The sequence below is a fragment of the Poeciliopsis prolifica genome, unplaced genomic scaffold (genome assembly GCF_027474105.1).
Source record: "Poeciliopsis prolifica strain line A6 unplaced genomic scaffold, Auburn_PproV2 SCAFFOLD023, whole genome shotgun sequence".
In the NCBI taxonomy this organism is placed as follows: Eukaryota; Metazoa; Chordata; class Actinopteri; order Cyprinodontiformes; family Poeciliidae; genus Poeciliopsis; species Poeciliopsis prolifica.
Window position 1 is genome coordinate 1,736,637 of NW_026562398.1, and position 141,702 is coordinate 1,878,338.

At 39.0% G+C, this 141,702-nt stretch overlaps 4 protein-coding genes and 1 long non-coding RNA gene across 8 annotated transcripts; 4 read left to right on the forward strand and 1 right to left on the reverse strand.

The window, feature by feature from the left end:
- Window positions 1–482: 482 nt before the first annotated feature.
- Window positions 483–48,890, forward strand: nkain4 (sodium/potassium transporting ATPase interacting 4). Of its 4 annotated transcripts, XM_055046349.1 has the most exons (7): window positions 483–806; window positions 17,574–17,711; window positions 20,120–20,200; window positions 25,741–25,941; window positions 36,788–36,848; window positions 45,180–45,264; window positions 45,838–48,890. In XM_055046349.1, exons 1-7 carry the CDS (start codon window positions 753–755, stop codon window positions 45,845–45,847), a joined length of 630 nt encoding a protein of 209 aa, XP_054902324.1. In that variant the 5' UTR covers window positions 483–752; the 3' UTR covers window positions 45,848–48,890. The 4 variants fall into 4 exon arrangements, with proteins under 4 accessions (XP_054902324.1, XP_054902327.1, XP_054902328.1 ...); XM_055046352.1 differs by lacking the exon at window positions 45,180–45,264; XM_055046353.1 differs by lacking the exon at window positions 20,120–20,200.
- Window positions 48,891–48,942: 52 nt separating this feature from the next.
- birc7 (baculoviral IAP repeat containing 7) lies at window positions 48,943–53,689 on the reverse strand. Its single transcript, XM_055046348.1, has 7 exons — window positions 53,078–53,689; window positions 52,419–52,518; window positions 51,675–51,756; window positions 51,479–51,524; window positions 50,629–50,838; window positions 49,414–49,479; window positions 48,943–49,276 (listed from the first exon to the last, which is right to left on the reverse strand). The coding sequence occupies exons 1-7, from the start codon at window positions 53,568–53,570 to the stop codon at window positions 49,077–49,079; spliced, it is 1,197 nt and encodes a 398-aa protein (XP_054902323.1). The 5' UTR covers window positions 53,571–53,689; the 3' UTR covers window positions 48,943–49,076.
- Window positions 53,690–55,235: 1,546 nt separating this feature from the next.
- Window positions 55,236–64,320, forward strand: LOC129370327 (YTH domain-containing family protein 1-like). Its single transcript, XM_055046249.1, has 6 exons — window positions 55,236–55,662; window positions 56,429–56,453; window positions 58,351–58,430; window positions 59,009–60,658; window positions 60,798–60,842; window positions 61,805–64,320. Exons 1-6 carry the CDS (start codon window positions 55,636–55,638, stop codon window positions 61,829–61,831), a joined length of 1,854 nt encoding a protein of 617 aa, XP_054902224.1. The 5' UTR covers window positions 55,236–55,635; the 3' UTR covers window positions 61,832–64,320.
- Window positions 64,321–76,273: 11,953 nt separating this feature from the next.
- LOC129370409 (uncharacterized) lies at window positions 76,274–77,648 on the forward strand. The gene is made up of 3 exons (XR_008607054.1): window positions 76,274–76,735; window positions 77,201–77,460; window positions 77,561–77,648. It is a non-coding gene; the product is annotated as an uncharacterized LOC129370409 (long non-coding RNA).
- Window positions 77,649–114,585: 36,937 nt separating this feature from the next.
- On the forward strand, window positions 114,586–115,996 carry bhlhe23 (basic helix-loop-helix family, member e23). The gene has a single exon (XM_055046472.1). The coding sequence runs from the start codon at window positions 114,969–114,971 to the stop codon at window positions 115,650–115,652; it is 684 nt and encodes a 227-aa protein (XP_054902447.1). The 5' UTR covers window positions 114,586–114,968; the 3' UTR covers window positions 115,653–115,996.
- The last annotated feature ends 25,706 nt before the right edge of the window (window positions 115,997–141,702 follow it).

A 141,702-nucleotide genomic window follows, 5' to 3' on the forward strand; every position in this document is an offset into this window, starting at 1 on the left:
CTGAACATAATCTCTCGTGTGCTTCTTGTTTCTCTCTTATTCGACACCAGGTGGCGCCACTTCTTCACATTTTTAGAAGGGGTTAGGTAACGTCCTCACCCCGAGGAACTAAAGTCATTATTAAATTGCTTGTACGCTTAATTAACAACACCAGCCCTGTTACACACAGACACGAACATATCTATTCAACAGTCTGTTCATTTTGTTTTAAATAAAAATGAGTGAAAATATGATTATTGATAATACTATTCTTGCTATTATATATATTTAAAAAAATACCGATATAGTAATGATAACTATTAATATTATTATAATTTAATGATGCTACCATAAATCTCTGTCCAATGACGCCCTCAGTCAGTCAGTCAGTCTGTCAGTCAGTCTGTCTGCCCCACCAGCGCCACTGCGACCACCTCCCACCTCCTCTATTCTCCTCCTCCTCCTCTCTCTCTTTTTTTTTTTTTTTTTTTTTTTATTATTTCTTTACACACACCGGCTGGCTCCCAGTCTCCCAGCCAGTCACCCACAGTGCGAGACCGGTCGGCCAGAGCGGAGGTAAACAGACACGTCCGGAGCGACCCCAGACCGGAGGCAGCCGACCCTGGTCGCTGTTCCCGGGGCTCAGTTAAAAAGAGACGCCGGAGGAGGATGGGACAAAGCCGGCGTTCGGATCAAGACTGAGTCTGGACGGCACGCCGAGAGCTCGATCCCGAGTCCTTCACAGAGTCACCGCGTTTCCCTCCGCTGACACAATGGGCTGCTGCAGCGGACGATGCACTCTCATTTTTATTTGCACTTTACAGCTGGTAAGTTTGTGCACTTGCTTTTTTGCTACTTTCGAAAAGGGGAAAACAGCTTAAATGTGAGAACAGAGTGAAATTTCTCGGTTTTGTGGTTTAGTTTTTTAGTTTAGTTTTTTTAAGTGCAGGTTTGTTTGTTTGAAGTCCTCTCAATGGAAAGAAAACATGCTGGTCTGAAGAACATTCATGAACTCCACGATGGATAATGTGATTAAGATGCCACTCTTTGTTGAGAGAGCACCACGGGGAAGGTTTGCTACTCACCCAGCATGACCCCCTGATGCTGCCACTTTTCCATGTAAATAAAGGTGAAAACTGCATTTATGTGAAGATCTCAATGTTTGGGAGTTGTGCTCACCAGGGAACATCACATAACTGAAGCATGCGGAACCAATGAAGCATCACTCAGCCCTTCGACTTCATAAAGTCATCGAAAGTAACATTAAAAGTGGAGAGAAAGTCTCAAATGATGCTCCTCAGACTCGTCTTTCTCTCCATCCCTGATGGAGCAGAGTTTACTTGACGGAGCGTGACAGGGTAATTTATAGTGGCATTAAAAGTGAGCTCGGTCATGCCATCGAGTAAAACGCCACTCTCAACATCTGAGAAAGCAATAAAACGTCCCTTTCAAAGAGTCAAACAGGGAGGTTTTGATGTATCATGTCATGCATGAAGCAATTCAAAACAGAAACCTAGTGGAAACGAAGGGCCGTGCACTAATACAATGGAGCTATTCTTTTCATCTGCTATCTTATTTAACTATCAGCCACACCATCACTTCTAGCTTTTAAGTTTCTGGATGCTGCTATGCCTCAAGTTATTTATTTATTAAGAACTCTGATGCTGAGAAGCTAATGCATTATTTCTGCCCAAATTATGCTGTATCTTAAGAAAGTGGAACTGTTTAAGTTATTGTTTTTTGACAAAGGGGCTTATTTTTCATTTGCTACAATATTTTGCTTGATAACTTTTATATCGGAGACACATATTTGCATGAGTTTAATTGAAGCCTTTTTTTCCTCTCTTTGTTTTAAAAATAGCCATGTTTCACCCACAAAGTCAAATAACACAGCTATATCATATTAAAGGATATTTTAAAAATCCGGTCAGTTGCTAAAATCTCCTCAGCATAACGGAGCTCATATGACCATACCATACCTTCATTGTTAAAATAAGTCAAATAGAGGGGGATAGAATACTTATGTGTGATTATAGTGACATATGACAGAATCAGATATAAAATTATCAAGTCTTAAAATTGCGTCTGAATCTCTTAAGTAATATACCTCGAGCAACACACCTGTTTTTCCTTTGCAAGCCTCAGGTCGTTTCATCTCATCAAAAAAAAAAGGAGGTCAACCATTTTTAACGTGATTTATATAGATGTCAGCTGGTCCCTTAAAAAGCCCGTGAAGATTTCTGCGGACGGCTTCGTTTCCTCCTGGCCACTGTTTCTTGATAACCTCACGTTTCCTGTCGCGGAGCCACACAACACCACAAACACACTCACGCCTCTGTGCTGACAAGTGTAATCTGTGAAAAAGGGGGTGGTAATAAACCCTTTTGTGACCCTTTTGAAGGACCCTCTGGTTGTGTATGTGTTTTGTCTGCATGAATATACATGTGGGCATGTGCTCTTGAGCAGCACCAGGGACACCCTGCTCTCTCCTGGCTTATACCTATGAATCCACAATGAGCCAAGTTATTTCCTGCCCAATTCACCATAAAAAAAAAAAAAGAAAAACTGCCATTAACAAAACAGAGCAGTCTTCTCCTCAGATGTAAAAATAGCCCTCGTAAACCACAGCGTGAGCTAATTAGCTCAACAGAGTGCTTTGATCAAACCTCTTTTGGCATCTTGGCCATACCCTAATTGAATTGTGGTGCGCTCTGCTCATCAACAGGCCGGCCGAGCGCTGGGACTCATCTCTCTGGGACAGAAGGCAGCAGATAATGAGCCTATATTGATCGAAATGCCTCAGTTCCTTTTTTCCCTTTGCTGCCTAACTGTTGCAGACAGCAGTGCTGGATGGTTGTCAGGATCCTGATCAGCCCTGGAGAGTAGCAAGTACTGGCTGGAAGCCCTGTCTCTGTAATGATTTGTTTGTACTCAGAGACACAAGTAAGCTCAGTTTTTTTCTGTCTTTTTTTTTTTTAGTCTCCGAGGGCTGGTAGGTTAAGGTGCTGCCCTGACGTTGACCCAGAGCAGAAGGGTTTCGATTGGTTTAAAAAAAACAAACAGACCTACTGTAAATGTCAGCCGCTGGACATGATGATGATGATGATGTGGTTGTAAATGAAGCTTGTGGCTCCTTGGGTAGAAGCTTCAACTGTCCTGAGCTTACAAGAAAGACAAACTGAGCAACATATTGATGGATTTTCACAGACTTCTGTGTTCTGAGGTGAGAGAATGAGCAGCAACTTCTTCAGGGTTAAAACTCTCCACATAACTGTAAGGTTCTCAGAAACAAGGATATAAAACTTTCAGTGTCAGAGGAAGTTTGTAACAATCACAGAAGAGAAAAAAAAAATAAAAATGTTTTGCACGGACAGAGCAACAGCATCACATCTTTTCTTAAAAATATGTTAATGATCCACAGTTAAAATGTTACAGTTAAAAATCAATAAATGAATACAATTTTTACTTCAATCTAAACATCACAGATAAACTATCATTGTTCTTGGAAGTGGTTCTTGTACTAGAAATATGCCTTGCAGGAACTTTTCTGTTGCAGGAAACTTTTCCAGGAGCTTCTGCTGTTTCCACTGCAGAAGCAAGAGGCAGATCAGATTAATGTCCTCATCAAAGTCTTGTAAATGTAAATCTGACAAGATTTCACGTTGTTTATGTTTTGAGAGAATAAGAACATTGATAACTGCCAGGGGTGTTTATTGTTAATCGATTGCAAGGCTAAAAGAATGGATTGCAAGTGGCTGCTGTTCCTCTACAAAATGTGTTGCGATTTTTTTTTTTAAATCTAAAAAGCTGTAAAATGTGATGCGGTGAATGTACAACACTGGGTTTTAATCTCAAAGAGAACTCTCCCGTCTTTTCCTCTGGTTCTAGAGGCAAGTTGAAGTCTGTGCTGGCAAAAAAAATAACCTAAATAATAGTTTGAGTCCTCATTTTCCATACTGCTGGGAATGATGACACAAAAATGTGATTGCTGTTAAAAGGTTATTGACTGTTGCATTAGTTTTCCGATACATCCTGGTGTTTGTATCATTTTCTTTAAAATTCATTCTTATTCCAATCTGCTTTGAGTTAAATTACTTAGATTTTGAACTGTAACTGGAAATAATCTGATAGTAATGATGTTGTGCTGGTTTGATTACACAGCATTTTCTGTCGCACTCTTTAATCTGCTGTTTTAGTGGGCAAAGACATTTTTGAAAGACTGTTGGCAACCTGTTTTTAAACAATTCAGCTGAAATTTTTTATTTTTTGTAAATCTTTTTGATTGGGACATCTTCACTCAAAGTTATTGTTTGGTGAGAATTTCATATATGTACGCTCCCAGGGCAGAATAACCCAAATCGGCACGATGTTTTCCCTGAATGTACTAATTGCTCTGATAGACAGAACACACAAACCAGCAGTTCACGAACCATTTCTCATTCTCAAGACACGCCCAGAATTACGGCTGCACATTCTTCACTGTGAGGGAAAGGTTAGAAGGTCTGATGTTGGGTGAAGATTAAAGCCTTTGTGTAAAAGATGCACAAGCAGCTTTTGAGAGATTTTGGAAGAGAAGTTAAAATAGAGGTTTCATTTGATCTCTTGTGAGGAAAAAGCAGATGCTGCAGAGGGGTGTCGAATTGGAAAAGTCTGGTGGAAAAAGTTTTAAAAAGTTCCTCATAGGAAGGCTTTGTCCTCGTTTAAGGTGTTTTTGTAGTTATTATTGTAGTTGTTGTAGTCCACAAAGCAGATGGAAACATTTTTTGGAAATGATTTTCCTTGTGGGAGATCGAGATCAATTGACAGAGCAGCTGTTTCTATTCTGAGCTCCAGAAAAAGATTTATAGTAACTGACTAGATTTGTGACTCCAGAAATGATTTTTAAGGCACAAACTTGGTTCCAGATTTGGACTCGACAGAGTCAATCAAAAGTCAGTTCACATCTTCTTTTAGAGCGTCACTCTAAACCAACAGACACATGCACACAGCACAGCTTGCAGCTATAACCCATTAGTCATCAATAATTACAATTCTTGCGGAAATCACTTAGCTTGTGAAATGTGAGGGATCACTTTTCTGTACGTTTTGGGCTCACCTGGTAAATCAAAAGTGCATGGAAGACAAGCTATGAGCTGCTTTTATCGACGAGTCATATTGAGCTTGAGCAAAGCAAGCTAACGTTAGCCTAGCATGTCAGAAAACGTGTTCCAAAGCAGAGATCCACGCCAGTGCTGACCCAGATATTTTATAAAGTTATTGCTTAGAGAAAAGTGTTATTATAACATTACAAAAACAAGAAGAGGGTTAATATTTTTATGTTTTAAAGTGCCCGTTTCCTACTTTGCTGTAGCTAAAAGGTAGATTTGCGGTATTTTTTTTTTTTTATTGAACTGTTGAAAATGTAAGCATTAATATAATTAGAGGATCCTTCGGATTAAAGAATGGAGTTTTTTGGTAAAATGTGAAATTTAAAACAGAATGTGAGATAAACTAAGCAATTGTTTTAAGGTCCTAGATTTGGACTTTTGAACACAATATAGAGCAAAGAGCACTCACTCTTTCTCAGACTGGCAACCAGAAGAAATCTGATATTTTTAAATGAGCTTAGCCCTAAACACTGATCATCGGCCTCTGGTTTTTGTGTGGGGATCAATAAACTGGAATGTGTCATTGTTTCTCCTACGTATGCAAGGACTTGGATCATTTGCTTCACAAGAGCAGTAAAATGTAAATTTCCTGATGCATGTATGTCATTGATATATATCAATGCAATTTGATACACATCAATTTGTGTCGATGTTCAGCTTGAATTTAAGCATGTGCACATAAAATGCCCTGACTTTACCTCACATATTACTTTGTCACCCTGTTGTAATTAAGGATTATTACTAGAGTGGAAACAAACTGTGTGACAGTAAAACACTATATGCTGTCAGGCCTGGAGAGCAGGGAGTTACGGTTACCGCTGCTGGATAATCCTGTCGTTCCTCACCAGCTCCCAGCAGAGGTGATAGATCATAGCATGGTGGGATTAGAAATATGAAATATGCTGCTGTGAAGTGCAACAGTATTTCAGTTTAACTGGTTACAGATGCAGACATCTGTTCAGGGTAACTTGTTGGTTGGGTGTTTTGCAGAGAGTGTGTAACTTCTTTGTCACGCCTGCGCTGGAGTGTAACGTGATTAATGATAATCAAGTGTATTTCTTCTGCACCCCCAGGTTGATAGAAGAGATCTACTGGAGATTAAATTCCCACAGCTCTTTTATCTCTATTTTCTTCTCTGTCTTTGCCTTCCTGGGGTTTCTACTGAGTTTTTATAACTCTTTTCCAGGCTGTGATTCATACTATCAGGGGCAACAACCCATTTATTTGGTGTTTGCTTTAGTTCGCGTGTGGATGGTGGCAAACAAAGAAAGGATTGCTATCTGATTTATCCTTGCGGGAATACATTTTCTCTCTTTGTGATGGTCAGAGCAGGTTTTATCGAGAGAGTTCTCTGAGATCCAATGGTTTCTTTAGTCTTTTCGATTTTTTTATAGGAAAATTTGGTCTAATTTAGTCTGAGCAGTGTGTGATTTCTAAAAATGCAAGCATCTGCCAACATTGATTACCATGTTGGCCAGACTAAATAAAATCTGAGCAGTGTTTGTATTCTCATATTGCTTCTTAATATGTGACTTTCCTGTCACTTTGAAAAGAGATCTAAGAAGTGTGGTATGCATTTGTATTCACCACCAAGTCAATACTTTGTTAGAACCAGCTTTTGCTGCAGTTATACCGCAAGTCTTTTGGGATGTCTCGCTACCAACTTTGCACATCAAAAGACTGAAACTTTTCCCCGTACTGCTCAACAAAATAACAAAGCTCAGTCAGATGGGATTCAGAGTGGCAGTAAACAGCAAATTTCACGTCTCAATAGAATTTAAGTTCTGTACTTGAACTGATCCGTATATTGCAGACCTAAACCGCATTGTAAATTTAGATGTATGTTTAGATGTGCTGTTGTTCTGGAAGTTAAGACTGCTCCAGTTTCAAGTGTTTTGTGGCCTCCAATCGGTTTTCCAAAATAATTCCTGGATGCACTAAATTCAGCTTCCCTGTCCCTGCCTAAGAAAAAACGTCCCCATGGCATGATGCTGCCATCACTATATTTCTGTGTTTGGATTGTTTTCCACCAAACATGTAATTTTAAGCCAAAAAGTTGAGGCATAAACATCTCTCATCAACTTATATGCTGTGTCCGGCACATTGCTCCAAGCAAACTACAGCTTGTTTTCTTTCAACAATGGATGGATCTAGAGTAAGAACTTCAATCACAGAGAAAAAAAACCCCCAACAACAACTCATCTTTCTAAATAAAAAGTGATTTTGGAGCTGTTAGTGGCTGCTTTTGCACCAGCAATACACCAAAGATTAAACCGTCCAACTATTGTGGCAGATGAGATGAGATTCAAAGCAAAGGAAGCAATTCTTGAAATTCTGCTGAAAATGCTTCTCCGTTATCTCAATGCAAATTGTAAAATACTGCTTGTTCGGGCCCTGTCACTTATTTTAAATACAGACTTCTCCAATCGACTGTTGACCAGAGAAACTGCATTGAGTTCCAACCTTGTCTTACATTGTCTCTGGGTATTTACTGTTTTCTTTTTGAAGGTCAGACAGGTTGCCATAATTAGCCTCGGTATGTGTGTGTTTAGTGGCGAGCTTGCTGTCAGTCGGACCCCTGATGTTCAGCGCTGATTGTGGTCTTGGCCCAGGCTGCCTTGATTGCTTCGCTTGAACGGTCCTCATCCACGGAAGAGCTGATCCTGACAGGTCATGTCTGGCCTTAGCTGCAAAGAAAAGAAAAAAAAGCCCCATCAAAAGACGTTGATTAAACAGAGGCTTCCACTGAGTCACGGGGCAAGGTGACTCCTTAACACATTCACACACACATCCCCTACCTCTGGAGCTTCAGTATGTCATCATCTCACCTGCGTTTTTTTTTTTTTTTTTTTTTTGAGGTGAAGCTCTGCTTGAATGTTTAATGGATGCAAAAAGCTCACTAAGCTGTCTGGTATCTCCTTTTCCCTCCCATTTTACTTCACTACCCCCATTACACCCCCCGCACATGGCCCCCTGCTGAGATTAGAGGTTGGAATATGCTTAAATTATTGATTGCCATTTGATTTAAGAGAGCCTCTGGAGAATTTGGTTAGATAGAAAGGTGCGTAAACGGCGAGAGGGAGAAAGGAACTGGGGGATGGGAGAAGGTTCAACATCCCTCTTTGAGCTTATAAGAAGTTTGACCCCAGATATCTCAGGTCTCCATGTTTTCTTTTCTCTCGCATTTTTTTTTCTACTTAAATTTCAATTTTTCTTCATTCTCTTGTTTTTATGGCCTGCAACAGAAAACATAAAGAAGAGAAGAAGACGACTTGATTTAAATCAAGTTGGCACCCTTGATCTTTCATCTCTCTTCACCCAGAAGAGGGATGCATTCAGACGACATCTGTGGGTTAGATCGCTGCAAACTTAAGGGGTTATACATCCTTCTCTTAGAGCAGCTGTCACTCCAAAGATTTCTATTTTGATCCCTATCCTTTAGTCACATCCAGCTGGGGATTTTTCATATCCCGCTCCCTCTTTTTACAACCTCAGTCTAAAACCTAATCACATGTTGAAATATATTAAGCCTTCCTTGTTGCTTATCAGCGCTAAACTTCTTTTTCAGTCACGTCTGCGGTTTTGAATCAACATTCATGTGCTTAGCATGTTAGTTTTAATAATATGTGTGTGCTTGTGGCAAACCCCTCCACCCCACCGCTCCTCTCATTCCCAGGTGACCTTTATTACAACCAGTCTCCATTTTAATGTGTTCAATTTAACACATCATTAATGTTGTGGTTATAGTGAAAACACTGGGCTGGCAGATGTGAGCGTGTCCACGCTCCCACCCAGGCGCCGACTCACGGTGGCGCGTCTGTGTGTGTGTTCCACATCGGTGATGCTGCAATATTCAGCCATAATGGAGATAAAACTGGGACTGTTTGAGAGCCCATTTCTCTCTTTCCATTCCAATGGTTCCATTGGTGTCATTTGTTATAGTGTGGCACTGAATAAATTGCTTTGGGAGTTCCACAGCTGTGATGACTATCTTGACAGATCACACTCAGCTGAATGCATATTCGTCTCAATCAAATTTTCCTCCTCAACTTTGGGGTTTTAGTCTTTGTTTTGTAAGCGACTGATAAATTCTCACTTCTTTTTTTTGTGTTTTTTTTTTTTTTGCGGTCAATATGTTGGGAGATTCTAGCTACAAACTTGAAACAAACATGGTCAAGAACAGAGATGTGCAGATTATCTGAATCACAAAAGAAATCACAACAGCTGCTGTTGCTGTGCTTTGTGCTTAGGGCATATCTTTATCTAAATATCACCACTAACTAAGACTAATACTCCTGTCAGACTATTGTGTATGAGCCTTTTGTTTCAATAGAATTGAAAGCGATAATTCTGTCAGAAAATAATTCTGCAACATCGCCTTCCTAAGCGTGTTACACTGCAGCATAAGCAACAAGCACAATCCTGTTAATCCTGTGAGAGATTAAACACATGGATGCCCTTACTCAAAACAACAAGCATTGCTAATTATCACTGCTGGGATACAGCCTATTGTCAAAACCTGTGCAGGGAGGTGTTGAGTCAGTCTCAGAACAAGTTTGGGCTTTGAAACTGTAGCAATTAACTTAAGCTTTTAGTTCGTGTTGTTACAATATTTACTTTTCCTTTAGGATATTTCTTTCATGATCTAAACTGAATAAAGCTGAATTTATTTGAATTTCAAGTCACAGGTAATTTAAGACTGAATCTAATTAGGCAGAGAAACAAGACTTCTGCAGTTTAATACTGAATGTAACACATGCAGCAGAAACTGATGACACAACTTCGCCATGCTCTGACCAGCTACTTTATAAGACATATTGTGGTCATATCTGTCTGGAGACCCTATCTTTATTGACAAAAATAAGTGTCACAAATGTTTCTCAGATATTTGTGTTAATATGGAAATGATGCCATGAACGGATGCTACAGATTTTCCTGCTGCCAATCTGCGCTGCACATTTCCTGCTCCACTACATACCAATCGTGGTCTTCTGAACTAGGTTTAGTAACATGATGTGAACTGACTTTTTCAGGAAACCAGTTTGTGATTTGAGCTCTGTGACATGGTGCGTTGTCCTGCTGAAAGTAAGGATGGGTACACTGTGGTCAAAAAGGGATGGACACTCTCGGGAATTTGATTTTAACGGCCCAAAAGGTGTCAGAAGATATGCCCCAAGCCATTACAAATCCATCATGATCCAGAACCATTCATAGAATGATATATGTATCCATACAATATTGTTTTAATGCCCAGTTTCTACAACATTCAACAGGCTCTGCTGGAATTGAAGCTTTTCGAATCAGGCAATGGTTTTCCAGTTCTTTATTGTCCAATCATGGTGAACCTGCATGAATCTCAGCCTCAGTTTTCTGTTCCAAGCTGATAGCAGTGGCACCTGCATGGGCTTCTTCTGCTGCAGCCCATCCACTTCAAGAAATCTTGGTTGAAAGAAGTTGGTATTTGGTATATCTCAAATCAGTCTGTTCATAATTTTCTGACCTCTGACATCAACAAGGTCACTGCATTTGTTGGTCTTTTTGGCCATTCACTGTAAACCCAAGACATGGTTGTGCGTCAAACTCCTAGTAGATCATCTACAGCTGTACCACATTCACACACAATTACATTCTGGCTCTTCCTCTATTTCTTATGCTCCATTTGAACTAACTACTCCACACATCCAAAATTCAAATTGTGACTGAAATTGCTTTTTCAGTGGTGCGGCGTCACAGAGTTAAAGTTCATTAAAATTTCCACTCTGTTAAATTGATTTAAAATGACCAAATCTAATTAGCTTAAATCATAAACTTATGGCTGCTTCACCACAGAGAGCTTCACAGCACAAGCCAGGCAACACAAAGGTAAAAGGTGAAGGTAGTTAAAGTCCCAAGGGCGATTTTATCAAAGAGTGTAATGTCTTCTGAGGCTGGATTCTTTTATGTTCCTATATCGGCAGAGATATAATATTAGTTTGTTACTAACCGGAGGCGTACTGGACAAATTTACTCCTAAAAATGTGCTGTTAAATTAATTCACTTTACTTTTATTAAAAATAACCCACCCCTGTTATTAAAGTGTTTTTATGTCGACATTTAAAGTGAGGTAGTCAAAGGGAGTTGGTGATTTGTGTCTCACTGTGAAGACCATATTTCAAACAGAACAGAAGAAAGTGGATTTTTGAAGCACCCTGCCTGTTAATCCCTGTGTCTCTCTGGCAGGCCAAGTGCCACCGAGGGCTATCCATCTATCCGGCTCACCATGTGTCCACTGAAAGCCACACATACACTCACATTCACCATAACACACAAACTGAGATTGACACCATTCGTCACACACTTTCATTGGCCCCGGCAGTCACCGGGGCCTAATAACTTTACGCTGGCAGGAGGTGAAAAATTAGATTCAAGAAAGTTTTAAAGAAGTGCCTAAGTGTCTTCTAGGGGAGAAAAAGCATAAAAAAGCCTTGCCAAAGTAGGGGACATTTATAAAGGGTCAGACACCAATGTGGCATATGACTGCAGCCTGTTTTTGTCTTCAGAGCAGAGGAGCTGCTTCCTAATGCCCTTTTCAACTGTTTTAACCTGAACCTAAGGAGTGAAAGTACAGAGGTATATTAGTAGATCTTCTGTTGAGGTTACCTGGTAGGTAATAGCAGTAGTAGTGTTCAGTAATAAAAATGAAAGGAAGCATACAAAATCACATAAATATAAAACCCAGTAAAAACCAGATTATTTTTACATGAAACGTTAGAATTAGCAGAGGGTGTGTTTTCTATTTAACATCAGTGTGAACAGTGTAGCTCAGGGGTTTATCCTGCATGTTTGTTATAAATACAAAATCTTTAGAATTTGATGAAAATCCTTTTTTTATGATGATTTCAAAATGTTTTATTATATTTGATTTTTTTCAAATTTAGAGCATAACCAAATCATTTTTCTGCCTAAAATGTTGCAATGCTTTTTCAAAAAAGTGTTAACATTTTTAAGCTTTGTTTTAATGGCAAAAATGTAAATCAGAGTTTGTTTTTATGGATTAGTATACAAATTAAATAATGTCCATGCACATATAAAAATTGCATTTGTTCAAAACCTTCTGATTCTAATACATTACCTGGAGCATAGTTCAGAAATATATTATTATGGCAATGGTGTGGCCTGTTCAGTATTGGGGAAGATTGATGACTTCACAGCTATCCAGTAAACAGTGACTGAGATCATCCACAGGGAGGTTAAGTCACACAGCATTATTGCTAAAGACGCTGGCTTTTCATATTTCTAAGGATATTACTGGAAAGTTTAAGTGGAAGGAAAACATGCAATAAAAATATGTGACCAACCACAAGTAATGACCACACACTTACATATTGTGAAGAAAAATCTAGACAAGAGGTTGGGGGAGATCCAAGAATTGGTTTTCTGGTGTCAGAGCTTCAAGAAAATTGATTAATAATTTGCTAATATTTGTTGTTGTCTAAGCAATGAATCGTGCATACAGTTATTTTGCAACAGCCATGTATTTATGTCATTATGGAGCCCTAGTAAATTTAGTCTTTTATTTGGAAGTCACAATCCCACCCTTTGCAACGTTGGTGTCTAAAGGTTAACAGTGGGGCTGTGATATGGTGGTTGTACAAATTAGTAGCGTAATAGTAGCGCAGTGACGCACAGTGGTTTGGGTAAGCAACTTTAACCTGATTACTAGATTTGAAATTGTAATGCGTTATATTACTCGTTACTGAAAACAGTGGTCTGGTGTCAGTAATGTGTTACTTTGTAACTGACTTTGCTCTTTTCACAAGAAATCAAGGTTTCCAGTTTTTACCAACCAAAATGAGTTAATATCAATAACCTCATTAACTTAGATGTGAACCTTTGACCTTGTTCGCCTCATCAAGGTGATTTTATCTTCCGGAATTCAGAAGCACTGATTGCTGAGGAAGCTTCACTAAAGAAGAACGTTCCTTTTCACGCATAAAAGAAGGACCTACTTAAAAAAACAAAAAAAAACAAACTCAAGCAGTGGCGAATAAAAGGATGAATCAGAGCATAACTAGCTTTTTTTAATGTACCAAGGTATGCATTTTAAAAAAATCTTTATTCAGCAACTAGAGGCAGCGCATAAAATACCAGCTTGAGGGAAAGAGGACCATGAAACGACTGTAATCATTTGGGAATGATATATCATTTACCCTTGTGTTTTAGTTTTTCAGCCTTGGCCAATTCGGCTAATCTGTTGAACGTACACAAAATCAACCATTTGTTGAAGCGAGAGAGGGGAGAAAAAAAAAAGAGACCCCAAATAATTATCTGTCCTAAGAGCGGCCCCTCACATCTGTCTCGTCTGCTCACTGTCATCCCCTCTGTATCAGAGTCATACCCTTGAACAAGGAGGAGAGTGAGTCATGCTGCCTGAAGTCACACAGGCAGGCACGCGCTCACACATCCTGATGACACAGCCAGTAACACGTTACCTGAGGACATTTGACAGAAGACTCCCAGAGAAAGAGAGGCACTGATGGGATTCATAATATCTGCAGGCTAAGGTGGAGAGGTGTGGAAATGAGAGGGGTCACCAGTCGCAGGTGTCCTCTCGCTCCGAGGGAGCGGTGCAGTCACCACCTCATCTACAACGTCTCCTACCTGTTGTGAACAAAGACTGCAATGTGCTTAGTGTCTGATTGAAACCCAGGCTGGATTTTTATTTATTTATTTTTTTAGAATTTCAGCTGCTTATCGCGGGTACACATGCATTTCTTAATTAGCTTTCCAACTATGCAGATCAAGTGCTCTTTCCTCCTGTTTTCCCTATTTTTCTCTCTTCCGCTGGCTCTGATCTGCTCATCATTCGTCTTCTTCTCCTTCGTTTCATGTCAAAGAAGGCGGTGATGCCTGAAATGTTTTGGGGATTATGGTGAGAAAAACTGTCGACTCGAATTTCCCTTTCTGCTCTGCTTGCCACTTTATGCACACCTGAGTGTACACGCCGGCTAATATAATCTGACAGAAAGAGCAGGATTGAGCTCTGTGATGCTAATCTGGCATCACGTGGCTCAAGAACTGAGTGAGTGATGTGTTTTGGGAGAGTTATAAATAGATTAAGAAAACAGCCAAAGTGAGAGCAGAGATGACGATGAATGTAGCGAAAGGGCGGAAGAGGCTTGTTGCATCCTGCTGTACTCTTGCCCTGGGTATTTATCTTGGGAGGAGTCATTTATGTGGGCAGCTTGCTTCTCCACACAGACACACACTCAAACCCAAAATGCACAGAAAGGGATTCCGTCGCTCCATAGGGAGTGATTTGTGCTCGCCGGAGGTCGGTGGAAGGCTTTTACGGGCCGGTTATGTAGCCGGCACTTTATTCCTGGAAGAGCATTGGTATCTTTTGATCAAATTCCGCCCCACTCTCCAGCAGCCTACTTCCCATGAATTGTGGACTAATTGTGCCGTATGGGTTTCGTGTGATTGTGCATGCCTGATTGTGTGTCTGGGTGGGCAGAAGCCCTTTTTTTTTTTCTTTGATTGATTGTTGTCATCTCGGCGGATTATTGAGTTAGCTGCGTATGTGATGGGCTTACTGCAGCATGTCTTAGGGGAGACCACACAGGCTAACATTTCTTAGGCCTACACACATCTTTAATTCAATAGCTGGTGGAAATATTTCAGAGGAAGGAATAGATATGTGTGTGTTGAATTCAGCATACATTGCAATTAAAAACAGAAATTAGGTCCATGAGATTAAATTTTAATGTTCAGATTTTCTCAAATTCACTCAGGATTTACCTACTTGATGCATTTTATTAGCAAGAAATTCCGTTTTAAGCATGATATTTATATTTTCAAAAAGTCGATCCACCGGATTAGTGTGGTTATCATTCAGCCGCACTTCCTGAAAGATTTTGTAGAACTTGTTTATTTTGGAGAGTGTCTTGGCTTTAAACATAGCCTATACATTTTCAGTAGTACTGAAGTCAGGGAAACTAGTGAAGCGTTATGTTTTAACATTTCCAAATCCAGTTTTGATCGGGAAGACAGTATTTCATAATGCTCTTATACTGGTCTTTCATAAGTCCGAATATCACGTTATGTTTTATCTTAAAACAACGGGTGGAATGACTTGCCGTGATGAAACGCCAAACCCCGATGGTGAAATCTTTAAATACTTTTGGATGGCTTTTCTGTCAAGAATCAGAGCGTGTTGCAAGACCAACCTCAGTCAAATAAATAAGAATAAAATGGAAGAAGAAATTATCATAGTTTCTTTTTGAAAATATTTTAGGGAAACAATTTCCCCTAATAGTGGGGAAGACTGACCTTCTGACATTCAAAGAAAATGATAATCCCCATACCTGCATTTCACCGTATGCATGAGCTACACATGGTCTTACTCTGTGAGATTCAGAAAGTGGAGATGACCTTTGTCGTTTAAGTTAGCTGTATATTTTTGGAACCATAGTTTTTTTTTTTTTGTTTTCCCTCCCTTATTTTTCCTTTTTTTCTGTCATCTTATGGTTTCTTGCAGAAGCGGCTATGCTTTATCTCAGTTTTACAGCAAAGGCATTCCTTCACTTTATTCAGCTAAATGCGCACTATGGCTCAATCACCGCATCCTCTGCTGCTTCACTCCCTACCTGTATAAATATTTTTTAATTATCACTCCGGATTCAATCATCTCCCTCCAATATCACTGCGTTCAAATTGCTGTCACCTGCTCTGCTACATGAGGATGAGCAGGGAGTGCTATGTGTGTGTGCGTGTTCAGTGGTGTGTGTTCCTACTTGTATCAGCAGAGACGACATTTCTTTCCTCCCTCATCCATCTTCAAACATTTGGCTGTAAGTGACATGTCAGGATGCGCTGAATGACACCGTTTCTTTGAGCACGCTAGTGCACAAACATAAACAACACACACTCTCGGGATGAAGTGGGATTGGATCGGAACAGGAATTTTAATTCAATGGTATATAACCTCTTTATGTATTTTTCCCTAAATGGTATGCTGATGGATTCTTTTTTCTTATGTTTTTGATTTCTGTTGTAAAAAATAATTTGCACTTAGATGTGGATTCAAATAAAAATGAATAAAGATGGGAGATTATCTTGTGCAAGGCTAAGGAAAAAGTAAATTGCAGTTTCTTTTCTGATGGAAAAACAAAAACTAAGATAAAACAGGCAACTCTGCAGCAACGAGTTCCACTGTGAATTTTTTTTCATTCTGCTATTGCTTGTGTGTGCTGCGTAAATGTGTGCATGTTGTCTTTTTTTCATAAAGACCTAAAATCAATGCAAGTTATGATAAACTTCATGTCCCATAAAGTTCCCAGAGTGTTTTCATCGCTGGGAGCCATTGACAGAAAGGTTAGAAATGATGATCTCTTCTTTAGCTCAGAATTACATCAATAAGTCTGTCGTTATTGGTTTAACAAAACTTCCAGTCCTCCCCTGTGGCTGCTTCCATCATTGGGAGCTAAAAAATTGGGCTGTTGCTGTTGAGTCTGTCTGAACAAGATCCTTGGCTTGTTCATAGAAACACATAGTTTCTTGAAATGACTTTTAACAATGTTATGTAGAGAAATGTTTATATATGCTCACTCACTCATTTTGACCTGCTGACACTTGGATAATTTAACATAATAAACCAAATAGTTTTCAGCAATGCATCCAATTTTGTTGAACTCATTCAGTTTGGATTTTTCCTAAACTATAAAAAAATCAACAAGTAAAACGTGTATCAACAACTTATTTGATTCAGATTTATTTTTAGATTTGGAGGGACTTTTATTTTTTCCCTGAAGGGGAAATAACTCTTTTGACTGACAGTAAAATAAAATTGAGGCATAACCACTGAAAACAGTTGGACTGAGGAAGCAGAAGCAGCAAAAGACATCGAAACATCGACATAGGCAACCTCATTTGAATTGAAACCATTATAAACGTCTAATAATGCTTTATGGTCCGTGTATTTTCACGCAGTTCGTTTTTTCGTTTGAAATGAAAACTGAAAATCTTTGATTTAATAAACGAAAAAACAAGTCTATTTCTGTTGTTTTATTTTTCATTTCAAATGAAAAAGCAAACTGCCAGAAAATACACAAACCCTTTATTCTTTTTAAAGTGTGAACTGAAAAATTTGCACAATGATTGCAGTAATTGTTTGTGGAATGAAGAAACATTTACACCTTTGAGTTTTGAAATCTCCACCCTTAAGAACCAATTTGTTTTTAAAAACACCTTCATCTGGAAATTAAAGTGTTGACAAAATTTTTTATAGTTTGTCTGGCATGTACGGTATACACTTTAGGACATCCTTAGGAAACACCCTCAAACATTCAAACAAATGGCCTCGGATGTCAGACCATAAACCAACAAAAAAATGTATTTGTAAAAAAATGTAATTATATATATGTAAACATATATTTTCTAATAGTCTTATATCTTTGCTTTCTTCAGGTGTTGGCCTTGGAGAGACAAGTGTTTGACTTCCTTGGTTACCAATGGGCTCCCATTCTTGCAAACTTTTTCCATATCATCATTGTAATCTTGGGCCTCTTTGGAACCATCCAGTACCGGCCACGATACATTGTTGTGGTGAGTAAAGCAAACTGGAACCCTACACTACCTAATAAAAGAAGTTCACCATTTTAATCCTTCAAATCACTCCTGATTAATAAGATCCTGATTAATAATGATCAAAAAACCTCTTAATTTCAAAGTAAAGACAGATTTCATCAAAAGTGAAATATTTAACATTGAACAAGTGATTGCTAAATATTCACCCCGTTGAAATCAATGCTTTCCAGACACAGATTCAACACCTGTGTCTGGAAAGCTTGTTTAGAGCCGATCCCCACGCAGTCTAACTGAGCTTGAACAGTTTTAGCAAAGAACGAATGGCGTTAAGCTGCAGTGTTTGTATATGACTGAGAGCTGTCCACACAGAATCCATGCTGTGTTCCAGCCGTATGTGCCTCTGCTAAATACTGACTTAAAGAGGGTGGATATTTATGTAATCTCATATTCTGTTAATATTTTTATTTATGTTGCCAAAATCGGTTTTCACTTTGACATTAAAGGTTTTTCCAATATTTTTGTCATAAAAGCCAATTTCCCCAAATTGTTTTTTATCCTGATCAATTTGTAAAAGCGACAAATAAAGGTTAATGATCAAAAAGGGGTGCATACTTTTTTTTGGTCTGTACATTTATTGGCTTCTTTACATGTAACTAAATGTTAATTCAGTTATATTGACATGGTTGCATCATGCAGTTTTGTCATCTAAAGATTTATCCCAATTAGATTTAAATTTGGGAAATTTGGAGACCATGACACTCACTCATGTTCGAGAAACCAGTCTGTTACTAACCATGATATTTAACAGAACATTGTTATACTGTGGTCATGAAGAGATGAACATGCTCAGCAGCAATACTCACTGTGGGATTTAAACCATGGTTAGCTGGTAGAGAGCTCAAAGTGTGCCAAGAAATATTCCCCACCTCATTACACAACCACCAGCCTGACTTGATCATACAAGGCAGAACGGATGGGGGTCTTCATGTTGTTTATGCCAAATTTTGCTGTTACCATTTAGATGTTCCAGTTGAAATCAAGGGAACAGGCAAACATTTTTTTTCCAAACTGTTTTCATGATCCTGTCTGAAAGGGAGGCTCAGTTTCCTGTTTTTGGCTGACAGGAGTGGCAGCCGGTTGTTGATGTCAGCCCTCTGACACCAACAAGGCATTTTCCTCTACACAACCGCCACTTCCTGGATGTTATCTCTTTTTCTGACCTTAGAAGTGGTCAAGTTCAGTAGATAATTCAGTGGCCTGAATGTTTTCTTGATGATTTTTATTCATGTTTTTCTTTGTGTTTTTCAAACAGTTCTGCATTAGCACTAAGCTCTCAGGCTGTGTGCACAGAGTTCTGTAGGTTTTGTCACTTTCCTGTGAAACTGCAGACTGTGGTGAAATGTTTTGTGGATTGTGAAAAGCTATTAAATGACTGTAATCCCCTGGTAATTTGGGCTAATTAAAGCGGGTGAAACCTTGGTTGGGGGACTCAGGAGTTAATCTGATTTAAACTTTGCTTTGAGTTCCTAATCAGAAAAAAAAGCACATGATGCAGTGTTTAGGATATACTGTGAATTATTAGGAAAGAGCTTTTACATGCTTCAGCTTTTATTTGACACTTTTCTATTTATAATAGGCATTAAAACGCATATTTTGAGCACAGATGGCGATGCTAATAACAGGAAAATATTGGAAAAGGGGAGAGGAGAGTAAATAAAACGAGGCAGGAAAGATAAAGAAGCCTACAGTGAAGCTACACCGGATAAGCCGCAGAATCAGAGGAAGCATGAGGTGAAAGGAGGAGCGGAAGGAGGGAAAGTCGAAGCTATTCTCTCATGTCAAGTGGAAAATAGGAGAACTTGAGCTAAGGGGCTTTGCGATTCAACACGCATGTTTTTATGGTGCTGCAGCTTTGTCCTTTGCTCTCACTCTGACACTTTAAGTACATATTTCATCATGAGTCAGAGGATTTCACAACCTCTCCTCTGACGACTCTGTCAGTGAATACCACCCAGTACCACTCTGTGTCTGTCAGCACTTGGCTGTCTGACTGTACAATTTTCTAAATGGTTGAGTCGTGAACTTCAGTCGGCCTCAGCAGTTTAAAAAGCCACAACTCCCACAGGATTGACACAGAATGGCTAAACTTACTGGAAACTTCATAAATGTCAGGTCGTGTATATGTAAATGGCAGGTCTCTGTCTGTATACATTAGGTCCCAAATGTGCACAGGTGTCTCCGAAAAACTGTCTTTTTGTGATGTCAAAAAATAGAACAATGAGAAATTATTTTGAAACATTTTCTGCCTTTGATTAGACATGTATCCTCTTAAGTTGAACCTAATTGATTCAGCATGTCACTTTGGTTTAGGTTCAGTTAGTTTCTGCTAAATGTGTTGTCAACTAATCGTTGCGTCTCTTCTGCAGTACACTGTTTGGGCCGCACTTTGGGTAGCCTGGAACGTCTTCATTATCTGCTTTTATCTGGATGTTGGAGGTCTGTCAAAGGTGAGATTTCTAACATTTCGGCAAGGCTTTTATCTCATCGTATTAGGTCATGAATAGGTCCTTTAGGTGCAATCTGTACTGTGTGTCTGTTTCCTTGAGCTCATGACTGCAAGCTCGGTGAGTGGGGATGAGGGTCGGCGGGGTAAACATGATGTGTCTTGCTATGTTGAAGAGCTTTGACTAAAGCTTTTAGGCCTCAGTTACAGTAAATCTGATAATTTCTAAATGAAATTTTGATCTGCTAAAGAAGAAACGCATGTAAACAATAATGACTGACTTGTCAAATGTTTAGGTGACATTGAACATTGCTGAAGACTTTTTTGTATTAGGCATAATTTCCAATTCATCCCTTATTATAAAATTCCTGTCATCAAGTTTGGACAGATCCAACAAAACTGAGATTTAAGAAAGAAACAATCACCTTTGCAAATCACTTTGAAAAACCAAAACTTATTATTTAATTTTTGCTATCAACCAGCATTAAATAATAATTCCTACAGAGAATTTCTTAAGCTTTACAAATCATCTGTTATTCTTAAGAAATAAATTGCTCTCGATCTCGGAAAAACCACACCATCAATTTAGCTTTCAACAGAGATTTTTTCAAACCTGTCTTTGTTTACAATTATGCAAAGACAGTCATCATATCATCACAACTTTGGAGTCAGAATATGTTTTAAAGATAAGCGCAAATATCTTTTTAAGAATCAGATTAAGTAAGCACACCTTCCTGAAAGTTTCATCAAGCTTTAAACTACAACATTTCTAATAAAACATATACCCACTGATGATTGTTACTATACATGAGGCTTGGAGACAAGGATTAAGCAACATTGCTGTCGAAGGAGAAGTTTCTGTGAATTTTAAGAAAGAAAAAAAGCTAAAGTAAGAGGATTTTTTTTTTCTTGGAAAGGACTCAGAATAACCCAGACTTTATGACACAGTAGCTGTTTGTTTGATTGCTGCAAGACAAACGTAAGGTTTTACTTCCAAAAACAAGCTGAGATATAATTCAGATTTATTCTCACTGAATATAAACCGTAGTTATAATTAAATATGATTCTCTGCCACAGAGTTATTTTAACTTCCATTATGCCTGAAGGAATGACCGTGAGTATAAGTGCAGTCAAAGCAAACACAATTATAAGCAGTGTTCTTAGGAATCCAAACAGCAGACAATAAATGACTCTGTGGAATTTATGGAGAAGCCAGAAAGGAAATATCTCTACTTTTATGTTTTCTGGTGTGTTTTATTGCACATTGGAGGGCGGGATACATATACCCCCTACTAGATTTATAATGGAGGAACATTTAACTAAACTAAAAATATCCTGTCTCCAAAGCTCTATTAACACACTGTTAATTGCACATACAATGCAAAAGTATTTTGACATTTTTGTGCTGTTAAAATTACAAACTTAAATCTCTTTCATTGTTTTGTTTTTGTCATAAATAAACATAATTGTTATTATACATACAAATAAATTGAAACATATGACATGCATCTAGAGCTACAATGAAACTGTTTATATCAAAACTTGTATGTTTGAATTGCCTAGTCAAAGTCCAGACATAAATCCCTTTGAGAATATGTTGCAAGACTTGAAAACTTCTCTCCACAGACAAACTTGAAATAACTAAACTTGGATGATTTTGATAATAAGATGTGAACCTCAACATGTGTAAAGCTGGTGGATTTATATCTCAAAAGATGCACAGCAGAAGTTGTGGCAAATGATGATTCTACAAAGTATTGATTCAAGGAGTAGAAATTCAAAAATGCATCCAACACTTCAGGTTTTTATTGGTAAGACAAATATTGAATATTGTCCTAATATATCAAATTTCAATAAAAAAAATTAAAAAAAACAATTTAATTTTGTTGTGAGTAAATGTGTGAAAAGTTAATGGAGCATAAATACTTTTGATGAGCAAATTATTACATAATAGATATAGGCAAGTAGCTAATTTTATCCGGTTTCCCTCCTTCTTTTCTTCCCTAGTCATTCTGTTCACTACTCCTCTCCTGTCCTTTTCACTGATGAATATCTCACCCAACAATCAACTGACCACTGAGAATAATACATTCATGTTGGCAACATTCATCTGACACCTGCTCAGACAGCCAAAATGAGTTTCAGAAACACCTTCCCAGATTACGTGGAGTTTGTCATTGCGTGATGATCCTTGGCTTCATCGAGTGTGTCTGCCTGTCTGTCTTTCTCCTCTCATATCTATGGGTGTGTATGTATGTGTGTGTTCCTTCTAGAATAATGATGCTTGTAGGGGCCAGCTGCTTGGGGCCGAGACTGAGCATTAACCCGACAGATGGAGCCAGCTTGGGCTCAGAGCTCTGCATATGGTGGCCAGGAGGAAAGCTGGCTAATGGAGTGCACAAACACACGCACACACACACACATGCACGCACGCACACAGCCCAGGCGCATAGAAAAATCAAACTCGACACTTGACAGTCCTTAGGAGAGGATCCCCCAACACATTATATCACAAAACAAGTGAGCTAATTCTTTCTGGATCACCTTGACTGATGTTGACAGGAGAGACCAGAGGCGGTGTATGTACCTGTATGTTTGTGTGAGCTTTGTGTGCTGGCCCGGCCTGCAGAGTTAGGGGACAGGTTGTCACAGAGTCATATGCCACATTCGCTGTCACCTCCCATTGATCTCTCATACCTTCCCCCACAGTGCAAGACAAATAGAGCCTTGCTGCTCCGCACACACCTTTGATTTATACAGGCTCCGTCCATCGACCTCTTGTATTCAATGTCTATAAAACTCTCCACACATTGACCGCAGCCGTTACTACTTTTTGTTATCCTGATTCTTGGAAAAGGACTGCTTGTTTTCATAATGATATATATTCCAAAAACACTACATAAAAACAACCTGTATCATTCTTTTTCCCTTTTTTTTTCTTTGCAGAGAAAAAATGTGGATGCATTTAGCTAAGCATCCAGTTAACTTTCATTTTTTTCTGTATTTCAGATAGTTTGTTGTTTACAACTTTAGTTATAATACCTACTTATAATACTGGTAAGCTTAGAATAAAATGACCCAGTATACTGCATAAAGGTATGATACAATGATGCACATTAGACATACTCTGATCAATAGTTTTGTGTCACATTTCTAGGTTTTGGAAAGCTATAACCTGCTTATATTGAATTTAGGTGCTTCCCAGTCCTCCATAGGAACTACTGCAAATGTCATTAGATTTAGTCTGAAACAACCTCAGGCTTCACTCACGCTCTTTTTTAGGAACAGCATAGTTAAAGTAAGTTATTTATTAAATGTAATTACAATTAAATTAAATTAAAGTAGGCAGAATCAGATGAGACTATAACATCCATTTAGGTCCACAGGTGGTTTCTTCTCCCTGCGATGAAACAGAACTTGATTTATTATATCTTTACACAAAACAACTTTGTAATTGTAATTCCTTGTCATTTGATGTTTAGAGTTGGAGACAAATATTTAAGTGGTGATATTTTTAGCAACTTCTTGAAATATGAATGAATTTAAAATAATGAGTTTGCCTAACACTACCAGACTTAGCTTGAGCCTATGATATTGATGAATTGATTTGCGCTTGTGAGCGGAGGCGAGTACTGCCACTCCTGGCAGTGAGTTGCCAAAAACCCTTCTCAGTATTGACTGCTGATGCACTGCAGTCATGAGTGTACCTTCCATAGAGATGATTTCCCAGCCTCACAGTATCAATCAATGATATCTGTCAAGTCATTAGACCTCGCTGGGCTACTCTGACCTTAAGTCGTCCTTGTAGATTGTGACTGTGAGACAAATGACCAAAGGGCAAAAGGAAGAAAGTAAAAGACAAAGAATAATGATAGATCATTAGCAGGAAGATGATAGGTCTCACACTTGACAAATGTTAGATTTTATTTTTTAACTTTTTGCTCTGAGCCATTTTTGAAAGTAGTTTCAACCTTTATCATTTAGTTTACTGTTGATGCCTATTTGTGGGCTGATAGGAATCAGGGATGCTTCCTGACAGACCTCTGTTCTTTTAATAATGCATGTCTTGTCACTGAGGAGCAGATGCGGGTTGAGATGCTGTATTGGGATATTGATCAGCATCAGTTTCTGACGGCCTGTGCACATGGGCTCATGTGGCTGCTTCAAAATGAATCTCACCATTGTGTATGAGGGGAACTAACATGTTTAAAAAGCTGGGCCTAATACTTATATCACATTTGTGACATAGCCGCATTACGTTTTAAACCTCAGTCCTACACAACTGGTCTGTTCAGAGCATGTCACATCCCATTAATTTTATTAACTATATATTTTTTAAATCACTTGTCACGGTTGTCTAACTTTGCTGCTCTTTATTTTATTTCTCTTTTTGGGGTGAAGGTCTAAGTAGTCTTCTATTCACAGTAAGATCTGCGGCTCTCTCATTAATGGCACCCTTTGGGGGGCCTGCTCCTTCAGCCATTAAAATACATGAAATTATTTGACGTTCTGAAGTGGGATGCATCGTGGTCTCACAGAAAGTAACCCACGGTCCACACAGGGATCTCTGTTCCCTACTCATTACACATGCATAAACACAATTGAAATCTTGCTCAGGTCACAACTGATAGATACTTTGTATTTTATCATATGGATAATTGGGTGCTCCTAGGCCACCCTGGGCAACAACACATATGGGGCCGTATCAATAACCACCGCTAGCTACCTCTCACTCAATAACGAATGAATATAAGTTCAATTCATGGGCCTTTATTAGATTCTAATGTTACAATACCCTACAGTAGATTTTGGGTGTAAAGACAATGAAGAGTTTCGAGTACTATGTGTATATTTCATTGGCATGCAGAGAATTTGAAATATAACGGCTTAATAATTATCAGATCCAAACAATCATCATGCACCATGATACTGCAGCAAATTGTGCAGCTCTGCTCCTGGCTAATCTTTCCTTGTTACAGTTTAGGTATACAAATCAGTGGCAGAAGTGCAAAGTATGATGGGACAATAGTGGCAACGGTGGTAGGAGTTTGCCCTGCAATTAGCGGGTTGCCGGTTTGATCCCCCCTCCACCCATCTTTTCTGTTGTGTCCTTGGAAATTTTAGTGTATGTAAAGTTATAAATGTGTAGAAAATATTGAAATATTTTATTTTTTTCTGCCATTTAGCAAATAGAAATATTAGCTATCCTAACCAAACTAATACAGAAAAACTTTAGTCTGAGTTAATGTCTGACAGAGAAGACAAAAGTTTATGACGTGTATGTAAATAACTGGATTCTGCCATGTATGTCGAGGCAATTAGGACCTTGAATGTCAACTGATGAATTAAATAAAGTGTAATAATTAGGTAAATATATGCAATTGCTTATTCTCGCCTTGCATGATCGCAACATTCTTTAATGGTCATACACTTAATATCCCTTCATGAACAACTTGGTGCTCGTTCTCGATAAAAAATTATGTGAATATGTCTCATAAATAATAGAAACCACACAAAAAGGTTAACGTGTTTCTTTTCTTCCAGGAAAGTGATCTGCTGACATTTAACATATCGGCTCATCACTCCTGGTGGAGCGAGCACGGTCCCGGCTGTGTGAGGAGAGAGATGCCACAGGCCCCCGGAGTCCGCACCACAGAGAGCCACTCCTACATCTCTGTCATGGGCTGCTTCATGGACTACCAGTACATCGAGGTCATGCATAGCAGCGTGCAGATCCTTGTTGCTGTGAGTACGGTAGACCTACAGAATAGCACAAACACTCATGGGAGTACACCAAGGGCATGGCTCCGTGTTATTGGATCGTGTCACATGCAGATGGATTTATGAGCATGAAAGGCGAACATAATAGAAACGGTGGGGGATGATTTTCCAACAAGTTCTTTGGAAAGGACACACACCTTAAAAACTTCTCTGGTATTTTGTCTCTACCAGCCTTCCTTCCTGTGCTCCGGTCAGTAAATGGGAAAGTGAACAGTTGTTATGTCTGGCTCACGCTCAGACCTGCCAACAGCTAACAGGTTTTTACCAACAATGGAAAGGCTGTTATTGTCCTCAATTTACATCCCACTGTCAATACAACAGAAGCTCTCATCCTGCCAACATTTTTATCTGCACACACCCATGTGCATGTATGTACAATTAGACCCATCCTTTTTGGTGCCAAAGCACTTTCAGCTAGCAGAACTCAGATTGCTTTAGTTTTAGAGGCAGAGATGTAAATGTCTCTGCCATATAACTGCACAAGACGGCAAAAAGTTTAAAAAAGACAGACATGACCTGGTTTTGGTGTGAATTGGTTTTTACTCTTCCCATGCAATCTTGGTATAATTTAAGCTTTAGAGAGCATTGGGAATGTCTACTGGGAGAGGCACCAAACAATAAAAATCACTCAATTGTATCCGTCATTCCATCATCCCCATAAAGAAAAAGCCTCATTAACTGTTTAGCTTCTTGGCTTTGAACTTGTTTGTTTCCACTCTTGGACTCCACGTCTTGCTTCTGAGGGGATGGCTGCACCATTTGGCTGGTGACTCACAGGTTATTGTTGAGCTAAGCAATCACCTCAAATTTGAGGAGTGCTCATACTATGAAGAGCAGGCAAATTGGGACTGTAGTCCCTCAGTATGTAGTGTTATTTTCCTGGTTTGCTAATTTCCTAAACAAGTCAAATATAAAGTAAATTGAATGTTTTCAATTTATCATTAAGGTTTTAGTTTGCCTCTTTTTCGTCAGGCTGAAAAACAAAAAATACATTCTTTGTTCTCAGAAATGAGATTTTCCAATTTCCACTATGTGAACTCCAAAATACATTGTTGTTAAATAGTTTTGCTATTAGCTGTTAGCATCACAACAATTAGGAAAGCTCAATAATGGATTTAGCTTAACTGATAAACGTGACATCATTCCCAAATCCCAAAGTTACAACGCCTACAACAAATCAAACGCTCCGATAAATCCCCAGCACGTTGTCAGATAGAAGAAGTCTGAAATCTATACGACTGAATAGCTGGGAAATTGATTGTAAATTGATATCCATTATAGATCCCCGGCAGCATGAGGTAACAAGCCCTTACTTTACTCTCAATTCGTCTGGTTGGCAAAATAGCTCTATTACATAAATAAAGCATCAAACAAACAGAAAACAGCAGAGGGTGTAAACAATGCATCAAAACTCCATGATGCCTTTGTGCATGTGGGTGCAAAATAAGGCTTGGTAAGAAGTCATAGTCAAAACATGTCAACGACTCTGGCAGACAGTTAATTGGTGGAGAGACGTCAGGAATTCAAAAGTGAAGCCTTTCAGAACTCTAGATACATAGAGTGCTTTTTACTAAAGTTATATGTTAATCTGTTTTTTTTTCAATTAAGATTTCTTCTTCTTCAAAAAGCCTTACCTAATATCAGTTGTGCTCATGACAGTTTGGTCCTTCTTGCCAACACATGTTGAGTTATCTGGCCATTATCAGCATAAATTTTTTTTTTTTTTTTCTCTGTCTGTAGACTACAACTCTCACTGAGGAACAATAGTCCCAAAGCACTTAGAGGCACATAGAGAACACCTTATTACCTCTTGCCAGTCAATGCAGGTCTTTTGGTAGCTTTGACACCCACTGAGGTGTGCAGAGACTGGACTCCGGTGTTGGATAGTCAATCTGTTAGACAGTCAAACAGGTTTAAAAAGGGATTAAGGCTTTAGAACATCAGCTACAACCAAACACAGCCTGTGTGTGTCTTATAGATGGAAAATGTATCTCTCTCTCTTTTTCTTTTCAACCTCTGACTCAAATGGCTAATGCGCTCTTTCTTGGTAGATCACACAACAGCAGGTGAGGACACTTGATTTGATTGGGTGGCAGTTGCTGACAAATATATCTTCATTTGGGTTGATTCACCTTCACACCACACTGTTCTTTGAAGGGTGTCAGACTCATCCAGTCACAACAGCTGTTTGTTCGAAGCGCCATCACAAGACGCTGCCACATAGCCTTCCTGTTGCCTTTAAAGCTCTGTGTTGCACCTCTGTTTTGCGCCTGTTTTATCTTGTCTTTGCCTGGGCGATACAGACCTACATTTAGTTAACATACAAATGTTCATGCTTTGTGCGTTTGATTGCAGTGGACCGTGGGGGACCTCAGAACACATGCAGACGATGAAAAATCTCTGTCGAATATGCATATATTCCACATTTTATTTTTAAGTGACCGGCCTGGTTGTTTTGTGCCTATGGAATAAGAGAAGATATCAGAAAGTCACAACAGAACATATTAGGATAAGAATCTGAAGAAAAGGGGAGTTGATCCTTTTGATTTTTCAAGGTCACATGGAAAGGCCATAAAACATTTAGTTTGGACTCCAAGGAGTACGGTTCATTAGGCTGAAAAATGTGAATACGTTAGCCAGTGATTTTCTCATCCGACTTCTCCAGGTTTACAATCCAGAAGAAAGAGATTCCTACGTGAAGCCTTGAATTCAGTCAAGTCTGAACTGTTTTGTTGCTTTGTCGTGCCGGGGGCAACGCTCAGGCAAAGCAATTTCATAATCTAGAAGGATGAGCATGAAGTAGAAGCATCGTTTTCTAACTTAGATACTGAATTATTCATCACAGAAGGGAATATTTTCCTGCATCACTGCTTTTCTTCTTTGTTGCTTTTACTGGATCCAAACACACGCACACACAAAATCTACCTTCCTCCAATCATGGTTTTCTCTTCTTCAAAGCTAAATAAAACAGCTGAGTGTGAGGTAACATTTCCAATGAGATGGAGGGAAGGACAGTTTGAGGGAAGGAACAGAAGCAGTGCAAGAGATGAGATTCAACTTACATCTGTAGACATTACTCAGAGACACTGATGGGAGCAGGGAAACATGCGCGAGAGTTGTCAGGGCTGCTTGTTTTTCCCAGCAAGCAGCTGGAGAAGGTGCTCTAATACATTTAGATTATTGTATCATTTAACTCTGGATGTAGCTGCCAGAGGCTGTGCTTTATACTGCAGCAGTTCTATTTCCTGAAAAAAACCTGCATCGGCTGAAAGTTAAGAAAAAAATAAAAAATAAAAAAACCCGACAGCCTCCATATCGCTCTCATTCCATTACTCATTTCCTCTGTTTGCATGTTTTTTTCCCCTCCCCTCATCACAATCTCTCTGCTCGGTGTCTTCCTGTCTCCTCTTTCCTCTCTGCATCCCAGTCTTTTTGACCCCCTCATCCCTGTCAAATTTCCACCAACTCAAATAACAAAAGTGACGGTTTAGTTCTTTTTTTAACTAGTTCGATGTCACTTTGACTGTTTTCTCAGTTGAAGTAGCTCTCTGTTACACGTCGTCTGCTGTCGGAGGTGGGGGTAGAGGGGCGTGCCCCATTGGTTAATTACAGAGTGAGAAGAGGTCACTGTGCATTTTGTGGTCACTATGGTTCAGCAGCATAAAAACAGCATGATCACCCCACCCATCTTATCATCCGTTTCAGAGGTCAGGGTTCTTCTTTTGATGAGTCCATTAGTCCTGTTGTTTTGGAGCTCTCGTGCTGAGGAACCAGCACCACTGCACTGTGAGCCATCGACATTGATCTTTGATGTTACTGTTTTGAAAAATAAAACTAATTTTCACCCAGCATCTATCTTTCGCCTCTAGTTCTATAGGAGAATAAAGCACAACTATAACATTTCAGCATGTTTGCTTACGTTTTACAGCACCTGCTTCAAAGGATTCCCAGATCCAGTGATGGAAAAAATAAGGATGCAGCCGTGAAAAAATTATTTGGGCTGTTTGCAGAAGCACAGAGACTGAGACACGGTTCCTAATACAGAGAACTAAGGTTATATTTCAAGGATTTTCTGACCAAAATAATTTATTTAGAGATGGTCTGATGCAATTTCTTTGAGGTCTAGATCTTATATCTGAATTTAAACATCTGTCAGTATAGTTTCCAATGCAGAAACATCTTCCTGATCATTTAGAGTCATTTTGGATTATGGTGTATATATTAAATATAACATGCTGGTATTGCATTGGACACCGCTTTGAATTCTCTGCTGCCTTTGTTCTTTACACCTTAGCTTAAACAAGGCGTTTATTGGTGAATTTTTCAGATCCTTGTGTCAGTGACTTCTAAAACACTTCCAGATTATATACATTGTGGTAATGATCATTGACAGCAGAATGGAATAAAATAAATTTCTGCAACCCATGTAGCCCCCCTTCTGCTAACAATTTTTTTGCCTTTTTTTCCCAATATTTTTGGCAGAATTTTCACTAATAAAATCCAGTCCTCTCCTAGTCCTGTAACTAACATGAATTTCTGGTCCAATTCATGTTAGTTGCAGCAACATAGGACCATGTGGAACCAGTGGATGCAGAATGATTTCAGTATCAAAAGACACTGATAGTGACCTGGATTGGTCCCATTTTTATTTATCTGTTTTGGCTCAGATTAGTTTAGCTTTAACATTTGTAATTTCTTAAACCTCTGAGAGAAACCACAGAGCAAACAGAATAGAAAGGGAACCATAAAGCTATCAAACAAGCAGCCTGCAAGACAAGAAGTCCATCTTGAGTTCATTACAGTGTTTTGCTTCTCATTCAGCCTCGTAGGTTTTAGGAACAGGGAGCTTTAATTTCCCCTTGTCTTTTTATCAAAGCTTATTTTTGACAAGTTGTGCTTTTTCTGTCAGCATTTGTATGCCAGTTTCACTTTGTTTAATGCAGAAAATGCAAATTAATACCAAAAACCCCAACATACATGACTCTCTATAGACTGTGTGTGGGCCTACTTTGATTTTGGAGAAGAATAGCGTTGAGGAGAACAGGTGAATGTGGTCTCTGCAGTCCCTGCCTCATCAAGGGTTGTCATTAAACATGCAGGTGCTCAGACACAAGCACATACTTCTAATTTTCTGTCGATGCTTGCTGCCTTATTTTCAGGCAGGAAAGTCTTGTGTAATTAACCTACAGGCCATCTGCACCACACCTCTCTGTAAAGGGCCATTCCTCTGCTCTGAAATGTGATGTGTTGTATCTGCAAATTTCTTTCATTACATTACATGCAGAGTTGTCTTCTGACACCAGAGCCCCAATCAATAGTGCAGTAATTAGCTTGCAGCTCGACTCACATTTTTGTCACTTACCGTTGGCCATATAACAAACGCTCACAGACTTAATGCTGGAGTGATTATGAAGTTAACACAGCACATAATAGTCGTTTGGTCTATAATCAGATGTTTTTAATCCTTTTGTAATAAAATTAAACATTTAAAGCTAACATAAATTATCATAAGGTAGTGACACACGCAGTGGACTAACACTTTTTACTGAATGTGGGTTTTTAAAGGTAGCTATACATCTTTTTGGAGCTGCGCTGTGGCTGTGAGCCTGATCTTCATTAGCCTATGCAAATACATGTAACCTTTTTTTTCACACTCAGCAGCTGGTTCAATTCCCACTCCCTCACAAAGACAACGCTACAGACTTAATTTTCTTTTCTGAAGGCAGAAACACAGAAGAAGCTAATGCAATTCTAATCTTGCATTAGATTTTCCTTTGCTCTTACATTTTTGCAAAAGCAGAAAGACAAAAAAAATGATTTTTTAAAGTTTTTTTTTCTCTTATTTTCATAAAAATTGCCATCATAAAATTCTGTAAGACCAGGAAAGAGAGTTGTGCTTATAGTCTTTCACCAAGTAAGATGAGGAAGCAGAGACAGCTGAATAGAAAGATAACAGGGAGGCTTAACGGGTCGTGGGGTCAAAGAAATGCCTCTGTTAATAAAACAGGAGGAGCTGCAGAGAGCAAGAGAAAAAAGTAACTGATTGGCAGTCAAATGATTTGGCTTCATTGTTACAGAGAGTCACAGGGGACATGAAAAGGCTTTATGAGCTTAATTAATATGACATTAATTTCTAAAATGATCTCCATGCTCCCACTGTGAAATGAGTACGGTAGATCAGCGATAGAAGCTGATGAAAACGTGTATTTTTGTTTGAGAGAGACCTGTTTTATTATTCACTTTCGCAGAATCTTACCAAGCAATCAGCCTGTGGACTTGTGACTTGTTATTGAGAACAGTGACCTGTATTAGCTTCGCCCTATGGCAGTATACCACCTAATGGACGCTCCTCTGATCTTGTTAGCTCCCTGCGGATGACACTAACTATCAAGCTGTCAGCAGTCATAAATAGACGATTGAGAGATGGAGAAGGGTTTCTTATAGCTGAGCTTTGTCAGGCACACTGGTACACAGGGAAGCTTTCCCTCATTAAAAGAACAGATAGTATAGTTTTAGAACAGTTGGGATTAAGATGCTATGGTGATTTAGAGCTTCAAAAAAGCCATAATATTCTTGTTTTGTCATTTTGTTTTGTGCTCTTGAATCTTTACTGTGCTGTAGTTGATGGTATATTTATTTTTGTTCCCATAGGTTCAAAACAGAGAAAGTGATCTCATCTTGCTGCTCTAAAATATTCAAATCAGCTTTTCTGACTGTATTACACCCGGCTCTTGACAAAAAACACAAGATTTTGTCGAGGAGATCAAAGCAAGATCATTTCTTACATTATTTAAGAGGTAACTAAGAATATAACTTTTTCTATTTTATAGTTGTTTATTTTAAGAGAGTAAATGTTTCACAAAAGCCTTATCAACTTCTTTCAAAATCAGGAGTAGAGACGGTTGGAGAGAAAACTCTACCAGAACAATTTATGAGATTTAACAAAATAAAAAAATAAAAAAACACAGAAGCAATGGTCCAGGACTGCTTTCTATGTCATAGAAAAAATATACTTTTATGGCAGCAATGGCTCTTTCAGTATTTTCATCTCAGAAAGAAACCCAGCAAAATAGTCATGTTTTAGTCTCCAAAAGTCCCCTGTAACTGCAGTAAAATTCAGTAAAATTGTTGCTGTTCTTTTAAAGAATAGTTTCTAGCGAAATATTGTGACAAAGTTAACAGCACATCAGCCCAATGAGAAGCTTTTGACTAGTTCCATTTCAAAACGTCTTTATTTTCTTTCAAAGATAACGGTCTCACACAGATACATGCAGTGTCCAACATGAAAACACTCAACCTCTTTCTGGAGCCCATAACAACGCCTTACGTCTATTTTACCAAACAGTCACATGCCGATAGCAACTGGACAGCACTTTGTGACACAAATCTCTCTTTGATGAGGAATATTCAGGCATTTTAACACTGCAAGATCCATTCTCTCTGAAGACAAGATTTTGTTGCAGTCATTTCAGTGTAATCTACCGTAAACAGCCAGATTTTCTGAAGCCTCCTTTGGCTGAGATGAGAACAGCCCTTGGAAGAACATTGCACACCTCAGATGCAGAGCAGCAGCAGAGAAACGGCCCTGTGAGGCCCACTTGGTGGTTTGTATTTCCCAAAACCTTAATTAAACACAGAATGTTGACTTTTATTATCTGCTCTATTTCACTGTATGTTTATATTACATGAATAAGTTGCTGAGGCAGTTTTTTAACTACACATTGTTTATCTCAACCCCAGGCAAAACAAGAGTGTGCTCAATAAAACCCATGCAAGCAGCCACTTGCAGAGGAGCCGCACGCAGACACTCTCACTAAACACACGCGCCTCATGCTGTTAACACCATCTTGTGTTTGACACTAGCTTTATACATATGCTAATTCACCTCCATTTCACCACCACTGTAATGGATGGGGTGAGACCAGCAATTAGATACTGGAGAGCACAAATGTGTCTGAGGGAAGCTGCAGAAGATGTGCAAATTGTTTTATTTATTGGGTATGATGCGAATTTCATTCAGAAATAAAACATCAGTCAAGCAGAAGCAAAACATCAGTTAAGCTTCAATAAATAAAAAAAAAAGATTTAATATAGAACAAAACTCAAACGATTGAAACAGGAGTTTCTGTCATTATAAGTATATTTCAACTTCTGTACGTTTCACATAAGTGGGAATAATAAGGTGCAGCTATAACCCCTCCTTGGTTTGTGTTTGTGAGGAGGGCAGCGTGCCTGTCCCTCTTTTAATTGGCATGGCTGGGTGCCAAACGATGGATGGATGGTTTGGTGGAGAGACTCAATGTGTCTGCTTCAGAGTTGATGGCGGCCATCTGCCGGTGCCACGGGCTATTCTCAAGGCTGTGTGTTTGTCCACAGATGTGTCCTCCTGCTTTGTGCTTTCTAGTGCGTTTATGCAGACATGCAGCTACTGCGGCAGCCAACCCTCAGAAACTTTGGAGCACAAATTAGTTTCATGATTGCAATGAAGCCTGGATTGCTCTCTGTGTGATTCTTTTTGTTTTGTTTTTTTTTTGTTTTTTTTTTTGTAATAGTGATTCAGCGGTAAGTGATCAAAACTGACAAGTTTCCCGTTTTCTTCTGCCAGTTGAAGAAAACAGCAGAAGATTGCTAACCTGAAGATCAAATACATCAAAACTAAAAACTTACACCTTTCAAAATCTGTAAATACATAAACAAACAATATGCTCTTTAAAGTACTTTTTCTGAGGATTAGTAAACATCGTAAAAAAGTTAGATACAATCTTTGACTCATTAATTGACAAATTCTTTGAGCTTGTTCCCTTTTGTGTCCAATATTTGTTACACTTAAACATTGAATTAAAACAAAATTTACACAAATGAGATTTTTTACGTTAAAGTACTTTGCAAGAAAATTAGAATCGACCAACATCTGGACTGGCAGCTCACATTTTAAAGAAAATAAACATTGTTTTTGCAAGTTAACGCCTTACTGAAGCATCTCTGTTTCCTAATGAGAACTTTTTAACACTAATATTCCCATACATGGATTTAAATGGTATTCTGCCTTAAATAGTTGCCGTTTATCATTATATTTTGCCTTTCAATAATTTTTTTTCTCATGACTCATGTATGACCAAAGACAATGGTTTACTTTATTCGGCAGTAAAATATGTTGACTGAAAAGATGGTTGTGAGACTACTTTACTCTTGACCAAACTTAACCAATTTTAAGTTTAGATGTAACTAATTAGCCAAATTATAATTATTTTACTAAAAGCTTTTGCCACTTTAAAATTTTAATGACCAGTAACCTATAGCTAACCTTTCCCGAGTCATTCTGTTGATATTTCAACACATTGTATACCAGTAAAAATGTCCCATTCAGAGGTGCAGCCTCAGTCACATCATCTGCCAACAATCTTTCTATTCTGATTAATTCTAAAAAAAAAAAATCTCTTTTGTTTGATAGTTTGGAGAATCTTTTGTCAGTTCAAACTGAGTCTGGAAGAAAGTTGACTATCTCAGGCCCACCCATGTGCTCCTTCAAAGCTCACACCCATTTTATCTGCCAAAAAATCTGTATCTGTCTTCTGGTTTTTGTGTGTTTCTTGGCCCAGGCTTCACTTTAAAGCCTCAGAATTATATTCACTGAAGGCTGTCTTTCGGCTTTCTTTACTCTGGCAATTCCTCTCAGCACTTAACACCTTCTGTTCACACCGAGTTGGTCGCAGCTCTGGAATATAGTGGAGCTGGAGAATTATCCCTCCCTCTGAGCTTTAAGTATTGTAAGGATTTTACGTTTTGCTCGTTTCTTTCCACACCTTTGTGAAATGTATTGCCTTTTTGGGCTTTTCTGTTTCAGTACATTTCTGACTTTGTTAGAAGACCAGAATTCCTTTCGTCCAAATGTGACATCACACATTTATATCAAATAAATTACTATTTATTTATTTTTTTTATGAATGTTGATGATTAGCTTAAATTAGAAAATGAAAATGCTGTGTTTTTTTAGTCACTTGAGCCAAAGTTGTCCCCATATGTAAGGCGATTTAGACACAAAATAAAACAGTACATACTCCAACAGTGATAAGATATGTGAAAATGTTCATGTGGTCTATAACTGATATTTGTTAGCTGTGTTTAAAATAGTGCTCTGGAAAAAAATATTAACAGTTTTTTGTGCATTTTGTCCACATTTAAACCACAAAATCCTATATATTTTATTGAGCTTTAATTTGATAGACCAACCCAAAGTAGAGTACATTTGTGACATTTGTGACATTTCTTATTCTGATGTCCCAAAACCAAATTCAGTAGAACTAATCGCCTTCACCTAATAAGTAAAAATCACCAATTTTTCACCAATCACCAAAAAATATCTAATGCATATTTCAAAATTAATATAAGGATGGTTGATAGTTTTAGTTTATTCTATCTGAAACACTCTTATTATCCATTATAATAATAGTCGTTACGATAATTCATAAAAAAAGTCAGATAACTAAAAGTTATTAGATTATACGTACCTACCTTTATGTGTTTGTTAACAGATTACACAGAATCAAAAATTACATCCAGGCAGGAGAAATGGCTATGAAAATCCTCAGAGGTGTGTTTGAGAACTTTAACGTGCAAACAAATCAAACTTTGAACATCTCACAAAGCACTATTCAGTCCAGAGGTCTGTTTTTAAAAGAAGTACTTGAAATATTTTCATAAGCCATGTAGAGTAGTCCTATATTGGATTGTCTTTCTTTGGGAATCATGCAGGTTTCTAACTGTCAGCTCTATGTAGAGTAACCTTTCTCATTTCTGTGTGTGTTCACAGCTCCTGGGCTTCGTGTACGCCTGCTATGTTGTCAGTGCCATCACTGAGGAGGAGGACAGTTGTGAGTGACACACACACATACACATGCATACATGCAAAAGGAATTTTGCAGCATAAAACGTGATCACACCCAGATTCAGCCCCAGACACAATAAACGCCAAAGCTTAAAACAGTTGAGTTGTATCTTCCTCACCCATTTCCAGTCACACCCCTCTGTCTCACAGCTTCAGGTTCTCCCTGTCACTCCCTTCTTTCCTCCCCCACACCAGCTGAGGCCTCTCACTCCTTTTTCCTTCAGTACTAAAGAGTGCATTTGTCACTTCTCAATCCTTCCATAAGCTTAGTCTGTCTCTTTTTTTTTCAGATCAGTTTCAGTTTCACGCGTGCAGTTATTGCTTTGCCTGTCTGCCTCATGTCTTTGTTACTTTGGGTACATTTGAGTCTTAAATTAGGATTTTTTTTGTCTCTTTTCCCCCCATGTGCCCTTGTTTTTTCGCTCCAGCTTTTTGAGGACTAAGCAGATCTGTTGTTGTGTATTTGTAGGTGCCTCGACTACACCTCATGCGTGGTCATGCGTGTGACCACCTTTGATCACACGCATACACTTTCCTCTTGCTAGATCTATGTCTTCGACCTGAAGTTCTCACCATGCAGAACAATCTCCTTTTGTATTTCAAATATTGGATCAGTCTTATTCTTGCCCTGTCATGCAGTAACAGGCAGAAAGAACGAGGGAAGGGTGTGGGAAATGATGAGGAGGTGGCACTAAATAAGTCATGGGAAGATTGGGAACCAGAGATGGAAGCTTGTCATAAATTGCCAAGCTACTGTGACCTTACAGAAAGCGGGTCAGGGGTCCTGCCTGAGGTTAGTCGATCATAGGTCAGGAAACATTTGATCTTGGGACCAGTGGTGGTCATAAATAGCTGATTTGTTCCAGGCTGCACCAGGCTGCATTTTTCTCACAAATAAGAACCTGCTTTTAGAGATGTTTTGGAAATGGGCATGGAGAAGAAGGTTGTGGGTGTAAAGTAATTGAATAAACAAGGTCTATGGCGCTGATTTATGAGGATTTGTTAGGATTGTTTCAATCATTGTTTGACTTGAGCTGTTGCTGATTCAGTTGACTCGATGCAGTTCACTGATTTTATAGCCTTTTGGCATTTCCTAACTGCGGAAACAATTTATTTGAACTGGATTATTGTTGACCTGAATTTGCATTTCATAGTTTTGTTTCTTTATTAAATAGCTTATACTGTTTTTTGAAAACAAAATGAAAATAAAAATAAAAAACTAATCCAAAATGGCTTGAATTGTGTCAGAAGTGACTTTATATATTCCTTCAAAAAATGAAAAAATAAGGTTTGGTGTGGAAAGGTGGAAAAAGTTAGAAAGTAGCCAATGAGAATGGTTCTTATACTAAGTATCCCAATAATGTAGTTAAGAGTTGACACTAGAAAGAAAGAAAATAGTGAATGGTATCATTCACTATTTGATACAATTGACAACACTTTTTTCTAAGGATATGGAGCAAAAATGAACAGGGAGGACATGATAAATTTGGAGCAGGAACCAGGCCATGGTGTCATCTAAAATGTTCCAGTGAAGTCTGAAAAATTCCTCCATAGCGTCATAATTAGTCAGCTAAATCTGCTTAGTTGACTAAAATTACTTCAAACGGATAAATTGTTCCTAGAACTAAATTGCGTTTTTGATCAAAACACTGTCTAAAACTAAATTAAAAACAGAAGTTGAGGTGCAACTTCATGGACATGATCATGAACACAAAACCAGAACTTCAGTGGAATGTTTATATCAAAATGCATTCAGGTATCAGAATGGCTCAGTTAAAATCCAGACTCAATTGAGAATCTGTGGCAAGACTGAAAAATGGATGTTCGCTGATTGAGCTTGAGATATTTATTGAAGAAGAGTCGACAAAAAATTCAGTCTCAGCCACAGAATTTCAGCCATAAAATTAGTAAAAATAAAAAAAAAGAAAACAAAAAACTATTTTGTCTTTCAAATTCACAATTTTGTACAATTTATGTTGGTGTGTAACAAAATCCCAATAAAAACACCAGAGTTTATGGTTGTAATGTGACAAACAGGAAAACTTTACAAGGTATGAATAACATTTTGATCTCGCAAATGAACTGAACTTCTCCGAATTAAAGTCTTTATGTGCTAAAACAGAAAACTCTAGTAATATGAAGAACCCTGATGTGGTTTTAGTGTGTGACATGCAGACCAGTGTTACAAGCTGTTCAGCGGTGGTCACATTCCAGAAACCCACAGGCTGTGAGTGGTTAGTATCACCACCCAGCTGCCCCGCCCCTCCACTGTGGGAAATGCCATTTAATCACCAGTCACCCCTAAATAATCTTTCCACAGCAATGCAGCTTTAGTTAACAGAGAGAAACAAAAAAAAAAGCTTCCAGTACAAAAACTTCTCCTTGTCTCTTTTTAAACAGCACTCAACAGAGTGCTGTTTACTTGGTTTTGTTGAAAATCGTATCCGCTCCTAAAAACAGGAACAAAAATAACAAGGAAGTGACAACAAATAGCTCAGAGTTTAGAAAAAAAAAAACATGGAGTGATTTTTATTAGTTTTAATTATCCCGCAGTTGTTCTCTGATCTAGGCTTTGTCAAAGTGAAAGGCTGCAGCATTGCTTCCCAGCTCTTTGTCATTGTAATCAGCCCTTTGCCTGTGTGTACACAACGGTTTTTGCTCACACAGACACAGGTGCACAACACACACAGCACAAAGACCAGCTCTTGCACTTTTCTGCTCTCTTTTTCTCTTCGTATTTGATGTGCACATTAAAGCAAATCTCCTCACTGTGCTCGCTGACTGCCTCGGCATCTCTTCTCCACCTCTGTGCGCCGCTCCCTCGTTTGTGTCAGTTCCAATTCCTGAGTGCTTCACAGGTAGATGCAATATCCTCATGTCTAAATCTAATTCTGGTTTGTTTAAGGAGCCCGTTTCTCTCAGCCTGTTTTTCAATCTCACTCTTCCAATCCTTAATGAGGTGCGCTTGTACAAAGTTGCCGGTCTCTGGTCACTTGTTATATCAGCCTTATTAAGCACCTCGCCAGTCGATAAATCCCACAGCTGATTGCACCCAATTGAGGCAAAGGAAGACAGGAAGAATCCCCTGGAAAACAGAAAATAAATGGAAGGATGAAAGGAGGAGTGCATGAGAGGAGCTGAGGGAGGTGTTTAGCAGGAACGAGAAAAAGGAGATGAGGCAACATTCAGCAAAAAAAAAAAAATAAAACAGTAGAGAGAAACAGAAAACAAGATGAGCTTGTCACAAAAAAGGAGATAAAACAGGAATTCTTCTCATGCTGTACACTCTCCAGGGAGAGGACAGAGTTATATCTGAGTGCTCAGACTTGGGTAAAAAGACGCAATGAAACACACTGTGCAATAATAAGCATCATATACCATCAGCTGAGGGCTTAACCAGACTTTCAAACTTTATTAATAATAATAAGGGTGTGAGTGTGTTTGTGATGTCTCAAACTCTCTTCCCTCACAACTTGGAGAGAGGCAGCATATCTGCACTCACTCATACTGGTGTTCTGCTTGTATTCCTGTATGTTTAGCTGACTGTTGCCGGTTGGCTGATTTGTTGAGCATTTCTATATATGAATTTGTTCTCCAGCTATCAGCGGCATGCAGACACACCGGCAGAGTGAGTAGTGGGTAAAATCCTCTTTGCAAAGTAGGTCATGGAGTTAGCTGCCTAGTGCTGGGATAAGCTCACTTCATCTCGTCTTCTAATTATGATGCCGCCCTTCATGCTGAGTCACATCAGCAGCAGACCATGGATGGATGGATGGGTGGATGGCTTAGTAGTTTTTTTAAGCTAAGTCAGGGTAAAAAAAGTCAAATTTTGAAGGTTTTTGCACTATAATGTTCCAAATATTTACAGCATGAAATTGTTTTTCATTGTTTTCTTAATGAGCAATAACAAAAAAGTATTAATTTGACAAGTTGATTCACAAGTAAGCTAGAAAGCATTAAGATGTGTTTTTTGAGGAACCTCTATTTCTCCCAGATGAAAAGATACAATTTAAATACATGTTCTTTACACAGAAACACACTTTCCAACTTTAAGAAACTCACAAGGTTGAAAGAACTATGATGGATTATTTCTGCCAGAATTTTAATTAAACTTAGACACAAATACTTGCACAACATCCACTTTATTAAGTGCATTGTTCAAATCCTCCTTCACAAAAAATGGGTAGTCAATAAATCTAATGACAGCAATTCAATTCATTCATGGCATTGGAAAGACAACTTAATTCACACTGAGTGTCAGAATGGGGATGAGTTTTAAATTACTTTAAACTTGGGATAGTTGTTGATCAGCAGTTTTACAAAACTGCTGATTTTCTGAGCTCCAAGCGTCCATTTCATGAGTTTACAGATAAGGCTCTGAAACAGATATCGAAGTTTGAAACAGATGGGCTAACCACCTGACCAGGCTGCACCACAGCAGACAACTGCATGTGTCTTCAAGTGAGATTTCTACCTAAAATAGCTTGACTTTTTCCTAAAGCCTCTCAGTTGACAGGAATTGTCCACCTCCGAACGGAGCACAAGGACACCACATTGAGCTCTTTGGAAAACAAACCATTTACTTTATTTTCCAAATGTCATCAAACTGGTGTCAAGATGTGGCATCTAAATGCACGTGTGTTATTGGTCAACAAACAGCTTTAAATGCAGCAGTATGAAACATTTTGCAAATGAAAACAGTGATGCACAAATGAGCTTGTGAAAAGCAGTAAATCCTCATTAGAGGGGAAACTATACACTAGAAGGCAGCCATACTGAAATAGTTGAAGCTGCTGAAGAGCTGGCAGTTATATTTAAAAACTAAGAGAAGACCAGTTGTTTGCCGACCACTTAAAATAAATGCCGGCTTCTGCCAAGGTAGCGAGTACAGAGAATGGCTGCTTCCAGATTTGCTGGCTAGCCATTTCTGCAGATGCACAAAGAAACAGAGGTGCTTCTGCAAGTAAAAGATATTATAAATAAAAAAAGAAGCAGCAGCTGGTGTGGAACAGAAATACAAATAACTCTCACAGAAGACAGTTTTATTGCTGAAGAGTTATAAAATGTCTGAGTGTCGGTAGGCAGCAATAACGCATCATGGAGATTCATTTCAAGTTTGGGGATGAATTTATGCAAATTTAGTTGGAAATGTAGTATGGATCAGTAGTCTCTGTAATGCTGAGTGGAGTCTGGTCCATCAAGCAGTCGTGCAAGGAGAGCATCTGATAAATGTTGAAGCAGACCCAATCATACACCCCCCCCCCTCCCCCAAAAAAAAAATTAAATACTTTGTTCAACCTCAGGTAAAACACAAGTTCACCAAAAATATAAAACATTCAAGCCATCATTCATGGAAGTAACTTTTTATGCTTTCTTTGATAATTAACTTCAAACAAACAAACTCATCACATCAAGTCTCATGCAAATATAACAAAACTGCTAAGCTGGTCGTTACAGTAAATTTATAGCAGTAATGGTTGTGTAGTGGTGTGTGGACAGTGACAGATGGAGATCCAGTGTAACAGACAGGCTTTGAAGTACTGACCTTATCCGTCTGGTCTTTATCTGACTGTCTGTTTTAGTCTCTGCTGTCCCTACACGTTTTTCTTGATCTTCTCCACACTTTGCCTTTTTCCCACCAGCCCCACTTTTATTCTCTTGCTTTTTTATCTCATTTTCTCTTTGAATTCAGGACGAATCACCAAACATTTTACACACTTGTCAGGAGATTTCAGAAGTTTTCATTTGAACTGAAACATTTCCGTCTTACGTTACATCCTGACCTGCATTTCTGACCTGCATACCTATCAATTCTTGGATATGCCTGAAAAAAATTTTCTTGCCCTATTAAGAAAAAAAAAACAGAAAAGAAATACTCATCTGACAATCATCTGTAAATACTAATGCTGAAAAGTCATGTTGACATTTTTGGCAACAAGGTTAACGCTCCTAGAACTTATAATAACAAAAGTGCTTCAATAAGGATTAAGATCCCTTTACACAGATTTCTTCATTCTGAACATTGCGTAAAATGAATACATGTTTCATGTCCATACTTTTCATATCCAAGTGCGAATGTGAGATAGGACAGAGACACTGTCTTCTGTGTCCAGAAGACAGAGTTCAAGACAGAACTAGAAGGCAAACTATATGGTGATTAGAGTATCCATATAACAGCTGTTGTTATTCTCAGCTGATGGTGCCTTTATGTATTTTTCAGGTTGGTTGTCCTTCTTAATGATGATTCAATGGAGCAGAATAAATAATGAACAATGGCTATTTTTTTTTTCAAAACAGTGGACTTTGACAACATACTGTTCTATGCAGGAGGGACGATGATGTTCCTGTTAATTGTGTTTGAACAAAATGTTCAGAAAAAGTTGTCTTGCTTCTTCATAGCAATAGCTGTTTGATTTTGGCAGTGTGAAGCTCAGTTACTAGTGTTTCAGGTACATTCTGTTCAGCACAGCAACAGGCTGGCAGCTGTCTGAGAAACGGAAGACAGAAGCATCCAAGACTGTCTTTTTCACTTTGCTTCTCACCACAGAGGTGAGAAACCATCACAACATAGCTAACATAGCTAATTCTGTTGAGCAGCTTTGATGTCACGGACAATTCAGCACTCACCTGTATTCAGGTGAGTGCTGAATTTTCTGATTGAGCCTCATAATGCTTTGTTTTCTCCAAGGTTTGCTCAGAACCAAAGGAAAACACAAGTGAAAAGAAGGAAGAACATGTGTTTCATATTTCTTAAAATCATAAATATCGCTTTCTTCTTCTGCTTGTGATCTGAGCCTAGCACTTTCTTTACCAGCTGTGAGTTTAAGCCATCTTTTGAGTGGATATGCACCGTCATAAAAATTTGGGCTGCATGCAATGTTCACAAAGAATCCTGGTGGAAAGAGAAAGCTTACAAATAATAGGATCTGTATCATACAGACTTTGTGGTGAAACAAATAGTAAAATGGACTGACAGACATAAATTAGACTTAGGTTGTTGGGAAAAATATGAGTAGCACCAGATCCTAAGGATCTCATGTTCATATTCAATGCATCCAATAATTCTGTCTGAACTACACTCTTTGTCTGACTGATGAATATGTTAACCTGACCAGGAAGTCCCAAGAGGTGTTATTGTGTCTAAAAATGGCAATATAATTATCAGTTAACTATATTGCACAGCATAGTTCATCATAGTGGGGGGTAGGTCCCCACCCACTTATAATGAGAAAGCTATTTGTGTAGAAATACCAGGGGAGACGTGCGCTTGTGGCAGGTGTGTGTGTATCTGGTTTGCAGATGAAATGGTAAATCCCTGGGAAGCAGGGCAGGGTCACAGGAAAAGCATAGGCCAGCATAACCCCAACCGGGCCCCTAGTTCCCACCCTGACCACCTATCAGCGTCCAGCAGACCACATCGGTCTCCACTTAGCAGGATAGGGCCAATTCCCAGTATGTTTTCCCATGTGCGCTTTTCCTTAGCAGCTGTTCATTTGTGGAGTGTAACAGATCTTTCCATTTCTCCTCTTTTATTAGAGCACTGTTTGTTTGGTGCCTTTCTGAACTGAGTCAAATTCTGCTTCAGTTTCTCCCCCTGCAGTTTACACACGACTCACAGTTCCTGGACATGCTGTCCTCTTTTACACGCACTCCCTTAACTTAATCTTCTCAGCTCCTGTCAGTCAGACCGACAGGCGTGACGCACCCCTGCCTCCGCTTTCTTTCCTCTGCCATTGTAACCGGTCTTGAGGGTTTTCTTTTTTTTTCCTACCATCTCAAGACTGTTTCTTCTTATTGGTGAAAGGTTCACCGCACTTTGCAACAAGCATGTTCTTTTGTTCCTTGCATTACATGGCAATCGCCAGTTGATCTACAATCTGAACTCTTTAAAGGGAGGATAAGCAAAAAACAGCTATTTATTTGGTGGCTGAAGGCTGCTTCTGTTTCTATGTGATAAAAAGGATGAGGCTATTTTAACAGTTGGCAAGCTTTCACCTGTTCCTAAGCTTTCCCCTTGGCCGCAGGCAGATGCACAGATTAAAAAAAGTTTCAGCAAGATGTTTGTTTTTTTTTTATTTCTAACTTGGTCAAAGATAAAATAACTAGGAAGCTTTTCTCTTAAAATATCTCCAATGGATCCATTTTCTTTTACATTTTATTCCATATTTATATAGCGACTTATTTATTTTATTTTTTACTTTTGTCATCCGTGACGTTTTGTTACCTTGATGTGCTTTTATTTTGTTTTCTGTCATTTCATGTTGTTCTGTCTTTTTTGTTTGCTCCATAAATCATGTGTTTGATCTTTTATTTTCAGTTGATTTTATTGGTGGATTTGATCCATTCCCACTCTACCATGTCAATGAAAAATCATCTCATCTCCTGTTAAAGCCCATGCACCTGTAAGTATGTCACCCAAAAGGCATTGCCTCTACATCTGCGATGTCTACAACTTAACTGTTCACGCCAATAATACTATGTTTTGTAGTACTCTATGCAACGCCCTACCATGGCGCAGTTTGGACTTGACTAAGTGTGTGTGTGTGTCCATGTCACTAGCAGCTAAGAGAAGCACATTAACCACATACACATTTCTGTCCAAAAACTGGATTAATCAATTAAATGTTGCAAAGAAGTTCATGACAATAAGCCACAGAATTCATGTAATAATTCTCAGCCAACATGAGATGAATATTTAATGAGCTTCCTGACAGTTTAATCAACTCCGTCTCTAATGGGAGGGAGGACGTTTTCCTCTCTCCAATCTACAGGGAGTTATGTTCTGAATGAATTCATCCAGGGCTGGTTTTGCACACACATACATACGTGTGCATGTGTGTGTGTTCGTGTGTGTGCGTGTGTGTGTGTGTGTGTGTGTGTGGGGGGGGGGGGGTTGTGCATGCATGTGTGTAAGTAGGATCCCCCCAGAAGTGCTAATCCTCTTTTCCTTCTTTCCATGTTTCCTGCTCTTCTAGGTCTACGTAAATAGGAAAGGCATCCACCAAGGGAGGTGATACAGCAAATTCCCATGGAGCCAAAATGGCTGATTTCTCACACACACACTCACACACACATCCCACAGCTTCTCATAGCACCAGACGTCTCCTTCTGGGTTTCAGTTCTTAACATGTAATTTACTTGTGTGTGGCCCTGAAAAGTCAGTTTCACAATAACAGTCCATTGTTACAGGATTTGGGAATTACCATTGGTGGTATTTGTGTTTATATAAAAATATCATTTATTTTCTTTCTGTCAGCTTTCACTTTGAGCTAACTCTACTGTATAGAACATATTTCAGCAGATGAAAACACATAGGTTGATGGAGCAACTAGCGTTCCCAGTCTGTAGCTGTGTGTCACAGAGGATGGTGATTTAGCATATTACTGCTGGTTTGGCTGAGATCTTGACCGTTGGGCTGAATTATGGCAGAGTTTGCAGAATGAACCATTGTGCTGCTGCCTGTTTACTTTAGGATCTGTATGCATAAATACAGAAGCAAAGCAGGAAGGGAGCGGAGAAATGAAGGCTTGGGGAGACAACAAAAGCACCAGTACAACAGGCACATCTGCCAAAAATAGAAAATGTAAATAAGGAAATTCAAAGTTTCAAAGGACTGGAAAAGAGTGTTCGCCTTGCAAAGAGGTGCTCAAACACAATAAACGGCATGCAAGTGTCACTTTTATATCTGAAGCATTTTATTACAACAGTTTTTCCGAGTCAGTATTTCTGAAGTGCCAGGTGTTGTGTTTGCCAAAGACCTGAAAGGTTTTGTTCTGACTTCAACTCTCCTCTCCTAGCAGCAGGCAGGTCTGGGGAGGCCGATCATTACAAACAGTCCTGCAAAAGTTGCAAGGCATATTTTTAACTTGGCACAAACAACCAAGATTGTTAAACCTTTTCATATCACAAACAGCAGAGCTTGAGCTGGTTGGATATGGATGTTATGTGTGAATGAATTTAATCTCTACCTGAATAGATCAGGGGGCTTCATTCCCTGTCAGTTCAACACTTATATTCTGTCTGTACACGGTGAAAGTCTGAGCTGTGATCAGTTGTAGGAGTTAAAGTTTGGATTGTATGTAATGACAACTGATTGAAGCTGGTTAACCAGTTACTGAGACTCGTGTCTCCACCCGTTTGGCTTTTATTCTGAATCAGCTTCATTTTAACTTTTTACTAACAAAACTGAGCACACATGATTAACATTACTCACTTCAGCACTTTTTAGAACATATCCATCAGTTTACCCCCCACTCTTGTATTGTCAGAGCTTCTTTTGCCTTAATGTTATGTGAATCACTACTGCCCTCTAGTGTTCAAATGGATCATGTGCATAGTGAGAAGCTTTCATATCTCCTCCAGAAATGGCATGTTTCTGTTTGGAGAACAGAAAATAGTCAATTGTATAAGGCAGAAGAGTTTGAAAGTGTGTTTTCTCAGTCAACATACATTCCATTCCACATGACTCAGGTTGGATATCAACTGAATTTAAACTTTCTCATTTGTTTAGTTTTAGCGTGCTTTAACAAAGAATTACAGTGCTTTGCAAAGTATTATTACCCCTTAAACCTTTTCATGTTATCGGAACCTTGTAATGGATTTTATTGCTGTTTAATGTGATAGACCAACACAAATTGGTGCATCAGTTTGGAAATGCTTAAATATAAAAATCCATAAAGTATAGTTAACATCTAGGTCCAGTCTCACTGAATAAGTACAACCACCTGTTGCAACAAACACAGCTCTAAGTTTTGGGGTTTGCACATCTACAGCCCAGCAGTATCAAGTCTTAAGAGTTATCACAGCTCCTTGATTGGAGTTAGGCCTGGATTTTCTCTTGGCCACTGTCAAATACGGATATATTTGAATTAAAAACATTTCATTGTTCCTGGATGGTGAAGTCTAAAGTCTTTTACAGCCTCTAGTAGTTTTCTTCCATGAAGTCACTGTATTTAGCTCCATCCATCTCTGATCAGCTTCCTTGACCCTGCTGAAATACAGCATCTCCACAGCATAATGTTCCTACTACCATCATGCTTCATAGTAGAGTTGTTATATTCAGGGGGATTGGGGCAGAGAAAGTTTTCCACCACATTTACTGTGGCATTTAGGCCAAAGCACTCTCTTCCATGCGTTTGCTGTCTTCATTATATGTAGCAAACTTCAGCACTCTTCCATAAAGGCCAGATTTGTGGTGTGGATGACTAGTTAGAATAATTATCTGTGTTGACAGATTCTCCCAGCTGAGCCACAGTTACTAAGGCCCTCTTGACTGTTTCTCTCATAAGTGCTTTTTTTTCTGTTGATGTAGCTGCATGAAAGGCTTGTCCTTGTCGTTGTGACTAACTTTGTGTTGTTCTTTTGCATAAGGTTTGCAACCTCCATTTGTGGTTTTGACTTGAAAAAGTTCAAGGACTGAATGCTTTTGCAAAGCACTGTAGAAACAAAAAAATCTTGACCGGTGTTCATTTTTTACAATTTTCCTGTACTGCCAGCAACATCTTATGTCAAGCATTAGATTTATCTGTGATATTAAGAGTTCTTCACTGCCAGACAAACAGAATGTAATTGTTAGGATCCTAAAAAACATCTAAACACTTTTGTTGGTTGACTTTGCAATAATTTGGATCCCATTCCTGCAATTTAAACTGCACTCATCGTTCGCTCAGTGGATTAGAAATATAAAGGGTCTAATATTATAACCTTATCAGTCTTAGTAGAAAAAAAAATACTTCTAAGATGTCAAAACTAGTCTTCCTCTGGGTGCAATACAGACTTTTCCCAAAGTCCTGGTTGTAGTTATGATTCTGCTTGTGCTGGTCCAAACTGAAAATGTGTCCATTTCTTTGTAAATATTTCTTTTTTCTTTGTGTTAATAGGTGGTAAATTATGTTCTCCTGTTTTCTGTCTTGTGTTGCTTCAACCTCATGTGACCTGATTGTGTAACCCTGTTTATCCAGATCTGTGCTTTGTGTTCATGTAAATATGGTGTTTGTTAATAATAATAATAAAAAAAAATCATGCTCTTTTAAAAGTCTTGGGAGTTATTTTAGGAATGTAATGATGACAGTGCACAAGTGAAACCGAAAATTTTTATTGAATAACATTATAAAACCAGCACTCCTTAGTTTTTTTAATTCACTGAAGATTACAGGCAGCGCAAATTCAAGGGGAAACTGGAATACCAGTGAAGTGGCAGTTTTTAACTACAGCCTTAAGACATAAAAGCACGAACACTGCCTCTGATGACAGCTCTGCAGATGGGGCAGTGACGCAGGCTGGCGGCACAATCGCCACAAACCACCAGGTGACCACAAGGGATGAAGACGATGGATACCAACTTGTCCATGCAGACTTTACAGGTTCTCTCCTCCTGCAGCTGCCTGAGCAGCTCCTCGGGACTTTGATCCTTTACTGGTGAAAAACACAAATGAAAAAGTTCAATTGTTTGGAGAAAAATCTGTGACTAAAACATCAAGATAGGTAGAACAGTGAAAAAGCAAAAAATAAAAAGCCAATTCATTATAATATGATTTTACAATCATGCAGACCTCTCTTTGGAATTGGTGTCTCGGTCCTCGTGTTTCCTGCACTGGATCCCAGGCTTCTTTCTTGCTCTAAATTGAACAAATTTAAGACACAACATAAACAGCTTTCATTAAAATTGAGTGTTTAATTTTGCAGATGGTCAACGTTGTATTTCTACATTATTTTACTCATTTTAAAATAATTCTGAAGTTGAAATTCTCCTTTCCAAAAGTCCACTTTATTTAAATTTGATGCAAAATCAAATATTATATATTTGTAATAATGTTTATGCACAGCAGACATGATTTTTAAACCAAAAGTTGTGAGATTGTGATGTTTAGTTTGTTGCAAAAGTCTGAGCTGATGCTCTTTATTTTCTTTCCCAAAAGGTTTCTAATTCAATATCAATGGGCTGCCTTGCATAAGCTTCTTGCTAGAGGTTTAGAAGAAGACAAAGATGCCTTGGTTGGGGAAAGCTATGTCAGGTCCTTCAGTTTATACATCCTATCACACTGCGAGTATTAATGTGTTTTCTCATTTTGGATTTTGGCTGGATTTTTGCTTCTCAGAAGAATGATCGGCTATGAAGAAGGTCTGATCTTGTCTTAATATATTTTTACTTTCTCTTGAGGTGGTTTTAATGACATTCAAAATATGCATTTCTGTTATTGAAACTCATAATTACTACTGTTTATATAACACTCCATATTAGTTGAAAAACTTTATGCTGTAGACGTCTAGAGCCTGCTAAGTTTCCCTGAAGCAACCCCATAAGCAGATGTCAGAAAAGGTATTCCAGTTTTCTATTGCTAAAATGTTTTGATTAAAATTGCATCTTTAACTTTATTGGAGATTAATTGCACTTCTCGACTTTCAGTCTTCTCGACTTTCAGTTGGCAGAATATATCTACATTTTTTTAATTTGTACTAGTTCTGATTGCACGGGTCAACAAAAATAAATGTCAGAAGTAGCAACTTGAAGGGGGAACATATTTTTAGAATATATATTGTTTTGCTCAAAAAGATGGGATTTCAACAAAATCATCAGTGAATTTGCAGAACTCTGAAAAATCCATCCAAGTACAACAGTATTTTCTATAAATAGTAACATGTCTCTGTTCAACAACAGAGTAAGAATAAGCTAAAAAAGAAAAATCAATTACTCATATAAAACAAGGCCAAATCTCCAAAAGCACAGTAGTCTGGTAAATATTTCAGGATGTTTCCATCTCTGTTACCTCTGCTGTTTGGCCCTGCCTGCCTGTCCTCCTCTTCTGCTTGCAGAACATCAGTAACCAGCTCAGACACTGAGGTGTAGTACTGGCCTGTCAGCAGATACTTGGTCTGAACCAGACTCTCCACCACGCCGGCTTCAAACCCCATCTGCAGCACAGTCTGCACAACAGGAGAGAGCATGGCTGATGAAGCTCCCAGACCTCCGACCATATCTAAAGAGTAAGACAGTAGGAAAAGAGAGGAAAGTGACTTCAAACTAGAGACCGAATACCATACTGGCTTTGCACACGACCTGACACATTAGATGATACGATATCACACAAAATCGGGATAGATCGAGGAAGAGAAAAACAGAAAGCGTTCACCTTACTTTTTCGGTAGCAACATATTAAATATTTTTTGCTGGAGTACTGTTCTGTATGCCTGCAGAAAATCTGATTGTTATGGCACTTTCTTCATTTCATGCAATGACTGTGTGACTGCACTCAGTTAAACACCCTGTAAGGCATTTAACAGTTGCAACAGTCCTTTTTGGGTGTTTATTTTTTATTTTTTATTTTTATCATGTTTCTGAAAGCAACATAAAAGAAAATTAACCTAGTTTATGACAAATCAATTTTACTTTAAGGTTAATTTGAGGCTTAAAACAGAGATTGTGCAATACTTTTTGTCAGCCAGAAAAGCAACAACCTGTGAAGTTGTTGCTTTAAATAATCAAGAAATTTAAATAAAAAAGACATGTTGAAACTTTGAATCTGGGATCAGACAGTAGGGCCACCATGTGTTTTTTTTTTTCTTTTCTCTCCATTAATACATGATTTTTGTACCATTTTCAATCTTGGTAATACTTACCATTTCTGCCACCATCATCTCTGCCTGTGGACATCTGTGATCTTCCCTGGAAGCCAAATTTTTGTTTTTCAATTACAATGAATTAAATTAGTTATTTAAGTCAATAAATAACAAACAGGGATTTATACACAAGTCTAATGCTTTCATTTATCCATGTAGTTTCAGGCATTATTAATTAAAGGGATATGACTCTTACCATAGTATCACCCAGGTGGAAATGAGCATCCTGGATGTTGCTGATGTACTCCTGCCCTCGTGACTGGATTAAAAACTCACATCTGAGGAACGTAAGAAGGTTGCTTTTAAGATAGGCAACAGGTATGGTCCCTTAAAAAATCCCAGCGGGAGGCTTAATTTTAAAGTCAAAGGGAAATAGCACATTTAAAAAATATATATAAAAACTTGAAAAACGTGATATGCTTTTGTATTCATTCCCTCTCATTCTGATTTTCCTAAGTTAAATCAATGTACCAAAACATGACCTTCCATCTAAATTGTAAGGCTGGGAAAGAAGAGGATTAATCACTAATTCAGCCAAAAGCCCTGCCTTATCCTCGAAGAGATTTCAGAGATCTGCTGTTCGGATGGGAGATTCTGATGACAGAATAACTTGTTAGTTGTTCCCTCCTCAAATCCAGGCTTTATGGGCCACGAAGATGAAAGAAACCTATCTGAAGTCTCATTTCTGCCACAAGGCATGTAGGAGACACAGAAAATGTGGTGTGGGTGCATGAGATCAAAATGTTTTCGGCTGAAATGCAATATGACAAGTGGAGCAAATCTTACAGTAGACATAACACTGAACACACCGTTCACACAATGTCACATGATGTTGGCAGAATTATTGATTTATGAGCAGTGGTTAAATCTTATAGGTGTCATTGTGTATAATAAAAATACACAATATTTTCTCATCTCACTGATACAGCCCTCTTGATACCTTGGAAACCACTTGGCATGTTCCTGCCAGGGGTCGTCCCCTGGCTCCCAGTTCCTCAGTCCTCCATCACAGAAGAAGCATTTGACATTGTCACCATGACCTGAGATAAAAAAAAAATTCTTTAGACCAAGTTTGATTGAACAAAGACTCGCTAGATTTTCTAGCTCTGACTAAACTTTCAAGCTCTTATAGATAAAAAAAAAAAAAAACTCTTCTGTTATCTGTATTTCTAATACAATCCGAATAGAACTGCTTTCTGGTTCAGATTGTCAAAGAAATGTATCTCAAGAACCAACGGCTGCATTTATTATATAAGTAAAAATGTATTCAAAATTTCTGACCCTGCCTCTCCCAATCTAGAAGACAGTAATAGGAATGACAGGTTTGTTTTAAATGTTTTTTAATATTTTATCAATTTGAGTTCTCACTCTATGTTGCCTAGCAGCTCCTGTTTTGTCCAGTTTGTTCTGTTCACAACATCCTGACTCAGCTGGAACTATTGTAGCATGAACTCTCACATAGAGGAGGTCACTGCAGCAGTCAACATCTACTGAAACCTTCTAGTGGATGCTTATTTTTTGCCCGAAAACTCCTAAGGAAAGGAGCTCCTTGAAAATGTTCTAGTTTAGTACTTCTGATAGGGAATTGATAGTAAGTACCTGTGTAGAAAAACCCTGCTTGGGCCAGAACATCTGGCTGCACCAAGGCTTCAGTGGGCCAGTTGTGGAAAGTGGTAAGTCGAGAGTCCTCTGTCTCCATCTCGGGGTATACTGCTTGTCCAACTGTTCCCTGATCATCCATAGTCATCCTCTGAAGCTGACTCAACAGCTGGCCATCCACAGAGTCTGAGGAGCCCACCGCCAGTGGAATATTCCCCACAGTTCGACCCTGTATGAAGCTGCAAGTAGGGAAATGACGCTTATGTTCAACGGCTGGGCTGTCACCCTGCTCCCAGAACCTTAAAACCCCTCCACAGCAGAAACACTGGACTTTGTCCCCAGAACCCAGGAAGAAGAAGCCCATCTTAGCCAGGTCTCCTGAAGCCACGGGTGCATCTGCAGGCCAGTTCTGGAAGGTCCGAAGTCTCTCCACTTCCTCCCGCATCCGAGGCTCCTCAAGGATGTGCAACATAGTACCCCTGTCATCCGACATTCTGCAGCATGTGGGCTTTTCTCTCTCGTTTTGTCCTGTGCCAGTCAGCCCTTTCGCGGTCCATAGTGGAACACACACTGAAGGTGAGTGCCGAACAACACCTGAAATAATATGATGAGCAGCGGGGTCCTGTGCAGCAGCCTACATGAGAAAGTTTTCTAGAAAATCCTCCAACTGCCAGAATGTACGCTCATTGATCCTTGATTGAATGACACGCCATGCCTGTCCTATGGCTCCACCTCATGGGGAGAAGAAAAGAACACAGTAAACTAATATAAATTAGTTCATAATTGTAAAGAGAAAGGAAAAGAAAATATGTTTTTCAAAAGTGGTGAATAAAAATCTAATGAACATGAAAAATTGTTTTTCATGTATGTGTGTGGTTTTGGCTCAACTGCGTTTGTGTTTATGAGACAAATAAAATAAGGACCTCATGGGTCTTGATGACATAGTTTTAGACTTAGAAAACTGCTCTCCTCCGATTACTATCATTTGACATTTAATTGGACTTCAGAATTATTCTGCCTTCAACCAAAGACTCCCTGTGATTTGCAATTATGCATATCGTGCATATGTATAAGATTTATTTACTCAAAAATTGCATCCAGATCTGATAATTGCACATGAGATGATTAATGATCACTGTGGCCATATTTTACCATGTGTCATTTTCCACACAAGTCTCACATGAGCTGATCTTTCTGATATAAGAGGGCCTGCAGGAAACCACAGTCGGCTGACATCTCCTGGCCTTGCTTGCACTCAGATACTGCAGAAAAAACAAACAAAAAAAAAAAAACACTAAATACTGCACGCAACACGGTTGAGCAACAGCTCAGCTGTGTGCAATAAAATACACAATTAAAGTGACGAGTAGAAATAGACTTCACAAAAAATATTTTTAACACTACTCGTGTGCAACACTTCTAAAACTACCATAAATTGTATTATCTTTACATTTATATATATATATATATATATATATATATATATATATATATATATATATATATATATATATATATATATATATATATATATATATATATATATATATATATATATATATATATAGCCTGATTTTGTTATTGTTTGTTACTTATTTGAATTGTTGTCATTTCCTTAAAATGCCCACATTTCCTCTTAAAGTTATATTTTGGTCCATTTAATGGTTCAATTTGTAAATATTAAATGACTGATAAGTTGATCATTTACTCAGTGCTTGAGTAGACTTTTTGCCAAAATACTTTTTTTACTCTTTAATTGTAAATTTTTGGATGTCTATTCGTTTTACCTTTACATGAGCAAAATATATTGAAATGGTGCTACTCTTATTTGAGTACAATTTCTGGGTACTCTCCCCACCTCTCCTAAGAGCAACAGTGGGGGGAGGGGGGAGCATGTTTTGATAAAACAACATTAACATGAAGCATAATCTGTTGAAAAAAAATGTAAATCTCGGGATTTGGGGTTTGTCATTGGCTGTAATGATCAAAATGAATATATGGCGCTGAATGTAATGGAGATTACCAGTCCGAAATTATTCCAGTTCATTGATATGCGCTTGGATTTGTATTATCTCAGGCTTCTGTGGTTATTGGAGAAGATGCTGAAAGTTTTGCCACCCCGCGGGGGAGGACGTGCATTACAGCGACAGCTCAGAGCCCGGATGGAGCAGCCATTGGGGAAGTGTGCGGGGCTTTAACGTAACCGAGGAGTGCTCTCTCTGTGGAATTAAAAAAAGAGACTAAGTGAGAGGCGAACAGAGACATAAATATCTAAGATCCACAAGGTGCCACACGACGAGACGCGCTTAACCTCGGAAAAGCCGAACTCGGACTGGAAACCTTTGGGATACAGAATCCGTGGCGTCTGTCTTGAACTGTGGAAGTTGGGAGAATACTCAGCTGAGCCTGCGCTACAACTACTAGCCATAAGCTAAGCGGCGCTGTTAGCCCCGAAGCTAACTCCAACTGAGCTGTGAACTTGCTTGCAAATCACGGGGGTTGAAATTCAGTCACAGGCTCAGGCTCCGTGAGAAAATCAGGGACTTGCTTAATGAATTATGTCTACCACAAGCATTGACCCTCAGGTATGAATGACGACTTATCTCGCCAGTTGAGAGCTTGCGAGCTAACTACCTGCTAACGTTATCGATTTATTAGGCTATGGCTAGTCCTCGGAAGTGCTAGCTAGCCATTAGCGTTGCCATGTAGCTTGCGAGTTGGCTGCATTCCGTGAAAATTACCGAGGGTTTTATTGACGTTTAAGAGAGATGACATCTGCAGCTCTGCATGCATCACGTTGTCAGATGTATCTTTTACAGAAATCGTGTGTTTTGCAAGCTACACAGCTGCAAAAATCCCACCACTTGATTTGGTAAAACCTAAAGCTAGTTAACGTAAACAAATTTACATAATGGCATAAGATAACTTGCTCTTTAAACAGTAACTTTTAGTGGAATGTGTTTCTGTGTCTTTACCGAGAGAAATACCCTCTGGAAAATATGTATTCATGTTGCTTTAAGAACCACTGGCGTTTAGAAAGCCATTTTAAGGTTGCTGTGATGTAGAAGTTGTTACTGAAGTCTGGCTAGCATTAGCCGGCTAGTTGACTTGAGATGTTCAGAAAATTCTATAATATTCATTACTGCTGACAGTAACCCACCCTAAGCATCGTGTTTGTCCACTACAGATTACGTTTTATACATCATATCCTGCATAGTCTCTCTAATGACAGTGGAAGACTGGTGTCATGAATATTGATCATATCAATAGTACATGTTCTTGATATAAAGTCTTAATTACTAAAAATAACATCGTTTCTTGTTTTGTTTTTCTGGATCAACCCAAACACAGAGATCAAAAGGACAAGCGTCTAAAGGTAAGTGGTGACACGATTATATTAATGTGGCAGCCCTATTTAGTTTGCCAAATAATACAAGTATTTTTTTTATTTTAATTACTTTTTTTTTTAGAATTACAATAATGTATTTAAAATTTGTCAAAGTGGTAATGGACATATTTTCTGTATGAAAGTACAAATAAAAAAAATTATCTAAATCAGTATGTTGACAGCACTTGGAGTTGTCCACTGAAATTAATCTAAAAGCAAAAATAAGCTTTTCAATCATACCAAGATCATGTATCTGAAAAGCTGAAATTTTAGGGTGATTTATGCCTCTCAATTTCTATTCTAACAAGTGATAATTTGTCACTTAAAAATAATATTAAAAAAATGCTTTTTTTTTTTTTTCCTTTTTGTTTCAAAGTAGCTTTATTCAGACTTTTAACATACATTTTTAAAATGTGGTTTTAGTAGTTAATCACACGATTCATTGACTTTCACACATTTTGTTCTGCTCAAAGATCAAATTTGCTAGTGTGAAATATAGTTTAGTTATAAAAACAGTAGTAGAGAGCGTTTCCCCTAAAACCAAAAATACATTCCTTTCCAGAAAAAATATAATGGGTTGAGCTAAAATGAAACTAAATTATCTGAGGGAATCTGTACCTGGCCCGAGTTAATTATGCATCTGCCCGTCTATCAAATCAAATGTGTTTAATTGATTTTTAAAAATGATACAAATCTCAAGGCAGATCCTGCATATACCATGGCTTTCATTATCAGAAATGGGAGGGCATGAAAACGAATTGCATTCTGGGCATTTCTGTTTTCACTGAAAAATCTCCAAGCTTTAACCTGCAATAACAAATTGTTTTTGAGGGGGCGTGAAGCCAGGAGCACAAACAGGAGCCACAGAACATACTTTATTAGACGCACACGTAAAATGTTTACCATATGTTAGTATTTTATGATATATCCTAATGCAAGTTTTTTTGTTTTATCAAAGAAATTGAATATTTATGGCCTTTATTGTAGTATTTTTTGTTAACGGGAACTATTTTGTTAAACTATTTTAATTAATTATACTACATTAATTTATGAGTTTGTTAAGTGGACAGAGAGTGGTAAGAGGGCTGTTGTAGATAAATAAAGTATCACAATATACAACCACACAGTAAATAGATATATACATTTTAATTTAGTTTTATGTGTTTTTCTTCTCAGAAACGAGCTGTTAGATTAGATTATAGTTAAAACGGTAGTCAGTTTTTGCTCACATGCTTTGTAGGATGTCATATTTTATCATTTTATTATTAGGATTATTCAATTTGAATGTGTCCTACTGAAGCAAACCTTTTAATCTGATTATGTGTGGCATTATCTCTTTATGGGCTAAATTATAACCAATAATTTGTTGCTCTTCATTATGATAATAAGTATTGGAATTTTAACATTGTTTATATGTTGTTAATGTAGTAGAGGGTTAGTTAATTTGACATTGTGTATATTAAGTCATAATAGGGTAAAACATCTGAGACTTAAATAATTGTCAGATGAATCTTGATATTTATGTGTAATATTTGTATCTGTTTTTGCTTATGCAGAGTTGTTTTGGAGGTTCTGTAATTTTATAGCATCACAAGTTTGTGATACCTTTAAAATTAATATTTTTTTTGTCTTTTGGCAAAGACAAAAAATGTTGCTGATAGCATATCAAAAATAGTTTCACCTCGTAGTAATGTGATGTGGTTATTTCAGTTGCAAAGAAACAATAAAAAATCATTCATGTGCTGCATGCTTTGTTAGAAGCACCCTGTGTCTTCATGGGGTGCTAAATAACCTTCTCTGCCATACCTCATTTAAAACATCACTCCATCTGCCATCATTGTAAATTCAAATTTGCTTCTTTTTTGTATTTTTGTTATGTTTGCAGTGCAAAATGGTTCACTGCATCAGAAGGAGACTGTCCATGACAATGACTTTGAGCCATACCTTCCTGGTCAATCTACTCAGGTAAATCATACTTTCAGTGTTGTTGGGGTTTTTTTCTGGTTATTTTCATTATGAAATCTCACAGCATAATAACTGTGAGCTGATAATTCTTCTGCTTTAAGATTTATTCAAAACAGTCATTTTGCTTACATGTCAAAACCAATAGACACCACAAGGTTTCCCCCGGAAACTGCTAAGCTGAGTGGTAGGGGAACATTTGGTTAAAAGTTATAAACATTCAGAGATGCACGAGCAGACATCATAATTTGAAATAATAATGTGTGAGGCCAAAGGGCAGATGCAGAGATAGTGAACTTGGTTTCTCACCTCCTCATGCCCAGTTCATTGCACCATCTTCAAACCGAGTTTAATCTGTCCACTGTCACAATTATTCGTATGTAAAAAGAAAAAAAAGAAAAATTCTATTTAAAATAAACAAACAGCGCTCGTTCCTGGTGGGGGTTTGGGGGTTGGGAGGCGCAATTACAGCCTGTTGGCTCACCAGGCTTATAATACACTGGGGGAAACCCTGTACCATATTTTGCCAGTTTTAAATTGAGCTTCTGTGTCACTTCTTTGTTCATTCCATCTTATTTCAGAACAACAGCTACCAGTCTATCACCGATCCCTACATGTCTAGCTACTACGCTCCCTCCATTGGATTTCCTTACCCACTGAGTGAGGCTCCCTGGTCCACCGGTGGGGACCCTCCAATTCCTTACCTCACACCCTATGGACCTCTGAGTAATGGAGACCACCACTTTATGCCAGACACCGTGTTTGGCCAGCCCGGAGGACTGGGAAGCAGTATCTACCCCCACAGGTTTAACTTTTTTCCTGAAAACCCTGCCTTCTCTGCGTGGGGCACAAGTGGCTCCCAGGGCCAGCAGACTCAAAGTTCAGCTTATGGTGGCAGCTATAGCTATCCTCCCAGCTCCCTGGGGGGCACTCTGGTGCCTGACGGTCAGACAGGGTTTCACAGTGACACCCTGAACAAAGCTCCTGGTATGAACAGTCTAGAACAGGGGATGGTTGGGCTGAAGATTGGAGGAGATGTCACTGGTCAGGGGTCAGGAGTCAAGGCAGTGGGGTCTGTGATTGGTGGGCCTGCAGTGGCAGCCACAGGGAATGGAGCCACACCGATAGGAATGCCTCCCCCTAAGCCCACCTCCTGGGCTGCCATTGCCAGCAAGCCTGCCAAACAGCAGCAGTTAAAATTGAAGGTGAAGCCAGGGATGCCCAATCCAGGGGGGGCTCTGCCCCCACCACCCATAAAACACAACATGAATATCGGGACCTGGGAGAAGGGCCCAGTCACTAAAGTAGCCACAGCCCCACTGCAGCAGCAGCAGCCTCTTGGGCTGCCTCATGGCATGCCACCTCAAGGCCCCATGCAGCAAGGACCCATGCAGCCCCCACCTCCCCAGTCATTAGTGCAACCCCAGATGCAGCCTATGGCCTTACAGCCTCAGCCGCCACACCACCAGCACCATCAGCCACCACCTCAACCCTACCAAAACCACACCCAGCCACCTCAACCCCAGACCCGCTGGATCGCGCCACGCAATCGTAACCAAGGCTATGGGCAAGGTGGCCTTGGCCAAGATGGGAGTGGCATGATGGGAGTTGTTGGTGGTGGGAACAATGGCCCCTTAACATCTGCTAGTCAGGGACCTGGTGTAGAATCCCACCCAGTGCTGGAAAAGCTGCGTGCCTCCCATAGCTACAACCCCAAGGACTTTGACTGGAACCTGAAGAATGGCCGCGTTTTCATCATTAAGAGCTACTCTGAGGATGATATTCATCGCTCCATCAAGTATTCCATCTGGTGCAGCACGGAGCATGGCAACAAGCGGCTGGACTCAGCCTTCCGTGCAATGAATGGAAAGGGTCCAGTGTACCTGCTGTTCAGCGTCAATGGCAGCGGTCATTTCTGTGGCGTGGCAGAAATGCGCTCGCCAGTGGACTACGGGACCAGTGCTGGTGTTTGGGCGCAAGACAAGTGGAAAGGCAAGTTCGACGTGGACTGGTTGTTCGTTAAGGACGTGCCTAACAGCCAGCTGCGCCATATCCGCTTGGAGAACAACGACAACAAGCCAGTGACCAACTCCCGCGATACCCAAGAAGTTCCTCTGGAGAAGGCCAAGCAGGTGCTGAAGATCATCGCCACTTACAAACACACCACCTCCATCTTTGATGATTTTTCTCATTATGAGAAGAGGCAGGAGGAGGAAGAGGAAGTGCGCAAGGTGGGTAAAGCCTTCTCACTGTTTAAATTAACCAGCTGCTTGAAGATGATGTGCAAACATGCCATTTATAAAGATGCTGGTTTCTAAGAGGCTAATATTTTTCTGTTTTTGTCTATTTTTTTTGCTGTTTGTTTGACAGACTTTTGAACCTGCTCAGATACAGAACCGCTCTCGATTGGATCAGGTAAACATCTGCTAGAATTTCTAAACAGCGTCTTTTAAAACCCCAATAATTTTTATTTAATATATATTTTAAAGGGAGAAAGAAACTCCTCTTTAAAAACTTTTTTGTGTTTTGAATAGATACATGTTGCCTTTTTAAAAATATTGTCTTAACATAATGTTCTTGAGCCTTGAGTACTTTAACATTTTGTCCTTTTCCAACCACAATCATCTGTGTATTTTACTGAGATTTTATGTGATAGTCCAAACTAATTAGGAAGTGGAAGAATATGCTTAATTCATGGGAATCCAACATTCTCATCGTTTTGTGTTGGATGTTTCCCTGCTCCGACAAACGTGAATGAAGTGGCCCAACTGCCTCCTCAGTAGTTCATCAAGACCAACAGAGGCCATTTCTTCAGTTCAGGTGTGCTAAAACTGGAAACTTAAAAAAAAAAAGAAGCTAGACACAGTGGCTTTGAACATAGCTATTACTTCTGCACTACACCAATCTAGTCTCTATGAATGATGATGGTCATTGGAAGTCGAAGCAGCTGGAGCCAAAATAGGGTGACGCCAAACATGGAATAAAGTGGTCTATTAGATGAGAACAAAATTAACCTTTTTAACCTACTAAAATGAAAGTCTCTTACGTTGATGTGCCAAGCTGGCACAGAGACCCCAAAAGAGTTTGAGGCTGACTACAGCCAAAGTTAGTTTTACAAGGTATTGATTTTTGTCGAGCTTAAAATAAAAGCACACCACACACACCACTTTGACATCACTAAGATAGATGCATTTTGGTCCATCACATAAAAATCCTGACTAAAATACATTGAAGTTTATGCCTGTTGTGTGAAAAAAAAAAATCTAAGGAAAATAAAGCTCTCTTAAGGGTCTCTTATTTAGGGTTTTATGATGTCCTGAACTCTAGAGTAGTACATTTACCAGTTTGTCTAACGTATTTTTTTCCCTCTCAAACAGGAGCGCCAAAACAGGAATAAACAATAGAAGACATTTATCCTCGGCTTGATCATTTACAATAGGACTCGATTTAAAGACAGAAGAATATGAAAATGCAACCAAGCCCCTCATTTCTGTTTTCTATTTAATCCTGGTGAACGTTTCTTTGTTTTACTTTTTGTTTTGTTTTTTGACCCACCAACCACCGATTCTTGTGCGACAATAATAAGCTGATTAAATGTTACCTAGCAGCCACCACACTCTAATTTTTTAAAACATGTTTTTATTCTTGTTCCATCTTGTTCTTTTCTCTTACTGGATGTTTTTTTTTTTGTTTGTTTGTTTTTTTCTCTCTCTTGCTCCCGCCCCTCCTCTCTCCAATTGAATCAGGGTTTGACTGCCACTTTATATTTCAGTACAATCAGGAACAGACGTGTCATGCCCCTCTGTCTCCATTTGGGGGCAGCATTGCCATGCTTTATAGGTTTTATCTGTGCCAACAGGGTTGAAGGATCCTTAAGGCAATGTTGGGACTTGGAACTGGGATGACAAAACTTAAGTGGTTTAACTATTTTTCATTCAGATCAACAAAATCTCTATTTTTTGGCTTACTACTGACAATTTTCATTTCAGAAACTTTTTTTCTGGAGCCTTATTTTTGTTTTTAATTATCAGTGACTTGTCAAAAGAACTGCTCAAACAGTGACACTGCTGGAGAAATCAGGGAAAGTGTGAAGTCACACAGGACTTAAGACATTTCAGAAGAGGAAGGGCTTTTGGAAAGAAACAACAAATATGTCCTTCACAACCAGAACTCTCACCATTTAAATCAAAAATTGTACTAATGACACTTTCACAGCCCTCTTTTTTTCTTTCTTTTTTTCCCTTTTTTTTTTTTGTAAAATTTCTTTTGATGTTTGTCCTGAGAGCGTCGTCTTTGTGTGTTTCTACTACAGATTCCGCTCGTCTTCACAACCTGGTCAACCTGAGCAATTTGTCAAATTCACCATCTTGAATTGCTTTGTTAGAATTACATAATGATGTAACTGCTATGTTTAATGAATTTTATGCTCTTGTAGTTTTTTTTGTTTCACAAAACAGGGGAGAGGGTTCAAATATTTGTCCATTCACCGTCATTCTGTCTTAATCCTTCGTATTTTTTTTTCTCTGTTTCCTTGAATTTGGTTTTTGCTAATTCTTTCATGTTGGTCGTAATGCTAAGCTTTAACGTAGGAGTCTATATATTCACGGAGAAAGCCTAAAAATGTATAACCTAAAAATTAATGTAACTGATTTACTATCAACTAAGAAAAAAAAAGAAGAATGAAATGTGGTTTCTGTGTGTTTTTTGGTTGTTTCAAATATAGTTTGTTTTAGCTGGGATCTACTGATTCTGATACAGCAAATTCTGAATTATGTTTAAAAAAAAAAAAAAGGAAAAAAAAAACCTTTGGGGAACTAAAAAAATATTGAGATGTATGTGCCGATGCATGGCGAGCTGAAATACAGTGGGTCTGCTGAAGATGTCTGAAAAGAAGGTCCTCCGTGTGGCTTGCGTCTAAAGGTGACAGTGCTGTTTTCTCCCCCCCTCCTTTAGCACATTTTAAATAAGAACACAGTAATTTTCAAAAAGAAATCACAGATTTTCTTCCCTTTGATCATGTGATTTATCGAAGTATCTCTTTGGCTGCTGTGATGCAGAGAGAAGCCCCCCGAAAACAGATGTGCTGCTGCTTTCACTTTCCATCTTTTGTGTATTTTCCAATCCTGATGTAGCCTCAAATGAACGAAAACCTACTTTTCAGATTCTATTGAAAATGTTCTTTTTTTTTTTTCTTAATTATTCAAGATGAAACGGATAATATTGTCACCTGTGTGGATAACTGTGGCCAAAAGGAGATGTTTGCGTATTTAGCTTATAGACGATGTATATTCTTCAACCCTTTTTTGTTTGTTTGTTCTTTTTGTTTTTCTTGTCTTTACCCTATTATAAAAGTGAAATGGCTCAAGTAATGCACTTTACAGAAGTTGCCCGAGTATGAACTGTAAGTTTCAGAGAGGAAGTAAATTTGTGATGCTGCCATTGTGTTCTTACCCGGCCAGTGTGATCACCTCTCGTAGCCTCTGATCTTCATTATCTTTGTACTTGCACTAACCGATGGCTAGGTTGATTGAAGCAATATAGGGGACATGCGCGCGCCCTCACCGCCACCGCTCTGACATGCAGCGGAGGGCAGAGGTGAGACGTTAAGGACGTCACCGAGGACTTTTATTGCCTCTGGAGGTGGTAGCTGGTTGGGATTAAAGTACAAGGCTTACATGTACATTAAGGATAATTGTAAGATGTTTGATGTAAGGGGGTTGTCGGGTCGGCCACAGATTTCAGCACTGCAGAAGGATCCATTATATGAAATGCTAAACCTCTGATTTATCTAAAAGGCCACAGCTGTAGTGGACACAACCTGTTCAAAAGGATCTATCTTGGTTTTTCTTTATAGAAGAATTCAAGCCTTAATAAACTGTTAGTTCAGAAATCACTTTGTCTTGCTCTCGTGAGTCCTCTGAGTTCCTTGAGAAATTCTTACAGTGACCTTATCCAAATCAGACTAGCTTTGCAGGTCAGCCTCTGTGCTAAAATGTCCCTCAAAGGTTTTCAAGCTAGGAATAATTTCCTTACTTTGCCTGTCCATTAATCCCGTTAGCTTCGCCCAAGATTCTGTGTAGACGGTTGTTACCGAACCTGGTATGTTGCTTACAGTTTAAAGACATTTCAGATTTGATTAGATTTATCAAAAATATTTTTAAGATGGAACAACAAAAAAGTCGATGCATTTTTTTTTTTTTTTTTTTTTGCACGATTTTGTTTCCGATTCTCAAATGTAAAAATTTGTTTCATGTCTTTATTTTTCCCCCTTCATTTTGCTGAACTGGCACTCTCCATGGTCCTGATTTAGAGAAAGAGCAGTTAGCATTCTTCTGTCACAAAATTAACTGAAGACAGCGATACAGACTGAAAACGTTTTGTGGTATTTTACATGTGGGCAAGATTTTCTGTCCGAACTGAACCATCATAAGGTTAAGGCGAGGGAACTATCTGCTGCAAATGATCCAAGGTTGAGCATCTCTGTAGAAAGTCAAACTGGTGCATGCACGTTTGGTTTAGAACAATAATGACAAGTAGCAAATGTGGCACATCTCACTCTTTATTTCTGACATGTTAATTCAAGACATATTAACAAAACAAAAATATATCATATTATGTATGCAGGAATTACAACCCACATAATCTACATATCAGCCAAAATGATATGTCAGAACTACTGACCAAAGGAAACACGTGTCACTATTTTCTGTTTGAAAGCTAAAGCAGGAAAAAAAAAAAAAAAAAAGCTGTGAAAGGTTATGAAAGTGTGACTCTCAATGTCAAATCTGTCTCTGAAGATTAGATGCTCTGTTGTCTTGCGCTTGGTTCAGAAACCTTTAAAATGTAATGCTAAATCCAAGGTTGCATTATTTATTTTTTGCTTGGCTTTTCTGTCAATAACTGAGTCGCCTTCAATAGATTCCTGAGACCAGAATTTGATGCATATCATTTGAGCTCACTTTTTAGCTGCCATCCTGTTTTCAAGGAGCATGGTGTGTAAATAACCGGCTTGTGGCTGAAACATTCCTCACTGCAGCATTTCTCAAAACCTTTCTTTGGCTTTATTTTGTTTTTGTCCGTACACTTATGAAGTTAATCGCCCTTGCGTAAAATATGACATGTCGCCAGGTCTTAAACTCAACGGAACAAAACTTGACTTGAATGTTTTGACAAATTAATTAGACTTTTCCCTAGGCGCCATTTATATTGCTCCTTTGCAGCGGTGCACCTGCGCACACGCACTGTGAGACAGGCGCCTGTAGATGGCATTAAATCACTCATTGTGATGCATGTTGACTCCATCCGAATAAACACTGCAGCCGTTGTCAGTTTGTATCTTTCGTATAGTCTCCTCGGCTTCTGCTGTGGGCCCTGAGCTCTGAGCCACACACACACCCACACACACACACGCATACACACACAGAGGATGTGAAGGAATGAAACAGCCAGAAGATGCGCTCCACACTCAGCAGCAGCCTGCAGGCTCGGCTCATGCCAATGTGCGAAATATAAAAAATGAAAAAAGCGACATCTTGCAACTTTACATGCATGTGAGCTTCACAAATAAAGATCATTCGCCAATGTTACAAATTCAATTGACATTTTCTTTACTGTTAAACTAATTCAATAAAAAGCTTAATAAATAAGTGGCACGTCTGGAACTCTTACAAATAAAGATCTTCGAGACTTAACTAATATGTAAACCTGATACGAGCAGCTGGCCACACCTGAAGGTCCGTTTGTTTTGGAGAAAGCATTCTCCAGATCCTATATCACGCTTTTTAAAATCTGCGCATTGCGTCCATCCAGCCCGAGTAACACACACACACACTCACTCTCTCTCTCGCTCACACACACATACACCCCTACACACACACGCGAATGACCGGATCTGCACGCGCAACTTGCTTTCCCCGTGAGCGCATCCACGCGAGCCGCTTTGATTGTCAGTGGCGGGCCTGTTCCTGAGGGATGAAGGGTCAGTTACCCTGCGGCCTGAGATTTTCATTTATTTATTTTGTAATACTATTATTATTATTCTAGGGAATAAAACGTGGAAAGGATGCTGTGTAGATTCCTCTCTTGGCATTCACCGCGTGCCTTAATTGTATGGACATTAAATCAAGGTCCGCTGTGAACACGCAGAGTGACAACCCCTTTTAGGACCCCGCTGATGGGCGCGGGATGAAGCCAAGCGAGCCTCCTCTCAAACCCCACTTCCCCTCTCCCCCCCAGCACCCCGTGCGACATCTTCCCCCTGAGGAGGATGCAAGACCATCATGCCGGAGATTTAAAGAACAGCTCCAGGTCCCGTGTGCGCGCTCAACTATATAGGCTATACAGACGCATGCACAAGAAACTAAAGCCGATTTGCGCCGCAATCACGCGCGCCTCGTTTAGACACTCGGATCTAAAGCGGATTTACAAAAAAAATAATAATAACGGACGCGCTGGTCTCCTGCAACTCCGCAGAGTTCACGTGAGGGGAAAAAAAAAAATCGATATTGAATATCACTGCGCCACAACGCGAACGCAAGCCTCCCCACGTCTGAGTCGCTGCCTTACAAAGCTGGCGGCAGGGGGGGGGGGGGGGGAGCCGGGCACATATGCAGTTGTGCGTCTTTACGCATCTCTTTGCACGCTACCTGACGAGGAATGACAGCTGAAAGCTATTTAATCTCCCGATTTCCTCCTTCCCAATAAAATGCACATGGTCCAGGAGCACAAAGAGAAAGCTGTTAAAGACAGCAGCGCAAGCGGTGGCGCGTTATTAGTCTGAAGCCATACATCCCACTGCGAAGAGAACTGTATGTTCCATTCAACTTGGCTTGAATGCGGTTCCTTGCCTTGTCCACGATCAACGCCCTCGGACGCACACGCACGGTGCCTCCTTTCTCCTCTCGAGCACCTGACACGACAGAGTGCTATATTCTCACATTATGCTACAGTATAAATCTTCAAGCACACGTCCCTACAGCCCGGCGGAGACTGAAGCGGTTTTATTCTTTCTCTCTTCAAGGTCGGAAAAAAACAGCTCCTCCATCTGCCAAAAAACAACAAACAAAAAAAAAAAAAAAAAAAAACATCCACGCAAGATGTCAGTCGCTTCCGTTCGGATTCGGCTCTTTAATCTGACCCATTTCGAGTAAAAAATCCAGCCCTGGTCGCATCCCCCCCGCCCCACTCTTCTGCTCTCCTCTCATCCCCCCACCCCCCTCTCTCTCTCTCTCTCTCTCTCTCTCTCGTCGTCTCATCTCTTGCGGGCTGTGATCCACTGTCTCCCAGATTAGAGCCCCCCTCTCTTCCCATCCTAGACAATTGCGAGTCTCTGCTGATTGGGCTTCGGCGCAAGAGGATTACATGGGCGCACAATGACGTCATGGCCCGGGTCCCAAGCCATCCCCCATCCCAATCACCCCCCCCCCCCCTCCTCCCACCCCCCATTTGAACCAAATCCTCATCAACCTCAAATGTCCTTGAAACCACCTACCTGACTTTCTGCAGCGCGACATGCGAACATGCGTCGGTGCCGGCTGCCTGTAATCAGCTTGGTGCAGCCGGCAGTTTAATGCACCGTAGAAGAAGAAGAAGAAGAAGAAGAAGAAGAAGAAGAAGAAGAAGAAGAAGAAGAATAACAAGAAGAAGAAGAAGAAGAAGAAGAAGAAATACCGCCATCGTTTTGTGCACCTGCGCGTCTTAATGGGTTATTTTTGTTGTTGTTGTTGTTTTCCTTTTTGTTTTTTGTGCATTTTTTCCCATTCGGTGAATATGTTTGATAATTAAAAAAGCTGAACAAAGCGCCTCCATTATCATTTCAATTTAAACAATATATGTGTTAAACCGGTGGATGGCCTTTGCTTTGAGAAGTAAATCCACAACTGACCTGCTTTGCTGTGTTAACCCAAGCACTTTCTTTTGTTTGTTTGTTTATCTTTCGGTTAATCGTTACTTGCTGCTTGAGACCTTGCCCACACTGTCCAGATGTCAAATGCTCAAAGTCAGAGTTTGTTCCTCTCAGGCCTGTGACGCCTGAGCTGTCGGGACCACAATCACGTGACGCTACAAAGTATATGACAGAAGCTGATAATTTGAACGACATGGAAATAAATAAATAAAATATGTATTTCAGATGCAGAATATGCAACATAATGTGCTGCACAGTTATGGCATGAGTCTGCTTCAAGGAAATGCATTTCTTAAAGGCTTTATATTTAACCTTTCCACTAAAATTGTCGGGTTTAAAGTCCCAAATGAATAATGTTTTTTTTAAAATGCTTACAATTTTATTTGTTTATGTAAATCAAATTGAGGGCATTTTGCATTAAAAATAATTACATCACACAGTTTTTATACAAAGTACGTCAATGTATATATATATACCTATGTATTTTTTTGTTTTCAATAAAATAATAAATAAATAAATAAAACGACCAATTACTCTGACTCCCTGAAGAACGCATTTCTTAAATCAACAGAAGCTCTTGAAATAAAACCGCAGCGTATTTGCATTGCGCGTTTAAACACAGTTCCAATTAAATCCCATCGATTTCTGTCCCGGAAGAAAATGTCAGTGGATTTTCAAATGTTTCTCTTGGCCTGCGCCTACACCTCCCACTGCTGGCTGAACAAAGAGACGGAGAGGAAGGACTGTCAGCCCGTGCTGAGGGTGATCCCTCTGCTCGTTGTTTCGCGCTAACTGAGGCCATAGAATCGCAAATGTGGCTTCCATACAAATGCACAAATTAACTTTTAAAAAAAGAAAGAAAAAACAAAGAAGAAATACATATTGCCGTATTTAGGCCTGCACCGCAACCTGCATCTCAAAACGCCCCTTGCTGCATTTACGTTCTTGCAAAAGCAATCCACTAATTCAGTGTTTGGCCTAAAAGTCTGTTGGTTCCTGCTGCCAGAAAGTATGGAAAAAAAAAATACAACAGCCCGAAGCGGCACAGCTGCCAACTGCTGCAGGAGAGGCGTCTTCTTTACCAAAAAAAAAAAAATGTCTATACTGATAAATCCACATCGGCTTGGATTCGTTATCCTTTGTTCAGCGTCTTACTGCCGTCCAACTCTGCGCCATAGCCTGCTGCTGGCTTCTGCTCCACTTTTTTTTTTCTTTTTTTTTTTTTTTTTTTTTTGCAACCGAAGGATAATATATAAAAAAAAAAAACTGCATGCAAACGCAGAAGCAAAACGCCTAAACCTGAGCCAGACGTTGGTCCGTGTCCTTCCAACCTGCACGACGATCCGAAGAGAGACCGTGCAAGCGGGTTGCAGTTGCAGTTTTTTCCTCTCTTCTCGCCTCTCCCTCTGCGGAGCTGCGCGGCCTCCACATCTCAAGCTGAATGAAGGGGGAGTTGTCCCTGTGCATTACAATGACATTCAGGGCCCATTCATTCAGCCACTGTCTAACGGTCTTTGGACAGCAAATGCACCCCCATCGGGGGGTCTCAGCCCCCTCATTACCCCCAATCCCAACACGCAGCCCCCCACAAAAGCCTCAACAAAAGACGAGAGGAGAGTCGGCCCCAGTTGTGCGAGCTGCGGCCCCTGGACTTTTGAGGAATGCTGGGAGCATTTTTCCCCCCCCTGCGCGTCTGAATTTCATCCAGAAACGTTCAGTTTCAGCACAAGCTTTTCGAAATAAATGTATTATCGTAGTCGAATGCTTCTTCAGACTCCACACCTTCACCTTTATCATAAGGAGAGAGGTCCTGCAAGGTACTTTGTGTGCACTTACAAAAGTTATAAAAGTTGATGCTAAACGAAGGAAATCATTTTTAGTCTCTAACTTGCAGAAGATAATCTGTGGAATAATTGATATATCTTTATATACTTGCAATAAGTCTCCCTTTTTCAATATAGACTTCATCAATGTATCCAAAACAGTACAACAGTGTAATCTAAGCTACAATGCTTTAAAATTAGTATTTTAAAAATTTCAAACGTAGTTTTTTTTTAAATGTATTTAACAGTGAGCTTATTCAGAAATATTATTGCCCCCCCAAGAAAGAAAAAAAACCCCACAAAAACCCCCATCTATAAATAATAATAATAATAATAATAATAATAATAATAATAATAATAATAATAATAATAATAATAATAATAATAATAATACAAGTCGAACTTTTACCACAGTCAAGTTATACCACTGGGGAAACATGTTTCCCAGGAAAATCATACGGATTTCTGAAATGTTGTTGAAGGCCCGAATAGGCACAGCTGGGCATCCGCTCATGGGGCCATTCATCAGGAGCAGAGAGGGTCAGGGCTGCAGCCCAGTGGGCAGCTCTGCACCATGTGCTCGTTATGCAGAAACACAACCTATATAACACAACCCACATTAACATTAAACACAGAGAAAACATAGTCTGAGTCATAAATTGTTTTCACTAAAACAATTTATATATATATATATATATATATATATATATATATATATATATATATATATATATATATATATATATATATATATATATATATATATATATATATATATATATATATATATATATATATATATATATATATATATATATATATATATATATATATATATATACTGCAATAAGTCTCAATGTATCCAAAACATTGAGACTTATATATATATATATATATATATATATATATATATATATATATATATATATATATATATATATATATATATATATATATATATATATATATATATATATATATATATATATATATATATATATATATATATATAAAAACTAAATTCATTCTCCAGGATATTTAAAGCAGTGGTGAAGTTTGTCAAAGAGCAAATCACCGGCGCATTTTCAAAAAAAAAAAAAAAAACTCCCACACTTTCATACCGGTGCTGCTACATGTTTTGAGAGGCGTAGAGAGAGGTGTAACTTTGCAAACATTTCTTAAGTGTAGAGAGCCAGAAGGACCCTCCAGCATTGTCCACCACGAGAAAGAGAAACACATTGACAAAGGAAGCCATTGTTCCCGGTGAACAATTCAAGGGGCCTAGTAAGCTGTCCTCTGCGATCAGGCAGCCGGCCGCTGATCTGAATGCAAGGGGCCACTCTGAGGAGAAATTGTAATATACGGCGAAATATACCGCAAACACTGGTCTGCATAACAGCCCGCAAGCTTCTGGACACACACGCACGCACACACACACACACACACTCAGTGGACACACGCAGAGAGGTGAGTCTGGACATGCAGGAATCGTCCATGTGCTTTAGATGGAGCATGTTACACCTGCTCACAGGAGTAATCATCATTATTAATTTGTACAGCCTCTGTCGTGCCTGTGTGTGTCACACGTTTTGCAGTAAATTTATCACCAAATATATATATATATTTTTATTCCAACCCTTGTACTTAGGTGTGCTCCTGTTAATGACTTTAGAAGTGTGCAAAATGAAGTATACACTGATATGTACTAATATATACTGGTATGTAATGTAGAATATGATGATAAAGCGTTAGAAAAATAATCTGGACTTATTGAAATTTACATTTAACACCTGCTCAAAGATTGTTTTTGTGGAAAAAATAGCTTATTGTATATGTATATAATTTAAGCACAAAAATAGAAAAAAAAAAAAGAAAATTTTTTTGTGACCCTCGAGGCTCACAGTCCAGTGTGAAGGTTCCTGTTTGTTATTGCTTAATAAAAACAAACACAAAACATCTTTGAACATTTGTTCATTTGATATTAGAAGTATATCACAGTTTCCAATGCTGTCCTAGCTATCCTAGCTTGAAATGACTCAAAAACATGATTTTTTTTCTCTTATTCCATTAAATATCCATTCCACTGTTTTTTTTGGCAGAAGAATGAATTGCTGTTTGTCCCTGGCTTTGCGCACTCCCTATCAATAAAGCCGGGCTGATTTCCACTGGTTGAGGTCAGCGTCAGTACTGATGTAGAGGTCCTTGACTCTATCTGATAAATGTCATGAGCTGTTTGCATTGATCTGCTTGTCACGCAACCTGCAGAAAAAGAGTCATTATCTTGTCTGTTTCTGTACAATTATTGTATGTTTGAACTGCAGTTGAATATTGAAATTTCTCTTGAAGCTCTGTCAGTGGGTATTCATGTTGGAATCTCTGAGGCTATAAGATTTTTGATTTTATTACGCTTCAAAAAGGTTTTGTGATGCTCTTACAGATTAACAAAAATACTGCACTATTTTATTTTCAAATTCATAAAGGCTTTAAAATGTATAGCTGCTCTCACTTTATACATATTATTTGTCGTGGTCTTGTGCTCCAGCCGCAGCTAGAGAGGAAATGTACCAGGACTCACTTTTGTGGACATTCATTACTGAATGCTGTATAACAAGTCAAATACCAGTGTGTGAGCACAATAGCTGCACACACTTTTTTGTGTGTGTGCTCGTCTGGCACAGAGGAGAGAAGTAAAACCTGAACTGAGGTGAGTTTTACACAAATCTTTAGCGTCAGGCGTTCACATGAAAACAAAGGCACATGCTTAACCTCTGTTCCAAGCATTGCTCTTACTGATGCTCATTTGTGCCTATCGGATGACACACACACACACACGCACACACACACCTGCACACGCATACACGCACGCACACACCTAAAACACATGCACAGCATGTAAAGCTGCAAATGGTTCAATAAAGTTATGTGCAGCCTTTCCCAACCACAGGCTAAGTCTCACTTTGGTCTCATGTCCACAGCACACCGCTCCTCATTGCTGTCAGTTAACCCCATAATTGACCCACAACTCAGCCAAAGATCTTTAGGGAGCAAAAGGAAGCGAAACAGAAATGGAGATTTTCAAAGATAAGAAGGAAGAGTGGGAAACAGTGACATGCATCGCTCGGAAATTAACGATGAAATTGCTAAAATACAGGTCTGTTTATTTTTATTGCTTTGAACTTTTACTTCTTATTCCATACACCAATCAATCTTTTACCTATCCTGCTGTGTCAAACGTTCTGCATTGTACATATATCTTAATTATTCCACATGCAGTTCTTTGATAGGGGATGATTCATCTACAATAACCATACAGCATCACCCCATGACCTCTCCCATCCCCCCACACTTTATTTTGCAGACTGGGAGGTTTGGACGTTGGGAGCATCAGAGAGGTTTTGCATACAGCTGTATTCAAACACGGGGTGGCCACACCGACAGCTGATAGAGATTTGAAAATATATTTTAAAATTGAAATTTTTTAATGCAATTAAAAAAAAAATTATTAGTGCAAGAAATTGTTTAATAGACACATCTCATTAATAGACACAGTCAAACAAACAGTGATGGTTTCTTGAACAAATGCTGCCATAGATGATCCACCCGCCTCCTCTCCACTCTCCTCTGACCTCATTGAAGGGTGTTATGAAAAACAGAGTTGCTATGTAAAGAATCTGTAGTGAGTATAAAAACTATTGGTCTACATTGGAGCTGTCCACATATGTTTTTCTTTTTTCTTTTTAGCTGACAATGTCAGCATTTTCAATATTCTTTCTCATTCTTCCCAAGTAGAATGAGAATTTCATGAATCCTAACCTAAACTAGGTCACGTTGGACTTAAATTATGTAATATTTTGAACAAGAGATGATCAGAAACATTCTTGATTTCGTGAAATTAGACAAAACGAGTTATGAATTGAATTTAGAACCAAATAGGCATTTCAAATCAAATACCAACTTCAGTAACAATAACCTGGACATATTCATTTCTCATAATAATAATAATAATAAGAATAAGAATAAGAATAAGAATAATAATCATCATCATCATAATCATAATAATCATAATAATAACAAAAAAAAAAAACAGACAAAAAATGGTTTAGCTTGTGACAGACACACCTTTTTGTTTTTTTTAAACTTTTTAATATATTGCACATGGCAGAATGCCACCTGGGTGTTGAACCATATTTCTAATATAAAGAACCGCCGCTGCCAGAGTTAGTCAAGAAGCTGTTTTTATCTATAGCCCTATGGCACATTGATGTCTTCGTTTGTATAACGTACAGACAAAAGCTGAGGCCAACCTATCAAAAACAGATGACAAAAGTCAGAAAGACTTCATAAAAGACAAATATTAAACTGTTTATAGAAATAATTTTCAAGTTGCAAGTCCAGATGTAGTTCATTTATATACTCTCCCTTATTATACAATGTTATGTGAAAAAATTATGTGGTGAAAATGTTTGCATAAAGTGCGATATGTTAGGTATTCAAGCTTATACAGTAATTGTTTTCAGTGAATTTCTACCATGAGTCTTTTTTGAATGCACACAATAGCAAATGGACTTAAAGTGCTTTACTCTAGCGTCACATTCACCCAATCGCACTCACCAACATGAGTGTGTACATATTTAGCATGTGCATGTTAAATATGCATGCATTCAATGCACTCGACTCAGAATAATCTTATATTATTCTTATTATAACTTAGCAGTGTGAACATTTGAGATTTTGAACTAAAAATGACCAAATGTGTTCAAGATTCATTAAAGCAGTGAAACAGCTCCTTAATTCAATGCCAAATTTGAAACTCCAGACAGATACAACCTTTAGCATATATATTTTAGTATTTTCTCTGTACATTTTTTTTTTTTTGTTGAAGCCACATGCAAACTAGAAAAACAAGCAGGGCACAACTGAGTGACAATTTTGGGTTTTCTCAAAATGTTTGAACTTACTAAAGCCATGCCACCCTGGGGTGTGAGCCAATTTAGCCACATCAAAACTACTACGAGCCAGTCAAATGTGACCCAAATCAGACCAAATGATAAAGCTGTAGACTGTTGTTGCAGTCGTGGGGTTATAGTTCAGCCGTTCTTTCTGGTCCTTGTTGATGCAAAGCTGTAGAGGAAAGTGTGTTTCACTGCAGCAGTGTGGAGTATCTGGGAGAGAGAACAGTTTCGTCCCCCATAAGAAGATTAGAGATGATTGGTTTTATTGACCGGCCTACACCTCGGTTATCAGGGCGACTCTCAGAGCATGGAGTCGCGCTTTTGTCTGGCCCTCATTGTTCTTCCCAACCCGAGACCCTGCGCTGATATGAATTTGATATGACAGTAAAGTGCCAATTATGTACATATGTGCGAGGTCTCACACCCTACCCCACCCGTCGCTCCCTTTACTGCTCTGAAAAGCCTGAGATGTGAGGAAGAGAGGGCAAGAAAGAGATAAGGTGAGTAGAAATAATGCCAAGAGGTTTGGCAAACTGGTCTTAGGTGTAAATTGCAGCAAGAATCTTGTATTATTCTTACATTTATTGCAGAATAACTGTAAAGTGGTCATGTCTGTTTTTGCTTTTTCCTACTAGATCTCCTTTCCCATCTTACCTATATGAACTCAAAGTTTCTGAAATTAACACGTTATAATCATAGAGTTATTTCATGTCCAGTTGATTGAATGAGTGGTTTTCTTTAGGTGACAGTTGTAAATATAATCAGCCATCACAGCTGTTTTTATGTATTTAAATAAATTTGACTTATTGCATTTATGCCAATTTGCATGTGACTGACTGCAAAATTTGCTATATTTCTGTTTGTGTTTATAAATGCGTGTGTGTGCACTTGAAGTAACCTGATATCAAAAGTTGGAAAAGATGTGCAAGTCTGTCTCTAATTTCCTTTTATTACTCTCTTCCTATTTTCTCCCCTCTTTTATGCACTCAACTCGGAGAAAAGGTGTTAAATCATCTAAATCATTCCCGGGCTATTATATCCAATTAATGCCTCCTCATGGTGTTTTATTGTGTTATAAACTGCTATTGCTTGTGGTTCAGTAGACAAACACAATGTGTGTCTGTGCCGCCTGCCACCGGGGGCTTGCTGTAGCTGTGCTGGGGAGGGACGGCAGAGGCGAGAGGCAGGGAACGCGGTGTTGGAGGTGGTGGGGGAGGACTTGGCCACTGCCCATGGGGGCCCTGGCCACTCTAAATCAGTTAGTTTTGGAGGAGATCCTGGTCGGCTTTTTAAGAGGGTCCATTATAGGCTTGTTAATGCCTCAGCCGAGGGGGAAACACTGTTAACTGCACTCAATTCTCTGCGCACTCTATCTTGGTCTCACTCTCCCTAACACAAACAAATACACCTGCAAAAAATTCCCATTTTCTTCCCCTTCCTGTTTTCCCTATCATTATGTGCAGTTTTCTTCAGATTCTGTGTCTTCTGGCCTTGTGTTCTCGCTCCATGCACCCGGCTTTACCCCAAGTCTCCTGATCATGAATTTCACGGTTCTGGCCTTCACTGAGAGCATCACAAAATCAGAAAGTCTTCCCATTTTCCGCCGTGGCCTGTGTTCTCTGAAGTCCAGTGAGTTTTTTATTTTTTTTTTTTGAGAAGGTATGACCATATGTAACTGTATATGTCTGTGCATGATGTAAAATGTATTTAGCTGATTGAGGGCTTCTTTGAACAGGATTTTGAATGCCTTGGGGGGATTGTGGACTGTGGTATTTCATATGTAGGACAGTGTGCAAGGGGGTCTTTAGAGAGAGGGTGTGTGTGAAATTTTAATTCACACTATAAGTGCGAAGCGACTTCGTTCATTTATCACTGCGAGCAGATAGCAAGAGAGTGAGCTTAACTCCCAATAGGTCTGCTATCACATCGAGCTCTGGAGGATAACAATAAATCTAAAAAAAAAATAACTCCAAAGTTCATCAAGGAACTGTGATTTTATTGTTGTTTGTGCCATTTTTTTCCTTTGTTGTATTTTGAGTTCTTCTCGCATAAAGAAGAACTAAACATATCACGCTTGCTCTTGCTTCTGCTCAGCTCTGTTTGCGGCACAAACTCCAACCTTCAGCATCGCTACACCTGAGGTGCAAGCTAATGTCCTTCATCGCCGCATTCTGAACTGTCGTCAAGGAAAGGTGCCTTTCGGTCGCCCTGGAAACCATGCCTCCCAGCATTCTTTGTGTGAGTGACAAGAAGACGGTGTGACGGTGTGACGGTGTGACGTCTTTGTCTGAACGGGTATCTCAGGAGCTGGACGGATATGAAATCGCCTTTTCATCATGTACCGACCGAAAAAAGTTATTATTATTAATTTACATTTACATTCAGTTTTACTTATAATGAAATACACTTACATTCCCCATTATGATTTTCACTAAATTACTTTTCTGTTTTTAGAAGGATCCACGACTGGCTATACCATGACTAGTGCAGCCTGCATGTGTCCCAGGCAGACAAACCCCCCCTTTGGATGAATAAAAGACAGAAGCTGGTTCAGAATCATCTTCTGTTTATGTGTTGCTTAGTAGTGATAAGGCCACTTTTACAGTTTTCACTCTGCTGTAAATATGTGCCAGAATGGATCTACACACACACACACACGCACACATCCTTCCAGACTGTCTCTTACATTTCAGATCTTTCCTGGGCGGATGCACGTGTCAGGGTATTTGCTCGGGCTTCAATCTCAGCCACCTGATAAACGGCGAAACCAATAACTGATAAAAGTATCAGACAAGACGCAGAGCTGTCCGCTGAGCACCTGGAAATGGACCTTTTCCTGAACACTGACCAGATAAGCAAAATCTGAAATAACTGACTCCAGGGACACCTGCCAGGTCTTACTGATAGGTGATATAACTCTCATTGGAGTCTTTCGGCTTATGTGGAGTCCAGTGAATTCTTGTTTTTGTTTTTTTCCTTTTTTTTTTCTTGTAATAGAATTTCTGAAAGCAATCAATATGATGCACCTCTCATGAAATACACTGTAGCAGCAGCAATGGCAGCATGATGCAAGCTGCATGTTTTTCTTAGTTTCACATATATTTCATGCATACATATCTCACTTTGAAGATATTTAAAGTATTGATGCCTCTTAAACCCTTTTAGAATTGCAATGCATCAGAAAAGTATTCGCAGCATTTCACTTTTCCCATTTTAGTGAGGTAAACGCCTTGTTTAAACCTGTATTAAATTAATTTTTATTAAAATTCTACACACAAATACCCCATTACGACAAAAGTTTTTGAGTGTTTAGCCAGTTTAGTAAAAATAGAAAATCAAGAAATCACATTTATATAAGCGTTCATAGCCTTTGCTTGAACAGTTTCCATCAATCATATTTAAGAAGCGTCTGCAACTTAAATGGAATCCAGCTGTGGTAAACTGAGTGAATTGAAATCGATTTGGAAAGTCTGTTTAAGGTCTCACATTTGACGGTGCAAGTCAGAGCGCAAAAATGTTAGAGACAGGATTAATTCCTTGAGGTACAAATCTGGGGAAAGCTACAAAAAACTTTAGGTGCCTTGAGGGTCCCAATGAGCTCAGTGGCCTCCAACATACATAAATCAAAGGAGTTTGGAACAGAGATTCTTCCTAGTCAGAACTTGATGTTCAACCTTTCAGACCTCCACCATTCCTCTGTGAGAGACAAGAATCTCCCAGAAGGGCAACCACCAATCAGGCCTGGATGGTAGAGTGGCCAGATGAAAGCCACACCTTAGTAAAAGGTACGTGACAGCCCATCTGAAGTTTAGCTAAAGGTACCTGAAGGACAATCTAAATTTTTTGGTCTTGTTAGACAAAGGTCACCGCCAGGCCAAGACCATCCTTACAGTGAAGCAAGGTATTGGGAACATCATGCTATGGGGATGATTTTCAGCAGCAGGACATGGCAGACCGGTAGAGGGAAAGATGAATGCAGGAGTGTGGAAAAACATCCTGGATAAAAACCAAAGCATTTTTGACCTCAGCACATAGCCAAGATCTCAAAGGAGTGGCTTCAGAACGACCAAGCTAAAGTCCAGACTTGAATCTGAACATCTCTGGGTAGATCTGAAAATAGCTGCACAGATGCCTCCCCTCCAACCAGATGGATGAAGTACTGCAAAGAACAATGTGTCAAACTGGCTACAGATAGGTGAGCTAAGCTGGTGGCATCGTGTTTAAAAATACTTGAAGCTAGAATTGCTGCCAAGGGTGCATCAACAAAGTGTTAAGCAATAGCTGTGAATACTCAAGTAAATGTGATTTCTTGGTTTTCTGTTTTATTCTCAAATATAATAATATAATTTGAATTAAAGCTGAAACATAAAATGGGGATTTCTGCAAACACTGTAGTCACAATATAGCAGACTTCATTGTATTTTATTGGGATTTTGTGTTAATGGACATAATGGGAAAGAAAATGATACATAATTTTCAATATTTTTACAACAAATACATTTCTATCCAGGCTCCGTTGAGTCAATGCATTGTATTGGTGAAATTATAGCTGCAAACCTTTAAGGGTGTGTCTCTTTGCTGTCCGTTCTGAAGGATCAGAATGGATGGAGAATTTTTGAGCATACATTTTCAAGTCTTTGCAGAGCCATTTTAACACATGATCACAAAAAGTTTCTATGTTTACCGTGATTGTATGAAAGATCATTTGTTTTCTTTTAACATGTAATTTTTTTTCAGGATTGCCCAATCCTCAGCTCCATTCAGTTTCCCATCATTTCTTTGTGCCCGCTGAAGGAAGGCATTCCCACAGCATAATGCTTCTACTACCTTGTTTCACACTGACGATGGTGCATTCAGGGTCATCTGCTGCGTTTACCACCACACACCCAGTATTTTGCATGTAAATCAAAAGGTTTAGTTTCGGTCCCGTGAGAGCCAGAGGATCTCTACCCACATGTTTTCTGTGTGTCCTAGAAGTCAATGAAACACAACTTTTCTGCCCATTGTTTCTCCATAAAAACAAACAAAAAAAAACAAAACAAACAAAAAACAAAACAAAAACTAAACTGATTTGTAGAGTGTTGCACTGCAGCTGTCACCTCCAAACTGAGTCGTGGATCTCTGCAGCTCTCCCAGAGTTACAATGGTCCTCTTGGCTGCTTCTCTGATTAACCCACCGTGCCTCAGTCGATTTGAAGTTCTGCCAGACTGTTGCCATTTTGAAATGACTGCACTCTGTGCACAAATAATGTGACTCCTGTCTTTCCACTTCATGGTTGTGTATAACTTTGCATCAAAATCTCAGTATAATACACTGATGTTTGGGGAAGAACTTAAAGGGTATTAAGTCTTTTATAAGGTATTGTAATGTTGGCGGTTGATGGCACTTCACTGAAAACTTTAGGCTCGCAGCAAACTTTTCACCCTTCTCACTTCTCAGCCTCCGAGAGCCACAATGTTTTTAATCTTTTAACAAATGCTCCATTAATCAGAAATCCCCCACATCCTCACATTTTCCCACCCTATTATCATTATTAGCATCTCATCACCACTTTGTCATTAGCAGCCTCTAATGGTGCCTGCATTGTTTTTTTTCTCTCGTTTTACATTCTCTGTTGTGGCTTCAAATGTTTTCCTTCTTTATTTATTTTTGATTAGTTTGGTTTCTGCATTAGATGTCATTTGCTGCCGTCTCGAGCAGACCTAAAGTACATTCTGTGAGCTTCATTTGATGCTCCATTTGTTGTTAGTCTTATGGGAAGAATAATCTTTGAGTGCATGGCTCTCTGACTTCCTCCCATCTCTCCAAATCTACATCTTAAAATAGACTCAAAACCTATTTTAGTCCTGCTCTCGTCTCTTTTTTTTTATCTTCTGCTTTGACTCTTTCCATTTGACCAGGCAATTTTTTTCCCCCATCAAGCCTTTCTCCTGTGTTTTTGACTTTCTATGTTATATTTTTTCTATCATCCATTTTTAGAGCAGTTTTATCACTTTTTTTTTGCCCATTAGCCTACTTTGTTCTCCTCTGCTCAGTTCTCCTCTCCATCCTGCATGCCTCAGCAGCCTCTCTGTCCTGCCTGTCTGTGTTGGCATGAGCCTCGCTGGCTCCGCACCCGCCTGCCCACACTTTATGCTGATTGGACCAGCTGTTCCACTTAAATTCACCATGGCAACCACAACCCGTCGCTTAGCAACCCCGCTCTTCTCCCTGATTCCTGCCATCTTCTCCACAGGCAGAGGGAGAGCGAAAGAGAGAAGAAGAGATTGAAAATTCCCTCAGATTTGTGCGTGCGTGCGTCTACGGGTGTGTGTGTGTGTGTGTGTGTGTGTGTGTGTGTGTGTGTGTGTGTGTGTGTGTGTGTGTGTGTGTGTGTGTGTGTGTGTGTGTGAGCTGTACATGGGCATGCTTGGCTCCTGTTGTGTAACTCAGAAGGGAATGTGTTGTGTGAGCTGATAAGATGGTTAAAACCAGCAAGCGCTTTCCACAGGGACCACCAGTTAACTCTGTGTAAACTGGTTAAAGTGGAGAAATCAGATTTATATATATGCGTGCCCGTGTCTGCGTGGTCGCGCGCACATGTGTGTGTGTGTGTGTGTCATCTTGTCTCCCGTTGACCAGACTTGTCCTCTCAGGCGTGATGACAGTAAGGGTGCATGAACACTCAAACTAAGGAATTCATGGCACTGCTGCTCTCAGAGGCCTCACTGTCAGTGTAGCCCCATGGCCTCCGCATACTAATCCAACATACTGGATAGATGGACTTGGCATGGGCCACTTTGTAGTTCGGGGTGTACCATGTTTGTGAAATAGTCTGTTCCAAGATCACAAAAAAGTCTTCAAAAGGTTCTGCAGTTTAAAATATGCTTCTGTAAACATTTGGGAAAGAATAGTTTGCTCTTATTAGCTCAGAAAATGTGAGATTGGCAGCAAAATTTGATGCCTCTTGTGCATTTAAGACTCTTTTTCCTTGAGGGATTGCTGTAGTGGCGTAGGGGTTTAGCACAGCCCACGTTTGGAGACCATAGCCCTCGACACGGCCGTCGCGGGTTTGAGTCCTGGACCTGGCAACATTTGCCACATGTCTTCCCCCTCTCTTCTTGCCCTCTTTCCTGTCAACCTGCTTTCGAAAAAAGGGCCACTAGAGCCCACATACACAAAAAAAAAGAAACCTTGGAAAAAGAAATATATACATAAAAAATACTTTCTTGCTACACTTTGCCACTTTGACTGTTATTGGAATTAAAACAAAGTAGAAGTGATTGAAAACAACAACTCTGACACAGAGTGGGGTTGAGGTTTCCAGCTTTCTGTAAGTTTCAGATTCTCTCAAGAATGAAGCACAGAGAGTCATGCAATGGGTTTCCACGGCCAACGAGATGGATTAAAGAAAATTCACAGGAAGCACACTTCAAAGTCTTATAGAAAGCTTCCACAGAAGAGTTGAAGGTCTAACCCATAACAATAGGATGTATGAAGGTGCATAATTTGGCAATATAGTGAAATGTATCAAACCTAAAGACTTCATAATACTTAACACATAAATAGAAATTACTTTATATGTTGCCCCATAATGGGGAAAATTCAAATCCAAAAGAAATATTTCATCACACATTTCAAGATACGGTAAATGTAATTTTATTTATACACTATAGCACATTTTCAGCAACAATGTAGTGATACAAATGTGTACGCGGGGAGATTTTGGAAATGTACTAAAATTAAAACGTATTATATGCAAATTTAGCCTTAGATTGTTCATATTTCTGTCTCTAGGTTGTCATATAATGAGAATTTTCCTAAGCTGGACACACAGAGAGAGCGAGGACAAAACCCCCAGCAGAAACCAGGCTCAGTCGACATTCTGCTCTGACATGTTGTTATCCACCTGTTTTACCCAGGGAAGATTACCCAGCTGCTAACAGACTCTTCCTGCAGGCTGGGAAAGAGGCCCATGGTCAAGTAATCCCACAGATCATCCTGGGGAGAGCACCACACTTGCCCTCACCTCTCATAATTGGTTGTTATACAAGCCCAAAGTTGTTGTCTGGTTTGTTCCCACTTCACATCTTTGTCATACAAAGATTAAAAACCTCTTCAAAAGCCTCTGTGAACTCTGTTTTATTCCCTCTGCACATGCCTAATGTGGGTTTTTGATCAGGGTGTATACACCCTATTATTTATGAGTTTATTTTAATGCACGCTCAGTTTCCTCTTCTTCGTCTATGGAGAGATCTGCCTGGCTTGCTAATTAATCTGAGCCACAGAAACAGGATCAAACATGGATCGTACTGATGTATAATTATCTCTGATCAAACATTTCCTAGAGCAAGTCTGCTCACAAACACCACAAACAGAAATGAGAAGGTAAGTTTCTCATTTCTGTTTCTGGACTTTCGACTTTGGGTTTCAGTCAGAAGTTTACATACATTTGCCACTAACACGCAACTCATTTAAATTTGCAATTTGATTTACCAAGATGCTAAGTTTACTTTTTTCATTCTAAAACTGTAGAACTGAAAGACATATTATGTGCCATAAACGCATGTGAAATCATGAAGAATTACTCAATAATATTGAATGTTAATGTACCGGCCTGTAAAAATGTCAAGTTGCGTTTATTGCGGCTTCTTAGCGTCATGCTTGTGATCATGAATGATGCAGGCATCTTCTCTGTTATGACATTCCTATGTCAGAAATAAATAAATAAACTCTGGCCCCATAGAAATCGGAAGGTACAAGAATGATGTGGATTTGAGGGAAAAAAAATCAAAAACATCTAGAGGAATAATAAAAGTCTCTTTCAGCCTTTTCTCAAACTGTACAGAGTTCTGGCTGTTAATAGAAATTGTATGAAAGCTATTGAAAAGTGCAACCACTTTGAAGACTGCAATAAAAAGAATAGATTACATTTATTCTTTTTATGCAATCAGGGTCACAGATCTTAATTTCTGTAAACATGACTTGTGTTCTGACGGAACTAAAATTCAAGTGTGTTTACAATGACCTTTGCTACATTTGTTATGGAGCTTATAGCCTCATGATGCCATCTTAATTATGACCTATGGCAGTAACTTGTTCTGTGGTGCAATAAAAAGTAGATATGATGAAAAGAGATGAACATTATGTAGAAATAATAAAGCAATGTCTCAAAACAGGAATCTAACACTGAACGCTGAGATACAAATAGGTCTTTAAAATGGACACGTAACGTTTGGCACAAAGCAACCAAAGTATAAGAAAGTGGAAGTGAAGTGGTTTTCACAAAGCATTGATCTGAGTTCTATAGAAAAAATTGTGTGAAGGGTTTATAGACAAGGCCAACAAACCAGACACAAATTCATTCAAGAAAAATTGGTTGAAATCTCAGCAAACTTTTCTGTAAAGCTAATTTACAGCAAGCATAGCAGCTTTACATTCTGTTTAAAGGCTTTTTCTACATACGTACTGGATGAGTTTAAGTCTTTCATTTTTCTCCAAACCACACAAATGCAAATACACACACATGACTTTGCCTGGACAGCCCTAAAAGCAGAGAGACATACAAAGAGAATGAAAAACAATGGCGGTAAAAATGGTTTTGCAATATGAGTGATTTGAACTTATTGTTTATGTCCAGCCTGTTAGAGGGCGAATAGATACTGTTGGTCATTGAGAAAGGCTTGCAGAGACGCTTCTATTGGGATTTCCAGGATTTAAAGCAACATTTGACCTTTTGTATCAAAATAGGGCTGCAACACAAATCTGCTTGTTTAGACAGAGTTTTAAAGCAGAGCGAACCTAGAATGATAAATATAAAACAGTTACCGACATCTGGTCTTAAAGGTCGCTGGTGTTTCTCTAAAGAAAGCATTATCAAAAGAGACGCATCAGATGATCAGTTCTCACTTCTGTCTGCTTTGAAAATAAGAAAACATGTTTACTTGTTGTTTTGCAACACAGAAAAACAGTTACATCTGTCAAACTTTTCTTAGCTATGTAACAGCAATTGTATCATTCTGCATTAATGTCAGAGGACCAATATGTATAAAATTACAAAAGTTTCTTTGGAACTTCTTTGCCAAACCCTCTTCCTTGTTTGACAGATCTTACTATATTCTGTTCTTTCATTTTTCATTTCTTCTTGTTTGGACATTTGGAGTCTTTGCTGCGTTCAGGAGGATAAAAGAGAATATTTTTGAAAAGAAAAAAAAATGGACGAAGAAGAAAGTCTTTACTTGACTTTGTGACAGCCTTAAGTGATACATTGACTGTGGTGACACTTTATCTTTGTTATAAAACTTTATAATGGAAAATCGACCCTGTCCTTCAAGTCCAGGACCTGATCAGCAGGATGGTGCACTGCACAGAAAACTGCACTCATGTGTGCATATGAAATAAAAGCAAAAAGAGTAAAGACCGGGAGACTTCATTTTTCTCAAGATTCATGATGTCGGGATTCTTTTCGCATGCATGAAGAAAAATCTGTCCGTTAGCCCGGCTATGTCAGTCCATCAAGGCTTGACAACAAGGGGCCCTAAATTCACCCCCAGCTTGAAGGACAATAGCAGGCATGGGCCTTGTAGCTTTCCCGGCAGTCTGCCTCTCCTTTGTGTGTGCCGATGTGTGAGGCACTATAGTGACAGATGGCAGGAGCATACTGCCGTATGTGTTACCTTTCCGAATGACGCGCAACATGTACTGTTTCCTATAGACAACCACAGAGAGACGGCAGCTGTCCATCTTTTGGACCACACCATTCTGCAAGGGCAAAAGACATGCAGCTCTCTAAACCCAAACCTGGGGAAAATGTTCATAGCAGTGTCTGAGGTACGATACTTTTAAGATTAAATTTAATTATGGTAAAATTATAATATATGTGAGAACAAAAAATTGTCATTTTCATACTTGAACCATGCCATTGTTCTATGATAAGATAATAATATATTTGAAAATTTGAATCAAAATGTATATGTAAAGTACTGTGCCAATGATAATCTGATTGCAAAAAGTAAAGAAATTTCAGTTTGATTGACAATTTCTTTGTTGTAACAGCTTTTTGGCAAAACAGCTTATACTTTTGGAAACACTGCTTGTTTCATTTTAGATTATATCACATTAAAGAAAATGGTCTCGTTGGCTAAGCACCACAGTTGCGTGTGTTGCCCTCATGGCAGAACTTCCCAAATCTTCTGCAATTGCCGCCAGCATTTGGTGGAGGTAGTGCGATGCTGTGGGGCAGCATCTTCCATCTTTCATCCAAACATGGTGGAGGATGATGAAGAGTCCGAGAGAATCGTCCAATGTGAAGGTTTACCCCGACTTTTCTGAGTTTGAAGCTTTTGTGAACTCAAACTTGAATTTTTAAGGAGGTTCCTGAAGATACAACACATCCAGTTGGCCACATTTTGCTGTAAGATGGCATCCCATTCTTCAAAGAGCATTTCCTGCAAGTCAGTCAATATTATTGCATTTGCTACTCTGGCATAAGGAGTATACCAGCTGCCCAGGGGTTGAGGTTGACTGCAGAAATGTTGATACCTCTAAATGCAGCATTCAGTTAAAAAAGCTAGTGTCAAAGACGGTTCACTCTGCAGTTATTATAAATATTTGGATATAACTTGTGCCATTATAATGTCAGATTTTTAACTATGTTGCTTTTAGACATCGATTAGTTTGATTCTGTGATTTCTAAATTCAGCCAAGTTAAACGTGGTGAGGTCCAGGGGACCCTGATGGCACATTATCAAATGTGATAATGTAGAATATAGAAATATATAATACAAACAGAATACATAAATGTTTAGTCTGAGCGGAGTAAGATAAAGATAAGAAATACAAATTGGTGTTTCAAACTATTAATTAAACTCTTTTGCTTAGAGTTTTCTGTACATAAATTGTCCCATATACAGCATCCTTTCAGACAGCATTCCACATCTGATTGCAAAACACATTCTTTACGGCTTTGACGGAGACACCTTGGGGCGGCGGTGGCACTCCAAGACAAGGCTCATGAGCGTGTCTTCTTTAAAAGCAAGGAGCGTTGGTAGCGGCAGCCCAGGAGAGGCGGTGTCTGTCTGAGCATGGTTGCTGCCCTGTCACCCACCCCACTGCTTCCACCTCAGCAGCAACAACACCCTGGGAGCCCTGAGACAAGGTCTGCATACAGAGAAGTCAGAAAAAAGGAGCTGTGTGGCGCAATTTTGCAAAACAACGTCTTGCAAAGCCAATACAGCTTTCTTTGATCACTGTCAGAGTTCCCCTCCAACAATAAACCTTAAACACATTGCAGCTCTTCTGTGAGAAAGTGCATTTAGAAAACCTTTTCAGCAGCAACAACGACGACACAGACAACAACTATAGTCTAGTGTTGCCCAGAAAAATATTCACTGGACACGTATTTTCTTATCTGTTCCCATGAGCTCTCATTGATAAAACATAAATTGTTTGGTCTGTTCTGAGAAGTGGATTATGAAAAGAAAATTGATTTGCATTTGTTGTCTAAGAAACACATGCATTTCAAACATGCATTTCAGAGTCTAAACCTTTTTCAGTTGGATGAAAGGGTCTGTCTTGTTGGCTACTTCTCACCAACAAACTAGTGTAAGTTATTCTTCCTTTGTAGAGGTAAATGTTGGTAAAACCAACTGAATTACTATGGATTTTTTGGAAAAATAAACATGCCATCTGTCTTGTGTACATTAAAGATCAGACAGCTGAAGTCAAGGAGGAATACAAATGTCTGTGTGCAAAAATGGATACTGTACATAAGAAAGCTCACCAATTTATGTACTTTTATAAGAAATTAAGACATTTTATTGTGGACTGTAGTTTTAACATTGTTTAACTGACTGAATTTGTATTTGTTTTTATTTAATGAGTTATTGACACAGAAAAATAAAAATCACATTCATCACATTTTCAGACTTTGCAGAAAAAGTGCGTTGACCCGTAACACACATCTCCACACTCCTCAAACACAGATCCCTCAAGAAAACCACCTCCAGTTCACAGTTTTCTTTTTAACCACCAGGACTCAGATCTGCTTTGAAAAAACCGGGGGACCAACAGATTTAAGAATTTATTATTACCTGCTTTTACCGTCCTTTTAAATACTTCTTGTTGGGTGTTGTGTGTGTCGGTCATTGCTAATGTGGTTTTTATGGCAATGTTGTGGTGGTTTTTATTGCATCCACTGTATGGAGAATCAGAAAATGCTTTTTCTGCTGGCTGTAAAACAATGTCTCCCATGAGGATACTAAGAATTTCTTGGCACCTTTAATTTTTTTTTTTCTTTTATCCTCTTGAACACATTTTTGTTGAGTATGTAAACACTTTGATTGTCTGTATTGTTTATATACTTGTAATCTATTTTTCTCTCTCTCTACATGGCTATGCAGGACAAACTGATCTGGAAATGTCAAACCTTTTAAGGATTTAATTAGAACACTTATAAAATCTCATTGAGCAAATTCAATTAAAGGATCTGTCTCATTTTCCATTCTATTCCACCTTAATATTAAAGTTGTTTTTATTTTAGAGATTTATTTTATCAGTTTTTTACAGTTAGAAAGTCTTTCTGTAAGACCATCACATTCATCATTTTAAAACACAACATAAAGAGCATTCTTTGCTTACCCTAACATAGACAATTGTTTTTATAACACTTTCTGCTTCTGTACAAATGTCCAGATTTTGTTATGGTGGAGGATTTCTTTCATTAATTCTCTGTTCTCTGGTTCACACTACATACTAACATTCTCTTTCAGTTTTCCTGATAAAATTTTTGAAGCAAGATAAAACTTTGTCACAGACACAGTGTGTTCAGCAAACCATAATATTGCCAGCTTTTATATTAGATTTTTTTCTTTCTTTTGTTTTAGTAGAAGTTCATTTTCACCTCCTGCCTTCTCTCTGCATTTTAGCCCCCCATGTCACCTTTACTTAACAGCATCACTTTCGTTTAAATGTACAATTATGTATTACGTTGTGTCAGCCTGTCACGTGCAACCTCCATAAACACATTGAGATTTTGAAGCAAGATCCAAATGGCATGTGCTCAAAACTAACACCGTGGGCCCCTGAAGAAGTATACAAAATGTAAAATAAAAGCATAACAGTGCCATGCATTATTTTCTGTAAAAGAATATGTTTTTTTTTTACTTGACTGCAATTAACAGAAAGTAAATCTCCCATAGCTCTGCATTGTGTTTCAAATATAGTAAAAGTCAGGAAATGACAGCAAGAGCAGGTCAAACTGGAAGGTGCTGAAAGCAGTTGGCATGATGCACCACAGAGAGACAAGGTGCTTCTGCCAGACTTTGTAGAGAACACACACACACACACACACACACTCACACACGTACACACACACACACACACACACACACACACACACACACACACACACACACACACACACACCCCCGCACACCCACACACACACACACACGCACGCACACCCACACACACACACACACAGACACACACCCACACACACACACACAGACACACACACACACACACACACACACACGTACACACACACACACACACACCATCTGTTGAGGACATTTACTTTACATGACTCAGATAGAAACCTACCTGGGTAGGTTAAGTCAGGATGGGTATATGCGCTCTAAAAGAGAATACTTTACTAGATGCAGTAAAAGGCCATATTTTTCCAAACACATACCAGCTGAAAATATTAAATAATGCTACAGAATGACACCGTTGAAAGAAGAGTTTAATAAATTTGATGAATAATATTTATAAATATTCCTTTTGACACATCCCAATTTGTGTCTTCCATTGTTTGACTGCATGTGAATAAAATGTGCTCTAAAATGATGGAGAAGCAAATCAGAGTTTCCCCGTTTTGCCAATATTCCCATCTGCTGAAGGCCAATTTGCCAATCTGTGTCGCTGCTAATTATGTTGCATGCATTTTCGTTCTTATTTTGGAAAAACAGTGATGCAGCATGTGCAACCTCACCAGATGCATGTTTTCTCTTAAATATCTTAAAAAAGCTCAAATGTCTCAAGTTGACGGGTCGATGGTTTTCTGCTATTTTGATGGATGAACATCATGGTGCGCTTGTTTCGTTGTGTGAGCGCGTCCGGATGAGTCACTGATTGGGCTGTGTTTGGCTTCGGATCCAGTTTAGGTCAGGATGGCAGGGCTGCAGGTCAGAGTGAGCGGGCCCGGCTTCACGGCTGCGATCTTGTCTTTCTTTTGTTTTTCAAAAAATTTGCCTTCTGCCCGGATCAAGGTTTAGTTAGTTAAGGTCAGAGGTCACCAACAACATCAGGGGTTCTTACAAGGCAAAGTGCTGCATCTGCTACCTCACAGATGCAAAGAAACACACATGCGCTCCCATACAAAGCTCTGCGGGTCGCACTGGGCGGGTGCAAACCGATGGAAACCACCAGACTTGCTTAAGCTGTCTGATCTCCATATCTAATTGACACCCCCACATACAAACACCACTCATGCCGACCTCCACCCCCAATGTGCACACGCACTATTACATTTATAGACCGCTTCATTTTCTTCCTATTTTTCCATCTTGGGAAAACGAAGCAGCCAATAAGAAATGGCTGATGCACCCCCACCTCCTGAAATCCATCCATCCCTCCATCTTCCTGCTCACCCTTCCTCCTCCCCAAACCACCAGCTGAGCCTGGTTGAGGTTAAGGTCTGCTGGTGGGTGAGGGGGAAGGAGCAAAACGGCTTTTTTGGGTGGGGGGAGTGCATGGATGAATGAGGCCGTGTAAATGTGCGACACGTGTCAGGGTGAGTCCTTCTCCTGCTGCTGCTGATTCATAATATCAACCCCCTCTTTAAAAACACAAGCTGACACATGAACAGACACACACACACTCGAACACTCGTCCCGTTTATCTCACTTAATCTATCCATTATAGTGAGCGACACACTCTCTCGATAAACACGCCGCTTCGGTGTACGGACGCACAAATATGCACAACATACTAGGCCCGCTCATCCTTCATCCCGATTGGCCGAGTGCGACAGAGGCAGGCGCAGGGGAGAATTAAGGTCACATGGTGCATGCTGCTGCAAAGCCTTCACTGAACCCAAGGACGGACTGGCCTACAGCGGCTGCCACCAGCTTCCACCCTCCACAACAGGAGAGGGGTGGTGGCAAAGATGGCGGCACTGTGTTTTATGCTGAAGCGACCCATGTCTTAGCCTTTTCTGCCCTATGAAGGACTGGAGACATGATGGAGACGTGTGCATTTATGAGTGTCCACCTAAATTCCTGAAAATGACAGCAATAGAGGTGAAAAGGAAGAGAGTACAGTACTACAGTATGAGGTGATGTCTCTCTGGGGAGGCTGAGGTGACAGACCGCTACGCCTCTCACTTCAGTGATTTTGCCTGCCGCCTGCTGCCTCATGTACTCACAGCTCTACACTCAGTTGCTATGGAAACAGAAGGATGGGGTGTAAATTTTTTGGTGAAAATTTGTATATCTGTGTCAAAAGATTTGGGTCTGGCAGAGGCCAAGTGGTTTGCTCTCTCTTCTTTTCTTTTTTTTTTTTACTCATTAATTCGCACCTCTGTGTGCACACGCACACATATTTACACACAACCCCACATGTTTGTGCGTTTGTGTTTCAGCGAGTTTAACGTTGTTATGGCACCTGTTTTTGTCAAGTACTCCTTTCCTGCCTGCTCACCTGAGGGATGGAAGATTAGGTGATTAGTGGGAGATTATCGGGAGGTGAATCCCCTGTTTCTGTTAACAACATAACCGCAGTTCACACATTCTCACACACACACACTCGGCCGCACACACCGTGCATGCACGCGCACACGCATACACACACACTCACATGCTGAAAGTTCCTGCTCTCATTTCCCAGCTCCATTGGCACCCTCCTGTTCCATCGCACTCTCGAATAAGCTGAGATTTGATGTTGAAAAGAGGGTTAGAGTGTGTGTGCATTCTCCATCAGAGCCGTATTCATTAGGTATTTATATGCATCTGCTTGTTATCCCCCAAGTCCCTGCATTTCAGCATAGGTGTGTAAAATTCTCTAAATTAGCAGGCTGTGGGCAAACAGAAACATGACAGGTTTTTAATAACTCTAATAATAGGTTGCAAGCAAGGGGTGCTTAGCTAAGAGCAAAGGTGCAATGATCACAGAAGTGCTATGAAATAAATTATTTTATTTTAGAAAATCCACGTAAATATAGCCATGGTAGATTACAGGAATTCCACACCACATTAAAGATTCAGCATCAAATTCTTTTTAAAAATCATTACAATTGTATCCTGTATCAGCAGCTTACATTGAAAAATACATGGGTTAAATGCATCCTTGAAATCACAAAATTAACTCAACATCCAAGCCTCTAACGAGGGTATGTAAACTTTTGACTGATACTATGACTGCCTGCTTCGACATACACGCATGAGGAAAACCCGCTGAGTTAAAAAAAGGCGGACATTTTAGGCTACCATCGTTTTCATGTGGTGTTCTTGATGCGCTGTTGCTCTATACACAAAGGCCAGGTCAGGAGCGACGAGTGAGTACTGAAAATGCAATAAAGAAATCTGTAGGACTGCAGCAGAACACGTTGCACAACCTAATCAATATTCTCTAGTCACAGTCGGCGTTGGGCTCAGGAATAGAGCAAGCTTGATAAAGCACATAGAAAATCACAGCCCCACTCTGGTAGATACTTCAGAGATTTCTTCCAAGTGAGAGGAAGTTTATTCGCTCTGGGTAATAGGGTGTCACTCTGTTTGCTTATCTCAGCATACATGTTTGATGACTTTGATAATTGAGCTTTTGTTTGGGACCTCCCTCCCTCCTCCTCGCTGCTACCTCCGCCTCCTCCCACTCCTTCCTCGTCCTCACATCCCCGGTGCTGTTATTGCTGTGATATTTTTCTCTCCTCCATCCCAGAAGTAATTTGGCTTGTGAAATTGCACCTTTTTTCACCAACTCCCCACCCTCGAAGTGCTTCTCTTCGATTTCCTGTCTGGGTGGCTGCAATCACTCTTGTCTTGTCCTTGGTCCACGACCTTGGCGGCCGGCATCGGCTCCTATCCATCGTCATGGAGATGACCCACATCTATCACCATGGAGACAACTTTTGAGCAGCAGTGTGCCACACCCACCCAAGGACTCAGCAGACTTGCTGCTGCGTCTGCACATGCATGGACATGCATGCTGAGATGCAGAAACACAAAAAAGCAGAAGATTGTGAAGATGATGATACTTGACTGCGGTCGTAAAGTGCCAATGTTGCTCTCAGTTTTAATGTGGAAACTTAAAAAATTATGATAATCATCCTGTAATGTTGCACTTTAATCAGAAGATCTAAGTAATATGTCCAACTTATTGGTGCTATTGGAGAAAATGGAATGAAATGTTTGTAGAGGGAAATCTTATTATGAGGTAACATCTGCCTGTCATGTCATGCTATCATAAAATTCCTCAGCACAAGTGGGAAGAAGACAATGTAAAAATAAGAATAACCCAAAGTTTGTCACAAGAATGCTTTGGGTGGCATTGGACAAAGCATCAAAGTTTACGGAGTGACACTACAAGGTAATGTAGACCAGATTAGAGTCATTCTTTCTATTGCACGCAGGGATCTTGTAAGTCTGAATATCAGCTTATTCAGTGTGAGGCCTTAGTCATTTGTTACTGGATTCATTCTTAGATGGCATCATTGTTCTGCATGAGTTTAAGAGCTCTGCCAAACAGACTTCCTCCATACTCCACTGCTGAAAGCCAAGCCAAGTTCTATGGCTTATGTGCATCTTTCATTCCTTCCCTTTTAAACTCTAAACCTCAGAGAAAAGCGGAGCTGGCAGTTCTGGTGAGCGGAGCAGTTTGGGAGGAACAGGGTGAAAGGAAGGAGGAGACCAGCGAGAACTAAAAATAACACACACCGAAAAGGGAGGGAAAAATCCGTGGACCCCTGTTGGAACTGCCGGCGTACCACTTCAGCATGCTCTTATGCAAATGTTGCAGTGTGTGCCTGCATGTGTGTGTGTGTGTGTGTGTGTGTGTGTGTGTGTGTGTGTGTGTGTGTGTGTGTCAACGGTTGCTGTGTTAACAGGACGGGCTGTGCTACTTGGGCCCTCCTCGCTGCCACATCATTTGTTTAAGTCATCCAAACAAAAGCCAGGGGAGAGAGCCACATGATTGGTGAAATATGCTTGTGTGCGACCACTGCAGTGGAATAATGATTGCAGCATTACTCCTGCGTGTGCCGGGGGCTGTGTGGCCATTTCATGCCCTTATGGAGTGAATGTAAGAGATGTTTATTCATGAGAGAGAGAAAACGAGAGAGAGAGACAGAGGAACAGAGAGAGAGAGGAGGGACAGAAAAAGGAGAGGTAATAAAGGATTGTGGTTATGTGGCAGACACTGATATAACTCCTCTATGAGCTGCCTTGTGTCTGCATTTCCAGCAGTTCTCGACCTGCAAACTGAAGAGTAGAAACACTGAAAGAGCAAAATGATTGTTTTATGTCAAATGGAGGCCAAGAGAGGTATTGATTGGAAAAGTGTCTTTTCTGTTACTCTTTTCCCTGGTGAGGGAAACAGATATGTAGATGTGAGACCATCTTCAAATGAAGGTGTTCAACTAATGTGGAAATTAATCATGTAACATATTATATTGTCAAAAGTATTATGATACATTTGCGTACACAAACAAAACCTTTAGCCTCCATTAGCGTCTATAACAACATCAGGTATTCAGGGGAATGCTGTCCACAAGTTTGCAAACATGTAAACCTTTCTCTAATTAAAGAGATTACGCTCAAAGCTAACAGTAATGTTTAATGCTTACTTTCAAGCCTTCTGACTTTTTGTATCAGCAAAACTCATTCATATACCACAAAATTTGACATGTATCTACAAACCTTCACACAACTTCCTTTGAGCATAAAACATTCATAATCTTAATGTGGGGGGATGTCATCAGTGTGCAATAAGATATTTTGAATACTCCTAAAAGGTCTGCTGAACACATTCACAAATTAAATTTTAGAAAAGCTGAGTGACTGTGAACACGTGGAACTATTTAAATTATTTGAACACCTGAAATCCCCAATGTGGGAGATGATAAACATGCATAAGAGGCTTCCTTTATTTGAAATATCAGACAAACATTATCGATCAAACCAGTTCACTCTGCCCACATGACAAATCAGAACTCAAGCAGCGACTCACTTAACTCTGGGTTTCGGAAATGATTAATGCACAAAACTCCTCGCAGAAAATGGTTTCTGTATCATTAAGTCTACAGGCTTCTTCTCCAGCTGCTTTGAATATTCATGCTTCAGGATGAGATAAAAAGAAGCCAAATGTAAGACGTGGGAGAAGGCATTATAAATATGCAACAGTGGTTTGAGAAGATTGAAAGAAAAAATGTTTCTCTTTGTTGTGATAGCATAAATGATACACAGACTATTCTTGAAAGTTGAATATAATTGCTGCACACCATGCACAGCTCGTCTGTTGGGTCTCCTGCTTGATCTCGCTGTTCTTTTCCATTTGAAACCAAGCTAATTGCAACAAGGAGAGAACAGTTTCGCTCAGATGATGAAAGACACAGACTTCTGTGTGTTTGCTTAATGCTTCAGCAGGAGAATGTAGCGGCGCAAACAAACGTGTACAATAACTGCGGTCTCAGACACCGCGCGAGTTGGCTTGTGATTGGCAGCGAAGCTCAATTAGAGACCTGCCTTGTGCGCGCCCATCAAGTCATGCCTTCACATAAATCTATCAGTCAACCCCATGCGCATGATGACATGCATATTTTAGGCCGCCCTTCCTGCAGTCCTCCTCTCATCCCTTCGCTCCCTCTGCTCCTCCAATTCTCCGTTTCGCTCCTCATTATACACTGGAAAACTGACATAGTCCTGTTCCGTAAATGTTTCTCAAACCTTGAACTTCTTTCAGAAGCAGGTCACTCCCACCTGCAAATACTCACAGTCCAATGAATAGGTACAGCAGCTCCTGAGCTCCAATGACATGTGTAATACTGTAATGTAAGCGAAGCGTTTGCCCCCTCTGAGATCTCTTGTTTTTTCGTTCAGATCAGCAAACAAATTTTTGTAGTAAGGACAACCTGAAACATACAAGAAGCATGTGTTAAATAATGTTTCATCCGAATTTAATAACTAGTTGTTATTGACAGCAGCAATGGCTACCATCAAGTGTTTACTATAGCTAACAAAGGATTATTTGATCCATTCTTGTTTGTGCAATTGTTGTATTTCAGCACCATTGGAGGGTTTTTGTTTTGTTTTGTTTTTGTTTGTTTTTTTTTTTTTTGCAAGAAGAGCCTATTTAAGATCAATCATTCCAGTCTGACTCAAGTCTTGACTTTGAATTGGCTACTCTATTTTTTATTATTTTATTATTTTTGAACCATTTAGAAGTGGACTCACTGGTGAGCTTTGGATCTTTTTCCTGCTGCAGAACTTTGGTCTGCTTAGTGCTGAGCTTAAGGTTGCAAACTGATGGCCAGATATCATTCTTCAATATTTTCTGGAAGAAAACAGAATTCATGGTTCCAAGTCAATGAGTTCTTGAGGGAGTAAAACAGACCCAGACCATCACTCTACCGCCATAACGTTTCACTCTAGGCTTCCTGGTTTTATCTGAAAAGCTATGTCAGTTTTACACCAGATGAACATTTACCATGGCTTCACTGAAGGCCAGTGAAACCTTTAGAGCCTTAGATATTGTTTTGGTTGCTTTTGTTTTTTGTGATATTCCGAGTGTTGTTAATGTTTCTTTGGAGTAATTTTGGTAGCAAACTTGTGTTTTTTTTTGTATAAAGTTTTGGCGCTGGGAGGAGGTGAGCTTTTTTTTAGCCGAAATAAGTATATTTCACAAAGATGCAATAAAAACACTTCCCATGTGTCACACGCATCATGTGACCAACAATCACATGACTTCTTGTGAAAAAGATGAAGAATTCCCTAAGAAGTGGCAGGAGGATCATGGCACAGCACGGTTTTTAATGACTTATCACATGAACAAGCTTATTCAGGTAATTTTAATTGAATTTCGTGTTTAATGGAAACTCCACAATTGCAAAATTATGTTTTTTAGATTTGTTGGTATTTTTAAATATCAACAAAGTTTTGCGCACACATGTAATGGAACCACAGCTAGTGTCTTTGTTTTGCACCTGGTCGTGAATTTCTTTAGATTGATACGATGTCACTACATGGTCCCCCATGCCTCGATAAAATCCGCTAGGTTTGCTAAGAGATAAGCATTTTATGCTATTTTGAATAATTAATTGAATTTACTCTAATGCTTGGTAACTTGGGTCAGTTGGAATGTATGTGTAGTTGAATTGGAATTATTTTTTTTCATAAATATGACATTCATTGTGACATAAATCAACTGAATGGAATTAATGCCGTTTGTAATCTTTAAGCCTACTTCATGATGTTAGACAGGTCCTGTATTGTTGCATTGCATACTGTATGTCTGCTTACGGTCAGATTAAACAATGAGGTGCATTTACTTTTTCACATAGGAACAGGTTAGCCTGAATATGTTTTATTATTAATAAATTAAATCTATTGGAAATTGCTTTTTGTATTTACTTTGGTTTAATTTTTCTGATATTAAAATTCAAGACAATGAGCCATGTAAGTGTGACAAAGAAAAAGAAAACTAAATCAGAAGTGCTATGTCAAACTTAGCTTTATTTCAATCAATCAATCAATCACTCAATCGATCAATCAATCAATCAATCAATCAATTTGAGCCATAAAGCACCCTTCATGTTGGAGGCAGCTCGCTCATAAAGGGTATTTCTGACCTGGGTTTGAACCATCCAGGGTCACAGTCTGCAGGCGCAAATACCAGAGTTGTGAAGTAAACTGAAACTGGTGGGATACTCCCTTCTGCTCCAATCTTTGAAAGAGGCCAAGTGATGTACCTTCACCTTTACTTCACTTCCCTGTTCTAGCCAGGGGAGTCATTGCTATATTCTTTGCTTAATTTCTTCATAAAATAATAATCAAAATGCATTTTTGGTTCATTCTTGATTGACTCAGTGTTTCACCTTAGGTAAGACTTATTTATTTCCTTCACATAAGCAATTACAGTATGTCAGGGGTAAATGCTTTTTCATAGTCCAGTATGTGATGTGAATATTTGTATGCATGAGAACATCATGCATCCAGAGAGAGAGAGAGAGAACAGCTCCCTGCTGATATGCAAGATACAAGAGGCCATAATATCTGTGTGTGACTGAGAAATGAGAAGATTGTGGATATCAGTCACAACAGAGAGCAACTCTTCTGGAGCCCTACTTTTTTGACACAACATCAACAAAAGTAGAACAGTATGTATTTAAAACAGTGACTTTTATTCTCTTAAGAAACCTGAGACTGTTTAGACTTACCATGCCACAGCCATAAATTAGAATGATGTGGAAAGGCCAAAGATAAGCCTAGAGAGAGCATATGCGCCTATGTTCGCTCCTTCATCTGCATCTGCAGGCCTGGTGCCGCATTTATCCAGCCAGGTGTGAAATGTGAAGCAAGGCCAGATGAGGAAAAGTCCACATGTAACTGGAGCAGAATTAATGCTCACTTGCAGCATCTTCACAGCCTTTTACAACCTCAGTTAATATTTAGCTTTAAAAAAAAAATGTCTGTCACTATTTTTACACTAGACAGGATTTATGTGCCTAGACTGTAAAAAGAAGTCATCTTTAGGAATAATCCAATACCTATTGTGTTGTACTGAGCTCAAACGATGTGCATTTGGGTGTGCTTGTGTGTGTGTGTGTCTTTGTGTAATTGCACACAAGGCTGTGGTTCCCAACATCTCTGTATGTTATTTCCCCTTTTTGGATCTGAACGAATGTCTATGTTTGTGTTTGAGGACCTATAGGGCATGTTAATTCACATGAGAGGCTGTGCTAGTTATCAGTGTTGAACATGCGCCGCAGTCAGTGTGTGAGCCTTTGTCTGAGGTCGGTGCTGTTCTGTAATGAGTGGGACTCTGTCGCCTCCGTGTGAGCTGTGGAGGGAGCGGAGGAACACACAGGGGCGCACACACACGCACACACTCCATACTTAATCTGTTTTTAAATGACAGGCTAGGCTTTTTGAACCTTATTGTACATACATTTGCAGTCCTATTTTCAAAGATCCTGTGTTCACACATCTTAACTTTCTCACTTTTGCCTTTTACAGCTTGCAGTCGCATTGGTTTTCTTAGGATATTACTTTATGGGGACTTCGTAAGAATATAAAAGCAATACATTCATATCAGACATGCGGTACTCTGCAAAAAGATTTTGTATATCTTGAACTTCTTCATACGTTGACACATTACTATGTCAAATGCCAGTACATTTTTGGGGCTATTTTAAGTGACTGACCAACTTAAAGAAATAAATATTTATGAAGTTGAAGAAAAATAATGCATTTTTTAAAATTCATAGCAGAATGTTGTTATGTAGAATGCATTATCCTAATAATGCACGTGGCATAGAATGTCACGAAAAGAGAAACTGATATAATGTAGATTAGTTCCATCAGCCTTCACATTTTGTGATTATGGCTTACAAATAATGACAACCCAACAGTCAGTGTCTCAGAAAATGTAAATATTACATTAGAGCAATAGAACGGATATTTCAAACAGAAACCTCAGCCTTCCGAAAAGTACTTTCATTTCTGTGAACTCAGTTCCTGGCCAGGCCTCCTTTTGTTTGATTTACAGCTTAGTGATCAGCCTGTAGTTCTGCTGGGAATCCCAGGTTGCTTGAACAGAGGTCATCTACATGTTGGGTCTTGTCTCTCCCATCTTCCTTTTGACAACATCCCATAGATTCTCCAGGGGGTTCAGGTCAGGCAGGTTTTCTGGCAAATCAAAATGGTGACATGATGGTCATTGAACCATCTTTTGGTGCCTTTGGTAGTGTGGGTAGTGGTCAAGTCCTGCTGGGAAATGAAATCAGCATCTCCAGCTCGAGTGTGGAAACTTCCCACTGGACTTCAAGCAACATGGATTGGAACCTTGATTTCCAAAAAAAAAAAAGCGAAGTTATCTGAAACGAGGATTTTAAATCTGTGTTTATTTAATCTAGAGGAGACTAATATCCAAATGTTTTTTTGTTGTTTTTTTTAAAGTAATTGTTCTTTCGGTTTTTGCAATATTTTGACTGATATATATAAAGAGATGTTTTTCATGTTCTAAATTTTGTTCATTCCTTTGTGTTGATTTTTCAAATTCCTACTTGTTTTCTGCTCCTTGCCTATTTGGAATGGATTATTTGGCACAATCTGCTTGTGTCCCATTAAGTTTTCTCTGTATTTATTTCTATTTATTAGTCACCTTCCCTCATTTCTCTGCTCAGTTTCTTCCCCAGCTGCTCCACATTCATGTGATTGGCAACATGTGGTTCTCATGGCACTCATTAAGCCTCCCAGTAGCTAAAAGCAATCTCCATGCTGGTTTCCTGTGCTCCAGTTGCTGGGCTGGTTCCAGTCAGTTTATTCCTCAACTCTCTGTGCGTGGGTCCTCTAAAACACCATGCAAAACAACGATTGTTTCTCACAACATTAACGGTACCATCATTATCTGCACCCTCAACAAGTCAATTTACAATTTTGTAATTCTTAATTTAGGTTTTAAATTGATCAGAGCAGCAAGAAACATTTAGTTAAATGTTTAAACCTTGTTATTTTTCCGAGACTGTAAGTATGTAGCGTTCAATGTTTTTTGCCACTCTCCAAAACTGGAAGGGCAAGAAAACATGCAAAGGTGAGGCAAATGTGTGTTGATGAACATAAATCAAGAAAAGCCTTCAAGAAACTTGAGTAGCATCAGTAATTAGTGAAGTAAAACCAAGACATTTCCGCAAACATTCTATTTTCGATCGTCTTGGTTAATTGGTTCTGCCAAAATGAACATTGAGGAGACTAACATGGGAGATAAACAAAATCTCAGCAGTAAGTGACATCTTGAGGCCACAAAGTATATGGGGCCATAACCTTTTTGCGCGCAGCCTTTTTAGCGGTGCCAATACTGATGTAGGTTGCTGCATATTTTAGTATCTCTAAATGAGGGACATAATTATACTGCGCACACATTTCGCCGTGACGAATGGGCTCATGAGAGTCACATCTTTGACAGCACTGATATCTTGGTTTGTGGTGCAAAAAGAGCACAGAGGAAGCACAGAGATGGCTAGAAAAGAGGAAGGGCAAAGGAAAAGGGTGAGGGGCACCCAACTTTGAGCTGTATACACCAGCCATTCATATCCGACCTTGTAATCAAAGAGAGTTGAAAAGCAATTAACTGGGACAATTATAGCAGTCCAAGGAGGCTGAATGGTTGGCTAACTAAAGCAGTGTGTCATTGAATGGAGATTAATTGATGAGGGCAATAATTCAAGGTCCCGCTCGGCCTTTGAAAGTTTAAGTCAAAGATGTTTCGTCACTGTCAAAGAACAGAAAACCATGCAGGAATCTTTCCTTTTCTGTTCATGTGCTTCAGGTTTTGTTTTTAGTTTTTTTAAATAAATGAAGTAAATATATCTTAAAATATAAAAAGTACTATTAAATGTAAAAAAAAAAAAACATATTGTTGAATTGACAATAAAAACAACCTGCATAAAGATATTATGTTGAAACTTTTTATTTCAGCCTTGTTCTAAATCAATGCATTTTCCTCTTTACTGTAGAGCTCTGAACATGGACAGTATTAAAGCAGATGGTTTGTCTGGCACATGCAGTCTGGGTACTCCTCCTTGCCCTGTTGCAATAATCTTCACATCATGCAATACATATGAAGAATCACATTTTTATCTGAACAGTCAAACAAATCCAAGCTTTACACTTCATTCTCATTTCATTTACTGGTGAACTTTGCTGCAACCATCAATAATTCAACAAGCAACAAGATGGAGGGAAATGATGAAGCTTGTTTTTGCTGTATGGTTGGACCGCAGACAGTCCAATTAAAAGTGGTATCTGTGTGCGTGTGTGCGTGCGTGTGTATTTTCTCGTCCTCTGTTTTCTGGATAAATTAGGGTGTGTGCATGTGTAAATGTGAATTTGTTTGAATAAAATCACAGAGCACAGGGCTCTGACCGCAACTAGTTATCAGGGAGGGCCAGCAATGCTGTCGTCTCACTCGGCCTCACATTCAGTCAACGGTGAATGACAATAGCAGAGAGAACCTTGTCACACACAGCCGCAAGCCCACGAGGAATGAAATCGCATGTAGCTGAAATCAAGAAATAGGTGAAAGAGGCTTTTAAGTAAATTTTTCTGAGTTGGTCTTACAGTGTCTTGCAAAAATATTTATTGTATTAATTTTTGCACATTTTGTCACATTATAATATTTATAGGATAAATCTATTTCACTGTGATTTAAACAAAGGACTAACAAAAAGTGGCATATTGCAGTGAAGCAGAAGGAAAAGGATGCCATACATTTCTACAAAAAAAGTTCTTAAAAGTGTGGCGTGCATTTGAATTTAGTCTCCTTAAACCTCATATCATTACATAAAATGTAGTGCAGCAAATTTCCTTCAGTAGTTTCATAAGTAATAAACAGCTATGCAAATACTCAGAAAGGCTGTCAATAAATTTACAGGTTGAACAAAGACCGCATTAGTCACAGAAACAGAAAAGATGCAAAATCGCAGCTTTTAAAGGCCACAGAAACATCTGCCGAGCACACACTCCGCTGGCCCCATTCCACTATCAATATTCTAGTCCACACCAGACAGAAAATGTGCAAAAATAAATTGCTCTGTAGTCAGAAAGAAAAAGAGAGGTATTGATTGATATTCTTTCGTTTTTCACATGTTGGATTTGTATTTATTTAGAAGAACAAAATGCACTGCCATTGTAACAGCATTTCATTTAACACTAACCAGTCACCTTATTGAGTGCATGTATTCAATTTTTTGTGAATTCATATAGATACACACAAATGCACACAATTCATGTGTGCATCAAGATGTTATGAAAACAGCTTGCATGGTTTATACTAAGCAGAATGGTTAAGAAAGGGGATATTAGGGACTAAGCATGTAGTATGATTGTTGGTGCAGAAAGTTTAGTTTGTGCATTTCACAAAAAGCTAATGCTCTCGGATTTTCATCCATCTCTTCAACATTTGCGGTGAATGTCGGTTGTGTGGAGGAAAAAACCAGAGGAGAGTGCATTTCAAGATCAGGGAAAGCCAGTGGTAGCTCAAACAGGCACTCATAATAACCAAGGTATGCAGAAAACCATCTTGAAGCCTTGAAGCAGATGGCCTTCAACCACCTAGCCGCTGCTCACTCTTAGCTAAGAAGGCCGACGTCAAGTTTGCACAGACTCCAAAATTAAACAATTTTGGAGACTTGCCTGCTCAGATGAGTTTTCACTCAGCTGCACCATTCAGATGACAGGGTCAGTGGTTTAAGCACTTTTGACTGATCAGTGTTTAATAATATATTGATCAAGGTTAGTCATTCAAACCTTTATAGGTAAAAAAAATCAATTTTAGGTTCTGAATCTCTCTGCTCTGAATTGAGTTAAAATAGATCAATCAGTTCATTCAGAATGTTTTTCTTCAGTATAAAAATGACTTAAATTAAAAAAGGACTGTGTGTGTTAACCTTATAGCCTAAATTTCAATGTGCAAGCTTTAAATAGAAAAACCCTAGGAAATGTTCACATTGAGTCATCGCCTCAATGATCTCTATTAAACTCATTAAGCCAATTAACCTACCGAAACAATCCTGCTTGGTTATGGCACCACCTTGCCAACACCATGCCAAACCCTAAAGGTATTGTCCACACAGGAGTGTGTGTGACTGATCTGTTCCCAGATACCCCAAAAAGGACAAGCACTGATTCATATCATTAGCATAAACAAATTAGGGCATTGCTCCCTCGTTAGGCCAAATATGTCTCATTAGTGCCACAGCTGAACAAACCTCCTGATGAAGCCTCACTCTCTCTCTCTCTTTGAAGCTCAGAGAAGGAGAGTCTATTTTTTAATTAAGCTCATTTGCATTTACAAATGAGAAGCTAATTAATAAGACTCATTTTGTGGGGCTTTTCTGGTTTACCATGTGGAACAGTTGGTACCTGCCTGTGGAGAAACAAGAGGTGAACAGAGGCCACTCCCAACACTATTAAGCAAATTGATACTGCTGCAGATTTTCAAATTACTTAATGTTTGAAGTTGGAAAGATGATTTATGGTTATCGTAAATAATCTCAGATAAGGCATCTACACGGTATACTTTTGCTTTAAATGAAGCAACTCATTAATTTTTCCCTTTGGGCTTTACACGAACTGCAGTATGTTGCAACATCAGAGAGCGCAAAGTGGGCAGGATGATGCAGGAAAGGTGTGGGTGTTGTGTCATGCAAAGATACAAAGGTGACAGGACAAATACAGTGTTTGTAAATGTGTTTGTTAGAGGAGGAAAACTGGGAGAACAAGAGGAAGAGAAAGACTGAAACACAAGTGTGATACCATCAACTAAATAACCCTCCCACACAGCATCTGGTGCTCTCTCCAAGGCCGTCTGTCTCATTGCCGACCATCGCATGCTAATTTTCCGCTTCTCTTGTTTCTCCATCCTCTTTTTTTGGGGGGAGTTGAAAATTACCGTTGCTATTTAACCTGCCAAATTGCAGCTTCTCATATACACAATATGCTGACAGACTGACTTGAACTGAGCATCTGATTGGAGGAGAAACAAACACAGTAATGTAGCCCACGTTCAATGACCTTTGTGTTACTGAATAATTTATTTAATCTTAACTATGGTAACTTTGTGGCATCAAGAGACAGTTCATAATATTCAAATAGAGCTTATGTCTTTCACTCAGTGGATATCTCTCTAAGTGTTTTCAGTTAGCATAAATCTAGTTTAGTTGGCACCAGATGCTAAAGCTAACGGCTAGTCTAAGACCCACAGTGTATGTCTGGAGTCCTAAAAAAACATGATTATCAAACATTCTGTAAATGTTTTATGTTAGAAGGGTTTTAGAAGCTTTTAAACTCTTACAGTGAGAAGTAATGCACTGAAAATGATTTGGAGTTACTCAAAAAATGTACGTAGGAGGCGACGTGCCACCACTGAGCTTATTATGTGAAATTTATACAAAACAGAAAACACAACATCTAACATCTCTTTTGTCAGATTAACTACCTAGAAGAAAAGGAAAAATAATTAGCAATTTAGCATTCTCTTAAACTGCAGTAATATATTTGCCTTCTTATATCAGTTACTTTCAATTACAAAACGAGCGATATCGTATTGCAATCATGCATACGGTAATTGTTGCTTCTATTTTGTAAGCAACATTGTTGTTTTTCTGTTCCAAGGAATTAGCAGTACAGTTCATTTCTTTTCATAAACTGGATAATAATTCAATGAAAAGTAGGAAAATGACATATTCCAAAACTGATTTAGCATGTGAAGGTAAAACAGAACTGGAGTGAATGTCAAACCAGAGAGTAACCCAGAGGAAGACCAAGATTGGTTGTAACATACTGGTCAGAACTGATTTCATTTAAATGACCTTAAATGTCAATGTTACTCTAAGTGGAAAATGCTTTACTTGTTCTGTTCAATGTAGGAGTTTCACATAGGAAGGTCAGTGATGGTGCATTAAAAACATGCCGACCTTTTAAAGGGTCACAGGACATCCTTTGTTTTTGAGACTGGATCGTTTCTTGTTAACACATTAGAAGGTTGCTCTGTGTTGCATTTTTACTAAATGAAGATGCAGAAAGAGTTGGTTATAACTGGCAATGGAAACTTTGTCCTGAAACCGAGAATCGTCCTTTGACTGTGGACTTTCAGCTGGATCCCGATGAAATAATTGTTCTCCCCGTCCTCCTCTGCCGCTACGCCTTTCCCTTCCTGGGCTCACGGTGCAACGAGGCGGCTTCTTGTGTTTCTCTGAAAGAAAAAATTGAGAGTGAATTGTGCGTATGACGAGGGCCTTTATATTAGCTTCAGGAATCCAATTATAAGATTGTGAGAGTCGAGCTAGAGGATAAAATGAATTTGCATATTAACAATTTTAGTTTGATGTTGATCCTAAGATGAGAAAGACAAAAGGAAATATGGAAAAAGTGTGAGGTTCAATTACTGGATATATCCAGGTCAAAAGAATAAAAGTGATATTAAAACCTAGGACATTAAAACAAAGGCTTTGCATTTCCCTTTCTTTTTCATTTTTGGTGTTAGCAAGTGTGTGTGTGGCGGGATGAGGAATCATCTCTTTTTCATGAGCCTGAAACTGGAATCTAGGTCAACATGGAGAGTTAGACACCATTTACATCTGTCTGCCTGACTACAATAGTGTGCACAAATTATAACCCCACAAATACTCAGTTATATAATTTGCTCAAGACAAATCAAACATTTAAAAAAAATAGATCTGAGCTCCCAAGAAAAATAATTTGAAAACTTTTTGGTGTGGGGTAAGGGAGAGCAAAAAACTTAAACCACTGCAGTCTACAAATTGCTACCATGCACAGGAACGACCCCAGAGCGAAAAACTGGTTGTGATGTGATGGAGTCTACGAGTTCTTACAGAAACACTCTCGGCAAATGATATGCCTCTCTCATCCAGTTTGAGTCTTCGCTCCCCTCTTTTCTGCAAGCAGAACAGATAACAAGAGAGGAGACAACGTAAAACTTCATACAACAGACAAACCAGCAAATAGAAATGCTTCAAAATCCGCTCAGAAAAGCTTTCTCTTTTTCCCCAATTTCTTCTTTCAAAGATTGTTGGCAGTGTGCTCATTCCAGACGTGCTCAAATACACCTACAGATCAAAAAGGGGACAGCTGTGTTTGTTTAAGCCAAGTGTTGGAGCACTTTCTCAATACAGGTCCAATATCAACTTAGACATAAATAAGTCTGAGCATTGCTCAACGAGATGATAAACACTTGAAGTCTGTGACTCATGACGATATTGGTTTAACATTGGTGGCAACATGTCTGCTGCCACTCGGTTCATGTTCACGTGTGTGCGACTGCTGCGCATGGGAGTTTGCACGAGGTTACACGCATTCGTGTTCATGTTTTTGAGTGACTCAGTGGGACAGAGGCTCGTCCCCCTCCAGTGCACCATGCACGCTCTGATGGATGTTAATGTGGACTGACGCAGGGGTGTCCCCCAAAGGAGGGAACATGGCTACTGAAGGAGGGAAGGCTGGTGTGTGTGCGTGTGTGTGTGTGTGTATGCTCAGAGACAGTTTTCTAATCCTCTCCCTTCTTCACAGAGCCAGAGCGGGAAAGAGGCACTGAACCGCCCAATGAATAAATAAAAGCCTCAACCCCGCCAGCACCCCCACCCCCTTTCCTCTTTTCCAGCCTGAAGCCGTGCACAGGAGCACTTAAAAGCATTTTAACAAGAGTCACTTCATTAAATATGGACTTCCTTTCCAAAAAAAAAAAAAGAATCCCTGGAAGGAAAACTCTGAGTGACTTTTCACATTGGGAAATATGGGGAAAAGTGTGGGGTGATGGTGATGTGGGGGGGAGGGTGGGAGGATACACTGGAGATTAAGGCAACAAGAGAAATGTTAGAGCTCAGAGACAAAAGGAGAGAAATATGGCAGAGATTGAAAAAAAAAAGGGAGAACAGGAGCACTGATGTGAAAACTGGTGAGAACGTGTCAGGTCAGTTTGGCATTCAGAACACCTTCCTGTGCCATTCAAAACCTGAAACTAATTGTGAAAGATTGCTGGACTCGAGCTTAAGACACCATCTTTTTGTGCATCTGGATCACACATAAGAAAGAAACTTTTTTATAAGTCTAAGAGAAAAGCTGCATTTTATCAAGAGAAGTTGAAGGGTAGTTCAGAACGCTTTAAGTGAGCCTCTGTTAACAACTTGCCTGCGTACAATGCCTCCTTGATATCTTCAATTAAAGAAAGTCCGGATTCGTTTGTCTTTGACAATAAATCTGCAGCTCTCGGACAGCTTAGAAAAAAAGCCAACTCTTTAGTGTAGAAGTTGAGGTGGTCCGCCTATGAGTTTGCTGTACTAAACAGAAACTGAGAACAGATGATGACTTCCTGAAAAGTACAGTCACTCAGCATTGCACTCAAATAAATATGTCAAAATGACAACAATGTTGATATTTTATCTTTATCCAAACATAAGATGCTCAGTAGAATGACTAAAGCAGTGCCAGGATAGAAATACTGTCAAAGCAATTTGGGAATAAGTTTTCCCGGTTTGCTTTTTGCCCCTTTTTTCCCTTCTGTCTTTGCAAAGACAGGAAATAAAGAACAACAGCTATGAACCAGGTAAATCAATCATGTCTTTCTTTTTTTTATTTTAGGAAGTTTAAATTTAACCTCTATTTCTTTTTTATTAAACTGAATGTTTTTGATGTCAGTTTATGTCCTAAATCTGTTTCTTTGTTTTCCAGTATAGGACTTTGAAATACCAGATGTGTGCATTGGTATTCTAACAGAGACGTTGAGGATTATTTACATGGGAAATGGATGGGAAGTGATACATCATCAAAGGTCTTAATGAGTGAAAGAAATACAATGAGTGAAATAAAACTGACCATTTAAATAATTTCCAGTTAAATAAACTGTCATAGATTTAAAAAAGAAAACTACATTAAAAGTAAAAATTATTTTAAAGCAGTGTTATTCTTTCAAAAAACACTATTTGTGGTGGAAAAGTGGATTTCCAGAGATTCTTGAAACAATGTTATGGCTGTGAATTTTGCACACGTCCTCCTTTTTTTCTGCAGAGCAATTGCAGGGCAAACTCTGACCACCATCAATCCAAGTACTAAGACTGACAAAATTACCAAGAGGACAAATATTTGTCTCACCAGAAGATAAACACACAGTTGTTTTCTGACAATAAAGTTAGCTCAGTTTTTGTAAGAACTCAGATATTTATAGCGCCATTGCTTTAAAGCAAGATGGTCTTGGGTTTGAATCCCAGCCTGGGGTCTTTCTTCATTAAGTTCGCATAACATGCCTGTGTGTGCATGGGTTCTCTCTATGTATGCCAGCTTCCTCCCATAGTCAAAAAACATGGCTGCTATCTTAAATGGTTACTCTAAATTTTAATTAGAGTAACCATTTGCTTCTTTGTGTCTCTGATAAACTGGCAACCAGTCCATGGTTCAACCCAGCTCTCATTAAATAACCTGGAAATAGCCACCAACTCTCGCCCAGCAAGGACAAGTGGATGTAGAGAACAGATGAATGGATTCAATCCAAACCTTGTTTTAGTGAAGCGTGATCATCATGGCAACGTTCTCACATGAGCTCATTCTGTTCTCACATAGCCACAAATATGCATTCACATGCGAGGCACACATCTTGGTCTTCTTTTACAACATGCGAAGACTTTAAACATTTCATGTTGACTCAACGCATAGCAACGCTGCAGCACCTTCAAAGAGGACGAAAGGGACCCTTAAGTGGGTCAGAGTAAAAATATCTTCAACAATTATTCATGGGCCCCCCGCCTATCTCGACTATACCTCCACCCTGTGAAGAATCTGCATTGCACTGCAGTGAGTGGAGACAAAATGGAGACTGAAGGAAAGAAGGTGCAGAGAAGGAGAAAATCTGGAAGCAAAACCCACAGAGAGAAAGGAACAAGTTAAGTTTGTTGTTGGCTTGGCTCCTGGCAAGGGCTGCAGTGGGCAACGCATAAAGCACAGTGCACATTGTGAGCTCTGCAAAACACATCTTTTGATGCTCTGTACAACATTTTTCCAACATTTACTTCCCCGTCATCACTAATCCTCCCACCAAACTCCAGTATGTCACACAATGGGAAATGTCTGCTAAAACTGACAGTTCAACACTGATCACAGCTATCTTCTTCTAAAGAACATCCTGCCCAGATAAGATGAGAGTGATTGGATTCAGCGAAGTGGGTGCACAGAACAGAAACTTTGTGAAAATGTCTCTGCTTGTGAAGGGACGATAGCATTGTCTTGAATATAGGACACTTTAATTTGAATGAACATTTGGTCCATTTTTGTGATAACCTACACTTAAATTATTATGACTTGGACAATGAATAAAATAAAGGGCTGCGGTTATTTGCGAAGAAAACTAGATTCCAGTGCAGCACAGGGGTGTCAGGGTTGCCAGGTCCCTGTAGGTCTGCACTGTAAATCCACACATTAATCAGAGTCGACAGGGAGAGATCAAAGGAGCCTGTTCCATCTTTACTGAGAGCAGCGCTTTGATGTGTGTGTGTGTGTGTGTGTGTGTGTGTGTGTGTGTGTGTGTGTGTGTGTGTGTGTGTGTGTGTGTGTGTGTGTGTGTGTGTGCATGTGTGTGTGTGTGCGTGTGTGTGTGAGTGTGTGCGTGAGTGTGTGCGTGTGCCTCTCTGTGTGTTACAGGCGCAGCAGAGAAATGAGGAATGAGTCAGACAGAGGGAGCAGAACTGAAAATCAGAATATAAGAGACAGCCTGAAGAGAAAACTCTTACGTGTGGCTCTTGCTGGGGTTAGATACATAAATGATAAAGACTCACTGTAATTTTCGACTCTGGCTAAAATCAAAGGTACAAACCATAAAATGTAGATAAAAATTGTGTAAAAACATAATAGTGTCCTTAAAAGCGACACAGTACATGTATGTTGTGGGAGATGGCCACATGCTTCTCTTCTCTTCAGCGTTTGTGCACACATGCACAATTCATGTTAAAAATCTAATTCATAGCGATCTGACGTACTTTCCTGCCACACGGTGGACGTCTGGGCTTACTGCAGCTCAGAACCTGAGCCAACTGTGGTGCAACATAAAGGATGGCGTGGAGGCAATGAATGCAGCTGCCATGGCAACACAGAGCTGCAGCAGGGCCTCAAAAGGCATTATTTATTATTAGTTATTGTGTGTTTGCACATTTATGTTTCTTCTATTCTTTGAAAATCAGCAGCTAATGGAGATGCGGGAGTGCAATGATTTATGTGTGTGTTCACTAACAGAAGCCTCCTCTACAGACTAAGGAGTCAGATTTATCCATTATTGCACTCATTAGATACATTTTTAGTCAAGTATCAGTAAGGAAGTATTTATTTATTTATTTATTGTCAAATAAAAGTATGCTTCAGATTTTAGAATTAAGTACCAAGTAAGTATACTGCGGCTCAATTACAGATAATCGACATCGGATGTTTTGCTGAAGAAACATTTTTAATTCTTAAACGTTTCTGCCACCTCGTGGACAGTCACAGAAATGCACTTTTAAAAAGATGTTTCGAAGATCTTGTGCAAAAAACATCCAGTGATTTCACTTTCTAAAATCTTATGCATTGAATTTAGGCTCCGTCATTCTGGAGAATTTGATGACTCCTTTCAGTTGATTGTGAAATATTACCATAATTTCTGAGAGCAAGATGTTTTGTTTATTTACTTGTCTCTTTCGCCTTGTTTCACTTTTTCACCTTTGTCTTAGATATTATCATTGCCTTTCTTTTACCCATGGCTCTCGTTTCCTTCCTGTTTCCATTTCACTTTTATCTCTCTTAAAGTAAGAACATTGAGCACAGGTCAGAACATTACTTACTGGCATGAGTGTTGTGTTCACTTTGAGCTTTTGAGAGTGCATTTATACCATTCTTATCCAGGATTGAATGAAGAAGCAACAAGCAACTTCAATGGTTTTGTAACTAAACAAATTAAAAAGCACAGCTTTCAAATTATTATCAGTAGTGGTTGTCAATTGTTTTTTTCTTGCAGAAAACTTAAACTTTTTCTGAGTGTATCTACAAACTGTAATATGACTTTTGTGTTGTTTTTAGCATAATGACTGCATAGGACTTGTTTGTCCATTAGCAGAGACTCACATTTTTTACCTTTTGTTCTGGGGTTGATGTGCACGTTTTGCAGAAAACCACATACATTGTGAGTCACACAACACAGAACCTGTCTAGTTCATGAAGGATTAGCTAGCTGGACGTTCCCATGCTGTACTTGCATTTTATTGTTTCGATAAATAAAAATGGCAGCTTCAGACTTTTTGATGTCTCAATTTCTCTTCCAGATGTCTTGCTTAATTTTTGCTGATATATTTTTCAATTATGTCATACAAAAAATATGTTTCAGAGTTTGCATTCGCAGTTGTTCCTCCATTTAACTCAAATGTTGTTGATGAAAACCTTACAAAGCCAAGGCATTATTGTATTTGCTTTCTCAAATTATTTAAACAAATAGTAATCACATTGCTTCTTCTGAATTTAAATAAAGTGCTTTCAAAAATCACATTTTCTCTCTCACTCTATTTTTACACGAAGCTATAGAAAACAGAAATAATATTAGTAATCCCAACACACCTAAGACAGAAAACATTTAGTTGAATTTAAAGTCAGATAGTGAGAAGATAATCACTGGATTAGAGGAAGTCCACAGTAAATCCAAACAACCAAACCTTGTTTTTTGAAAATGCATGTGTGTAATGGAGGAAATGAAATAAATACAAGGTGGTGAACAGTTTGAGTGTCTGCTGAGACACAAAACGGAAGCGCAGAGTCATTTTGACTCATTTTGTCGAAGAAAAATTGGAACTTTTTTGTATGTGGATGGTCATTGGTCAAGAAAAACGATTTCAAAACTGGTTTCAGGCAACCACAGCGCTATATGCTGGCCAGTTTCTGTTCTCTTTTTCACCAACAGGTGGCGCCTCTGACTCATACATTTAAAACTAAATAGTCCATTATTCCGTGCCAGTGCAAATAAAAGGTCTCATTTCCGTTGAAGCCATTTTGACAATTGCTATTATACTTTCATCATAGAAAAGATGAAATTAAAACTCAAATAAAATATTATTGAAGTTCATTGTCTGAGAGGCCTCCAAGGAGAAACCTGAATTCATTTTCAGGAGTAATTACTTGTCACCCGTTGCTTCCACTTTTGAAACTCTTTGCTTTTAGGGAATAAATAATGTGTTTTAAATCTTGAAGCTCTCTCTGTCACACATATAGTACTATATGCAAGTGACTAATGTATTTATAGCTGTATGCACGACCTACAATACAAACCTGTTCACTAACAAATAACATTTGCATCAATAGCACAAGAAGGAGAACCAAGGCAGCTGAACATAAACACTTTCTGGTGAGGTCAGGTTATTTTTCACAGGGAAACTTCACAACAAAGTAACAAATGGAGACATCAAAGCAAAATCATACAAAATCCAGTTGGTTGCAAATGTAGCTTCATTTTCATTTCAGTCCTGTCATTTAGAAATCTAAGTATAGTCCAGACTTTTACACAACACAAATCAAATTTCATAGATTTACAGACTTTCCAGATTCTGCAGGGACATGGACTGCATAGGTTTGAATTCAGATATTACTAAAATGTAACGTTTCATCCGGGACACTAGGTGGTGGCCTTGGTTTCACTTTGAAATTACACCTTCGGCTGGAGAACACCTGTTTCTCTAACGCAGCAAATGTTTTTTTTTTCTTTTTGTCATTACAAACTTACAGAGTCTGGGACACATTTTACTGTTGAAGTGGTTTTATATTAGAAGAAAATTCACAATGACCTACAGAATTAAATTGACAGTAATTTCTTTTTTATTGGTTGATTTTTGTTTGTTTGTTTGTTTTTTTGCATTTTAAATAAAGTGTTTGCAGTGACACCACTTCTAATAAACATCCTGTATGTGAATACTATGATGCTGTGAAAAAGGCCATGGCTCCTCAAATCAACACTAACTGTGGAAACTTCACACAGGATGCAGAGTGTCTTGGATTTGATGCCTTCCTAATCTTGACTTCCAGACAAAATGCAAAATTCACCTGGGACTGTTGAGCAACAAATCACTTCTCTCCATGCCTCCCTGTATTTATGACATCACCTAATAGTAGTTTAACATGAGGAACTATTGCCAAAGCTATGCATATAGGCCTGTATCCAAATTCATGAATTAATTTTACTTCATAATCTTGCAGCTTTTTCCACTGTTCTTCTTTCCTCTCAACTTTCACCTAATATGAATGAACACAGCCCTCTGTTAAAAGCTACTTTCTTCATCAGTTACCTTTTGCTGCCTCCCCTCTTTGTGGAGTGTGTCAAACACTTTGTGCGTGTGAGGCACAACATGACATTTTTGTATTAAAGATCATCTTTCATTTTGTCTTGTGCGATGTTTTGTTTTTTCTGGAAATTTGGTTTTGGATTCGCATTAGCTGCAAGTCAAAATCACCCATATTGACAGAAATAAACCCTCGAGAGATCCATAAAACGTGTTTCCGTTTTGATTAAACAAATGAACTTGGAAACGATATTCTAAATCCCTAAGACGCAGCTGTAAAACACAACAGCCAGACAGACCTGGGATCCGCGTCAGGTTGCAGTTTCTGTTTCGAAAGTGGAAACTGGGAGCAGAACCCACGCTCTTTCCACGTTAATTAAAACGCCCCCCTGATTGGACAGACAGATAATCCCGGCGGGCCGCCTGCTCTTACTAACTTGTGAGCGGGACTGAGTGCCAGTCACAATCTGCTGGAGGCGAGGGAGGGCAAGCAAGACCACTGCAGCTACAAAGGCGAGAGGAGCGCAGTTAGGGAAGTGTTGTTAAACGTGGGCTATGCGCGCAACAAGGGGGGAGCGCAGTGCACAGAGGAGGTGAACGCATGTACATGCTCAGCTTCACACTCACAGCCTCCTTCCTGAAGAGACACAGCGCTGAGAGGGGAAAGGAGTGAGGGAAAACTCAGAGAACAGCACAGCAACTCTTGGACGAAAGTGCGCCACAGCCGTCAAGAGAGAAGTTTGGATAAAGCGGTCCAAGGAAGACTTTTTCCCGGTCAGAACCTGCTCTGGAAGAGAGAGGAAGAGAGAGAGAGAAAGAAAATGAATGTCAGCGATGAGAATCTGCTCAAATCCATCAGCAACGACGCGCTTCTCGACCTGACGCAGCGCTACGGGCAGTCAGCCTTCGGGTTCGGCGCTGGCCACGGTGCTGGAAGTCCCGGCAGGTACCCGCTCACGCCGGCCGCCGACTTCCTCTCCGGACAGACTGGGAAGTCCAACGAGAGCGGCGGGGAGCACACGAGCGACGACGAGGACGGCTTTGACTCGCTGGAGTCCCGGAAGAGGGGCTCCTCGTTTGGGGACGACAAGCCCGGCGGGCCCCTGGCCAAAAAGTCCAAAGAGCAGCGGTCCCTGCGGCTCAGTATCAACGCCCGGGAGAGGAGGAGGATGCACGACCTGAACGACGCGCTGGACGGCCTGCGCGCCGTCATCCCGTACGCCCACAGCCCCTCGGTGAGAAAACTCTCCAAAATAGCCACTCTCCTCTTGGCCAAGAACTACATCCTCATGCAGGCTCAGGCTCTGGAGGAGATGAGGCGGCTGGTGGCGTATCTGAACCAGGGACAGACCATAACCTCACCGATCCCCACCGCCCTGGCGCCCTTTGGACAGGCAGCCGTCTACCCCTTCTCGGGCTCCGCACTCGCCACCTGTGCCGAAAAGTGCACCACTTACTCCGGGGCACCGTCGACTCTCTTCAAACACTGTAACGACAAGCCTTGATTTGATTGACGCTCTTTTTCCTGAACTTTTACCTGTACTGCGCCCACGTCAGTCTCTGTCCCACTCTAGTTAATTTAACACATAATTCTGTGGAAATGAAAACGGTTTTAGTCTAATGCGTAATGGTAAGATATGGTTAAGTAATCATACTTCAAAAATGCTCTGTAGAAATTCAATTGTTCGGGCCTTCCTGTCACTGTGGCTTGCATGTCTCACATCAACTACAGGCCATATCCAAAATATGAGCGTAAATTCTTGCGAAGTTTCTGTTATCATTTGCAATCTATGCAACATTCAGTAATTACAAGAAAAAAATAAATAAATGCCACCATTTTCAACCTTTAGATTTGATCCTGATTAACTATATGAAAACAATCTGATGTTATATTTTCTGATAAAGTGTGTTTGTTTTTATTTTAACTTATTGCACATCTCACATGATTGTATTGTACAACTTTGAATAATCTTCAAAGCCCGGTTATAATAATAATAATAATAATAATAATAATAATAATAATAATAATAATAATAATTATAATTATAATAATGGTTATATAACTGCAGCCTATAAACCGAAGAAGCATTCTGGTTGTGTTACAACATGGATTTCATATATTGTTTATAGTATGTCTTTATAATTAAAACATATCTATGCTCGGGGCCGGTTTGCGTCATCATTTCACAGATTGAAAGTTGCAAATAAAGCTCGGAAATGTCATGACGTGACAAACAGGAAAAATTGAGATATCGCACTGACTATTTTAAATGTACAAATTTGAATAGTTTTTTAAATTGTATTTTTTTTTTTTCTGCAAATGTATTGTTCTCTGAAAACTCCTTTAGATTGAAATTGGCAACTCTAGCATCCGGCTTGAGGAGCCGCCTGTCTGACCGAGCTCAGTGGGACTGGTGGGGCCTGTTAGGCTTGCAGTGGGGTCGTTGGCGCTGAGGGGAAGGGCGCAAGCGCCGCCCCGGGCGACCCGCGACCTGTCTCTGGGTATTTGGGTGATTGCAGACTTGCTTGGCGGGCTCTTACGCACTGGACAGCTATTAACGCGATTTCCGACCCCGTCTCTTTGGGAGAGTTAATTCAGTGAACGTTGCAGGGACACGTTTCCCTTTGCAGGTTTGGATGGATTTGGAGAGGTCTTTGAGACATTGATCGTCATTGTTAGAGATGCAGCGCGGCACGCATTGTTTTGCGCCACCCGTATGACGCACATGTACTTCAAGTCAAAACTGGAAAAAAACTAAATAAATAAAATGCACACACCCACGTATACACGCACACACACACATATATACAATGCTTGTGGAGACTATGTGAAATCAAATAAGATGCACTGTAAAACCGATTTTCATAGGTGTTCAATATTAGCCCTTTAAAGTTTTTAATTTGAATTATTTTATGTAAACGCATATTTGATAACAGTTAAATTCGTAATTAATGGTTACTTTATTTTGCTATCATACAAGTTCATGAGAAATTAACTGTAGGTGTTGGTTCAGTCGACCATTGGCTCATTCACCATCCAGCAGACAATGACTGACATCATAATATGACTGACATCATAACATGAGCAAAGCTGTTAGCCTTGTAAAATATATCTTACCTGACATTAGATTTGAGGCTGAGAAAGTTTCAAGAATTTGGATTTACATAAATTTCTAGCCATGTTAGCAACAATGCTAATATCAAGCCAGCTAGCTTGCTGAGGTTTTTTTATCCTCTACACAGTCACTGCCAATAAATGACTGTTGCTGCTGCCTGTGGCTGTCAGGGAAACATTGAACGCACCATCTTAAACAACATTTAAAAAGCTCATTTCTGCTTTGAGTTTAGCAACACCGCCACCAGATGAACAAAATAATCTTACTGTTTAGTTTGAATTAAGCTATTTTTTATCATTATTATTTTTTTTTTTAATTATTTGAACTTAACTAACACCATTCTGTTTTTGGGGGGGTTTTTTGGTGTTAAATTTACAAAACATTTGGTTCTATTTGTATTACCTACTTAAATAAAACCTAAAATGTTCACATTTTGTTTTAAAATCTGAGATTCTTTTTACTACATAGATATTCAAATTCAACAGTATTTGTTTTCTTTCTGGTCTACAAGTCAGAGTCCAAAGATATTCACATTAGGTCAGCCTGTTTAAGGGCAGTTAGCTATTCTCCTGCGATTTATAAATATGTCACAACAACAGGGCATCCGTGACATCTTAAATAGGCTCTCTGATGACATGTGACTCCTCTGGGGACCCATCAGACATTTGGGACAGTGGGGATGAAATGTGACAAACGCTGCCAATATTGCATGGGAGAGGGATAGAGACGAGAAGGTGGGGTGTGTGGGGGGCACAATCTTTGTCAGTCTATGTGTGGCCTAATTGTCACAAATGAGAGGGTTGTTTCTCAATTCAAATGGAAGGATGGCCACTCATCTCCCAAAAGGAGCTGTTCAGATTTACGTTTTATAGTTTGACTGTATTTTTCAAAGTGGTGGGGCGCGAGCCCTACCGCTTTTATATCTATGGATGAAAACAAATGGTCAAATTTGCTTGTAGCAAATGGTTTTGTGTCAGGCTACAGTGGGTAAAGAAGCCTAAATCGTCCCTCCTGACTGAGTAAGGAAAATTGTATAAAATAGGTAATACTAAGTGAATGCTTTGTTTTTAGATTTTGCTTTAACTCAGATATAACTATGCTTTTGATTTTCAAAGCAGAAGTGTAATGCAACATAATCTCCCTGGTGTGGAGACTGTGAAATTAACTATCTGTAGCTCAATTTATTATACTGCTTTTACAAAGGAAAAATAATTGGTGTTGCTTATTTTGAGTGTATGGAATGTGGAATTACAGGTGGTTTAAATAAGTATTACAAACCTAAACCTCATTTGAGTTTATATCTTACAAAAACATGTTCTTGAGAAAATTAATTTCAGTAGTTATGTTAGAATTATGCATGACTGTGATACAGAAAGAAACAATCTCAACAGATGTAGGAAGGGGTGTATTGTTTATCATTATCAATTTTTAAAAAGAGCCTTAATAAAAACTCTGCTTTATCCTCATAATGACAAATACTAATTAATAATATTGCCATCCCCAAAAATCAACTGCATGTTTGGGAATACAAGTGCAGTTTCCACTCTTCTTTGAGAGCAACAACACATATAAAAATGAAATGACATGTATTTATTGTGTGATGTCAAGCAGTACTACTGTATTGACGAGGTAATGGCTAAGTTTTATTTGTAATGCAAATGTTTCTGTTTATGGGACTTTGTCTATGATATTTGCATTCTCAAAAAGCAGGTGATCCTTTTTTTAAACACATTTTATAGTCACTTTAATCATCATCAAAATAAATACTGAAAGATATCACAATATATTCTAAAAATTTGAAGTTCATCTTGCACAGCACTGCCAAGGTTAGAGCAAGAATACATAAACATATATGGATCGTAACAAAAGTTGGAATGTGTGCACTGGGCACACAAGTCATTCAATAGCCATCTTAATGTGCCCCTTTGAAAAATTCTTGACAAACAGGATGATATAATTTGTAAACCTCGTAATACTCAATTGTTTCTACTTTTTTTTTCACAAAAGGTTCTACAAAAGAAAAAAAACTCACAATTAAAACAAAAGATCCAAAGGCCCCTGACACATACATCTGAAAGTAAAACCAAATCTTGTAAAGAAACATTACAAACTATTAGAGAGGGACATCTTGCTGCCTGTTCTCACCTTTTGTCTCTTGCCGACTGAATTTTTCTTCAGACAAACACCCTGCACTACTGACAGTGCTCTGCCACTCTCACGACAGCCCAGTGTGGTGCAGGAGTGCGGACAGACTGTGTGATGTCTGTAAACATTTGTGTTTGCTCTCAGTGGGATAGAAAGGGAGTGATTTCATTAGCATGGCTCGAAGCTTTGAGGTATGTTTGTGCGCTTTTCTCCGACCCAACAGTATAGTACTAAAACCATATGCCCTAAAGTGTGTACCTCTGCCTAATGCATCTGACAGCGCTGTTTTCTCTAATTAAACTCTCTTTGTGTGCAGGCTCAATGTGTCTGAGCCACGTTGCGGCACTCTTAACTCGCGCACACACAGACTTATCTTACAACAGGGGCCTTGAAGGAAAAATAACATACTTCAGCTCTTGCTATGCTTATCATAAAGTGTAGGGTTTATTATAAAGGGCATCATAATTTCTTCACACATAGAGTTTTTAAGTTTTAGACTGGAAGCTGCATCAATATTTATTTGTTTATTTTGTTTGTGGGCAAGCAGTTGTTGATGAGGTTTGGGTGAATAACAAACCTACACATGTATGTCGGAAGAAGATGGTGCATAAAAAGAGAGCATGCTGAAAAGAAAAGTGCCAGAGGTAGCACCACAAGAATGCCCCCGCCACAACCCCCCAGAAAACCATCCACTCCAACTTCTGCGCTTCACCATGGCATCACACTTTGTCGTCCCTCGCAGCCCCGCCCTGTCGGAAGCGATGAGCTGTTGAGTCAGTTGGTTCTGAGGAGCCATGTGATTCGGGGTGACGTTGCTGCAAGTGCACTGGTATGGGCCAGAGCCTTTCATTTGTTAATCAGATGTCCAAAGGAGGGGCGGGGGGCTGGAGAGGGAATATCTGCTTACATGTGTCTGCGTGTTTTTCTACTTTCTGTACATCGGTGCCTGCAATTTGTGCTTATATGGTGGAAAAAGCCCATGAAACATTGCAGAGCTGCAAAGTATTTTGCGTGTTGCCACAAGGTGCCTCTGATCCCACTCGTGGTGGACACCGGCAGTGTGACAGGGGCCAAATGAGGCCTAGCTGGAGAGATTGAACCATCAGATAACAGCAGTCTGAGCCGCTATTGAATATTTTGTCATATTCATCCTTGAATACATCCTGTTTGAATTTTCTTTATGGAGCAGTTATTCATAACTATTAGGTGCTTAATATTACTGCACTGCTTGTCAATTTTCTTCTCATCTCTGTGTTTTTCTCTAATTCTTCCTGTATTCCCTCGCCCCTAAAACCACTGCATTCATGACGCTCGCTCCTTCTCTTTTAGCTTGTTTTATCTTGACAGAGGATATGAGCTGACAAACAGGGGCAGTCGTTACAGTACCACTGCCTAATCTCTGTAATGGCCTCACAGATATGGGACTGGTGGTGAGCAAACATTGAAAGACACATACCCAAACACACCTCAAGTAACTGGACAAACGAACATGCCGAGCCCTGAGGTCAACAGTCATCTTAATGTGTAACCTCCTTTCCGATATAGGCTGCACTCGGTGTGTGTCCTTTTTTCTATAAACGCCGCTTACACACAAACAGAGAAATGTCTAATCCTCATTTTCGAGACCTGACGTGGAGAGCGGGTGTAATTAACCCTAACCCTAACCCTAAAGGCTAAATGCCCCATAAAGTGCAGTGTAGAAATATTCCTACTTCTAGAACTCTTCCACATTTTGACACATTGCAAACAGAAACACTGATGTATTTTATTGTGATACTATGTGATATTAATTTGTGATATCATCCGAAATTAACACACACTTCAAAGTAACCTAAATAGTAAATAAAGTTTACCTTTGTGTACAGTAATTCTGTATAAATATTGCTCTTTTATGAAAACCTCAGAGGTTTATCAGACAGTATTCATTGTCTAACAGTTACTACATAAATTTGAAGCAAACTTTTGCAGTAGAACAATATAAAAAATGAATTAGTCTCTGTTAAGTCCATCATGTGAAAACACAAAGGGTTCTAAGACATGGCTGTCCACCCAGACTGACAGACTGAGCCAGCAACCATAATGGTAACTCTGGAGGAGCTGCACAATTCAACAGCTCAGGGGAGCGAATCAATCAGAGTTAAGACATTCTTAGTCATGCTCATCACAAACCTGGTCTGTATGGAAAAGAGAAAACAGCAAGCCTAGGGTTCAATAAAAACCATTTAAAATGTCACAAACCATATATATAACTAAATATAACTATATATATTTAGTTTTATATATATATATATATATATACATATATATATATATATATATTCCCTCCCTTTATTCTGGTTCTTATCCTCTGAGCTCAGGTCCTCTACCAGAGGCCTGGGAGCTTGAGGGTTCTGCACATTTCTGGACTGAGATGTCTGATGTTGTTCCTGGGATCTGTTGTAGTCACTGCTCCTGTCTGGGGGTTACTGCCCGAGGGCCCCGATGACCACAGGCACCACTGTGGTCCTCACCTTCCAGGCCCTCTCCAGTTCTTTCCCTGAGGCCCTGGTATTTCTCCAGTTTCTCGTGCTCCTTTTTTCTGATGTTGCAATCACTTGGTATTGCTACATCTACCACAACAGCTTTCCTCTGTTGTTTGTCCACTACGACAATGTCTGGTTGGTTGCCATTATCATTTTTTTTACCATATATATTTTTTACCATATATATATATATATTATATATATATATATATATATATATATATATATATATATATATATATATTTCATCTCTTGCCCATTTCCGTCTTGTTCCAGTAGCCCATTTGTCATCAAGGTGCTCTGGTTCCCCAGCACCTGACGCAGACCTTGTTTGGCCGGGCGACGTCTGAGCCGGCATGTTACGCAACTTAGTATCTCTCATGGTATGAGGTAGGCAGTAGCTTGAAGAGTCTTGCCTAAGGACCCAGACTGGATTCGAACCCTGCCCTCTCTGGTGATATACTGATGCCTTATGTATTGAGCTATCCAGTCAGCTAATCCAGTCTGCGGCTAATATATATAAAAAACTAAATATAGGCCAATTCCTAAAGAAAACCTGTCAGGGACTGGTGAAAAACTGGATATCAAACATGCATAATTCATGAATCTGCTCATGAATCCAAAACCGGTTTAATTATTTATAAAAAGTACATTTAGAGTTTCAGACATCAATGCAGTTGTTGACATTTTATTCTCTTGAAATTTGCACAGTTTTCACAGGAGTGCCAAGTTATATATTTGCTTGGACAAATTTTGTTGAGCTATTGAGTTTTCCTTCATCATAATCATCATCACGATGTCATAACCATCATTATGTCATTCTTTGGGAAAGTAGCCATCAACGCCTGCTAAACATAGCATATTCATGTGCTATAATTGTCTAGTCAAAGTTCAGATCTAAATCCAATTCAGAAGCTGCGGCAAGACATGAAAGATGATGATCACAGACACCCTCAGACTGAGATTGAGCTAGTTTGAAAAAAATGGGCAAACATTTCAGTTTTTTCTATGAGAAAAGCTGCCAGAGACATAAACTGTAAACAAGTTGTAGATGCATCTGCAGCCAAAGGTGTTTGTACAAAGTTGTAACTCACATGGCTAGGTGCTAGTTTTGTTGATCTGTTACATAAATCTCCCCTAAAGGCATTGGGTTTGTGGTTAGAGTGAGAGAAAAATCTTGGTCTGCACCAATTTCTAAAACCAAAAGTTCAAAACCCAACATGCCCCAAAAAAGCCATTATGTCCCCACAAACCAAGTCATATAAAATCACACACACATGCCGAACCAAGCACTCCTTTCTCTGCTCAGTACCAGCTGAGGAGCACCATGATTTTGTAGGGAGCAGGGGGAGCTCGTTATCCTCATTAATTAATGACAAAAGCGATGTAATTGGCCATCCATAATCCTCCATGTGGAGACAGTGTGACAGGCAGGGCTGGGACTGTTCTCAACAGCAAGAGCAACTCATAAACACAGAGAAAATTAAGACACATTTGTCCTGTTTTTGTGTGTGAGTATGTGTGTTCAGCTACTGATGCGCCGAAATTTCAGTTTCATTTTTAGTAGCAAAGATTTTGAATAAATGTAAACACATTTTGGATCCTATTACTTCAGTTTGATTCCTCACAAGGGAAGAACAAAATAAACATACACATACTTACATGCAGTACAAGAATGGCAGTGATATTCCGAGTCCACAGCTTGTTGGACTGTTTGAGGCTCCACTGGGCCCAGACTCGGGTGCCAGGCTGCAACATGCTATATCCCCCACCACGTCTGGATGAAAAGACAAGATTAATGGCACTTCCTGTCGCAGACGATCTTGCACTAGCCTAATTAAAACCACTGGAACACGCGCATGGCCAAGGATCAGTAGCTTTTAATGAGGAGCTTGTAGGCTGATTTGAGCCTCATTTTCTGCTTAATAAGGCCGGTTTAAAAAGTAATTTTGGAGGGATGTGACTCTTTTAAACCTGCTCATTATCAATGATAGCACTTCACTTAAGTACTTTCAGGAAACGCTGTGTTTAATTAATATTGTGTCGCGCACAAGGATTAGCTGACAGCCCAGAATGTTGGAATGCAAGCAAGTGAGCAAGGGAGCTAGAATTGATGAAGAACTTTCAAGGGCACTGATTTCATTAAGCAGCTTCATTACAGCCCAAATAACTCTTCATGTCATTTCAATGCTCCAATCCACACACACACACACACACACACGTACATGCGCAAGCATGCATACACACACATGTACACATCCCTCTTTATTTTAGAGGAAGGTAGATTTCCTTCCACTGATTTTAATAAAAAACATTTTAAAAAAACATTTTTTGTGTAATATTGAGTAAGCAAACTCCTGTTTTGTCATTTCAAATATAGTTTTTATTTGCTTTATTCTTTTTTTTTTACAGCATTTTCATTGGAAGCTTATCAAAACAAAGCTTTTAAGATCATTCAGTTTAAAAGCTTGAGAAGGCTGCCTAAACTTTCATTGTGCTTCTCTAACCCGCCTAGAAAGCAGAGTCTACAAAAGCTCCTACAGTCTTTTCATCTCATTGTGATAATCTTCTTAGCCCCCTGACTCCAATGCTAAACATGTATACAGTAGAAAAGCATTAGGCCATAGGGACTTTCCTCTCTGGAAGACAAATTGTAACATACAGGCAGCCTGAACAACCATAACATGAGTTCTCAAATTTCACGTTTGAAGGTCAAATTAAAATTTTACATAAGGTTAAAAATTTAGTGCAACTTCTGTAGAGATAAGTCCCCCTTTTAAAAAAAAAAAAATTGCAGACAAGTAATGCATAAAATAAACAGCATTTTAAGCCTCCACTTGTTTGTGACCCTAAGCAACTCTAATTTATGATAGAAAAGCATCATGGGAGTTCTAATTATGTAAGGAATTTGAATTTAAATTTGATCCACTTTATTACATTTCATGCCTCTCTGAATAAAGGGTCTTTCTTTATATGCATGCAAAAAAGAAAAACTTGAGCCTGCGACAGAAAACTGTAGAGAAAAAATAAATAAACAAAATATGCACCTAAGGCCCTTTGGCATTATTAAATTAACAATAAGGTTTTTTCATAATTAAATTGTCCCCATTTTACTTTTTTTCACAATAAAATATTTTACAAAGTAACATTTTATTCAACCTGAAAACGTATCTAATTATGTAACAACTTATTAACAGTTCAAGAACAGGGAAGAGTGGAAGGCAGGACTAATGCACCTCACAAAATAAGGTGCACGGACTGAGAACTGGATGGATGGATGGATGGATGGATGGATGGATGGATGGATGGATGGATGGATGGATGGATGGATGGATGGATGGATGGATGGATGGATGGATGGATGGATGGATGGATGGATGGATGGATGGATGGATGGATGGATGGATGGATGGATGACGGACGGACGGATGGACTGGCAGATGGATGTGACAAACTGATTATTTCAGGACAAAGCCAAAGCTTTAGAGAGATCAGGACTTCTTACAGAGTATGCTCACACCCACTTAAAAAGATGTGCATAATCAAGGTAAGAAATGTGGCAAAATTACATCAGCTTGTTCAGAATGAATGGGCCAAAATTCAAGCAAAATGTACCTAATGAATTTCCTCACAGAGGAATAGTAAACGTTATTTCTGCTTTATTCTTTTTGTCTATGTATGCCAACTTCTAAATTTGAAGAAAGTTTGCAAAACATCTCTGAAACAACTCTTTTTCAGGGATGTTAGAAATCCTGGCTGGCATTTAGTGAAAATAAATTATTTTGATAATGTTATGTTATGTATCTTTTTTTTTTTTTTTTTTTACAGATTGAGATTTTTCTCTTGTCTCATGAGCGATAAGAAAAACAAAAAACAAAACCAAACGTGTTTTGCATATGACTCATTCTGGAATCTGAGGGAACGGTGAAGACAGAGAAAACTAGGCGCTACATTTCAGTAAAGAGATCAACTGGAAGAGAGATGTGCTCACTCTAATCTCCACAATGGGGACCTGCTTACATGATTTTTGGCTTGTCTCGCTGATAGCATTCGCATAGTACAACATCCTATCAGGTAATATCACAGCCTTTGAAGGATTAGAGGGAATAAGAGGGGTTTTATTCTGCTTTGCAGAGGGGATGATTCTGCTGAAATGTTCATACATTTTCATACTAATATAGAAATGGATTCTGGGAGTGGTTTGAATTAGGAAGTTTTTTTTCTGGACGCCACAAGAGAGAAGAGAGTGATTTTGAGTGATTAAAAAAGAGGGAGAAAGAAAAGAAACAAAGACAGAGAACAAGAAAGAGAGAGAGAGCGAAAATCAAACTGACTATAAGATGTTACAAGGAAGAAGAGAATCAGAAAAACATTATGTAACCAAGGATCCCTGTAAGATAGAAGGATCTGGAAGCTTTTTGATTTTGATAACTCTTATTGTAGTGTCATGAGCAAGGTGAAGACAATGCTGTGGATTAAGGCAACTAATGTTAATCCTGTAATGCAGGAGCTATGCATAAGCCATGGCTCCACCTTGTTGTTCTCTGTTCATACACAACAAATAAGAGGATAATAATGGTGGCTGGGATCCCTGGAAAATTCCATTGTTCTCCATTTGTTTTTGGTTCTGAGTCAAAAACACCTCTTGTTTATCACTGTGCTCTCCCCTGCTGTCTTTGTTTTCCTAGGAGAAATACCTAGAAGAAGAGGAGAGCCTACGAGAGTCACACTAACTGTGTTGCTAACGTCACCTTGTTAAAAAACAATATTGTTCTCAACTAATGAATCAATTAACTTATTTAACTGCAAGGTTGCTGTATATAAATCATTCATTATCAATGCTCTGCTAACCTTCCGGAGTTATCTCGGTGGTCCAATTGTTGTCCCCCAGGTCTCCTGTCTCAAGGTTGATCTGCATGGAGGATGGACAAGAGACAGCTGCCCATCAGTCTCCTGCTAGAGCAGGCCATTAGAGAAGTGTTTGTGTCTATGTGTTTGTCATTTACAGGTTTAATTAGACAGGGGTGTTAATGGCTGAGATGACTTTGGGGGCCGAGGATGAATGACACCCGTTCATCTCCGGCTGCGGGGCCACAATATGTTTCGCTAAGAGCCGAGGAAGGGAGGGAAAGACGGAGACGTGTGATGGAAGACTGGAGATAAAGCAGAGGAAAAGAGTGAAGGGTGAAGGGAGGGTCACGCTGATATTATTTATGAACGGATGGCTCCATATGTGCCAATATGTGCATGTATGTGTGTGGGTTTTGTTAATGGAGCCCCATAATGTAACTCTGCTGGTCCAGGTCACCTGCCGCTCCCTCTGTTGTGTTAAGGATTATCCCAGGAAGTGAAGTGGAGCAACAGTAATCTGAAGTATGCCTCTTTCTGTAAGACTGGCAAAGGGTTACTGACACACACAAATAAATTACTTGGCACTTTTAGTTAAGATGCGTACTAATGCCACTATTGAGGTTCCCTCACTAATCCATTTAGAAAGAATCAGACATCAGATTGTATTTGAAGTGGATCAAAGTTTTCAAGCTATCTAAAGTTTTCTATATAGTTATTTTTGATAAGCATAACTTTTCTTAACATTGGACGTTTTTCATCACTGAATAAATATAATTCAGCTTTAAAATGTACCTTTCGCCAATCTTTACCAGCATTACCAACAAATTTGTGAGCATCTATAAGTGTTGCCCTTTCCCACTCACACACACACACATGCATGCATACACACACAAAACAAGTTCCTTATTCATCTGTGTCCAGTTAAGGAGATGGATATGAGTGTGTGTTCTACACGTCATGTGTTTTTCGATATTCTGATTGTTAATTTAAGAGAAAGATGAGATGAAGGGCTTATTTCTGAATTAGAACAATAAAACCACATTTTTCTATTTTTATGAAGGACTCAAAATCTCAAAATAAAATCTGTTTTCTTATTTCTGCAATAGGAAAACAGATAGATTACGTTCTGCCGTTTGAGGTGATGGACTTGATCATAACTCATCATTTTCTGGAAAACAAGTAGATCAGTGACAAACTAAAATGCAGCAGGACATTTCATAATGAAGCTGTTGCTTTGTAAATATCCACACAGGTGCCTCTGTGTTGCAGCGGGTGCAACAAAAACATGTTTTCCTCCCTAAACACACTGCTCATAAGCAAATTGATTTATTGTTGCTGAAGAATGAAAACACGGAAGGTTGCTAATCCAATCCTGTCCTTCGTAATCTTTTTTTCTATTAATATTTCAAACAATAAAAATTGGGCTTTGCAGTCTAAGCCGGGGAATTAAACTGCACACACACGCACACAGACATCTTTGCATCACTTCATAGGACATTACAGTACATTATTCCTAAGGTTTTAACCCAAGCCTAAAACCAGGTCTTCATATGCCATCATTATGACGACTCCAAAGGAAAGAAAAACCTCACAATCAGGTTTTGTAAACAGAATTATGCCACAGCATGAGAAATACACTCATTCACACACACACGCGCACATGCCTTCCTGATCTTCCTCATGAGGTGAACATGGGGATTTGTGATAATGTCCCAGCTCCCTTTTCATTTTAATCATGACAATGGGATCAGGCAAGCCGGTGGGGCGGGCCCAGCCGGGGTTGGTTGATTGTTCTGATTGAGTTTTCTTTGTTTGGTAGATATGTAATACAGTCCGTTTAAGAGGATTTGATGAGAGGAAGGAGGTTATTGTGTGATTTAATCATGTTCAGAGGTGAGCCTTCATTTGTCCACCTCACAACAAGCAGAAAGTGGTTGCAATTTGTCCGCATGGGCAGCAGAAAGTTGCTGGTGTCACCACCGTCTTGATGCATTGCTGGAAACTGTGGAGACTTTTGCAGTGCATGCCTGTGATGGAAAGGCTATGCTTCTATATTTGGAAAAGAGGTATCTTTCTCTGTCTGTTTTAAGAATAAAATAAAATCAAAATACTTATTTGTATTGTGAGGAGCCATCAGCATTTGATAGTACAATTGCCTTGTAGCAAGATGGACTGAAGTGACTTCTTTCTATCACACAGTCACATGTTCTACATGTACATACATGGTTCTCTGCAGGTTCTTCTTCTATTATGTTTCAGTGGCCCAAAGAGCTAAGGAAGGCTTTTTTTTCCATGTTATAAAGTAGGTTATAAAGTACCTTTTCTTTTTTTACTTTTGATCCCTAAACAGCATTAAACAGCACAAATATTGTAATCAGTCTTGTATCAGAGAACTATCAAGGAATTAATTTTATTTGACCAAATTTCCAAAAATCTAAACAATACTCTGATATTGCAGTAAACTGTAAGAAAAGAAGAATGAACAGTCTAATGGACTGTATGGATACCTATTGAACCTTTTCATGTTCTGTTAATTATAACAACAAACTTTAGTGTTTTATTAAGATTGTATCCAACCAATATAATATATATGGTATTGCAAATGGAAGGAAATTTGAACGAATGTGAGGAAACGTGTTCTGCATTTATCCACTGCTTTGTTTAAATACTATTCACTTAAATGACAACCAAAAGTCTTTTGTGTCTCCACAAGCTTTGTGCATCTTGATGCAAAAAAAAGTATTAAAGTATTTAGCCCAGAAAGATGCATTTATTTTAATCTGACCAAATCACATTTTTCCAGTTGTTTGTGATTTTCTCTACATGACTTCTAGAAAACAAGACTTCTTGTGTTTTGGGTTTTTTTGTTTTTGGTTTTTGTTTTATTTTAAGTACTCTCTTCTTGCAACTTTTTCGTGAAGACCAGATTTGTTCAGATGGGCTCAATAATTGCCCTTTTCAACCAATTCTCGTACCTTGTATGTGGATATCTGCAGCTCCTCCCGAGTAACCATGGTCATTTAGTTGATTTCATAATTAATGTTATCCACCTGTCAGCCTGCTGACATGGAGATGATGTCATTATCATCTCCTAGATGATGTTCATTGTTTAATTGCTCTCCAACAAACACGACATTTACACATAGAAGTATTTACTGTGCAGAATTGGTTTGCTCAGATTTTAATTTGTAAAATATTTTAAAATCCATTTTTCATTTTCCTTCCATTTCACAATGACCCATACCTTTATGTTGTCTATTGAATAAAATCCTAATAAAATACATTGAAATGTGTTTGTGATGAATGTAAAATAGTTTGTTTGTACTTTGTGTTGAAATAATCTGAAATACTTTGAGTACTCTCTCATGAAAAGTGCAAAGCCTGAATTTTAGAGAATAACTTTAAAAATAGCATTGAAAGTAGGAAACGTCCTTTGTTTGTTCAGTAGATTCAACCATATTGAATTTACTTGTAGGAGTTTTACTTTCTGTCTTTTCATTAAAAATGGTAGTGCAATAGAAAAAGTGTATGAGCTGAAAATTTATATCTTTGAAGTCAGGTTTTAGTGATTTAAATTTTTTTATCCTGGACAGGATGTTATAAGGATTTGTTAAAGGAGCAAAGAATATGAGAAAAAAGTATGACCCAGAGAAAATAAAGCATAGCATCAATAGAAATAGTTAAATTCATAAAATATCTTGTCATCTAATCTATATCCATTCCCTTTCTGAAAATAAATAAATTTTTCACTATTGTTATTTTTCACACCTTCTATATTTATATAATATATGTTTTAAGTGTCAGTGTATCCAACCGTTGTCCTAAATATCTTCGTAAATGATGCTTTCCTCATATCTAACTGGTCTCGCCGTCTGCCATCATGAGGATTAGAAAGGCTCAGGTGGGGGGTGGGAGATGATCCCTTTCTCCTCATGTTCACTCTCATTCTTAAATTTCGCCTCTCTGATCTTCTGTAGCATCAGTAAGATGAATCATCAAAGGATAATCACCACTTAAAGGTGAACTGACCTACAGGAGCAGCAGCACCACAGAGACATAAAGTCAATCAAACATTAAATAAAAGCAGTGTGTTGTAGCTTTTGTCCTGCATGCGTGTGTGCGTGTGTGTGTATGGGTGACACACAAACCCAGAGGCATGAGGGTGTTAACCCGAGCATTAGCTTTGCTCAATTTGTGGCTTTCCCTCCATCAGCAGCAGTATTATTTACATGAGTCCCAGCAGGGTGCTGCTCCTGGTCCAACACTCAGCTGCTTATTGTGCCATATTTTGACATGACAGTTTAATCAAGACCGAATGAGAATTACATGCATGCAAATTCCTACTTTGTTGAAGACTCTGTTTGGCAAACATCAAGAGGTTATCACTGAAATTTGACAAAAACATATGATTGTTAGATAGATTTTCCTGATTGGTTTCGGTTTCCTGGGTGTAATATCTGAGTATTAATATTCATTTTTTAACAGTGTGCCCTTAATGACTTAATCCTCTTATGCTCCCCCAGTGCTCCTAAAAAAGAGGGTCATCCTGTGTATGTCTAAGTGTGTCTGTGTATTTACAGTATGGGCTTATATGTGCTGATAAATATCATGTGAAATCGCTCACGCTCTTGACTCTAATGTGCCCTGATACAGCCGCTGTACTCCACCCAAATACACCGACGCCCCGTGACCTCTGTAAACGAGTCAGCCCCCGCTCTGCACCTCCTCTCAGCCCTTTCACAAACACTCAAAACCACATTGGATTTATGTCAAATCACATGCAAAGTATTTATTAATGCAGGAAATACCCAGGTGAGGTCTTTAAGATGTGCTTGACGGGTTTTTGTTTGTGTGTTTAAAATAATTAGCTGGATGAGCTTCTGCTTTCGATGTAGTTTACGCATCTGCAAAACACTTTGTCTAAACCCATAGTTGTAAATTTCAGTCTTCTTCCTGCGTCAGGCATTTTGCATCCTCCCGGCTGCATAGAAGTTTTGCAGTTGCCTTGCTGGCTGGTTGAGAGTGACTGGTTGGCTTAGCGTCAGCTGCTAACCCAGCCAGGCTCAGCTCTGATTGCTCCAGATTAGGAGATGGGGCACTCTCAGAGCAACTATGATCCATATTAAAGCTGCATAAAATGAAAATTGCAAAGATTTAGTGGTGGATCATAGGCCAGAGAGAATTTAATCACCACCAGTCTGTGTGTGTGTGCACAACTGTGTGCAAAAGTGTACGAGTGTATATGCAGCCCTCCACATAATACATGAGCACTGGTGACATGAGGATTATTGATGTAGGCTGTATTTACTTATCAACACAGTGTTCAACAATGTTGCAGGACTGTTTTTTGTGTGCAGCAGTTTTTCTCTGCCTTCGGTCTCTAAAATCATTATGATGCAAACCAGAAAAAAAAAAAAAGAAAAAAAGAAACTGCCGCAAATCTGTGTCTTACATTTTGGAGAAAAACGTGGGGTGTCTACAGTAAATAAAAAAAGGAAAGTATTTGTTCTGTGTTGGTGTTTGAGTGGGCGAGAGAAAGAGAGAGAGAAAGAGAGAGAGAGAGAGAGAATGTGTGTTTGAGCACAGCCGGGGATGATGCTGTTCTGGTGTCCTCAACACTTGTAATCTCCCTAAAGCTTTAAATACTGTTACACAGTATTCGAATGGTACTCTAGTAACTGAGAACTGGAGAAAGGTCCAAAATTGAGTCATTAGATTTCAACATTGCAGAAAAAAGTAATAACCAGGCCCACAGGGTACAATCTATCCATTCAGACCTTCTGATCCTGTTGGCTCTGGGTCCACATCAAAGTAACATCAAATATCAATTGATGATTGAATTAAGCTATTAGTCCCAGTTAAAGATCCAGTAATTTCTAGTTTGTGCAGGCAGTAAGAAGAAGAAGAGAAAAACATGTAGCATCCTTAAGAAGAGATGAAATTTAAAACATTTTTGGGAAATCTATAATTTTTTATTTTTTTATCTTTTGCTTTATTACATAGAATGCGCACATTCTCACATCAATACACAGACTGGGAGGCAACTTGGTATAAAGTGCATTGCCCCACATCGGTATGTGGAATGGAGCTTTCTGATAGTAAGACAATATTTTTCCCACTGAGCCACATTGTTTTTGATCCTGGTTGCCTGTTGACCTCACTGCCACAAATATTTTTTCAAACATTGTGAACATTAGTTGTTATGCTTGTTTTTTGATGACCGTTCGAGTTATGGTAGAACTGAATCTGTATCTGCATTTAGAGAAGCTTCACAGCAAGAAGCTCCTGTGGGTTCAAATGTTTTGGGCCTTTATGCATCACAAAACAAAATCTGTGAACCAAATAAATTGAATAAAATGTTGTAAATATCACTCAATAGAAACATTTACAGTACTGCCTGTACATAATGTGTGATAAAATCCACACAATATTTAATCTAATGAGGATTTTAGCTTGTAAAAGTAGAAGTTTCTCTTCTAACCATTGATGATTGCATAGTTTAATTAACTCTGCTCAGAGTATCAATATTTAAAGTCTTTATTTCTTTATAGTGATCTGCTAATGTGTGCTCACCTGTTTGCGCTGCTGCTACATCTGAACACACAAGAACATGACTTAATTACAGATTTCTACTTTTTCTCATTTTTGGTGCTTCTGATCCCATTTTTCTTTCTTTCTTTCTTTTTTATGTATTCTCTCTTTCTTTCATCCCATATTTCTAAATCTCTTTCCAAGAGAACATTGTGTGTATCCGCATGATTGTCATACACACAAATGTGAACCCTCCTTCACACACACACACACACACACACACACATGAACAGAACGCAGACTTAGATTGAGCAGATGGTCACCGTATTCATTTTTTTTTTTTTTACCAGACTAACATTAACCATTCATTATAGACAGCAGACTAAGCCAATCCCACATCCGCCCCCGTGCAACACGTACACACACACACATGCTCACACGCACAGCTAATGTCCAATAATTTTGCCATTAGCTCAGTAACGGTCCCAAAATCTTGCATGCCCCTCAGTCAGTGTTGATAGTCTCTCCTTCCAGACGGTCCCGGCTCTGCTCTGACTCAATCTGTTGACATTTCTGATTCCCCATGACTCAAATGCTTCTCCTTCATTTCAGCTCCCCTCAACAGGAATGAGGAGCATCTGACGATTCCCTCTGCCTCTCGTTCTATCCAATCCATGTTTTTTTTTTTTTTTCTTCCCTTTGTTCTTTCCACTTTCACTGTCTGGTTTCTTCTGGCAGCTTCCCCATCAGTAGGAGACACAATCACACAATTGCTTTGCCTTCTCTTCTTTGTTTCTCCGCCGGTCTAATTTAGACCACCTCTTCACTTCCATCTCTCTGAAATAAAACAGAACCGAACTAAAACCTATTAGGTGGTAAATCAGGTTTAATCTCTGGCTTGAAGAAAAGATGAACATTAATCCACATCTGTTCTTACAACTGTTTGCCACTCAAATTTCAGACTCCATCAGGCCCTGATGTCAAGCTGCATGCTGATGATTATGTATGCATGGTGGGAGGACAAAAGACAAAAGAAGTGCAATAATGCCAAGCAGACTAATATGTGCAAGCAAATCACATTATTTATATGACTTTGTGCATGCTCTAAGACGATGCAATTAAATCTCCTCCATGCGTTTCTTTGGCCACCGCCTGTTTGTGTGGTCTGAACGGAGCAGGGGCTCAGAACTCCAACACACTTAAGCTAATGAGAATTTTAGCTGCAGTATCAAAGTGTTGTGAATTAGTGTGTCTTAGTCATTGGACGGACATCAATTGCACACACAAGCCTCGAAACTGGAAGGCCTTAATCAGCTCTCTTTATGAAACTCCACCAACCATGCACTCAGACATTTAATATTATAATTCCACATCTTAATTTGATTAAGATTTTCCTTTTATACATTTATTCATATACATTTTTTTCTCTGGGCCTGGCCTAGTTAAAGTGGTATCCCTTTTGTCAGATTTTATTTTACTTTCACCCTTTACATTTGTTTTTTTTTTTTTTTTTCCAGTATTTGGTTAGGTCTGGGGACCAAAGGTCCTCTGTTACATTGAAGAAAACAACAACATCCAAACTTTATTAAAACTGACAAGTTGCAGGATGATTTACATGTGAGGGGTAGTTTCTGGCTTATGCTAATATGTTGATTTCATGCTACAAACTGAAATGAAAGCTATACCTCAAATCTTTACTACAAAAGTGCACCAATAACTAGGATAAGGGGTTAAGACAGAAATTAAGTGAAACTTATTGCAATTTTGATGATTGTGATAAAAAATATTTAAAATGCTGTTATTCAAAAAATAAAAATAACATAAGATAAAGATGTTAACAAGATAAATAAAAAAATTACATTTTAAACAAAATTACAGGATTCTGAAAAGTTTATTTCTATGCATTCTCTACCTGGTTGGGTTTCCTTTTGCATGAATTACTGCACCAGTGCAGACAGTCAATCTACAATTTTGCTGAGATGTAATGAAGGACCAAGTTACTTTGATAACAGCCTTCAAATCAAAGCATAATTCCCTTCCAGAATTCTAATTTTGCTCTGGTGTTTTTGTATATTCTTCCTGCTTTTTTACACAAATAAAATTTTAAAATTCCCATGATGTGCCCATTTCATGATTAGCCCTAACATTAGGGTGATGTTAGGGCTAATCCTTAAGATTAAACCATGATTGCAGTTATCGTTGCACTTTCCAAGCAAGGGCTTGAAGACCAATTTTTCTTAGTACCTGCAATTTTTTTTCTTTTGTAGAGGAGAAGCAACCCCTCTACGATTTGATAGTGACCCCTAAGTAGTCATTTTTAAAACTGAATGTCAACCAGGTGACTGTAGAATTTAAAAGTAGATAAATTCAGACCAATAACAAGCAGACCAGATCTTCTGCATGGGATTTATTTGCATGGAGCCACTGCAATTCTAAGCAACCTCTTAAAGTGGAGGTTTTACAGACTGGCCTGTAGAAACAGATTTTTTTATTATAGGAAATGTATTCAGTGAAGACTGCATTCCCTGATTTATACATTTTACATTTTATGTGCTACAGAATTTGAACTGACTCCAGATTTCCCAAACCAGTACTTTGATGCCTTGCTCTCATAATCTCATACTGCTCTCATAACACTGAACACAAACTTTGGTGTGTTGCATCAGGCCTTCATGTGATAGACCAACACAAAATAGTGAACAGATGTGAAGATGAAATAATTCATGGTTTTCAATTATTGAAAAATAAAAATCTGAAAAGCACAATATCAATATGTAATCAGCTCTCTTAAAATCCATTGAAAATCCATCAAAACAATCAGAAGTCATCTAATTAGTAAGCTACATCCAACCCACGTGTCATTCGACATCAACCTGAACACAACATTGTCACTGTGGAACAGTGTAGGCAGCATCATGCTTTGGGGATGCTTTTTATTAGCAGTGCTGCGATATGATAATACTTAGCAACATTTGAAAACAGTCTGAACTTGCAAATAAAAAAGTAGTTCACATGGATGCATGGTACATAAAATCACGTCAACATATTTTAACGTTTGTGGTTTTACCATATGCACTGCACAATAATCAACCATTTAAAAGGCCTTCTGTCAGGTTACTCATCACCACCAGTGCTTTGCTGAAGGAAATTCTGCTGTTCTATCCAAGCAACGTCTTTATACATTTGACTCAAATGATACCAGGAACAGGAGCCACGATCGCGCTGTATGTGCAGTAATCTGAGCTCTGTTATGTGTTTTGGCATGTTAATTGCCATTTGCATGTTAGTCCATGCAAATCCATTTAGTACGGTCCAGATACACAGGGCAAACTTCCAGAAACTCCTGTTCTTGTGCTATCTCTGGCTTATATGATGCACATTAAAATCACATAGTAAAAGCCTGAAAAAACTTAATTAGAACGCTAATATGTGGTAAAAATGAAAAGAAATTTCCATTTTGTATTAAATTGTCATTAAATAATGTCATAAGTGGATCATTTTCAAGAAAATAAAGAACTTCACAAGAGACAGGGGGTCCACTACAAATGAGTAAATATGAGGCAGATTTCATCTAAACCACATTGGTTTTACCCCCTCCTTCTCTAAATACTTGTACAACACTTCATTAAATACATTGCCAGGCCAATCTCCATCTTCCTTTTGTCTCCTTTCCATCCAGCACCTCCTCTGTCAGAAAGCCCAGTGTCCTAAAACTGTCCTTAATGACTTAATCTATTGGGCGACAGCACTCCAGAGAGGCTGGTGAGTGAGGATGGTCTCTCTGCGCACTGTAAGGGGATTGCTGTAATTACTGGGATCTGTGCACCGTATTTATCTTTTCAAGGGATGGGTGATCCTGCCATAAAAAGCCCAACATTTGGCAGTTAACTAATGCACACCATTAGATTGATTGTGCTGGATTTGTGTTTGTGAGTGTATGTGTGTCCCATATTTTTCCTTTTGCTGCCACACGCTGAGATGTGTGTTAAATAATGCTTGGTTGTTCTCTGTAATCCTGATTAAATGGGGGTTAATGTGTGTCTGTTCAACTTTTTCACTGATTCTACAACCATGACCTTCCATGGCTAAACAGTTTGCCGAGATGAACAGGCTTACGAGATACAATAAAATATAGGGAGCCGTAGAAAGAGCAGGCAGAGTCCTGAAGCTCAGATAACATCAGTGGCTTTGTTGTTTTCAGAGGCGTTGCCGGAGCCGTTTTACTCCTGCACACACCCCAGGGTATAATTGTCTGTACTGCAGCAAAAATTTATGATCAAATTTTGACGAAACATTGTGATTTCTGACAACAATTTGCCTGACAATTCACTTTAAAAGATAATAAGAATGTCTGAGATTGCTCAGATGGAGGATATATAAAAAAAAAACAAACAATCAAACAAACTGAATGGCACAGAGCACAACTGTAACATTAAGTGAGGCACAATTGTGAAGCATACAATTTAAGGAACATTGCACATATCCATCTAAGTCAGAGGCAGGCAAAAAAATAAAAAATAAAATAAAAATTAAACTTTAAATAAAAATATAGTTTTAAAAATGTATCATGTTACTGAAAAGAGACTTGAAAACTGTAATTATTCATGAAATTATGAGAACAAGCGTGTACTATTTTCTTTACAGAAATATTGTTCCCAGTAATCTCCATGCAAATTCATTGACAGTAATGTTTTGCCTGGCCCAGCCAGACCTCTGGCTCAATCACTGATGGGATGTGAATATTTTTGGGCTTGTCTGTAAATAAACTGATGCTTCAAATTGCACTAAACACACCACATCCATGATTAAACCCGGTGGTGAGAGCATCATGCTGTGGGAATGCTTTTCTTCAGCAAGAAAATATATATAAATATATTTTTCAATCAGGTCTTCAAATACAGTCAGATTTCTATCTTTCTATGTGACAACACTCATTACATGTTTTATTTTTTGTATCTTTTATTTAATTTATTTTTTTTTTTCATGACCTGGCATTTTATTGTTGGATCAAATTAAATCAATTACCCTGTGATCTTTCATTTTAGCAAGTTTCAAAAACTGACATCAGAAGGAAAATAAAAGGGAGAAGATAATGATCAGAAAATGAAATTATCACTCTTCTTGGATGTGACAGAGAAACAAACAGATTGACCACGCTCTTCTTTCCAGAATCCTCCCCCATGCAAGCAACATGTTCCTCACGTCCATCTTGGCTGTTTTTTTTTTTTTCCGTTTTTTTTTTTTTTCAGATATTTGGTGTCGGTGTGTGTGTGTATGCGTGCGGGTGTGTGTGTGTGCATGTACGTGCAACTGTTTGCGTGTGCTTCTTGTGAAGACGGAGGCTGCACCAGGCTGTCCAGCCTACACACAAACCATCCTGTCGTTAAATCACCTTACTGTTCCATCCACCATCCACTGCCCTGAGCATGTTTTTCATTTGATGTGTGTTTTCTCTGAAATGGGACTCACACAGGGGAAGAGGAGACAGAAAACAAGAATGTAGGGTTATCAGGAAAAGGAAGCATCAACACTGAATCGCCGAGTAGCTTAAGACTCGGCTATCTTTACATTAATAAAACTAACTTTTGCCATCTTTGCTGCTTTAAACTTACACACACACACACAGACACACACTTACTTTCATTTAATCTGTCCTCTCTGTCCTCTTCCTCCCACTTGTTCCTCATTAATTTTTATGTTTCTGACCTCAGAAACGGGCATGAGTACACAGATATATTACAGTAATTATCTTATTTTACAGTGCCATTAAATGTCACAGAAGTCCAGAGTTACAGCATTAATACAATAAAGAGGTTTTGGGCCAGGAGGATGATAACTCACCACAAGACGAGACTTCAGCAAATTGTCTGCTGTGGACTTTTGCCAGCTTTAATCAAGCAGCACCACCAGTCTTTTTTATAATTACCAATTAGCCGTAAGCTGGTTACCAGAATAAAGGTACACCAAGGTTTTAAAAAGTTTCAAAACCTCTAAAAGCTCCTCTCATACTGTTCCTACATTTTAAAGTCCTTTAAACGAGATTCATTACAAAGTACAAAATGGACAGGGTTTTTTCAAGCTGTATGACGCTTAAAATGAAACAGTGCTTGACCCTCCCCCACTTATTACTGTGAACCTTAGGTCACCTGAGGGAAAAATGGCTGCCACACTTTTTCTTGTTTACAACAGAAAACAAATTTGAATGTTTGGAACAATGTGAAAAGCAAAGAGAGATTGCTGAAACTAATTAGTTGTGACTGATAACCTTTATTAAGAAAACACTATTTTAATGTCCAGTGACCTACCTGAGTGGATGGCCCCACTAATTAACCAAGTCAAGTCAAAGTTTGTTTATATACCACATTTACAACAACGTCAGTTGATCAAAGTGCTTCACAACAATCACAGCATCATAAGTAGATATATGATAAAACAAAAATTTAAGTTGAGTAAAAATAATATCACTCTAATAATATAATATCACTCAAAATTAACAATATAATTTTTTCACATTAAAAACATGTTTACATACAAACTGATGCTAAATTTAGCCAGCTGTTATAAATGCATGTTTAAGTCTGTCTATTAGTATCAAACTAATACATAAATCATGTGATTAAAGTTTGTATAGCTGTGAATATTATTAAAAAGATAGAAGCTACAAGCAGCATGTATATCAGTCAAGCTGGCTGCACAAGCCGAGAACCTGACTACCGATTAACACTTAAAATGAGGCTGTTTGACTTGTGAAACTTAAAAACAATTAAAAAGCAAAACTGCTGCAATTTATTTTCTTACTTCTATGTATCAAAATCAAAGTTGACATAATTCTATGGTTCTAATCTTATAGTCATTAATGTGCTGAAATATAGCTCACATAGTAGGTAATGAGGCTACTTAATTATACTGATGTACTGACATTTCTTATCAGTCTATCAGTCAGCCTGAAATATTTCTCTCATTTCATCAGTCTCACTATGTCAATAATTAGGCAGGGATTTTATTTTATTTTTTTCCTGAACATGAAACTCTATTTACATACTTTAAAAATATGGAGAATCAGAAGGTGAAATGAAATACAAGTGAACCAGCTTTGTTCTCTCAGCTTGGCCACCAGGGAACCACCACATTGAAACTGATAGAAAAGACTCCTGACTTTGGTTTGGAATCAAGCTGTGCTGTCACCTCTCTCTAGGAACCAACCGAATGTGGACCCCAGTAAGTGCAGTTCACACATCCATCTGAGGAGCTGCCTGCGGGAAATATTTGTGCATTGCTCAGACTGGCCAGCGGTCTCACTCCTGAAACGTTCCTCTGAACATCTTGAAGGGTTTCACACTTGGAATCAGAACTGATCTGTTAACGGAACAGAAAGTGATTTTTCTGAATGTTGCATTTCATTTTCTTTGCAGCTGCTGGAAGGAGAAATGGGGAGAAGCTTGCTAGAACTTTTAAGAAGATTAGCCAGAATCACTTTGTTAGATTTCCAACTGCAAATGGTGATGGGAGTAGCTACTCTGACAAATTGGCCCACTTATATCTGATCTTTAGACTCCAAGTGTCAGACTGTGTGGAGTAGAAAGGAATGAAAAGATAGTGAGACTATCTTAACAATGGGTTGGATTCGAATATATATATATATATATGTGTGAGTGTGTGTGTACATAGATATATATATATATGTGTGTGTGTGTGTGTGTACATAGATATATATATATATATATATATTCGAATATAAGGGGTAAAAATAGTACATTCAGTGACTATTTGTTTGAGAGTTTTGCTTAAGTCTATCTTAAGTTATCTGTGCCATTATTCTCATTTTAGAAACTCAATTTTTTTATTTTCAGCAAGAATCTCATACCAACCGATTCTTATTGTCAAAACTGCAAAAGTACATTTGTTGAAATGTTCACAGATTTACCTAATTTTTAACACCATATTTAATCCAAATGATTGAAATTGTCATTGTTCTATGACCACAAACAATTCATTTAAATGCTATTTATTAAAAAAAAAACATGCCTTTAATAGATGTTAGATTTACAAAGTATTATAATTAGATTTTCCTTGTTTCTGGCCAACAATAGTGTTATTTACCATGGATCTGACTGAGGCACATTTGGGAGCAGTTCAAATTTAAAGCCGTGCCAATCTACTCCTTTTTTTTTTACTCCATCCCATCTCCACCACTCACTCACTCTGGAGTCTTTTTTTTTCTTTCTTTTTTGTATTTGCTTATGTCCCAATAGATGGAGATGTGAAATATTTAAACACACTTTGTTGTTTGGGGACGATGCACTTCAGCAGATGGGCCGTAGCTGCACAGACCCCCAATGTATGCAAATCTCCATACAAAGCAGCCCAGGATGTTTTCAATATAACACAAG

What these genes read in the sequence shown, in the direction of transcription:
- bhlhe23 (XM_055046472.1), top strand. Translation starts at nt 114,969, where the DNA reads ATGAATGTCAGCGATGAGAATCTGCTCAAATCCATCAGCAACGACGCG.
- nkain4 (XM_055046349.1), top strand. Translation starts at nt 753, where the DNA reads ATGGGCTGCTGCAGCGGACGATGCACTCTCATTTTTATTTGCACTTTA. An exon ending in GGCCACGATACATTGTTGTG is followed by an intron (nt 17,712 to 20,119) that starts GTGAGTAAAGCA and finishes TCTCTTCTGCAG; the next exon opens with TACACTGTTTGGGCCGCACT. An exon ending in CACTGAGGAGGAGGACAGTT is followed by an intron (nt 36,849 to 45,179) that starts GTGAGTGACACA and finishes TTTTATTTTCAG; the next exon opens with TTGATTTTATTGGTGGATTT.
- LOC129370327 (XM_055046249.1), top strand. Translation starts at nt 55,636, where the DNA reads ATGTCTACCACAAGCATTGACCCTCAG. An exon ending in CCACAAGCATTGACCCTCAG is followed by an intron (nt 55,663 to 56,428) that starts GTATGAATGACG and finishes ACCCAAACACAG; the next exon opens with AGATCAAAAGGACAAGCGTC. An exon ending in ACCGCTCTCGATTGGATCAG is followed by an intron (nt 60,843 to 61,804) that starts GTAAACATCTGC and finishes CCTCTCAAACAG; the next exon opens with GAGCGCCAAAACAGGAATAA.
- birc7 (XM_055046348.1), bottom strand. Translation starts at nt 53,570, where the DNA reads ATGTCGGATGACAGGGGTACTATGTTGCACATCCTTGAGGAGCCTCGG. An exon ending in AGATGATGGTGGCAGAAATG is followed by an intron (nt 50,839 to 51,478) that starts GTAAGTATTACC and finishes CTTACTCTTTAG; the next exon opens with ATATGGTCGGAGGTCTGGGA. An exon ending in GGCAGGGCCAAACAGCAGAG is followed by an intron (nt 49,480 to 50,628) that starts GTAACAGAGATG and finishes TGTTCAATTTAG; the next exon opens with AGCAAGAAAGAAGCCTGGGA.